This window comes from Electrophorus electricus, chromosome 12 (genome assembly GCF_041902795.1).
Source record: "Electrophorus electricus isolate QZ-2024a chromosome 12, ASM4190279v1, whole genome shotgun sequence".
NCBI classification, from domain to species: Eukaryota; Metazoa; Chordata; class Actinopteri; order Gymnotiformes; family Gymnotidae; genus Electrophorus; species Electrophorus electricus.
In genome coordinates this window covers 3,362,501-3,485,000 of record NC_137508.1, presented here as the reverse complement: position 1 = coordinate 3,485,000, position 122,500 = coordinate 3,362,501, and the positions used below count along the sequence as shown (strand labels likewise).

General features: G+C 42.9%; 10 protein-coding genes and 1 long non-coding RNA gene across 20 annotated transcripts in view; 6 read left to right on the top strand and 5 right to left on the bottom strand.

Annotated features, from left to right (window-relative positions):
* Positions 1 to 5,670, top strand: part of cdc42ep3 (CDC42 effector protein (Rho GTPase binding) 3) — a 7,408-nt gene extending 1,738 nt beyond the window's left edge. Inside the window, exons 2-3 of one of the 2 annotated variants that reach the window (XM_027014172.3) lie at positions 3,230 to 3,452; positions 3,931 to 5,670. In XM_027014172.3, coding sequence (XP_026869973.1) covers positions 4,148 to 5,119 — 972 coding nt within the window. In that variant the 5' untranslated portion in view covers positions 3,230 to 3,452; positions 3,931 to 4,147 and the 3' untranslated portion in view covers positions 5,120 to 5,670. The remainder of the gene's footprint in view (positions 1 to 3,229; positions 3,453 to 3,930) is intronic. The other variant, XM_027014171.3, reaches the window with a different exon arrangement.
* Positions 5,671 to 37,857: 32,187 nt separating this feature from the next.
* On the top strand, positions 37,858 to 45,791 carry LOC145660231 (uncharacterized). Its single transcript, XR_014126455.1, has 3 exons — positions 37,858 to 37,933; positions 40,612 to 40,779; positions 45,630 to 45,791. It is a non-coding gene; the product is annotated as an uncharacterized LOC145660231 (long non-coding RNA).
* A 2,063-nt stretch (positions 45,792 to 47,854) lies between these two features.
* On the top strand, positions 47,855 to 57,706 carry opn3 (opsin 3). The gene is made up of 4 exons (XM_027014150.3): positions 47,855 to 49,117; positions 50,911 to 51,230; positions 52,912 to 53,163; positions 56,701 to 57,706. Exons 1-4 carry the CDS (start codon positions 48,799 to 48,801, stop codon positions 56,965 to 56,967), a joined length of 1,158 nt encoding a protein of 385 aa, XP_026869951.2. The 5' UTR covers positions 47,855 to 48,798; the 3' UTR covers positions 56,968 to 57,706.
* On the bottom strand, positions 51,068 to 69,806 carry kmo (kynurenine 3-monooxygenase). 5 transcript variants are annotated; one of them, XM_081724579.1, is made up of 17 exons: positions 69,754 to 69,797; positions 67,797 to 67,976; positions 67,014 to 67,130; positions 65,768 to 65,837; positions 65,569 to 65,666; positions 64,983 to 65,072; positions 63,518 to 63,566; positions 63,140 to 63,227; positions 62,713 to 62,878; positions 62,451 to 62,522; positions 61,986 to 62,107; positions 60,900 to 61,047; positions 60,752 to 60,809; positions 60,370 to 60,452; positions 59,766 to 59,867; positions 59,609 to 59,668; positions 51,068 to 51,199 (listed from the first exon to the last, which is right to left on the bottom strand). In XM_081724579.1, the coding sequence occupies exons 3-17, from the start codon at positions 67,077 to 67,079 to the stop codon at positions 51,194 to 51,196; spliced, it is 1,278 nt and encodes a 425-aa protein (XP_081580705.1). In that variant the 5' UTR covers positions 67,080 to 67,130; positions 67,797 to 67,976; positions 69,754 to 69,797; the 3' UTR covers positions 51,068 to 51,193. The 5 variants fall into 5 exon arrangements, with proteins under 5 accessions (XP_081580705.1, XP_081580704.1, XP_081580702.1 ...); XM_081724578.1 differs by lacking the exon at positions 51,068 to 51,199 and adding an exon at positions 58,247 to 58,907 and having other exon boundaries at positions 62,019 to 62,107; XM_081724576.1 differs by lacking the exon at positions 51,068 to 51,199 and adding an exon at positions 58,248 to 58,907 and having other exon boundaries at positions 67,797 to 67,963; positions 69,754 to 69,806.
* On the top strand, positions 68,582 to 71,526 carry pbld (phenazine biosynthesis like protein domain containing). Its single transcript, XM_027014148.3, has 9 exons — positions 68,582 to 69,198; positions 69,289 to 69,388; positions 69,555 to 69,653; positions 69,743 to 69,852; positions 69,962 to 69,991; positions 70,172 to 70,260; positions 70,774 to 70,949; positions 71,113 to 71,175; positions 71,395 to 71,526. The coding sequence occupies exons 1-9, from the start codon at positions 69,115 to 69,117 to the stop codon at positions 71,502 to 71,504; spliced, it is 861 nt and encodes a 286-aa protein (XP_026869949.1). The 5' UTR covers positions 68,582 to 69,114; the 3' UTR covers positions 71,505 to 71,526.
* A 593-nt stretch (positions 71,527 to 72,119) lies between these two features.
* On the bottom strand, positions 72,120 to 82,877 carry dna2 (DNA replication helicase/nuclease 2). 3 transcript variants are annotated; one of them, XM_027014144.3, is made up of 23 exons: positions 82,474 to 82,866; positions 82,293 to 82,340; positions 80,643 to 81,625; positions 80,278 to 80,445; positions 80,016 to 80,199; positions 79,421 to 79,569; positions 79,207 to 79,338; positions 78,737 to 78,965; positions 78,452 to 78,569; positions 77,744 to 77,900; positions 77,340 to 77,531; positions 76,898 to 77,128; positions 76,527 to 76,643; positions 76,211 to 76,320; positions 75,930 to 76,039; positions 75,548 to 75,769; positions 75,275 to 75,468; positions 74,097 to 74,186; positions 73,806 to 74,013; positions 73,426 to 73,515; positions 72,789 to 72,971; positions 72,462 to 72,608; positions 72,120 to 72,259 (listed from the first exon to the last, which is right to left on the bottom strand). In XM_027014144.3, exons 1-23 carry the CDS (start codon positions 82,510 to 82,512, stop codon positions 72,203 to 72,205), a joined length of 4,158 nt encoding a protein of 1,385 aa, XP_026869945.3. In that variant the 5' UTR covers positions 82,513 to 82,866; the 3' UTR covers positions 72,120 to 72,202. The 3 variants fall into 3 exon arrangements, with proteins under 3 accessions (XP_026869945.3, XP_081580699.1, XP_081580700.1); XM_081724573.1 differs by lacking the exon at positions 72,120 to 72,259 and having other exon boundaries at positions 72,269 to 72,608; positions 82,474 to 82,877; XM_081724574.1 differs by lacking the exons at positions 72,120 to 72,259; positions 82,293 to 82,340 and having other exon boundaries at positions 72,269 to 72,608; positions 82,474 to 82,877.
* Positions 82,878 to 82,996: 119 nt separating this feature from the next.
* LOC113579917 (tripartite motif-containing protein 72) lies at positions 82,997 to 85,511 on the top strand. Its single transcript, XM_081724772.1, has 4 exons — positions 82,997 to 83,583; positions 83,777 to 83,872; positions 84,040 to 84,286; positions 84,931 to 85,511. Exons 1-4 carry the CDS (start codon positions 82,999 to 83,001, stop codon positions 85,509 to 85,511), a joined length of 1,509 nt encoding a protein of 502 aa, XP_081580898.1. The 5' UTR covers positions 82,997 to 82,998.
* Positions 85,512 to 86,238: 727 nt separating this feature from the next.
* mtg1 (mitochondrial ribosome-associated GTPase 1) lies at positions 86,239 to 89,367 on the top strand. Its single transcript, XM_081724580.1, has 11 exons — positions 86,239 to 86,544; positions 86,917 to 86,984; positions 87,108 to 87,209; positions 87,327 to 87,413; positions 87,526 to 87,582; positions 87,718 to 87,808; positions 87,906 to 87,967; positions 88,194 to 88,290; positions 88,434 to 88,515; positions 88,706 to 88,818; positions 89,064 to 89,367. Exons 1-11 carry the CDS (start codon positions 86,442 to 86,444, stop codon positions 89,162 to 89,164), a joined length of 963 nt encoding a protein of 320 aa, XP_081580706.1. The 5' UTR covers positions 86,239 to 86,441; the 3' UTR covers positions 89,165 to 89,367.
* Positions 89,368 to 89,487: 120 nt separating this feature from the next.
* sprn (shadow of prion protein) lies at positions 89,488 to 93,373 on the bottom strand. Its single transcript, XM_035531251.2, has 2 exons — positions 93,062 to 93,373; positions 89,488 to 90,916 (listed from the first exon to the last, which is right to left on the bottom strand). Exons 1-2 carry the CDS (start codon positions 93,097 to 93,099, stop codon positions 90,517 to 90,519), a joined length of 438 nt encoding a protein of 145 aa, XP_035387144.1. The 5' UTR covers positions 93,100 to 93,373; the 3' UTR covers positions 89,488 to 90,516.
* A 3,305-nt stretch (positions 93,374 to 96,678) lies between these two features.
* On the bottom strand, positions 96,679 to 105,529 carry si:dkey-191g9.7 (uncharacterized). The gene is made up of 3 exons (XM_035531313.2): positions 105,467 to 105,529; positions 102,398 to 102,864; positions 96,679 to 100,182 (listed from the first exon to the last, which is right to left on the bottom strand). Exon 3 carries the CDS (start codon positions 100,174 to 100,176, stop codon positions 98,797 to 98,799), a length of 1,380 nt encoding a protein of 459 aa, XP_035387206.1. The 5' UTR covers positions 100,177 to 100,182; positions 102,398 to 102,864; positions 105,467 to 105,529; the 3' UTR covers positions 96,679 to 98,796.
* Positions 105,530 to 112,540: 7,011 nt separating this feature from the next.
* LOC113579903 (rap1 GTPase-GDP dissociation stimulator 1) overlaps positions 112,541 to 122,500 on the bottom strand; it is an 11,905-nt gene continuing 1,945 nt past the window's right edge. The window contains exons 3-14 of one of the 3 annotated variants that reach the window (XM_035531246.2): positions 121,797 to 121,919; positions 121,307 to 121,432; positions 120,907 to 121,035; positions 120,489 to 120,614; positions 120,016 to 120,159; positions 117,304 to 117,435; positions 117,071 to 117,205; positions 115,851 to 115,976; positions 114,858 to 114,997; positions 114,384 to 114,510; positions 113,995 to 114,123; positions 112,541 to 113,170 (exon numbers count right to left, since the gene is read on the bottom strand). In XM_035531246.2, coding sequence (XP_035387139.1) covers positions 113,043 to 113,170; positions 113,995 to 114,123; positions 114,384 to 114,510; positions 114,858 to 114,997; positions 115,851 to 115,976; positions 117,071 to 117,205; positions 117,304 to 117,435; positions 120,016 to 120,159; positions 120,489 to 120,614; positions 120,907 to 121,035; positions 121,307 to 121,432; positions 121,797 to 121,919 — 1,565 coding nt within the window. In that variant the 3' untranslated portion in view covers positions 112,541 to 113,042. The remainder of the gene's footprint in view (positions 113,171 to 113,994; positions 114,124 to 114,383; positions 114,511 to 114,857; positions 114,998 to 115,850; positions 115,977 to 117,070; positions 117,206 to 117,303; positions 117,436 to 120,015; positions 120,160 to 120,488; positions 120,615 to 120,906; positions 121,036 to 121,306; positions 121,433 to 121,796; positions 121,920 to 122,500) is intronic. The other 2 variants (XM_081725023.1, XM_081725024.1) reach the window with 2 other exon arrangements.

The following is a 122,500-nucleotide window of genomic DNA, read 5'->3' as shown; positions in this document are numbered from 1 at the left end:
CCATGCAAGCGGATCATAAACTCAGCCTCCAAGCTGCCTCTGCAGTTTCCCCCCAAAAAAGGTCACATCTAAAAGCAGCCGAAGAGAGGCACGGGGACGGAGGCGTCGCGGGGGCCCTGAGCCACGTCTGCCCTGGCTCGACATGTCTGTCCGGCCGGTCCCACTTGTGGAGTGTCTTGGCTGCGCTTGTTTAGGCTACAGTGCGCTCGCACTGGCTCTAATAATAAGCTGACCTACATATCCGGCACTTGATTTAATTACCCCAGGTCGCGAGGCAGACGGTCGCGCTGACATGCAGTGAGATCGGTCGCAAGGGGCCCCGCTTGGCCCTCTCGCTGGCCTCCTCCACGCTCCTCACCCCTGCCCCCTTACCCCATCGCTGCATAATTAAACAGCACCCTCTTACAGGCTGGAGCTGCTCTAGGGGACTTGGCTTGCATTCAGGATGGGAGATGCTCTGGTGAGTCGCTGACACACAGGCCTAAGGCATCACTCGGGCTGTTTGAAATAACATAGCACCAACACGTCCCAAGAGAGTGTGGGGAGCTGAGGGTTCGGGGTGACGCGGATGACAAACCCATGGGTGTATTTCGCACTAGAGGACCAAAGATACAAGAGGGCTGCCCGGAATTTTGCTTTCGAATCCGATCAGGATTTCTAGGAGTCATTGCGGTGGGACTTGAGTTACATCTGTACGTGGGCAGAGATTAAGAGGGGCACATATGTCAGTCCAGTAGCTCAACATGATGGTTTGCTAATCGCTGCTTGAAGGACAAGTGTGTGTTGCAACTTGCGTCGTATGTAGCTGATGGTAGATTCTGTGCCAGCTTTGTTTTCTACAGCTGTGGAAGATCTCTGATAGGATTTCCAGAGGTGCTGACAATATGTGTATTTATTTGATTTGACAATCGAGTGCTGCATTTGCACCATGTGACATGCCTTGATGTCAAATCCCACCTCAAAGAACTCTGCTGCATTTGCTGAGAAGCAAGTCCTGCCAAGACACAATTCACTGACATCACCAACATCCTCCCTGTTGTCTGTGATCTTACTTTTCACCAGCCCCCACACAATTGTCAAACTATTATTGACACAACCATTTCCTCATCCACAATTATTCAATCATTATCCACAATTATTATGTTTTTAGGACACGAGAGGATGCCATTGAATTTTTGAGTTGGCATGGTAGGTCCACTTCCAGGATGTGAGACGACAATCAGTGACTGGGTCAGACTAGTGCTGACAGTTGCAATATCCCTCCTCTGCCTCCGGACCGTATTTAGGGCTCACTCTGTCTTCACACACACACGTCCCTCCCCGGGGGAAAATGTGCATGCAGATCACGGGGGTGGGATTACTCTGGCAGTGTTAAAACCCTTCCTGACTGTAGTGTGCTTATTAACATTCAAGGTCAAACTTCAGAGAGTGTCAGGAACAGAAGAGAGGAGGAAGGTGGTGATGAAGGACCTGACCAGGATGCACAGTAGAAGATGGAAGGAGAAGTGTATTGTGGGAAGGAGGGGTGGGCGAGCAAGCAGGATTGGGGTGTGTGTTCCACAGAATCCCTGCATCTGAACCTCCCTAAGCACTGCAGCCCTGCCTTTCAGCCCCTCCCACCTCCTCCCTAAGCACTGCAGCCCTGCCTTTTAGCCCCTCCCCCTCCTCCCTAAGCCCTCAGCCCTGCCTTTTAGCCCCTCCCCCTCCTCCCTAAGCACTGCAGCCCTGCCTTTTAGCCCCTCCCCCTCCTCCCTAAGCACTGCAGCCCTGCCTTTCAGCCCCTCCCACCTCCTCCCTAAGCACTGCAGCCCTGCCTTTCAGCCCCTCCCACCTCCTCCCTAAACACTGCAGCCCTGCCTTTCAGCCCCTCCCCCCGCCAGAAAATTGTTCCACCTATATTATCATGCTACCGTATAGTCTTATACACTTCTTTAGGCAAGGTCAACTATCATGCTAGCAGACAAATACTTTTATGTCTCTCTCCCTTACACACACACACACACACACACACACACACACACACACACACACATTCCTTATCTATCCATAGTGCTTGGAGTAACTATATATAACACTCTGGGTGCTAGACAAGTGAGGATAAAGCTATTTGTGTTGAAATGCTTCAGTAGCTAAAAATGTGGACATGTGGACCCATTGCCTTCTGGGTTGGTGCTAAAAGAGAACGCTCTCCCCACCACACACACACACACACACATGCACAGCAGGCTAACAGGACAATGTCACTCATTCAGTTTGTACTGGGAGGAACAGAAAGCATTCAACCTTCGTTTTGTCATACCTCATCATGATCTCCCTGTAGCTCAGCTCCATGTTACCTACTCTGTGATCGGTAAGGATTTGTGCCGAGTCATGCATCCGAAGGAAATGCAGTTTCTGGGGTTTTGTGAGCAGTGTCTTCTGCATTTGCCTCCGGCAGTGTTTAGGGGAAACATCATAGGCCAGCGCCCTGTTTCGGGGAGAAACACATTCCCGTTGTGCTGGATACAGTTCTTCATTCAAGCTTCTGCAACTGTACAATCTAAACAGAAGTGGACCAAATACAAATATGACAAATAACATGTGGTCATGGTCTGATATACAGTATGACACGGATACTGTGGGGTAGTGTGCGTCCAGAGAGAGTGAACTGATTACTCCGATCGGCTATGGGTTCCGGGTGTTTTTTGGAATAAGGTTTTGCAGTCTCTCCGGAGGGAGCACTGGCTCTGCTGCAGCTGGAATGTGGATGTTTTTTCACTCATACTTATTGGGGTGGACTTGGCCCAGCCGCTGCTTTTGTGATCGTTTGCAGTCTGTCGGTGAGGGTCAGTATTAGAGGCTTCTCAAAAGTAAATATGTCTATAAATGGGCAAGTACTCTGCCTCCTGCCTCTCTCCCATTCTGTCTGTCTCTCTCTCTCTCTCTCGCTCTCTCTGCCTCTCTCTCTGTCTCTCTCTCTCTCTCTGCCTCTCTTCTCTTTAGCTCTCTAAACGTACACACTCACAATCTCTAAAAATCTTCATCACTTAAAATCCGCTCAAACTCTGTTTTTCCTCATGCTGGTTTCATCATTAGGTCTCAGTTTTACCCCCAAAATACCATAACATTCCATGGTCCATATAAAAACAACTATAAAGGTCTTAGCAGCTCATAGCAGCAGTCTCTCTCTCTCTCTCTCTCTCTCTCTCTCTCTCTCTCTCTCTCTCTCTATCTCTCTCTCTCATGGCAGAGATGTAGCTGTTTCTCCCCAGTCCTTCTCGCAACTGATCCTGCTTAGGTTTATCAACTCTCTCAGACCGATGCAGAATCCAGCTGGATCCTATCAGAACAAACCAAACAGGAGCCACGGAGGCTTTTAGCTGACCAACGCTCAGGCCATTTGCCATTCACATCATCAAAGTGTTGTATGATGATCAGAGCTCAGCCCTACAATTTCTACAACTAAAATTAAGGTTCAAACACAGTTAATCCTAAATCTTTGTGTGAGGGAATGTTCTATTTAAAAATGCATGTTACCAGTCTCTTTACAGTTGGAGACATTATGTGCTGATATAGGGGTATCTCTACTGGGAGGGTGCATGACAGGAGATATAGTTCACTAGGGACAGATGAGAGTAAATGGTGAAAAATGGTGTATATACATATGTTGTGCAATATAAAATCATTATATGCATCATCTTGCACAAAGCCATTAGAAAGAATGTGTTTGTGTGTTGACTGTTTACAGAAAGTGATTAAGTAGTTTAAGTAATTTAGTTCCTTTAAAACAGCATTTGAGATATTGTCTCAATACAACTAACTTTATTTATAGATTATAGCCATTAGTAGGTTCACAAAAAGAAGAGTAAACGGTCTTATTTAAAATTAAGTGAAATGTGAACAACACCAACAAAACTAAATATTGTGTGTCTCTCTCTTTCCTGTCTTTAGGTAATAGACATCTGGCCAATAGGACCAAGTCATCGTAACTGCCATAGTGCAGATTGGGAACATTTTCACTGTAGTCCTAAAACCATCACCTCTCTGAGAATGTAACTCTTCTCCAGCCCTGGGGAGAACTGTTGATTCGGCAGCATACGGCCACGGGCTTTGAAAGCATTTCTCTTCATCTTCTCTTCTGTCGCGGGTTTGCTGCTCTGAGAAAGAGATGCCTGCCAAAACTCCCATTTACCTGAAATCCAACAACCACAAGAAAGGCAAGAAATGTAGACTAAGGGACATTTTGTCCCCAGACATGATCAGCCCTCCACTGGGGGACTTTCGCCACACCATCCACATCGGGAAGGGAGGTGAGTGTGACACTTTTGGTGATATGTCCTTCCTACAGGGCAAGTTTGAGCTTCTGCCAGGCAAGGGCGGCATGATTCGACCCCAGTATGGAACTCATGGCGAGTTCACGAGGGCTAACAGTGCATCGGACGCCTCCTTTATCGAGACACCTTCGCCAATCCTGAAGAACGCCATCTCCCTCCCAACCATCGGAGGCAGCCAAGCGATTACCCTGCCTCTTATATCCACCACCATCTTCCCCATGACCCAAGATCCTCTTGATGGGTTGGCTGGGCTGCCCACGCCTGCCAGCTCAGAGGAGAGAGATGACCTGGAAATCCTGAAAATGGAGACCCTTCTTCAGTCCATCACAGTTTTCAGACGTGATCCCAGCCCTGTTCCAGAGGAGGTCGTTGAGAAACCCACATTCACTATCAACCTCACAGAGAAACCATCAGCAAAGAAAACAACCTGTCACAACAATAAGCACAACACTGAGAACAAGAAGCCCGAGAAGCTGTTAAAGGCGATATTATACAACGGTAACAGCAACGAAAATGGCAACAGCAATGGCAATAGCAGCTGGAGCAACGACTACAGTCACAGCAACGGTGACACATTCTTTCCGTATGAGAGAGAGCTGGCCGGTCTCAACGGGGATTGGGCAGGCAGAGATAGTGGTATGGAGGAGGGACGCATTTGTGACTTTGACTTTGAGCTCTCCAAAGGCAAGAGTGCATCTCAGGAATCTGTGAGCCAGGTCAATGGGTCCCTGCTCTCCCTTGAACTGGACCTGGGCCCATCCATCCTGGATGACGTCCTCAACATCATGAGCAGGCCTGAATCTTGAACAGAGCCACTGACAGTTGCACTACTCACAATCGAGGGACTTGCCCGACTAATCATCGCACAAGGCCTGGAATATGGATGTCCTAATGAACTGAAAAGGCAAATGTGCCTCGGTTATCTCTCTCTCAGTATGTTTTTACTCCCAGCTTCAACTTTCTTTGCTTACCAGTTGTTTGTTTCTCTTCTACTGCAGAGCATAGGAAAATGCATGCTTTAAAAAATTAAGGCAAACTACACACAGCCATTGTGCCTTTTATGTCACTGTTAGATCAAATGAAGAATTAAGACTCTTTGGTGAGTTCCATCGTAGGTGTAAATTAATGAGATTCTGTTGTTCACTAATGCACAATATGATAATCAACAAGATAATACTTCTCTATGAGATGTACAGCTGTGTGAATTATTTCCAGGTGTAGCCTACATCACAGTCCCCTGTGCAGATATATTTATACTGAATGTTTCATTAACCATGCTACACAGGCGTCGACACATATACGTACGTTTTTACTGTGTGGAGCTAAATATGAAATAAATAAGTAAATGAATAAGTCATCCTTTTCGAGAAGTCCCATGGTGTTTCTATAAATTATGCATATGTTCAAATCATTCGGGGCAATATTTGTCAGTCAGGCCACGAGACCTTAAATCTGTGATGAAAATGTCTGCTGACAGGGTATCAGGTAGCATGAGATGATAAGTAGGGCAAAACCATCCTCTCCATTTCGCCTCTGGCATTCCTCTCATTCCCCAGTGCTGCCATGCAGTGGGATCCGAGGTGGGCGAGCAGCGCATCGTCTCCATACCCAGATGCCTGCGCCATTTGCTTGCATGTTGCTGGAACAGAGAGAAGACAGGGCGAATCTTTAGCATTCCCCGCATTCCAGTTTGGCGACACAAGTGCCCTGGACAGGCCGTAAAATAAATTGCCATGGCAACGGGCCATGCCCTGTAGTCGAAGTTTGGATCGTAAATACTGACTGCTAGAGGCCAAACTTAGATCACACTCTTCGTGTTGATCAACTACTGCCATGATAAAAAAAAAAAAAAAAGTTGTCAGCTAAGCAACATTGAGGCGTGGGACCTAGAACCAGACAGGTGTAGTTCAGCTCATCTGCAGACTGTTAATGTTTCTGTCCTTTCTTTCTGTTCAATAGTGGTCAGAGTTGCCTTGTTTTACAGTGTACAGTGAAACAGTGAAAGGAAGCTGCAATTTACTGGTTATAGTAATTATTGTAATGGAAATTCTAATGCCAATTTTCTTTGCCCCCAAATGGCTTTTTTTCTTTGAGTAGTGAGTGGAAGAGAACTTTTGTCTGTATTAATGCTATTGGCCTCGTGGTGAATCGATATAAGTAGGGATGTCATCCACTGCTTCACACTTCACACTCCACCTGCTTGATTTTAGTGTTTGGAAACTCATGTAATATGTACACCATTACTTTAGTGCGCTGCGTTGTTTTGCATGGATGCAGTTTCATTTCCTACATTGCCCTTCTCCATGAATAAACACACGGTTGGTCAGCAAGGCGATTTTGTACTGAAAATGTATGACTGAGTAAAGCAGATTTAAGGGCTACTAACAGAAATGTGCATATTTTGCTATTTATGTTTAAAAAAAAAAGATTTTTTAAATCAAGTCTTTGCAAATATGGATCAACCCAGTGAGTCTGGCTCTAGCCCTCCATTGAAAACCTTGCTACAAAAGCACCGTCTTCCCAGCATTAGGCTAATGACAGAGTTTTCTCATTCTAAATGCCCTGGACTGATCTGACAAGCTTCGGTGGAGTAGGACGTGGCTCACGCCTTACAGCTTAAATGTGGGTAAACATTCCGTCTGTTCTGAGATTCAGCTTTATATGCAGTGAATACAAACCTGTTTAATTCACTTGTGTTGCAAACAGACTGAAAGGCCCCTCCAAGCCTAATTACAACTGGCAGCCAGTGTGCAGAAATATCAATATATGCACTAAGCATGTGTACAAAGAAACATGTGGTGGTGTCTTCCTTTAGTTGCTATTGCAGTGTGATATAGATTCTGTGTCAAAACATTACAACAACTCTCTGCAAACTTTTCATCTTAATCAGGGACCTTGGAAATCTATTTCTAGCCGCTATCTAATGCTATCTAATGCTTCCTGTCTTGCACTAGAGTCTAGATAGAGTCTTCCCAGGAAGCAGAGAATGCCAAGGCTGGACAAGGACCTTTATATAGCTACACGAGTAAAAATGGCCCTGCCTTATGAGGAGGCAGAAATATGAGTGCTCTTTAACCTGCGGTTCAGTGATGTCAGTCCAAAGTGGGGAACATTCAAACTCATCAGCAACCATGTAGTTACACAATGAACAACACAAATGGACAAAGGTAGTGAGACATGACATGGTTTGCTAAATTTAGCAAATCCATATTTAAAAGAACTGGCCCTGTTATACTTCTTGTGTATAAATTCAATTTACCTGTAGGGTCTGGAGAAAAACATTAAGGGATTAAGTGATTTCTTTCTTCAGCAAATTCACCTGCGACTCTGAGAACTGACACGTGATAGTTTTAGTCTGAAATGTGTAGCAGACACCATACCTCTGCCCCGGCAAACATTCAGAAACAGCACAAACAGCAAAACACTGAAGGTAGGATATTTTTTCATGCTTCTGACTTATCTGTTATTATAGTGGGCACAGAGCGCAGGATATAAGCAGTCAGGAGTCATAGCACATCCAGACGGGGGGAAGAGGTGGATTTTTCCTCTTTTCGTATAAACCTCCTGGAGATTAAGCCAAGCAAACAGAAATGAAAAGGAAGAAAAATCCTCTGAAAGATATATTTTTCTTCTCAGCCATGTTTTTGTCTGGAGTACGTGCTGTTTTCCAGTGACTGGATTAGCCATGCATAACAGATCACAAAGTTGAGTGGAAAATGCAATATCCCACTGATAATGAAACTGGCTGGAGAAGATTCAATGTAATTCAACAGCTTATTTTTTTGTGATTTTGTCCTGGAGTTTCCTTAAATGCCAGATTCAGTGTATTACCTCCAAAGCATGAAGGAAGACCAAGCTGCATTTACCAAATATATGTCATACTGTATACATCTTTATTCATTAGAAACACTTTTAGGTGTTCAGCAATAGCCCATAAGGCTTCCAACTCCTCATCAGTGATCGGTTTCTGAGCATAAGACGGCTGTTCATTTGAAATGTTTTTGGTTGGCAGACCTCTCTCATAGCAGCAAAAGTACTGTGCCTAATACACCTACTATACTCCCAATACTAGGGTCTCTGTGGTGTTGACAATGATTCACCACTCAAATGATGTCCAAGCACCAGTGATCAATTTATCAGATGACCAATAATGAACAGGGAAGAGGGTAGATGACAAACTTGTCAGGGCTAAACAGAGTCTGCAGTCACATACAGTCACTGTATAGGTTGTTATACACCTATAAAATGTATTCCTAAGACAGTTATACCTAATAAAGTGGCATGAAAGGGTGAGTGCAAGGCAGATGTTTGTCCTAAAGTGGGTGGAAGATGTAATGGAAGATGGAAGATCTAATCGTATGACAAATAGATGGAAAACATGTCCAAGATCATCTCCCAACCTTCTCTAACTGTACTCTTGTTCCCTCTCTGCAGTGGTCTAAGGTCAATACAATAGGCTGTTTTCAGAAGAATGTTTCAGGCACCACCTTAACACTGTGTGACCCTCTGAATAGTCCAAGACTTCATGAAGCAACTGAGCAGTCCCCTTTCATTTCCTGGAATACGGTGAAGCTGTCAGACTTCTGATAAATATGCTTTGGCCCATGGTCCAGGGGTGCCAAAGAAAGCAGAACTCAGCTCTGGGGGGGATTTTTCCACCCGCCCCAAAGCAGGGCCTGGAATAATGTGAACAGTGTCTCTCTGAAGCTCAGCTGAACACGCTGAGCTAAACACACTCTTCTGCGATGGCACCCACCAACAGTACATTCGACTGGCAGAGAGTTCCGGTGAGACATGTCCTGATTCTAGTGTAGAGGACGTCAGGGTGTGAAGTGGCAGATCCTTCATGCCTTGTTCTGCTAGGCTGACCACTGAGCTAAACCACTAACACCAAAGGGGAGGACAAGCGGAGTGTGTTAGACAAGGCTCTGTTTGAAAGAATGAATGCAATTTCCTATGTGCAGGTTTGTGCTGAGATGTATTTCTGAAAACAGAGTGGTGCTAGTTGACATGCCAGATTAAGATCTTTTGGCACTTCGACAAGTGTTGCTGCGATCGAGGGAAGGAGTGGGTGTCAAGTATTTTTCGAGAGTCCAAGTATGTAGACCAATTACATCCCTGCTCCCCATTCTACAGTGTGCAGTCTCTGCATTAGCATCTCAGCTCTATAGCACGGACAACATTGATGGAATCGATGAAAGGAAGCTCCAAAGAACAAAATGGCTACTTCCTCAGGCTTATAAAAAAGCGCATGCCTTTATTGCTTGCATGTTGTATTAGGATAAGATTTAAGAAGCTCAAGGATGTTTTAGTTTCTTGCTTTCGTCAAAGAGATGTTTGACTTGGTGTGAGCCTCTGAGAAGAAAGATTTAGACAGGGGGGATCATACTACGAGCACGAACACACAGCATGGAATCCAAACCCGGAAAGCACAAAGTTGCACAGTGGTGGAGCCGGAGAGAGTGAGAGTTAGTGAACAGCCAGCGAACAGCTGCAGGAGGCTGGGCAGTAGGGCTCGCGGCTGCCTGCCATCGAGCTGCCATGTTGACCACTGTTTGTCAGCCGTAACCATGGCGTCTGTATCTCTGGCACGTGGCAGAGCACTGAAGATGAGGTGAGGGGCATTGGCCTCGATCTCGCCGCACAGCTGTCACAGCTGATACAGAGCAGATGAGACGCGCTGTGTTCAACAGTCCAGAGTGGGGCTTCACCACAAAACCCCCATAAAGGAACCAGCAGGCAGGGCTGTTTCGTGTAAGCATTCAGGCCACTCCAGAGCACACCAGACTACATTTAATTTCTTTTAGCTTCAAAAGCGTTTGTTGAGGAAAATGGAATCTAACAAAAGAACTTTATGTAGAACTGGCATTGTGTAGATCTTTGTGCAGTCTATATCACAGGCAATAAATAATATCACAGACAAATAATTTGGCTTCAACTAAATTCTGTAAGATTCAGAAATGTTCACTTGATGGATGCCAGAATTTTAGGCTGTGAATGGTTTCGTGGGCAAAAGCAGAGCATGAATAATGATTCTGTGTCTCAACTCCATTTTAGTCGAGGGGATCTAGCTGATGGGATCTAACTGGTAGACTTACATAATACATAGTGGTGTCTTCAAACTGCACAAAGCCAGGAAAAAGATCAATGATTTCATCTGAATATGTGGAAAAGAAAATAGTTTTTAAAAGTTGTCCCTCTAAAATTTAGATGAAATGGAATATTTTAGTTAGTGGTTGAAAGATACTCCCACGGTGTTGCATTCATATCCTAGCAGTGGGCTTGACTGTGACCCTGAAATGGCTCTTTGAAACACGGGACTCCATGCAAATATAGAAAATATAACATATATTCAATGACAATATAGCAACATCACATTATGACAATTTCATGATTTAAAACCAAAGCATGTGTATGTATGGGTTTGTTTGTTGTTTTTTAACAAGTCTAATTTACATAATTCTGCATTACACCTTTTTCTCCTGAGCTAGTCAACACAAATACCAAAGGTATCTTCTATAATCAATTAAATAGATCTTTAGTGATCCTTATTTGAAGCCTGTGTTTCTACTATAAAACTGGGCAGTACAAAAAGTCTGAGCACAAGTGTGAACTGTATGGTGTGTTAGAGCTGCAGGAGCTGATGTGTGGGTGCAGGGAAATTTCTCCAGCTGCTTATAAAGTGAGCATTGATGATAATGCAAATAAGGAAGATTTGTGCAGAATCGGCTTTCCAAGTTCTGCTACCACTGAACTGCAAATCCAAACAGCTCATCTCTCATCCCAATTTCTTCATTTCTAATGTCTAAACATGTCCCCAGTAAGCAGACTCCACCACACTTCACCTTTCTTTCTCTTTTCAGTATTTGTATTCATTTTTCAAAATGCTTCCATAAGCATTTCCACAGCGACAGGCGAAGGCACAGGAAGAACAAGCCTCTAAACTAAGAGATATGGGCCAAACTCAGTGTGTTGGACCTTTACTGTCTCCCATCTGGTGAACTGAAATTTCAACATGGGCTTCAGCAAATAAGTGCACTAATTTTCAACTAACAAACATAAAACAGATTGGTTTTGATAGCATAAAACATTAGCTACACACAACTTTCCATTGCAAGGCTGCTTAAAACAATATTTCTCCAAAACATAAATCAAACCAAATGATGGACACACACACACACACACACACACACACACACACACACACACACACACACACACAAACTAAAGGCATAGCACGTTTTTTACTGTGTTTAAAAACTGTAGAGAGTACTTAGGTTTAGGTTAGCACTACATTCCTTCTATCATGACTAAACCTCCTTCAGTTTGTGCCTTTTAAGGCAAGCTCTCCTCCTGTTCCCTCCCTCTGTCCCTTGATACCCCCCACGGTCTTGGTGGTGACCACTGGGGCGTTCTTCCGCTGTCCCATTCAGACGTTTGCTAAGTCATCTCTCTGTCGTGCGGTCACATCTGTAAGAGATTTCCAGCAGGTACCTCTGACCCCCGACCCTCTGACGCTCGTGTTGCCTTGGCGACAAGGCGCAGCTGGCTGACTTTTCCCTTTATGTTTTGTTTATGGGGAGCTTTCACACGTTTGTTCATTCGCTCACAGCCAGCGAAGGAACAAAGCCCCCAGGTCCAGACTCCTGTTTATGGCATGGCTCTGTGGCAGGCTGTTTGCCCAGTGCCTGTTTCTCTCAGCTCCATTCATAAGGGAGAGGTGCGTGCGCAGATCCAAGGGCCTAGTTTTCACCTCGTCACTGTCCAACCACAGTACTTGGCTGGAGTTATGACACCTCTTAGACAAATTGGCAACTCTGAGACATCCTCCAGTCTCTTCTCTTTCTGTATCTTCTCAGTCCATTTCACTGTTCCCAGTCAGTAAGTAAATGGAGGAGGTAAAATGGGGGGGGGGGGGTACCGGGACAATTATTTTGGCAGTAACAAAGGCCTGGGTTACATTTTTAATGATTGAATGAATATAAAGCCTGTGTGTTGTTAAATGATATCAGTGCTAACTGATGCCAATAACTGTGCATTCCCTTAAGAAGAATGTGCTATAATTAATTACCATGTGTAGAATAATAATGAGAAGTATAATATAAGGATAATTAAGATTTTTTGTTTGTTTGTTTGTTTTAACGTTTAGATGCTATTAACAAGCAAATGGAATGTGTGTGTGTACCTCTAAAGGCCTGTATGAAGAACTATTATCCAATATGTAGACACACAACAGAACTGTTTCTCTCTCTCTATGTGTGTGTGTGTGTGTGTGTGTGTGTGTGTGTGTGTGTGTGTGTGTGTGTGTGTTTGCATGCTCCTTTCCAAAACTGCATCTATGTTGATGTTTTAGTGAGTCAGAGAACAAACTTATGCAAACCAACTAAAAAAGCCAGTTTCAGTTAAACTCACTGGTATGTGTTGAACAAATTACCTCTGGTGCTTTGACTGCATTATTAGAATTCAAGGAAAATTTCAATGAGACATTTGCACATTGAGCTAAGTTTACTTTCCCACCATAAACCAACAGAATACATTAAAAAAAGCAATATACCACAAATTTGTGCGTGAATTTAAACATGATTGGTGAACTGGTTGATAATTCATTATTGATAATATGCAGGTTTGATGAACACTGCAGCAGTATAAGAGGCAGTGCAACCACTCCTTAGAACATTTTAATTGTGTGCGCCCTCTATATGTTGACAGTGGTACTACAGGTAAGGCTGGAATTACGATTTTCATTTACAACATTTTCAACATTTGGCAGTCGCTCTTATCCAGACTGACTTACATACAATTATCTGCGTTTACTGTGGTTGGCTTCTATGCTTTTACAGTTCTCTCCTCTCATCTCTATTTGTTACTTTATCTGTGTATTTATTTATGAGAAGTCTTCAACTTTTGCTATGCAAAAACAGTACTATCTATAGTGTTATTTCTTCACACACATTTCTAAGGATTATTAATCTAGAAAGTGTCTGTGATGACTAACAGTCTTTTTTATTCGGCAGAAGCTTTGGCCTTAACCCATCTGAACGTCTGCAGCATGAAGAATGCTTATATTCTACGAAACACCCAAGCATGATGATAACACGGCTAAATAAAGGTTGTGTATGATTGTTTTGTTATGTTCAGTGTTTTAGCAGACAGCATAAATGGTGTGCGATTGTATCTGGGTGAGAGAAAAAGGAATGCTATCTTATTTAAACCTGATCTTTAAAATCAGAAGAAAACAGAATATGGAAATGGACATTGAATGAGTCAGTGGTATAATACTAACATGTGTTAACTGATGGAACAACCAAATTATCTACTATGCAGCCATCTCATGAGAGTAAATAGTTAAATCGGTGTAAACAAAAGACAAAAGCTGGCCTTAAGGATCTGAGATCATAAGAGACCTACAGACTATTATATTCCACAATTAATGTTGTGTTTAATTAGTCGTATCCTTGGCCCAAGACCAAAAACATAATGATGTCAAGATCCAGGAGGCCTGTGTATGGCGTATACTGGACTTTGTCCTCAGTCCATAGGATTTTGGCCTGGATGTCCGTCTTTCCCAAAGGTTGGGCAGGGAGGAAGCTAATACCCTCTCTTATTTACTCCAGTCGTATGAGCTTCTACAAACTCAACAATCAAGTCATAATGAAGCATATTATACATACTTCACCATCTTGCCATCTTCAATTACCCTCTTTGAAAAGTATCATTTTCCTCATACTTTTTTCTATTACTATGACAATGATGGTAAAATATCTTCAATAAAGACACTGTACTATAAACTGTTGTGTATTATAAATGTATTTTATGTATTATAAATTAGAAAATGTTGAAATCACATTTTTAGAGCAAAACAAACAGAAACCTTTTCTTGCAACTGTATACTCATTAAAAACATCGTAGGGTTTTAGGCCTAACATTCCTTTTCTTGCAACTGTATACTCATTAAAAACATCGTAGGGTTTTAGGCCTAACATTCCCTGAAAAGGTATGCTTGAATCATGAGATTATCTGAACTTTTGCCTCCTGGGGAATTTGAGCGGGCATTTCCAAATGGGGGAAAAAACAAACACACTTATATGTTAAAAAGACATCCACAGTATCACTTGTTTTGGACTGATCCCAAGGTTTCTGCATGCCAGCTGCTAATTTGGCCAGATTAGGAGCAGATTGCGTGCCACTCCATCGTTAGAGAGGTCCCACAGCGCAGAGGGCAGCAACAGTCACCGTCTGTCAAGATCTGCCGCATGTCCGTTCCACTTTAACTCACTTCACAGTGAGGTAACCCAACAGGCAAAAGGGAACAGTTGCCAACTGAATAAGAGTCACACTGAAGAAGCAGAGAACACGACCAATGAAAACTCTGGAGGAACGGGGTCACTGGTGCAGGACAGAGCGGGCAGGCTCCAGTGCACCTTACCACTACATTTCTGTTGCTCCTGAGAGAGTAAGATGAAGCACAAAAAGCCTCTTACTGAGGAAGGAGAGAAATAGCAAAGGAGAGGTTTTTCACGCAGAAGGCCACACTGGAGATTCAGGGTGCTTGGTTGTAGCTCCCCGAGACAGAACTGTGAAAAAACAACTGGTCAAGGGAGCATTATCAGCAAAGCTTTGACACTGACTCAGCGGTCACATGATAGTGGGCGTGTTATACTGGGGCACGTGCATTAGACACGGTACTGAAGCAGGGGGTTTACACAAAGGACAGGACCACTGTGGGCTGAGAACGCTGACTCACATTTTATGAATACAGCTGGAATTCAGAGAGCAACGAATCTAAAGAGCTCAATGATTTCTCAGACCAGTGGACTGCATGATTATACATTTATCGGGTGGCAAAATAGGGATTGCATGTATTTTATTAAAATAATTTGCAGTAGGAGAATTGTGTTTTTCTGTTGCTAAGAGCAACTCTTTCATTGGCCACAGTCTTCAAGTCAAGCACATACTCCTAAAACAGGGACCTATCAGTACGAGCATGTGCTCTCCTCCTGTGCCTGGTAAACCATCCTTTTAAACTCTCAAATGATCCTGCATAATGTTTCTTGAACCAAATTATATAAATGCTATTAGAGGAGTTTAACAACCTGCCAGACAGAAGCGGCCAAATCAAAGTTGCTGTCATATCTCTTGCATGAGATAACTCTCCATGAATTTAAAACAAGCAGTGTATATGAATCAATCCTAACATTTGATATATGTATAGTTGTTGTGATAAGTTCATTCAGTGTATATGAATCAATCATAACTTTTGATATATGTATAGTTGTTGTGATAAGTTCATTCAGTGTATATGAATCAATCATAACATTTGATATATGTATAGTTGTTGTGATAAGTTCATTCAGTGTATATGAATCAATCCTAACATTTGATATATGTATAGTTGTGATAAGTTCATTCAGTGTATATGAATCAATCATAACATTTGATATATGTATAGTTGTTGTGATAAGTTAATTCAGTGTATATGAATCAATCCTAACATTTGATATATGTATAGTTGTTGTGATAAGTTCATTCAGTGTATATGAATCAATCCTAACATTTTATATATGTATAGTTGTGATAAGTTCATTCAGTGTATATGAATCAATCATAACATTTGATATATGTATAGTTGTTGTGATAAGTTCATTCAGTGTATGTGAATCAGTCATAACATTTGATATATGTATAGTTGTTGTGATAAGTTCATTCAGTGTATATGAATCAATCATAACATTTGATATATGTATAGTTGTGGTAAATTCATTCAATGTATATGAATCAATCATAACATTTGATATATGTATAGTTGTGATAAGTTCATTCAGTGTATATGAATCAATCCTAACATTTGATATATGTATAGTTGTGATAAGTTCATTCAGTGTATATGAATCAATCATAACATTTGATATATGTATAGTTGTTGTGATAAGTTCATTCAGTGTAAATGAATCAATCATAACATTTGATATATGTATAGTTGTTGTGATAAGTTCATTCAGTGTATATGAATCAATCATAACATTTGATATATGTATAGTTGTTGTGGTAAGTTCATTCAGTGTATGTGAATCAGTCATAACATTTGATATATGTATAGTTGTTGTGATAAGTTCATTCAGTGTATATGAATCAATCATAACATTTGATATATGTATAGTTGTGGTAAATTCATTCAATGTATATGAATCAATCATAACATTTGATATATGTATAGTTGTGATAAGTTCATTCAGTGTATACTACACAGATGAACCCATTGATACAGTACGTTTTCAAGTATACATTCATAATACTGAACATGCTGTAGGATTTACACCAGGATTCATTTTGTCTACTTTTAACTTCAAATAAAATGGTGGATTTACATTCAAAATAGGTGGAAAAGGAAGAAACCCCAACCGTTTTACCAGCATTAGGAACATTTTGGAGTATTTTTAAAAATGAGTTTTGCTAACATAATTGAAAACTGATACTAAATTTAAAAACATATTTTCGTTTGTTGTAAAATAGGACTGCCAGTGAATCTTTACGTTCTAGCACCATCTTGTGGTCATAAAAAAATAAAAACTCGGATCCTAGCTGGTATCAGCGATAACTTCAGCACCACACACGCATAATAATCACAGAATACCATATAATTACTGTGACATGTTAATTCTTTGTCCACTAAACAGACAGATTTGTAAAAAGCAAACTAACCCCAAATACTCTAGACACAGCACAGTTATCCTCCAATACAAAACATAACTGTAATCACGGATATTTATATAGATATTTATTTATTTAGATCAGCAGGTTACATCGTTGTGGTTAAATTGTGTAACCATGTATTTCTGCTTTACCTGAGGGGGGAAAATGCAGCTATATAGGGACTTATAGGGGACTAATAGAGGACTAATTGTCATGGGAGTCCGGTCCACTCGTAATAGAAATGACTCCACTTCCGCTCCCAAGCCCCGGAGTATTAATTGGGCGCGCCTGTCCTCACTAATGAAGTGTCTATTTAACACCCACGGGGACACGTAGACGGCGCTGCACATTAGCTGACTATCCCCCCGCATAAGCAGGTGGTCGTCGCTGCGCTGCCTTCGAGACGAAGACTACCTTGTATGGTATATGTGTGTTTCGTGCATCAGCTGTCTTATTGTCTATGGATAATAAAATGCACTTCCCCGCAACCCCGCCTCTCGCTTTCTCCAAGCCGCCGCCGTCACACTAATAGGGGACTAATACTGAACATAATACAATATCATTGGTGTCATGTACGGAATGCATAGAATAAATAAATGTGCAATATTATATGATATTGTAAATGATCTTATATCTTTGGGTAAACAAAATGTCTTTAGCCCATTTTAAGAACACACACACACACACACACACACACACACACACACACACTTTTTTTTTTTACAACATTCTTCAAAGTCTCTAAGACTCTAAGCCTTATTATTTGTGTTATATTGAGTGCTTAACGAAGACTTTAAACTGTACCTGTGTTTCCTAGGACAATATCCAGTGGAAACAGTTCCTTTAATCAGACGACTTTCTAATGCCCTTGAAACTTCACAGAAGTCCCATTCTTCTGTTTGCCCTTCCTGGTTATCTCTAGCAATGTGTGTGATTAATAATGACCTGCTTGCCTGAGCCAGAGCGTTGGGCCTGCGTTCAGATACACTCAGATCAATAGAGCTAGTGTGGGGTACGTCAGCTAAATGTGCAGGACACATTCTGATTGGGTGACAGTTTAAGGGAGTCTCAAAACACCGAATGTTATCACTAAAGCTTTAGGTACCATTGTATCATAAAGAATTCATAACATGGGCAATTATATGCAGTAGTCAAATTGGAAAAATAAAAATTCAGGGAGGTAGTTGGTTTCAGCTGAGGGTATGGGAATGCAGGAGTGTTGTGGGGTGTGGGGGGAATAAATAATATTCTTATTCCTGTCTGAAACAGGACTATGGTATTGTTACACGTGCTAAACCAAATATCACTTGTATAGGGGAAGAAATTGATCAGATCAGCCCATAACATTGAAAATGGAGGTTAGCATTTTGCCCTGATCATGATCATGATCCAAATATCAATAATATACATCTTACCTCGTATAACAAACTTAAGCAAATGTGGATTGGGGGGGGGGGGGGGGGGTTACTGCGGGGGAGGGGTGGCCTCCCGTCTCATCCCTACTGAAACCGAGCCCTGATCACATGCCTTAAGACCACTGACGTGTATTTCTGACAGCTCAGGCAGGTCCTCAAACAGGATATGCAAAATACCATAATCGGGTTTATAGTAGGAATTATGGTTGTTTTTGCACTGAAGCTATGATTTGTAAGACAAAATTGTACTGTGAAGAGGTATTATCTTTCCATTTTCACCATTTTGTGGATTTGTAAAATTATGTCAAAAGCTGATGTTTTGAATTAAAACATGAAACTCTGCTATTGTGTTATGATGCCTCAATGGCTATTCAGTGGTTTGAGTGATAATTGTATTTCCTTCTAGGTGTGAGGTGTGTGCGTGAGACAGAGATAGAGAACACTGTTGAATGCAGGTAGGAGTGGTGTCTCATTTCTCAGCGTTCTGATTTATCCAGACACATTTATGTGTCCCTTTACATAGACTGACTGCAGCCTCGGTGGACGGAGCCCACCGTGAATGGCAGACACGTACAGGCACACATGAACACACAAAAATGGGAAGAGGGCGGATCCTTCCAGCAGGCACGGTGTTCCGGGCTATGGAAACAGGCTGCTGATTGGTCACTTACATGTTCTGTAATCCTTACACGCACATCTGCTCACATCTATTTCACAAAGCCTCTTGGCCAATCACCATAGCTTGTGGATGGATGTTGTGTCAAATATGTTTGTTTTTGGTTTTTTTTGCTCTATGTCATAAAATAGACATGTGCTCTTATTTATTTATTTATTTTTTACATCTTCAGAAGGATTTTGTTTTGACTGAAATGTCATGCAGCTTATGAGTTCCATTTGTTGGTGTGACAGATATACACCAGTGTGGCTGTTTGCACTAACAGAGACACCATGCATTACTTTATGAAAGAAACCACACAACCCCTCATAACAGGTCTCATTGAATCTCTACAGAATCTAATCACTGGAATCATTCAGCAAGATGACATTTTAGTGTGCAGAATAGGACTATAGACTATAGACTGTATGCTCCATTGTCTGTAATATTTTCCATTTCACCGCAGAGCCTGTTTCTTCTTCTCTTATCTGTTGGAAGGTCACTGGTAATTGGAGAAGCTACCCATGAAGTATTATCTAACTGGCTGTTATCAGAGTTTCACTGTCCAGAAACTTCTCAGGCTAAATGTGAATCTCTGCCCCCACCTCGGTTCATATCAATGTGTTGTTGGCAACCCCAGGTGAGATCCTATGAGATCAGTTGAGATGTTGTGAGATCCTGTGGGATCAGGTGAGAGAATAAGGTTAGCCTAAAAATTAGGGATAAAAAAAACCCTTTACTTTACTTTACATAACTTTATAGATATGTCTTTCCATTTAAGTTTGACCCATAGCCTAGCACAGCACTGACACTTTTACACTAACTCAACAATGAGTACGCTCAGAATAGCATACAGATCATATGGCTGCGTAATCTGTTTTGATAGTCATTTCATTTCTTAAAATGAGTTTACTCTTTGCCACGGCAAGTTTCCCTTTCCATGTTTAGTGATGCACATGTCTTAATGACATGTTTAATAAAACGTTACTAATTAATTCTTATCTGTTCTAAGCCACTATCAGATATGAAAACATTGCAAAAGCATTGCATTAAAACAACATATGAGAAAAATAGTCAAAACACGCATGGTTCAACTTTTGGCAAAGATTGGTTACAGTGAGGTCAGAGGTCAGATGTTCTCCACTGAAACCTCATGGCAAACAGTCCATTTTTGGGGAGATTGCTGTAGTAGAAAACCAAAATGAGGTTAAAGGCAAAAGAATGTAGTATATCCAAAAAAAAAAAAAAGCCCAGAAAGAACTCTTATTTTGGCATTAATGTGTATCCGTTAGAACATCTAATCTGCACTGATTTATAACTTGCAGGTTGTCACAGATCACATAAACCACATTCATCCCAGCAAGTTACTTTATGTTTGAGTGATAGCAGGTCTTCAACCACCCACGTCCCACCACGCCCCCCTCTTCCCACCGTCATCTCTGATCTGGTTCGCCGGAGTACGAACTAGACACGCCTGTTGGCCTCTCCCTCTCTGAACTCTCTTATTTAAGTATTGCCGTTCTCATGCGGAATGCCAAGCTTTTCCTGTATGTGTTAGCTTTCCTGGTTACTGAAGTCTGCCTGTTTTCCAGATCTCGTCTCCTGCCTGACCCACGGGTTCCTCCCAGACTCTGCTCCTCGTTTTGGACCTCCAGCACCTACCAGCTCCCCCATACCTATCTTCGTTCAGGATGCACAAACCTCTGCCTTTGGTCCCATCCTAGTAGATGAACCAATTAAAACCTGTTGTATTTGAATCCTCTCATTCTCATGCGTGTGCCTTTGTTACCTGGTTCGGTTTCCCAAAAGAATAACCACGATGACTTAGATTAAACAACACGATGCCAACACGACGATAACTTTAATATTTTGATCTTCATACAAGGTTGCATTCAATAGGAACTGTGTCTGTGAAAATAAGTCTGCAGACATATTCTCAACTCACAAAGACTGTACCTGTTTCTTTGCAGTAGATTTTATCACCTTCGCATTCTTCACAAGATGCACTGCAGTAGCAGGAAAAAAGAGCAGCAGACTGCAGCAGCTTCTCAGATCCAACAGAGGCCTGCCTTCGCTGGGGACGGTTTCATTTGTCTCGATAGTGATGGGAACTTGGGTAGACTGAGGAAATAAAGTATGATTTGATCACATTTTTGAATCCTCTCCATTAAAAACAGAGGGTGTCCTCCAGGCCTTGGCAATGACACAAGCAGCATAGTTAGAAGCTAATGCTTGGCACCACGGTCTATGATCAACTGAAGCAGAGATAATCGTAATATTACATCAAAATGTTGAAAAATTGTTGCATGATTCCTGTGCCTCATCTTTTTAAGAACATCTTAGGTTCAATTGTCTTTGTAGGTTAATCAACTGGTTAAATAGAGGAAGGAATACTGGAAGTGGTCACATTAACACAACAAGGACTTAGTAGTGCCTAATATCTTATTCAAATGAGCTGTAGTCATTGAAAGCAGTTTAATAATGCATATACCCTTGTGTGTGTACAAGTATGTGCCAAAGCAACTTTGTCTACTTCACAATTAACACTTTTTCTAATTCATAATTTACAAATTAATTGCATTGTTTTAAAAGGGGTTCCATTTTTCACCACATTTACATTATTTAGCTGTTGCTTTTATCCAAAACAGCTTACAGTCATGGCTGAGTATAACATGAGCAGTTAAGGGTCTCGCTCAGGGGCCAAACAGTGGCAACTTGGCAGTAGTGGGGCTTGAACCAGCAATCGTCCGATTACCTGTACCTGTGACAGTCAGCAGGCGAGGATCAGGATGATCTCCACATAGACAAGCATTTATTAACATGAGACGAAACACGGATGAGCAATAAACGTTAATGGCACTCGTTAGGTGCAGAGTGATATAAATGAAAAACAGAAACATAAGCACCTGAACAGTGATCATGAGCACCAAACAATAAACATACACCATGAGCATGAACAGCAACACTAACAATGACCAACAACTAATGCTACTCACACAGTGGTTTAAATACACACATAAATGACATGTAGATCAAGGTGTAGGTGTATGAAGTAATGAGGTGCTGGCTACAAACAAAGGGGCCATCACATAGAAAACAGTCAACAGATATGAGTCCCACAGCACGTGGCGGGCAGTACCATGTGATGTGTGGATAGGGGTGCGTACCGTTACAGAACCTTAACCATTGCGCGGTGGTCGGTACATATGCAGTACTGAAACGACCTGTTTCTTTAGAATAAAGATCCTTCATTCCTGCTCCCCCCATATAAGGCTGATCATTAAGGCAAGATCTAGCCAACTAGGCTCATTTCTTATGACCTGAAGGAAACTGAATGTGAGAGTGTTAGAGGAATACTTGTACAAGCGTCTGTTCCCACTGTGTCTGCATCAAACATATTGACTGGGATATGTGTGCACTGAGGTTCCCGACAGGTCTGACTCCTGTGTTTAGACATGCAGCAAAATTTCTCTCTTGTTTCTTTTGCCATAAGCACAGGTTGCTGCTGTACAGATCTGAGGTCAAATCAGACTACATATTATCATGGGCTGATTTTCTCTTGTTTACAGATACTGCAGGCCCGAAGGAGCATTTGAGGATGTTTTACAGCACACAGTTTAACCAGAAACATTCAGTTGGGGTAATAAAAGGAACTGTTGCACCAATACATACACTGAACCATACATGAACATGTGATCATATGGGTTTTGTTCTGTTTTCCTGAATACACACCGATTTCTCAACAGGACATGTCTTATGCCAGCTGCAAAAGACCCTGGAGGGAGGAAAGCGAGAGCCGAATTTCCATTAACAGATTCTTTATTATTCATTCTTTCAAAGCAGCGATACCGAGTCTAGTGGCTTTTCAGGAGCGGAGTAACGTATCTCCAGTAGGCTCGTGTGGTTTGACTACTAATGTGCAGCACCATCCCGCCGCACCTGTGGGTGTACAAATACGCGTACAGGTAAATGAGACGCAGGTGTCTCCTGTCAGAAGACAGGTGATTGCGAGCAGGGAAAGTGAGTGACACGGTCCTGGTCTGGCAGGTGCCGAATTGTCTGAAGACCTGGAGGAACAGCAGCTCGGCCGTCTCCAATGCGGTGGGCAGGGCTACCAAAGGGACGAATCGAACCATCTTTGAGAACCGAGCCACAACACTCAGGATTGTGGTGTTGCCCTCAGAGACTGGCAAGTCCACTGCCAGACAGGACCATATGGTCGGTGGGGTATAGGCAAGGGAAGGAGTTTCCCTGCCGGAGGTACCCGGGCGTCTTGCTGCGTGCGCAGTCGGGAAAGGAAGCCACATACCTCACTACATCTTGGGGCATAGCAGGCCACCAATAACGTGCTCCAATCAGTTGCGCGGTGCAGGCTGCGCCTGGGTGACCCGTCCCCAAGGATGTGTGCCCACGTGATAAGTGTGCCTCGATGTGCCGGGGGGACATAGAGGCGATTGGTGGGACTTTGTGGATGAGGATTAGCAGCCTTGATCTGTTGGTCCAATTCCCATTCCAGGGACGCCAAAAAGCAGGTGGGCGAGAGAACCGGCTCTGAGCTCGTGGGCTGTGCTTCTGCTGTGTATTGTCGGGAGAGCGTGTCCGCTCGGGTGTTCTTTTCTCCCGGCCTGTAGGTGACCTTGAACTGAAACCGGGAGAAGAAGATTGACCACCTGGCCTGCCTGTCGTTTAGTGTCATAGGGGTCTGGAGGCATTCTAGGTTCTTGTGGTCAGTATAAACTGTGAATGGGCATCTTGCTCCCTCAAGCCAGTGCCTTTATTCTTCGAAAGCGAGCTTCATAGCCAGGAGCTCACGGTCCCCAACCCCGTAGTTCCTCTCTGCTGAGCTCAGCTTCTGAGAGAAGTAAGCGATGGGCCGCAGGCCGCCTCTCTCTCCCGGGTGTTGCCAAAGTACCGCGCCCACACCCATGTCGGAGGCATCTACTTCCATCACGAAAGGTCTCTCAGGGTCCGGTTGTTGCAAGATGGGTGTGGTTGCGAAGGCGTTCTTGAGCTCCTCCAAGGCCTTGTTGACCTCCTGAGTCCACTTGAACCTTTGCACAGGTCCTCGGAGCTGGTCTGTGAGGGCCCTTGCCAGTGAACTGAAGGATTTAATAAACCTCCTATAAAAGTTGGCGAAGCTCAGAAAGTGTTGTAGTGCTTTGTGTGTAAGCGGCCTTGGCCACATCTTCACTGCCTCCACCTTGCCTGGTTGCATACTCACACTACCTTGTTGAATAGCGTACCCTAGGAAGTCGACCTCCTTGTGGTGGAATTCGCATTTCTCAGCCTTGCAATACAGGTGGTTCTCTAACAAGGTCTGTAGCACGGCCCACACGTCGCACACATGTTGGTTACGGGAGGGGGAATAGATCCAAATGTCGTCGATATAGGCGACAACGGATCTTCCCAAAAACTCCCTAAGAACCTCGTTAATGTAGGCCTGGAAAATCGACAGGGCCATCGCCAGACCATATGGCTGAACCAAATAGTCATAGTGGCCCGTGGAGGTGCTGAAGGCTGTTTTCCATTCGTCTCCCTCCTTGATCCCGATGAATTTGTATGCACTGCGTAAATCCAGTTTCATGAAATACCTGGCCCCTCTCAGATGTTCAAGTGCTGCTGGTACCAGAGGAAGGGGATACAGGTACTGCAACCGGAAGCTTGTTGAGTCCTCGGTAGTCCACACAAGGTCTCAGGCCCCCGTCCCTCTTTACAAAGAAGACCCCTGCTGATGCTGGAGAGGTCGAGGGTCAGACATACCCTTGTTGCAGGGCCTCTTTGATATATTGTCCCATAGCCTGCTCCTCCTCCTGAGAGAGGGGGTAGATCCTGCACCGAGGGGGCACTGCTCCCTCCTTGAGCAGTCCCAGTCTCAGTGCGGTGGAAGCGGAGTGGCTTTGCTGGGGCTGAAGACTTGCTCCAGGTTCTGGTACTCTAAAAGAATAGGCACCTGCCTATCAGCTTCAGGGCTTTCTATTGAAGTAGCCTGGAGGGGTACTGCCTTGTTTGGGAAGCACCTCCGATAGCAGGACAGTGTCCCCTGCAGGATCTGTTTTTTTGTCCACAGCATCTGTGGATTGTGCGCACGCAGCCAAGGCAAACCTAGAGTGAGAGAGTGAGACAAGCCAGGCAGGAGGAAGAAACTGATGCGTTCCGTATGTCCCTCCCGGTTGACAAAGAGAACCCAGGGAGTTACATGGGTGATGTATCCTGGGCCTACCAGACCCCCATCCAGGGCCTGTATGCTTAGAGAGGAGGGCAGAGCAATGAGCTTGATGCCTAGCTTCCTCGCAAAGCCCCAGTTCATGACATTCCCTGCAACTCCCGAATCCACTAGGACATAAGCTGACAGTACACAGCCTTTGTACGATACCTTAACCGGTAATTTAAACAGGGGACGAGAGGAAGAACGACTCACCCTACTGTCGCCTCTTCCTCTTCGCTGTACCCCGGCTGCGTCCAGCTGCATGGGCTCCTCAGGCATGTCAGTTTGCCAGGCGGGTCCGGCCCCGGTTCGTTGCTTAGCCTCCCGTTGCACACACCGCCGCTTTTCTTGCAAGAGGCGGTCGTACCTTATGGCTAGGTGAACCACTTCATTTAGGGTGTTCCCCTCCCATCTACATGCTAGCTCCGCCTGTAGCTCAGCCCGCAGCCTGTTCACAAACACGTCAATCTGCGTGGGTTCGTTGCAGCGTGTTCCTGCTATTAAGGCTCGGAATTCCATGGCGTAGTTGGCTGTGGATCTCGATCCCTGCCTCAGGTGCAACAGTGATTGCCCGCAGAGCCTTCCCTGTTGATAGAATACCAAACATAATTCTCCGATAAATCCCGCATAATCATTCATAAGTGGAGAGTTATTTGTGCCCAAAGCAGCACCCCATACACGTGCGTTTCCTGTGAGCCTCCAGATGACAAACGAAGCTTTTGCATAGTTGGACAGTCGCGGCTGGTATCCAAAGAACAGCTCACACTGCACAATAAAACCTTCGCAGGTCTCAGGGTCCCCGTCCTACGCCTATAATGTGGACTCTGAGTGTAGGTAGGTGTATTTAATATAGTGGCTTGTATATATTGTTCTTTAGTTTGAAATAAAAAAAAAAAACAAACTTAAGAATCCTATCAATGTTATATTTAAAGTTATGTAGGTTACATAACAGTAGTTCAAACAGCAAGAATCAGCATATTATGATCTCATGAAGATTTAAGTTATTATTATATTCATATATACTGTTTGTTTTCAGAATCACCACATTTGTAGCAAAATTCACCATAACCAAAATTTTGAGTTTCAAGCTTTCATCCTGAGTTTGCCCTTAGTAATTGCAGTAGTTTTACAGCTGATACGAGTTTACCAAGATGAACTGAAGCAGCAGGGTCTGTTGATGACATTCTAAAGGGTTACTGCCAGTTCAAGAAAGCAATAAACAGCACAACACTGACCCTTTTCTCTGGGGTGCCATCATCTTCAGGTATAAGTGACATCAGGTCTTCAAACACCTACTCAGTTACTTCTGAAATGATATGGGTGCATCAAAAAGTTCAAATGCCATGAAATTTCATTCCATTAACCTCAAAACATGTCTGGCCTGTTTCAATGGACCTGTTTATTCAAGGCTGAGCAAAAGTCTCCAAAGATGTCCTGGGAATTCCTGAGAAAGGAAATGCATCCTTTAGGATCTTGCTATTTACTTAACAGTAGTATTCTGCATAAGTTACATTATTTTCTTAGACAAAATGATGTGAAAATTGTAGGGGCAACTATCCTGGATAATTTGCCCCTCCAGCAGCTAATGAATATGGACCGTTAACATTTTACAGGGAGGAAGAGAAATACACGTGTAACAGATTAGAGACTATTCCAATGTTTCTCAACCCAGTTCTCTGAGCCCAACAGACAGTCCACACTTTTACTGCATCCCAGCTCACAACATACCGGGAGCAACTGAATACCGGATTCAGATGAACTAGGAACTAGGCTAGAGCTAAAATATTGACTGGGGGGTGAGAAAAACTCTACATTGTCACTGCTTAATTGGAACCTCATGAAATAAAGAGGTCTCTTGGGAATTCAAAATAATACACTCAGACCACCCTTATGACAGACTGGTAGTATTTTGGCAGTGTTCTGGCTTAGACAACAGTTCTAGCTTAGTGACTACTGCCTGAACCCCTATACTCACTTCTGAACCCTTATACTCACCTCTGAACCTGTATACTCACCTCTAAACCCTTATAAGCACCTCTAAACCCCTAAACTCACCTCTGAACCTTTATACTCACCTCTGAACCCCTAATCTCACCTGTGAACTCTTATACTCAACTCTGAACCTCTATATTCACATCTGAACCCCTAAACGCACCTCTGAACCCTTATAAGCAACTCTGAACCCCTATACTTACCTCTGAACCCCTATACTCACCTCTGAGCCCTTATAAGCACCTCTGAACCCTTATAAGCACCTCTGAACCCCTATACTCACCTCTGAGCCCTTATAAGCACCTCTGAACCCTTATAAGCACCTCTGAACCCTTATAAGCACCTCTGAACCCCTATACTTACCTCTGAACCCCTATGCTCACCTCTGAACCCTTATAAGCACCTCTGAACCCTTATAAGCACCTCTGAACCCCTATACTCATCTCTGAAAAAGGTAAAAGCATGATATGATCTCTGCACGTAACCCTGTAAGGACTAAAACAGGTCAGAAATTGACACAGTATTGGTGCAAATGACTGTGTAGTGAATTAAATGTGAAGGACACTTCAAAGTGGCAACCTCAGTTCTTCTCTGTGTTGTCACCTGCGGTCAAGTCAAACAAACCTGGAAATGAAGAGTGGTGACAGGCAAACGAGAGGACTGAGCCAGAGCTAAAACGCGAATAAAAATGGGCTTGGCATTTGAGAAGTGGTGATATCTCCATAACTTGGATAGATTTGAGAATGATGCAATGTCGTAATTTTTTTGCAAACGGAAAAGATATTTTAGTCTATGACTTTTATTGCTGGATTACTCAGATCATTAAATTAAATTATTATCTGCTAGGCCTGATTCAAGATTGAAAGCAGGTATCACAGACTACAGTATTGAGATAAGGTGAGTTACAGCATCTTCTCTTGGCTAGCTCAAACTGGCCAGCTGCACATAGCTAACACTAAATCTTGTACTTAGTAATTGATGTCCACTGTCTTTTTAGACCTCAAATATTGCTGCTACTAGGCTGTCACCAGAGATATTTGAACATCTGTCAACCCAAACTCTCACCCTGCCTGTACACTCTAATGGACACAGAGCCTGTGTGTGATGTCATCTCTGCAAAATGTCTTGCCTCACATAGGGGGTCTTTTTGTCACTTTTTTTTTGTTTGTTTGTTTTGGGGTTTTTTTACGTTTAAATGTTATTTTCAAGTCAAAATATTTGAGCCAAAACATTGCATGATGCCAAAACACTCATGTCAGGACTTACATGATAATAACAGGTAATAACATTTAAACCTTAAAAAAACCCCTAGAACTGTAGCTTTAGAAACAACAGAATGGACTTTGAAATTGCTTTGAAATTATGTTGTCAAACACCTCAACATTCAACTCTAGGTAACCGGCACAGAGTCCTCGTCACTGAGCTACAGCCAGGGGCATCAAAGAAGTTTGGTCAAGTTCCATAAGTTTGAAACTCTCAAAAGTGTACATTATAGATATAACAGGCAAGGGACATCTTGTCACCTCAGGACTAAGAATTAAATGAAGAAATTAGCTCTGAGATAGGATGCACACAGTAGTAACCATAGAAACTAAGACTCATTCTGAAATGTGGCTCTACAGGTAAGAGGAAGTTTCTTACTGATGGGTTTGTAGATTGAGCTCTGCTCAAATCCGAATGTGAAAAGTGATAATATTTTACATGAAGGGAGTCTATATAACACATTTGTAACATCTTATGTAAATATCACACAAATTCATGAATGTTCATATCAACATGCATATGTATTGTTATGTCAGTTTGAGAAAATTAAAAATTCAAGTCTCATTCATGTGGTACTCCAGTATCTAAATACTTGAATGAGAGTAGACTACTGCATATTATTTAAGACATACACATCCATTTTGAATGTAAATTGTATAGTTCATATATTGAATACATGAACTTTTTTATTTTGGAAAAATAAATGTAAAAAATCATGAGTGCATTATAAAGTATTTATGTAAAATGTTTTATATTATGTAAACATGCTTCATGTAAAGATCCTGTGAAGAAACCTCTTCTAGATATTCAGAGACAAAAAAAGAAAAAAAAATATGATCTAGTTTAACAATATTGTTTTGAGCCAAAAGATTTGGTTATGTATTTGCCAAAAAGATTTGGGGTGAAATAAACTTCTAATACCTGTTACTTACATGAGCAGCAGTATAACACAAAAGCAGCTTCAAACATCTGACATCTAACCGGATCAACTACATCTGGGGTGAGTAGAAACCTATCTAGATTAAATATTTTGATTGCCAAACATATCCTTTACCAATTTGATGCAGTATGTCAGTGATTGTGGTCTGTTTGATGATAATGGTCTGTAGGTTGCTGTAACATTTTAGCAGGGATGCCAAGAGGGTGGCTAATCATGACAGAACCCCCCACTAAAGCACACAACACTGGGGCACACAAACAGAACACAGGATTTGACGAGACACCCACAAGCAGAACGCAGAGCAGGGACAAGGCCCAGACGAGACATAAGAACAGACAGAAACAGGATACTCAACAGGAGCAGACAAGGGAACTGATACAAAAACCAGGGGAACAGGATAAGGACCAGGAACAGAGGCAGGAGGTCAGGCAAGACGGGAAGTAGGAACAGGAGTACCACATGAAGCAGAGACAGGACTGAAAGGGGGAGCTAGGGACAGTGAGGCAGGACAGGACATGGAGGCAGGACAGGACATGGAGGCAGGACAGGGGACATGGAGGAAGCCAATCGGGTTCCTCAATGACAGATGAGAGGACACATGGAGTAAACAAAGAAGTAGGAACAGGACCAGGGGCCAGGTGAGATCCTTGGCTATGTGGACACCAAGGAACTTGAAGCTGTTCACCTTTTCCACCATTGTCCTCTCAGTTCTGGGAGGTGCATGCTCTCTGCCTCGCCTCCTGATCTCAACAATCAGCTCCCTGGTTTTTCTGACATTGAAGTAAGGGTTGTTAGCAGTGCACCACTCTGTGTGGAGCTTCACATCTTCCCTGTACAGTACGGTCCTTCGTCATTGCTGGTGATTGTGTCAATTATATTTATGTCATCGGCAAACTTGATAATGGCGTTGACATTGTTGATGCATTCAAGTACGAAATCAAGCCAAATGCCATGACCACTATTCTGTACTTAGGAGGTGCTAAAGCCAAATGTCATGACCATTACCCTATGCTAAGGAAAGGCACATGCCAAATGCCATATTACAGGTGATTGAGTGCCGTTATCCTCAAGAGTATCCAAAAATGAAAACGAAAACCATAATTGCACCTTTAGCACCCTTCGGAATAGACAGCACATCTCAGAGCCATCAGATTCAGAATTAGGTACATTTAAATAAATCAACCACAGCATAGGGGAAGGATACAATATGATACCCAGAGCCTGCAGGGTTTCTATGGCAATAGGACATTGATGAGGAAAAGCAAACATATACGAATGGGAAGCCTGAGGAAGGAGGAATATTCTCTCCGGAATAAAACCCTCGGACACTCGAACTGTGCAGTTGCGGAGAAAAGACCATTCAGTGAGAGCTCAATGCTATCAGAATCTGTTTCATTACAATATCATGGTGGTGATTTATCCATCAAAGATTGGTGGTCGATTTTAAAATAACCAATTTCTGACTCCTTGGGGTAATGTAAAGGTGTCCATAGCTGGAAAGAGAGTTTGTTGGAGTCGTACCAATATTTCTGGAATGACCTTGTCCAACAAACCCACTCTTTCCTTGCAATTATGAAATACCCATCGTTCCCAAATTGAGTTTGAATGTTTGCAAGAAAAGGTTGTTGGAGTCTAACTGAAAGGTAACACCTTTCTCCGCCTCCCAGGTCGCTGTGACTCAGAGCTGACTCAGTTCCTCACTAGGAGGGAAAGGTTGAGTCTAAGGAGTGGTCTTGTCTAAAGGTATTTGATAACTATGCCCCAGCCTTTGGACAGGTCAGCTCTGGAGGAGAAGTAGAAGAAAAGAGAACTGCAGCAGCATATGTCATGGAAAGAACAGGAGAAACAAACCATTTGCAGTAGTGTATAGCAGAGTGAGCAATGCTGTACACACACACACACACACAAACACATACACACTCACACAAACACACTCACCCAAACACACACACACACAAACACAAACACACACAAACACATACACACTCACACTCACACAAAAAAACACACTCACCCAAACACACACACACACACACACACACACACACACACACACACACACACACACACACACACACAAACAAACACACACAAACACACCCAAACACACACAAACACACACTCACACAAACACACACAAACACACAAACACACACACACAAACACACAAACACACACAAACACACACAAACACATACACACTCACACTCACACAAAAAACACACTCACCCAAACACACACACACACAAACACAAACACACACAAACACATACACACTCACACTCACACAAAAAAACACACTCACCCAAACACACACACACACACACACACACAAACACACACAAACACACCCAAACACACACAAACACACACTCACACAAACACACACACACACACAAACACACACAAACACACAAACACACACACACAAACACACAAACACACACAAACACACACAAACACATACACACTCACACTCACACAAAAAAACACACTCACCCAAACACACACACAAACACACACAAACACACACAAACACACATTCACACAAACACACACTCACACAAAAAAACACACTCACCCAAACACACACACACAAACACACACAAACACACAAACACACACACACAAACACATACACACTCACACAAAAAAACACACTCACCCAAATACACACACACACACACACACAAACACACACAAACACACCCAAACACACACAAACACACACTCACACAAACACACACACACACACAAACACACACAAACACACACACACACACACAAACACACACACAAACACACACACACACACACACACACACACACACACACACTGGAAAATATCATGGTCATAATGCTCTGCAATAAAGTTGAATCAAAGTGGTGTTCAATTTCTCTGCATTCATAATTTTCATTTCAAGAAAAGCAGCTTTGTTTGCCGCTGAATAAGCCCTACTCACAAATCCTACTGTATGATGTTTTCACTGTGGTCTCCATCGAAAGCCTTAAGCTCAATAAAAGAACACAGCTGAAAAAGAGCAGAGCACAACTTTACACTTGTTTATAGGGAGAGTCAGTCTTTTGTTTTGCTCTAGAGACAGATGGCTTGCCACATTAATGTAAACTTGTCCATTATCCAGTTCAGATGTTTTCTGCAGTCATGTAAAAATAGGGCCTTTGTTTGGTGCTTCTAAGTAACGTAAAAGAAAAATTCGTACATCCCATCATACTGTCCTGGCAGCACAGGGCACAAGGAGAGAACAAAGCCCAGACAGGGCACACAAACACACAACATTTGAATGCGAGAGGCCAGGCCAGAAATCAAACCCAGATCACTGGATCTGGGAGGCATCAGCAGCGGGAGGCACTACTGTTGCAATGCTGCAGACATACAGAGAGGCTGGATGCCACCACGGAAGGGCTACGGATGCTGCTCCCTGCAGGCCACCCGGCAATGCTACAGAGACAGGCGGTGTTCCGTGTCTTTGTGCAGATTTTTTTTTTTTAAATAAGGTGTGTGTACTACAAAGCAATTTCTGGTTTAGTGACCCAGTGATTAGAGCTTGGTGTCGCAAGTCAGACTAGATACCTGGATATAATCCAGGATCTAAACGAAGCCTCTCTTTCCAAAAAAAGTATTATCCTCCTTAGATAACTCTGCTCTCTTTGCCAAATGATTTACTGTTTGAAAGGTATAGATTCTCAGCTGAGTGCATTATCTATTTATGAAAACTCCATGAGCCGTACACAAGCAATTCCTCCTCATCAGCCATGCTCTTATAGTGCCTCATACAGTTTTGCATAGAGTTGCAGTATTTCACCACTGCCTAATACTTGTACTCAGTGGCAGATGCTGAGGACATCAAAAGTCCTTCCACAGCATCAATGTGCAATGTAGTGCTTCACATTCTCAGTATTTTGCATTATTACAGGACATTTCAGGGGTTCACTGGTAGGGGACAGATGTATGTATGATGTAGGCATGACTGCCATCAACATTTGAGGTCATACCCTGAACCGGATCCTGGCCCAGAGACCTGCTGTGCCACTCTCAAAGACCAGGGCCAGGAAGGAACTGGGTTTTGGTAACCGGAAGTAATCATGATTCAACTGTTTCTGTGGGCTCAAATGTACCCCAAACAGGGCCGATGACATCACCGTTGTCTGTGGAGAGCGGAACGCCCTGGCCGTACTACAGGAGAGCCCTTTTCATGGAACCATCTCCTAATTGTTGGTCCCATCACCACAGATAACAAAGATGGAAGGGTGGTGAGGCATTTCATCACTGAGCAGTTTTCCACAGCTGCCTCCAGTGATACCTCCATAATCAGTTTCCACCGTTTACTTTTCCAGGTGCCACAGTAGGTGGCTTCCTATCACTCTGGGTGTGTGTGTGTGTGTGTGTGTGTGTGTGTGTGTTTGTGTATACTGTGCTAACTGGTGTGTGTGTGTGTGTGTACTGTGCTAAGTAGTGTGTGTGTGTGTGTGTGTGTGTGTGTACTGTACTAATTGGTGCTGTGCTAACTGGTGTGTGTGTGTGTTTGTACTGTGCTAACTGGTGTGTGTGTGTGTGTGTGTGTGTGTGTACTGTGATAACTGGTGTGTGTGTGTGTGTGTGTGTGTGTGTGTGTGCATTCACTCTAGATGGGTTCAACGCAGAGAGAGAATTCCCAAGGGGATCAATAAAGTCACTTCCTCAGCTGTTGTATAAAGAGGTGAGGGGAGCTGAGGGAGGTGAGTAGAGCTGAGGGGAGGTGAGGGAGCTGAGGGGGGGTGAGGGAGCTGAGGGGAGGTGAGGGAGCTGAGGGAACTGAGGGAGCTGAGGGGAGGTGAGAGGAGCTGAGGGGAGGTGAGAGGAGCACCCCCTGGTCATCCATTACCTTTGGCTTTTCTTGCAGTTGGCTGAGAAGGGAACAATTTTTAATCAAATTCTAATAAAAAACAATATGAAATGCAAAAGAGCATTTACAAACTACCAAACATGATGTGCAATTACACTGCTATATTTTGCATGTTCCCCTGTTCTATCCACATTCAAACAATTATCTTATTGTAATTCCACCATTTGGCAGGAAGATACATTACTTTGTTTCTAATCCATGGCCCTCAACTGCCTAGACTATCCGTGACACTCATTTACATTTATAGCTTTGAGATGAGACTTTTATCCAAAACGACTTACAATTATGAGTGAGTAGACTTTGAGCAATTGAGGGTTAAGGGCTTTGCTCAGGGGCCCAACAGTAGCAACTTGGCAGTGGTGGGGCTTGAACCAGCAATTCCAACTACAAGTCAAGCACTTAACCCCCTGAGTTACCACTACCCTACGTAGACGTGCTTACAGACAAGAGACTGCTAAAGCACACTGCTGCTGTTCTTTCCATTGGCCAACTGTACCTGCAAATGAACTATTTTCCCATCACATGTCCACATGTTGCTGGTGTTTACTGCAAATCAGCTACATGAAACCAGTGAAGTGAATGAAGTGGAAGGACAAGAAAATTCCAGACCATTAAAGACCAGCTGGCAGCAGTTTTCTGGATCAGGTTCAAGTGCCTGATGGCACACCAGGAGCAAGTTGCAGTAGTCAAGCCTGAAGACAACAAATCCAAACAGTGCTAAGCAAAACAAACCAAACCAAAACAAAGGAAAACTGGGTCAGCAACAGGAGATGAGACACAAACACAGCTAGTGAAGGGGGCTTAGAAGCGCAGGTGAACACGCAGCGAGACATCACGGCATGCAAACAGAAAACTGGAGCGCAAATGCACAGGGAGAGGTGAGCTGATTGAGAACAGATGCAGTCAGTAAGCACGGCAGTGAGACGTAATGATGCTGGCTGGAGAATTATGGGAGTTGGACACTGTCATAGGGGAGGAGGCCTGACAGGAGGATCAGATGTGACACTGCTAATGCTACTCCTTTCACTAACTGGGTTTCAGACATATATAAATACATTTTCCTCACTTATGGATCATTTTGAATGTTTAATGCCTCAATATTAGAGACACTGAATCAAGTGTAGAAGCGTCAAGCATTCCCACAGGAGTCTGCAAAAATACAGGGATTGTTTATGGATATTGCCAAACTCAGTACACTTACATTAGCTTGTATAATTCATAATTAAATTGTTACATTAACAAGCTAAAATGAGTAAATTATGGCAGTAATTCCTTAATTTTGAATTGTAAAACAAGCAGAAGGTTTCTGAGATTTTTGTTAAAACAACTTAAACTTCCATTTTTGCATCAGTGTTAATAGTGAAGTACGATGCTCTAATGCTACATACTTGACTAGTAAACAGAAGGTTGCTGGTTCAGTCCCACCACCATGTTACCACTGTTAGGCCCCTGAGCAAGACCCTTAACCCTCAAGTTGTACTCAATCATGATTATAAGTCCTTTCGGATAAAAACATGTGCTAAATATACATCGCACTGAGACATCAGCATTGAAATGTGTTTCTAATTAATTCACAAGCCACAGCTACTGCACTGGTAGGACAAGGTTACCTTAGAGATCTGTTCAGACTTCTGATAATCACACGTTGTGATTGACTCAGACATGCATAGCAAGTAATTATTTTCAGAAGCCTGCACCTCTTGCGGTAGTCGGCGCAGGGGCTGTGGAGGACAAAGTGAGAATTGCCAGGGCTAATGATGAAACTCATTCTGCACTGTGGTGGATTAATTCATGGCTGCAGATGCACAGGAGGGACAGAGGTTAAGGAATGAATGACGCAGGCAATGAGAATGCACCCATGGAGAGTTGTGGATCAATGCATACATTTTTATGCCTGTATACATTTTGATTTTAGATGTTTGTTTCTTAATATAATGGGAGAGACGCAAAATGGCAGCGCCCTGCAATGACACCATTTCACACTTAAATTACACGGATGGTTTGGAAAATTGTCGTGTGGGTTGGCGGCGTGTATTTTATATTTGCAGTTTTGACCACATACAGAAACTTTATTAACAGCAACAATAACAAACAATTTGAGGTTGTTTATTTACCTGCCATATTGTAATAGTAATGTGTACTCGTTTAATGTAATGTACAGTATTTGAGTGAACTACAATGAATTACAACTGAGATATCTAATTATCATCCTGGACAACACACAGTGGATATCAAAAGTCAGCATGAAACTACTGAGACTTCACATTAATTGATCAGAAGGTAAAAGTCTAGACATACAGACCTTTCCTCACTTTTAATAAGCTCTTTTAGCCAACAATATTTCAGTAAAATGTAAGACATTGCATTTAATTTACTTTATTTACAAATTCTGTACAGGTATGTTGATCATACAGTGTGTATATTAATATATCCTTTATATAGTGTAAATATTTATATGAATCATATTGTGACATGCATACAGGAACAGAGGTAGGATGCAGTTGCAAGTCAAGCCTTATTTAATAAATGAGCAAAAATAAATACAGACAGACAAACGCTGGAACAGAAAACAAGACTAAACCATGAAGGATGGAACACTCACTGTCGAACAAAGGAACGGCCAAACATCAGCCTTCGCAGAAGACAAGTAATGAGATGAACAGTAGGAATTACGAATGGAAACAAGGCACGGGCCGGACAAATGAGACGCAACGACAGAAATGGGAGAAGGTGGGGACACAAGTGAGAGGCAAGGAACACAAAGCGCGTGGAGGATGACGCTGATGAGGGTGGTACTGCTACAGAGCCTCTAACGCATGTCCCCCAGCGCGCGGAAGAACTGAAGGGGAAACCAAGGCAGGCGTCGCGTGGCAGGAGAGGAACAGAGGGCAGGTTCTTAGGGGGTGGACGAGGACGGAAGCCAGAGAGAGGCCCGGGGTCGAGACTAGGAAGGCGCTGTGGTGCGGATAGGGGACTGAACAGGTAGAGAGACAGGAAGGGGGACGAAGGCAAAGATAGAGGAGCGCACCGGAGGCAGCGCGCCTCACGAGCACGGCACAGAGAGCACCAGAGCGCCCTCCAGGGAAGTGAGCACAACGAGGGCGAGATGCAACGCACGCACCGACCTCGGGTTGGCGAAGCGCGGAGGCGGCATCCATCGGAAGGCAGGGTGCAGCGGAAGCTGGAATCAGAGAAACAAAGGCAGCCAGACAAACACTTGGGCACACTAGACCAATTTTGGGCCATGCGTAGAGGAACAAAGGCAGGTCGTGAGTCGAGACAACTTCTTCAATGAAATAAAGGAAGCTAAATTGGGATAACAAAAACAGGAATCGAAAACAAGGCTGGGAAAAAAACAAAGAATGACAGAACACTCACAGATGAACAAAATGTACAGAACGTAAGAACAATAACTGACATAAAGGACTGGGGTGGGGGAAGTGGAAACAACACACAGGTGGGACGAAAGAGACATAAAGACAGAAACAAGGGACCACTGAGCGAGGGCAGGGAAGCACATGAGAGGACAACACAAAGCACATGGAACAGACAGAAGGTAAACAAACAAAGGCCCGCGTGGCAGACAGCACCACGTGGAGAACGACCTAGAAAAAAATATATCTAAAATAAATGTAAAGAAATAAGGAGCTAGTATAAAGGAAGGGTGGGGATGAGGGAATGTTTATTTGTGTTTATTTATGTATATATTTGGGTCATGTATCAGTTATACTAACGAAGGAAATGAGGGAAATCTATTCTGACAACGGCAAAGATAGAGACGTGGAAAAATAAGACATGGAGAGACGCACACAGCAAACCCCCAGTGCTGACTTAACACTTTCAGCTAGACTCTTAAACTAAATATCACCCCTAGATTAAACAAAAAGATATTAAATTCTCTTCAATATTATTAACATGTTCATATTTTCTTTGTAGTTTCTGAAAATTCAAAGTTCAAAAGGGCTTTATTGTCATTTCAGCTATATACAAGTACACAGCAAAACGAAACAATGTTCCTCCAGGACCATGGTGCAACACAAACCAAGTGCAACAGACAACACGCTACACAAGTGCAAACAATACAGTACAGTGCAATAATATCATACAATAAATACAGGACAGCACCAATACACAATGAACACACAGTGCATTTATTTTGACCAGTACACAATACTGGGAATATGTATAGTGGGTTTGTGCATAGGAGTCAGTGACATGCTATGCTGAACATAGCAGCCACTGGTGGCAGCCAGTTCAGTTCAGAATACAGTTCTGATTTAGTACAGCATGAAGGAAGAATGTGCAAGAATGCAAAGAGTGCATATTATATGTGTGTGAAGTTTGACTTCAGCAATTTGTCCGATACAAAAACAATGTGTGTGTGTGTGTGTGTGTGTGAATATGTATAAGCATGTGTGTATGTGTGTTTGTGTGTATAGAAGTGTCCATTTGTTTGTGAATTGGAATTAGCCAGAGTTCAGGAGTCTAATGGCTTCTGGGAAGAAGCCGCTGCACAGTCTGGAGGTGCGGGACCGGATGCTGCGGTACCTTTTTCCAGACGGCAAAAGGGTGAACTGTTCATGTGAGGAGTGTGTGGGGTCTTCCACAATGCTGGTGGCTTTGCGGATGCATTGTGTTGTGTAGATGTCCGTGATGGAGGGAAGAGAGACCCCAATGATCTTCTCAGCTGTTTGCACTATTCTCTGAAGTGTCTTGCAGTTAAAGGCGGTGCAGTTCCCAAACCAGGTAGTGATGCAGCTGCTCAGGATGCTCTCTATAGTATCTCTGTAGAAGGTGGCGAGGATGGGTGATGGGACATGGGCTTTTCTCAGCTTCTGAAGGAAGTAAAGATGTTGCTGGGCTTTCTTGGTAATGGAACTGGTGTTCAGGGTCCAGGTGAGGTTCTCTGCTAAGTGAACACCAAGGAACTTGGTGTTCTTGACGATCTCCTCTAAGGAGCTTGATGGTAAACGGGGCGTGTTCTCACCCTTGCTCTTCTGAAGACAACAACCATCTCTTTTGTTTTGTCAACATTCAGATACAGGTTGTTGACCTTGCACCAGCTCACCAGTTCTCGCACCTCCTCTCTGTATGCTGACTCACCATCAGCGAACTTGATGATGTGGTTGGAGCAGTGCATGGCTGCACAGTCATGAGTCAGCAGTGTGAATAGCAGAGGGCTGAGTACGCTGCCCTGGGGAGCACCAGTACTCAGTGTGGTGGTGCTGGAAGTGCTGCTCCCGATCCGGACTGACTGAGGTCTACCAGTCAAGAAATCCAGGATCCAGTTGCAGAGGGAGGTGTTCAAGCCCAGTAAGCTCAACTTTCCAATCAGATGCTGAGGAACGATGGTGCTGAATGCTGAACTGAGTCTATGAACAGCATCCTCACGTAGGTGCCCTTTTTGTCCAGATGTGTGAGTGCCAGATGGAGTGTGGTGGAGATGGCATTATCCGTAGAGCGGTTGGAGCGGTACGTGAACTGCAGGGGGTCCAGAGAAGGGGGAAGCTGGGTCTTGACGTGTCTCATGGCGAGTCTCTCGAAGCACTTCATGATGACGGATAGGAGTGCGATGGGACGGTAGTTGTTGAGACACGATACCGTGGACTTCTTAGGCACGGGGACGATGGTGGTAGTCTTGAAGCATATCGGGACAATGGTGCAGCTCAGAGAGATACTGAAGATGTCTGTCAGGACATCTGCCAGCTGGTCAGCACATTCTCTGAGCACACGACCCGGGATGTTGTCTGGTCCAGCAGCTTTCCATGGGTTAACTCCACGCAGAGTTCACCTCACCTCAGCCGCAGTCAGGCACAGCGCCTGGTCATTTTGCGGGATAGACTTTTCCGCTGCAACATTGTTCTGTGCTTCAAACCGTGCATAGAAGTCATTCAGTGCATCTGGGAGGGAGGCATCACTATCACAGGAGGGTGATGTTTTCCTGTAGTTAGTAATGGCCTGAATGCCCCTCCACATGCATCGAACGCTTCTGACATTATATAATTATAGTATCTAAATTGACATGCAGCCTAAAGTTGGGGTTGTCTCATAATTTCTCCCGAATTTAATGCTTAATGTCATATTTGAATGGAAACATTAATACTGTCATCATCAACACTAATTTCTACTTACAGCATGAATGTGTGTATGCGTGTGCACTCAAGTACATCTTAAACAAGCAATTATATTGCATTCAATTAACAGTCAAACAGCAATCCTTCTTTTTATTCAAAGATTAAAGGCATATAATGACACTGGAGTGCAGGATCCATGACCCACCTGCTGCCCCGTGGGAAGACAGAGAGGCTGGCAGAGCTGAGCCACAGAGAGAGCTCTACCATGCTATCATCAGCCAGCAGCGCCCACAGTCAGCTGGAGGCCAGAGATCTCAACATAGCCATGGTGGGTGCAGTTCACCCAACACTCAGCCTCGGCTTGACCCCATGCGAGCATGCGCAACGCAGCACTTGGTGGCCTAGCAGAAGCCCATTAGACCTTATTAAGATGATTGAAGCTGCCCTGACTCAGCCTCCTACATGCGTGTCAATTTACACACCTGTCATTATGCCACCTGTAAATATTTCAGCACTAGTCACACAATGAGCACTGATGGAATGCTGACGGTTTCTAGAACTGTCACCTCAGGCCCCAATAAAATTGTGCAGTAGGGTTAAGGTATGACAGGACAAATACTCTGAAAATACTCTGAAATGCAAACACTACTTCTAAACACATACAGTAAGTGTTAAAAATAGCTTTTGATAAGACCGTCTCAAAGAGCAATGACATGGAAGGTAATGCAGTGCTAATGGACTTCTAAAGACTAAACAGGGGACACATATGTGCAGGTACCTTCATTATAATGTTGGTATTCACTAGATAGAAAAGTATTCTCTGACAGCTTTGCTGCTAGATATCGAACCTGTAAGAAGTCACCCATGTGTGACCCATAGTCAACAGGACTTTTCTCCCATTGGTCCTCTGACATTTAACAAACTTTTTCCGAGCTTCCTTGGCTTCTTATGGTAGTGTTAGCTTTAATTAGACTGCCACACCAGCTCTGTGCCATCCAGATTTGAGCTTTCCGTCATCATGATTGCAGCATGAGTGTACTGAACCCAACTTTAATAAGAAAAAGAAGAAGAATTCTAATAATAATAATAATAATAATAATAATAATCTGTTAGTAAGATATGACCACAACCATTTAAGAGCTAAGTCAGTAATACCAATAGATAACTGTCTAGAAATGAGTGTCAGTTGAAAGCAGCAGTAGCAAGTGTTAAGAGGACAGTCTCAGTACTGTGCAGAGTGCAAAAACCAGACTGAAAGGGCTCATACAAATTATTTCTTTCTAGAAAATCTTGAAGCTGTGAGGCTCAAACCCTTTCCACAATGCTGGCAACATAAGGAAGATTGGAAGTGAGTCTGTAGTTGACCAGTGAGAACAAATCTAACCTAGGTTACTTTAATATGGGCGTAACCGCAGTTATTTAGAGAAAGGGAGGGACAGCACCTAATGAAAAACAGATCCATCAGGTAGGAGAAAATGGATTTAAGAATAGCAGTTGGAGCTGGGTCAATCTGCCACGACGAGGGAGGCAATTTAGTAATGACGTTAGAGATAGCAGAAGAAGCAACAAACAAATCGATAAACACAGACAGGATTTTGAGGACCTGTAGTCTGTAAAAGAGAAGAACAAGTTACCATCGGGAATTGCCTGGAAATTCTGTTTACTTTATCCTGGAAAAAATCCAAAAAAGCCAGACACTGAGCAGGGGGAGTTGGGAGCGGATGAGGACACAGACTGAAGAAGAACATTTATTAAAGAGAGATTTGGGCTTATGCCGGCCACCCCTTTCATGGTTAGAATAGTAAAAAGAGCTGGCAGTGTTTAGAACATCCTTGTATTTGGAGACTTGCCATGTGAAAAGTAAAAGATGAACAGTGAGACCAGCTTCCTTGTGCAGGCCCTGGAGATGCCTGACTTTGGTCTTCATAGCTCTGAGCTCTGGGGTGAACCATGGAGAAGAGTGAGTAGCAGGGACTGGTCTATTCCTGAGAGGAGCGAAAGTACTGACTGTTCCAGAAACAGCGCTGTTGTAGAGTACATCCAAGTCATCAGGTGAAGACAGCTTAGAAATATCTGACAAAGAAGAAGTCTGAAGAGAGCTAGAGAAAATATGAACTCTAAGTCTGCACTCCAGAGCCTCTCCGCATTTGGACAGCTCACATGTTCCCGAGTAAACACTTTTTTCAGGAGCCATTAAGTAAGTCAAGATTCAATTTATCCTTCATGGGCTCCTCTGGCTAACCATTAGGAGATGGCAACATGCAAATACTCTGCTTAAAATGTAGGAGACAATAATGTTTGTGAGACCATGAGCCACAACTCTCTTAATTAAACAACAGTGACAGTACCTTTGGTTCACAGTACAAATAGGCATGTGTGAGTGTGTGAGCGCATGTCGAGCTTGATAACATCAGCACGCCGTCTTCCAAAGGAAGGCAAACGAGTTCCAAGGTGACGAGGACCTAATGTGAATAAGGAGTGCGAGGAGTGTGAGGCAGACAGAGAACGCCGAGTCCTAGAAGAGCACAGACAGTGAGGTAACACCTGTAATGCAGATGCAGTCATCAGTCAGCCAGCACGGAGCGGCTGTACCGGTGACAAAGGCTTCAGCAATGCATTGTGGGTCAGCAGAGGAGCCAGAGCAGTGCCCTGCCATCCCTTGAAGGACACTCTAATTCTGTCACAGAGGGCCAGCAGGCACACGGAGACTCTTCAGGGTGAGCCGCAATATGATTTAAAGGTGCAGAGGGCTGTGCGTGGATAGGACGAGGCACGTCTGAAAGAAGGTTCTCGGTGTACGGTATGGGGTGTGTGAGAGGGTGAGTGGCAGTTGTGGGGCAGAACTCAGAAAGGTAATAAAGTGCACGCAAAACATTGCAGACTACTGACTCAGACCGCATGGGATTCGAGAACCTGCCTCAATTCCTCCAGATAGCCTCTAATGCATTACGTCCTTCTGTAATCCGGAAGTAGCAGGACACTAAACACTACTCTCCTGAGGAAAACAGCAGAAACCTGGTCGGTGGACACCACTAGAAAACGCGCCAACAGAAATAGATAGCCGAGTCTCACAAGGCCGTTTAGGATTTGAAATGATAAAGCCATTTCATGTTATCTCACTGGTACACACACACACACACACAGAGAGAGAGAGAGAGAGAGAGACAGAGAGAGAGAGAGAGAGAGAGAGAGAGAGAGAGAGAGAGAGAGAGAGAGAGAGAGAGAGAGAAAATGTACCTCAAATTCAGTGCATTTGGGAAAATATTTTCACTTCTTAGCTTTAGGTTAAAGGGTTCCACACAAATGTAAAACAGCAGTGTGTTGCTTTGTCTTCCTCAAAGCACCTATAAATCCATTATCGAGAATTCAATTTTCTCATTTCAGCCTTTGATTCATTCATAGAGGGAACCAAAATGTATTGCCTGATTCAGTACAGAATTTTGCAATCAAACACTAGTGATGTGCACACTGGATGTAGTGACGTTCATAGCAATGTGTTAAGGCGCTTGTGGCCTTTGCCATTGTGCCATCCAAACATGCATTTCTCAGACGCTTCGATGAAATTTGGACCGTTTCTCACTTCCGGATAGTCGGATTATTTTAAAGACCACCTCGGACATTCTTCTTTAGTGCTCTTATTGACCAAATATAGACTTTCATTATTGCTTTATTAGGTAGTGTTATTTTTGATACCTGACAACTTGACCATTAAATTAAATGACATGCTGCAAATGATTGTTTAATCATTACAACCACTTGATATGTTTGTACTTATTTGATAAAAGAATAAAAGGTTAGCTTTCATGAGGGTTAGATCTTTTATTCTTAAGGTAATATGAGCCTTAGTTGCTTGGCAGTTTCAATCTATGTTGTTGCAAATAATGAGACTACAGGAAAGTATAGAAACTGAGGATTCTGAATTAGTGTGACAGTAATAGGAGATAATTAATTTAGCTGAGTGCTGAAAACTATTGCAGATCCATCCAGTCACTCAAAGCTGCAGATAATGTTGAATAATTTTCTGAAGCAGAGAAGCACACTGAACTTTCCAACATTCATTAGACTGATTCAAACACAATAATCAAGCTAAAGTAGGTTACTTAACTGAGCTGTGTTTCCAGGCACTGCCTGAGTGGAGTCTATGGGACTGAGATCCTTGCAGTTACAGGCCACTTACCAGAAGAGTGACAGTTTTAAGAGTCTTGTGCAATACTCAGTCAACGGTAAAATTAGCCGTTTAATTAGCATCAAGCATGTTTAATTAATTACAATTCTGAAACTATAAGTGCTATTTAAAGAGTATATCTGATTGCTTAAAATTGACAGAGAGCAGAGATCTGTGTCCTAAAATAAGTCTTTTACTCAGTGAAGATAAAAGCAGGCAGAGGCAGCATTGTCCATATGTGGTGTTGGAAATCATGAAAGCCCATAAACATTCTCAGATGGATCATTTAGACAGACACAATCAGTTTGATTGATTGTTTTATTTATATTAGGAAATTACAACATTATGCACTTATTCAAATTGTGACCTATTCATTCTGTCTTGCGAATCTGTATTCCTATTACATCATTTTCTCCAGAGCATTAAGGGGGATTGTGTATTCAAACTCCCACATTGTTTTAACAAGTGGATTAGAAAGCAGAGACAATAAAATACCTTGTTTAGACATGATGTCTTGGTTTGTTTTTTTTGTTTTTTCGTAGGTTCAGCATGCCACAAAACACCTCAGGGAAATGAAACAGCTGGTGTTGGGAAATTGATTAGCATGATTTGTGAGCAGTGACAAATCAATTTCATTGCACTCTGTGCAATGACAGTGAAGGAATCTGTCTACCAAAAATCAATGGAAACTGGAGGCATTTAAAGAAAATTGGTCTGTCGGCTTAAAAGCAGCAAAATGTTTTGCACCAAAACAGAAACATTCATTGAAATAACAAAGTGTGTTCGTCCCCCTAAACCTGTCTGTCCAGTTCTGATGGTAAGAGAGCCAGATCTGACTTCATTGTTTAGCAGACCCCTGCCCTCTGTTTCATGTATTAAGAAGGAAAAACACTCTTTCTGAAACACTCCGCTGGGGAACATAAGAAGTGCTTCAGGTTCTGGACAGGAAGAATATTCCATGAGCTTTAGCATTGTCAGGGTCCTCAACATAAAGTATCTTGTTTCTGTTCTAGAAGGAAGTTCATGAGCAGTGGAGGAGGTGCATCAGAGAAGAACAGTGAGACACAGACACACAGTAAGATGGAATAAGCTGGAATAAGCTTTATATTCTTCGATTTCTAATGTGAAGCACTTTGAATTGCCGCTGTGTATGAAATGTGCCAAACAAATAAACTTGCCTTGCCTAATACTCACCCTGTTCCAGGAGCTTAGGCTCACCTCTGCTACATAGGGAGGAAGCTGAGCCAAAGACATGTAATAGCACATGGATGAGCTCAAGCCTCAAGGGACTCCACCATATACATCTGCTCTCGTTACGTTCAGCGGTGTAGCTGTCATTCCACAAAATCAATTTACAGGAATTGAATCAACATTCCGTAGTCTCTGTAGGAGAACTAAGAGTCTGACATATTTGATGCAGCTTCGAACATACAGGCAGCAGACTTTGTACAATGTTATATACGTTGGTTTGACTCTTAACTCAGGTTTCCAGTGGCCCCTGTATTATACCATTTACAGTAGAATGTAAGGTTTTCTCAACACATTTTTGCACCACTGTTCACAACTGTGCCCAAGGACTCTTTCATGAATGACCTGTTTGAGCGATAGACTTCTCGACAAATGTTGGAAATTGTAGAAGAACCATTATATTACATATGTTTACTGTTGAGTTAAAAATAAAGCTAAATGCATAAGTTATACATGACATTATATCAGTAAACATATGTTTAAATACATTTTCAGAAAATATATTCACTACTGTCATTTAAAAATTGCCTTTATTTGATAGGTATAAGAAGGTAAGGGAAATTTTGTCAGTCTCTGCATTTGCGCAGCAGCACAATAACATGGACTTTTGCTCAAGGCAAAGAACCGAGGACGACATTTTTATGAGATTCTAATTAAAGTCTGGTAGAAAGCCTGCAAATAAGATCCATCCCCCTACAGAGACTTTAATGCACACTGACACACTGGCAACATTATTGTATGCAGGCAATACTGCAACGAGGTCATTACAGCAGCGCGCGGACACATATACGATGAAACAAAGATGACAAAATGTAAACTCCAGAGGGGTGAATTATTTATGCGAAGTGCTAGAGAAAAAATACCGTGTGAAAGTGCTCTGGGCTCTGGGCCGATTACAACGTCACAACCAGACAAGCGATATCTGTTTCGCCTGGGAATCCAAAAGACAGACAAGGTTCACTACCGCAGTGTTTTATCGGCCCTCCTGGAGTCCTGATCAAGTGCCCCCCACCCAAGGTAAGTGGTAAGCCATAAAGAGCTTTAGTCATTATCACCAAGAAATTGTGTGCGGTTTGAAACCAGCCCACCTTAGTGCCATGCAGGTTTGTGGTCGCTATGGTTGCTGTCTGTGGTGCTGAGCTGCGGGTCTCAGCAGTGAAGGCTGTTTGGGAGAAAGACCCAAGGCTCAACCAGGTCTAACTCCAAAATGTCCTCATGAGAACATAGGTACCCTCCACAAGACAATCAAAGAAAAAAAGACATAAAAATATGTAAGGCAAAGGGCGGGTATCACCTATAATATCTGGCGATTTTCCATGCTTGTGTGTTTTATCATTCAGGATACAAGCACGAGCATATGCTGTATATTGAAACGGTACTCGACCAGCTCTGATTTCTTAATTGTGATAACGAGCTACAGATTCCAGCAGTGGTATGTGGTAAATAGGTAACCACTGAACACACTTCCACTGTTATACTCCAGTACAGTGGCAGCATCACATGTACCAGAAGCAAGTGAGCTGCTGCACAACTTATGGGACCTCGAGCTCTCACAGGTGACGGGTCTGGCCTCGAGGCCGGGTGCCATGGCTGCATCATTCCACAGACGCTGAGCTGGATTGAGATCTGGCGACTGGGCAAGCTGATGCATTAAAACTGAAATGTTCTCGGGAGCAATATTGGTGTTGGTCTGGTTGCACTGAACATTATCCTGCTGAAAATAAATTAATACACAGATTGACTGCTCCCATGAATGAGCCAGTTTGCAGTTTTTACAATTTCAAGATAGATTTCAAAACATACATTTTCTTTAGACTTTAATGTTTTAGACTGTAGATTTCAGAACTTTATATTTTAATACTTAAATATATATACATATATAATATGTGTGTGTATATATTATTAATGTTTCATTTTTTAGGAAATTTCATTAAAGTTAACATTTTAAATTGTTTTCTTTTTAATACCAGCTTTTTATTGTGCCGTTTCCATGAGACGTCATTACAAGCATTACAATCATGAAAATCATCAGCAAGCAGCAGGAAAAGCCAATTACATGATCGTGAAGGAGGAAGCAGACAAATTAGGTCAAAGCGCAGAAACACAATGGGGGGTGAGAAGCCAGGAATAACAACAATGAAGCGGAGTAGTAATGGCATATTGTCAACAACAACAGTCTAGCGTTAGTGGTTCGTTTTGTTTCCACTAGTAGTGGACACAGTAGCAGTCAACAACTGCAGCAAATGCGGAGCTTTTATTTTATTTTTTACATCAAACGTAAAGTATAGGCTCTGTCACATTTACATAATATTCAAGATATAAATATATACAAATATTAAAATTTGTTTTTCACTTTAGATCGCAACGCAAATATAAATAGATTTCTACAGACTAGAGTCTATAGGTTCAGATTTTATTTTGTTGTGCTAAAGTCATGTTTGTGTCTTTAAAGACCGCAGTGTTTATCTTCGGCAATTAAAATATATAGTCTGTAACTGAAAATACATCACAAAACAAGCATCATGCATATCCGTGATAAGTTGCTTTATATTGGCGAGTGCATGCAGCTCACCGAGGAGTCAGTGCCTGGAGAGCTGAACACGTGCATCCGTGGGGAGCGTGCGTTATCACCACTGTCTCTGCTTGCACGCCGGACGAGGAAAGTAAGCCTGCAGGCGGCACGTGCGTTTTGTCAGCGGCCAACTTTGACTCACCGCGCGGACAGCGGTGATGAGTAGCCGATCTCTCCACGCGATGAATGACGACTGAATAAATAATTTCAAATACACCCTGAAATTGAACCCCCCACCCGCCGTGTGCGCGTGTGTGCACAGCAAGACTCGCGGGGAAGGCGCGCGCGTTAAAGACCATGAGTGACTCCACAGTCCTCGCGCACAGGCACATCAGGATGGTGGAAGTTAAGTTGCTCACGCGATGAATTATTTTAATGAAAGTCGGACGCAGACGAGCGCGGAGCGTTACATCTTCGCGTCTGGGACGTACAAACTTCTCGCCTTCACGATCGGAACCATAGGGGTATTGGGCTTTTGCAACAATGCTGTCGTCATTATACTTTATTATAGGTTCAAGAGACTGCGCACGCCGACTAATTTGTTGCTCGCGAACATAAGCGCGAGCGACCTGCTGGTGTCCGTCGTCGGAATCAACTTCACCTTCGTCTCGTGCGTTAAGCAGGAGTGGCTGTGGAACAGCGCAGCGTGTGTCTGGGACGGATTCAGCAACAGTTTACTTGGTCAGTCCTCCGTTTTACTGCTAGGCAATTTGTGCGGTATATGGCATCGTGGATGTGAGGCGCTTTGTGAAGTTAGAACACCACTGCCGAGAGATCGTTTGCTTTTATGTTTTCACAAACGTGCCGTGGTATGGTCGTGTATGTTTATACGCCACGTTACTTAAGTGGCTCCTCCGCAGGAGTGCAACTTGTCTCCGTTTAGCTGCGCCATGTAACTTAGTCGAAATTCAAACACTCTTCATCTGTCAGGTTCACAAGCGTTCGTGGAAGTGCGCGATACTGTTTCCTGATTCCATTAGTGGTCACGCTCAGCCGGTGTGCACCGAACCTAACGCGCGCGTCAAGCGATCCGCAACTTCCAAATGAATTAGCGAAGAACTGGCGCTTTGCAAAGATGATAGCTCACGATCGGTATTTCTGGTCCAAATTAACAGTTTAACAGATCCAAATTATTCAGAAGAACTGAAAGATATTTTGATTTGTGTTAAAGTGTCACTTAATGAAACGTTTCAGTCCCCCGCGCCATTACATCAAACGCCAGTGGTGGCATATCGCTCTGCTTTTCTGGAATGATAAATCTCCCTGTGAGACTTAGTTACATAGTAAACATCCAATTTTTATTAATCTTTTGTGATACTGTCATACAACTGATGACAGATAACTGCTAACCAGGAACTGTCAGCGAAGTTTACGGTATGTGTTTATGGAGAGGTGTGTGTTCGAGGAGTATATGCAGCAAAACAAAACAAAATCAAAATTAGATAGTGATTGAAATAAACCTACGCAGGTGCTACTATAATAACAATAATGACTTTCAGTACAGAAACACAGCATTATCCAACACAATAAACATATATCAGGAGATGTTACTAAATTGTAAAGAACATTCAAAGCTATCCTGTTGTCAGAAAAAGTAGGCGGACTTTATGAACAATCTGTGCTGCGTAGGAATGATGAAAAACTCTTAGCTGCTCAAATGAAACTTTAAACAAACATAAATGTATTAGATGTTGAAGAGTGCTAAAACAGTAACACCACTATGATAAAACAATTATACTATTACAGTAGGTAGAACATAATAGTATTATACTATTATACATATATAATATTATACTATTATATATAGTATTATACTATTATACTAATACCCATCAACATATGGAGATGCATTATTGTCATTAAATGCGATCATGCACTTTGGATGCTGGTTTAGAAGCAGAATAAAACCCATAGCAGCGTCCAGCACCATGGATGACAATGCTTTCCCTCACATCCACCAAACATTAGCTCCACACCCGTCTACCCAAAAAGGTCACAAGAGTCACTCGTGCGGAACAAACCTTGACCTAGGGTAGCCGTAATGACACCCAAGCAGTAACAGTTCAAGGGCTGAGGGGCCCGGGATGCCTCGGGAGGCAGTCAGGAGAAGCTTTCGCATTCCTCCTCCAGCCAAACATCTGGCCATACCAACAACTGTTGGCTCTGCTTCCCAGTGCAGCTGCATAGGAGACAGCCCGGAAAACCATGGTGGAAATAGCTGTAGGCAGAGAGACTGTTATCTGCTCTAAATATGGGTGTCCGTGATGTTAAAGGATGGCAGGTGCTTATTGTCTCTCCAAGCTGTGGGGCTAGTAAATATGGCATCACTCGATCCAAATTGAAACTTCTAGTCATTCTAGTCTGGAGATATTTCACTCATCTCCCAGCATGGGAGAATTACATTTTTGTTTTCTGTTTTATACATGCAGCAGTTTTCTCGCTGACATCTGCCCTGTCTTCTCTGTCATGGCTAGGTGTCGTGTCCCTCATGACGCTATCTGCACTGGCGTATGAGCGCTACATCCGAGTGGTACATGCCAAGGTTGTGGACTTTCCCTGGGCCTGGCGCGCCATCACCCACATTTGGCTCTACTCACTGGCCTGGACCGGTGCTCCTCTGCTGGGCTGGAATAGGTACACCCTGGAGGTCCACCAGCTGGGTTGTTCCCTGGACTGGGCATCCAAAGATCCCAACGATGCTTCCTTCATCCTCTTCTTCCTCCTTGGCTGCTTCTTCATTCCCATAGGGATCATGGCTTACTGCTATGGGAATATTTTATATGCAGTACACATGGTGAGATAAAAGATGTCAAAGTTTATTATAGTTTATCATAAGTTTATAAATATAAAGATTTATTGCCTGCATCTACAACCCATCCTCCACACATTTAGTCCCCAAAAAAGTTATAATAATATTCTCTTTCATCTTGCAAGTATTCTTTCTTGGGTACCAGTTACGCTACCAGCCTCCTTCATTCCTCTTAACCCATAGTTCTTTCCCTTCACGTGCCTCTCCCAGTGCTCTGTCATTTTCCCTTATGATGTCACATTTAGTCACATCGTCTTGCCGTTCTAATTCAGTTTGCTTCTGTATGAGGATCATTGCTGGAATATTGCCCTGTAGCTGGAAGCATATTGCCTGGAAGTGCCTGGTGTAAGCAATGATGATGTACACGACTAATCTGTCCTTCTTGTTAATGTAGGCCCATGCATTTGTCTGGTACTGCTTTTATCAGTTCTATCAGTTTTCATTTATGAGTGCTCAGAATAGCTCAGATAAGCATAATCAAGTACACACTGGATGGCTGAAGCACACTCTGTTTTGGCCAGCTGTTTGTAAATTATTCATGACCCACAGGAAGCAAGTCATTACTTCTGCTCAGTCTGAACCCAGTATCACCTTATGCAAAGTCAGTGGAGACCGCCTGCCAAAACACACCCACCCACACATACTCACCCACAAACATGAACTGACTTTAACTAAGCATGCAACTACATGCTTGTGCTCAGAAGACTCCTGGAACCCAGCTGGGCCCCGCTAATGCACCGCTCTAGTCACTACGTCACTTGCCCTGATTTATGGTTCCATTTCCGAGTGTCAGAGTAGCATTTTGAAAAAAGTGTGCCAACGGTCTGCTTCGGGTGCACTTTTAGAAGGTCTAGATAGTAATGGAGTACATCGTATATGCATCAGGACCAGATGGCTCTTGGTTCTGGGAGGGAGGGATGGCAAGGATATATCACCAGAAGAACTTTCTCCTGAGTGGAAAACCAAACTATGCGTATGCAACCCTTGAACTCTTCACTGAATAACCATTTTTGTAGTCTGACAGTCCTCTGTATTAATGAGTCAGTGAATGAGTCAGCCAGTGCGCTATGGCCAGTGCTTATGGGTGCAAGAGCACTATAAAGCTGTGACCTATTCTTCACAATAGTACCACAATAGTGCCCCCTGCTGGTGACCTAGTTCTTTGCCCACAAATGTCCCCATCACATGGTATGGAAGTCTCAGCTGCGCTTAGCCTGAAGCATCTAGTTTTCCACGCGCCCTTGAGCCCGTGTCTTTAGTGCTGATGTGATGCTGGCGGTAATTTATGAAACACGTACAGAAACTTTATTGAAAAAAGGGTCTCTCAGGGGAGAACTTCATAGGGGCACAATCACACAGCACGGTACAGCAGATGGAGTGGACTCGTACGTAAACGAGGCTTCAGGTGGCATTCGCAGATCTGGTTTGGCCTGGTTTCAGACTTGATCTGTGCCACTTATCAGTGTGGACTTTCCCATTAGTTTATTCTCCAGGGTGAATATAGAATTTAGAAATAAATTCAAAAACAGCTCAAATATAGATTTAGAAAACCTACAGCAGTGTTAATTAGATGTAGAAGATAATGACGCTTCATGTAATGTGGAAATTTGGAAGTGTACAGTACTATTAAAACGTTCCCTTTACTCGTGTCTCGTTACCGCTAAAGCTGCGCTCCATTGAAGACCTTCAGACGGTGCACATCGTTAAGGTCCTGCGCTACGAGAAGAAGGTGGCAGCCATGTTGTTGCTGATGATCTCCTGCTACCTGCTGTGCTGGACTCCCTACGCCGTGGTCTCCATGCTGGAGGCTTTCGGCAAGCGCAACGCGGTGTCCCCCACCGCGGCCATTATCCCTTCCTTCTTCGCCAAGTCCAGCACGGTTTACAACCCTGTTATATATGCCCTCATGAGCAGGAAGGTAAGTGGCACCTTCCAGAAACCCATGACATGGTAGGAGGGTTTAACAGTGCAGAGTTTAAACACTTTCCACTCACTTTATTAGAACTACCTACCTCGCGTCTACATTGCCGAGCCAGGTATTAGGTATACTCACTCATTTATGACTGTACAATTACAATCTGTTGGCATGCACAATTAATTAGCCAACTCCTACCCCACTCATCGCTGGTCAGTTTGTGGTCGTCCTCAGTACCTATATGAACTGACCCCTGGAATATTAGTGGCATGGTAGCGGCATAGGAGTGGTATGGGAGTTGCATGGTAGTGGGTGTTTAGCAGCATAGTTGCTGGAGTTTTTCTATCACTTTAGACAGATTACATTATACACCGTTGACAAGACTCACTGCTGGGCAGAGTGCGCGCCACCACCCAAATATATCCAGACAGAAGAAGCCTTGTGGTGAGAAGCTGAGACATGATGAAGAGTTGGAGTATGAGTAACGCAGACTGTGCAGGGCATCAAATGTGCTCTAGTATCATACCGTGGACCCACAAGCTGTTTCAAATAATGTGGACTGTGAACACATATTATTGTACTGCAAATACTACAAATCAGAACGTGAAGACTGCAGTGCCCACACCAAATCCACTCCTGGCAGGTCCAAAGAAACATCAAACAAAAATGAAAAGGTCGGTTTTTCAAGGTGTCAGGTACCCATGAAACTTACTAGGGAGCCTTCCAACACCATATCGAAAAGTGTTATTTTGTATAGTGAGTCATAAAGAGAAAGGTTATTTTGTATAGTGAGTCATAAAGAGAAAAGTGTTATTTTGTATAGTGAGTCATAAAGAGAAAAGTTATTTTGTATAGTGAGTCATAAAGAGAAAAGTGTTATTTTGTATAGTGAGTCATAAAGAGAAAAGGTTATTTTGTATAGTGAGTCATAAAGAGAAAAGTGTTATTTTGTATAGTGAGTCATAAAGAGAAAAGTGTTATTTTGTATAGTGAGTCATAAAGAGAAAAGGTTATTTTGTATAGTGAGTCATAAAGAGAAAAGTGTTATTTTGTATAGTGAGTCATAAAGAGAAAAGTGTTATTTTGTATAGAGAGTCATAAAGAGAAAAGTGTTATTTTGTATAGTGAGTCATAAAGAGAAAAGGTTATTTTGTATAGTGAGTCATAAAGAGAAAAGTGTTATTTTGTATAGTGAGTCATAAAGAGAAAAGGTTATTTTGTATAGTGAGTCATAAAGAGAAAAGTGTTATTTTGTATAGTGAGTCATAAAGAGAAAAGTGTCATTTTGTATAGTGAGTCATAAAGAGAAAAGTGTTATTTTGTATAGTGAGTCATAAAGAGAAAAGGTTATTTTGTATAGTGAGTCATAAAGAGAAAAGTGTTATTTTGTATAGTGAGTCATAAAGAGAAAAGTGTCATTTTGTATAGTGAGTCATAAAGAGAAAAGTGTTATTTTGTATAGTGAGTCATAAAGAGAAAAGGTTGTTTTGTATAGTGAGTCATAAAGAGAAAAGTGTCATTTTGTATAGTGAGTCATAAAGAGAAAAGTGTTATTTTGTATAGTGAGTCATAAAGAGAAAAGGTTATTTTGTATAGTGAGTCATAAAGAGAAAAGTGTCATTTTGTATAGTGAGTCAAAGAGAAAAGTGTCATTTTGTATAGTGAGTCATAAAGAGAAAAGGTTATTTTGTATAGTGAGTCATAAAGAGAAAAGGTTATTTTGTATAGTGAGTCATAAAGAGAAAAGTGTTATTTTGTATAGTGAGTCATAAAGAGAAAAGTGTCATTTTGTATAGTGAGTCATAAAGAGAAAAGTGTCATTTTGTATAGTGAGTCATAAAGAGAAAAGTGTTATTTTGTATAGTGAGTCATAAAGAGAAAAGTGTTATTTTGTATAGTGAGTCATAAAGAGAAAAGTGTCATTTTGTATAGTGAGTCATAAAGAGAAAAGTGTCATTTTGTATAGTGAGTCATAAAGAGAAAAGGTTATTTTGTATAGTGAGTCATAAAGAGAAAAGTGTCATTTTGTATAGTGAGTCATAAAGAGAAAAGTGTCATTTTGTATAGTGAGTCATAAAGAGAAAAGTGTTATTTTGTATAGTGAGTCATAAAGAGAAAAGGTTATTTTGTATAGTGAGTCATAAAGAGAAAAGTGTTATTTTGTATAGTGAGTCATAAAGAGAAAAGTGTCATTTTGTATAGTGAGTCATAAAGAGAAAAGTGTTATTTTGTATAGTGAGTCATAAAGAGAAAAGGTTATTTTGTATAGTGAGTCATAAAGAGAAAAGTGTCATTTTGTATAGTGAGTCATAAAGAGAAAAGTGTTATTTTGTATAGTGAGTCATAAAGAGAAAAGGTTATTTTGTATAGTGAGTCATAAAGAGAAAAGTGTCATTTTGTATAGTGAGTCAAAGAGAAAAGTGTTATTTTGTATAGTGAGTCAAAGAGAAAAGTGTTATTTTGTATAGTGAGTCATAAAGAGAAAAGGGTTATTTTGTATAGTGAGTCATAAAGAGAAAAGGTTATTTTGTATAGTGAGTCATAAAGAGAAAAGGTTATTTTGTATAGTGAGTCATAAAGAGAAAAGTGTTATTTTGTATAGTGAGTCATAAAGAGAAAAGGTTATTTTGTATAGTGAGTCATAAAGAGAAAAGTGTCATTTGGTATAGTGAGTCATAAAGAGAAAAGTGTTATTTTGTATAGTGAGTCATAAAGAGAAAAGTGTTATTTTGTATAGTGAGTCATAAAGAGAAAAGTGTCATTTTGTATAGTGAGTCATAAAGAGAAAAGTGTTATTTTGTATAGTGAGTCATAAAGAGAAAAGGTTATTTTGTATAGTGAGTCATAAAGAGAAAAGTGTCATTTTGTATAGTGAGTCATAAAGAGAAAAGTGTTATTTTGTATAGTGAGTCATAAAGAGAAAAGGTTATTTTGTATAGTGAGTCATAAAGAGAAAAGTGTTATTTTGTATAGTGAGTCATAAAGAGAAAAGTGTAATTTTGTATAGTGAGTCATAAAGAGAAAAGGTTATTTTGTATAGTGAGTCAAAGAGAAAAGTGTAATTTTGTATAGTGAGTCATAAAGAGAAAAGGTTATTTTGTATAGTGAGTCATAAAGAGAAAAATGTTATTTTGTATAGTGAGTCATAAAGAGAAAAGTGTTATTTTGTATAGTGAGTCATAAAGAGAAAAGTGTTATTTTGTGTCATCGCTTTCTTTTTTCCTTCATTGGTACCCGTGAAGATGTGCAGAGCGACCTTTAGCAGTTACCATTTCCAATATCCCCAGTTGCAAACACTAACAGAAGTGAGAAAGGAAGCAGCTTAAGAAGCCCATGCTTGATAAAACAAACCTGTCAATGGTTGGCTTCAAGAAGGAGCGCAAGATAGTGAGTCTTCTAGGAATTCAGGAATAGCTATGTGCAGCCACAGGACTCGCTCCCTGTCTCTCACTTGTTAAACAGTGAGAGGGAGAGAAATGTTCAGAATGTTCCCTTTGCTAAATCACCTCTTCTGTCTGCGTGTGTGTGTGCATTGCTTAGTTTCGACATTGCATGCTACAGCTGTTGTGCTCTCGTCTGGGCCGCCTGCAGCAGAGCATCAAGGACCGCCCTCTGACCTGCAGCAACCAGCCGATACGCCCGATTGTGATGTCTCAGAGCCGCCACGACCGGCCCAAGAAGAGAGTGACCTTCAACTCATCCTCCATCGTCTTCATCATCACCAGCAATGACACAGACGCTCTGGACGTCAGTTCTAAATGTGGCGGCGCTCCAGAGGTCAATGTCATCCAAGTGCGACCCCTCTGACAGTGGCACGGTAGTGACATGATCGTGACACCCTAGGGTTTCCCCTTTCATGCTGAAGAAACACATTCGCTGATGTTCTTCTCTGCTGTGGATATCTTATTGTGATGCTAAACACATAATTTGAACTAAATGGTCCTGAACTACTGCAAAAGTCCATTGGTCAACCCCATTGCTTTCGTTACTGATTTTTACAAAGTGTGGAAACTACGTTACTTATTAATGTAAATAATATAAATGTTATATGGTCCTTTTTTATTTATTTGTAAAACTAGTCCTAAATTTATTAATTTGTTAAGTAAAATAAAGCTAAAATGTTTATACATTAAAGCCCTTCCCTTATATATGACGTGCAGAGCTTCAGAAGAGTCAGCTGACAAATGTCAAGTGTTACAAGCTGTTTATGTTGTAGCCTATAAAACAATACTTTTAGGAAAATATTTGTTTATCTTTATGGACAGGCACAAATAATCTGACACACACTTTCACACTTCTCATATTGGTTAATAATATTAAATTACCTCAGTTTCTGATCTTAAATCAGTGTGCAATTCACAGCTATGACTGTCCCTCCATCTACTACAGTTCATAAGCTGCAGCACTGGCCTAAAGAACGTAACTTAGAACTGTTCAAACACGTAACAGGACAGTTAGCTTCTAGCATTCCTTGTCCAGTGTTCCCCACAGATGCTGGCTCACAAACACGAAAGGGGTCAGTGGCTCCTTCACTATCTGTCTGTGAAATGGTCAGAAGGGCTTTCTAAACAGAAAATGCACATTTGTACTGGAAGGCAATCTTCATGAACAGAACCAATAAAAAGACCTTTAATTCAGATACACAAGATTTTGTCCAGTTCCATTTAACTGGACCTCTCTCATCGCCAAGTTCAAGCTGTGCGCAGTCACCGTGAGATGACTTACTTGGCTTTATTAACAGCAGAAAGAGGCAAACCCAGAGGTAAACAAGCTCAAGATTAAGAAGAAGCAAGACCAGCTTCACTGTTTCCAACGGCCCACGCAGCCCCGTTTTGTGCGGTGCTGAACATAGCAGGGTGCTTTAGCACTGCCGCCGCGGAAAGCACACGCACAGAGTGTGCTGGGGCCATCGGCCCATGCAGGTGTGTTATTTAAAACATTGGGGTAATGGGAGCTGCCTGACTCCAACTCAGAAGGATGGTCCAACACTGTCTCACTTGATATAAGAAGCAGGATGGGAAACCAGGGACACACAGGCACATGGATGGAAAACAGCAGAGACCGGTGAGCTGTAACGTTGATGAAGGATGTTTCAACTGCAAAATGTACTTACTCAAATACGATTTTATTCTGAAAAGGTTCAACACAAACATGAGGAAAGATTCTGTTTCACAATGACAAAACCTTAAATGTTATACAGGATACAAACTGAGCCACTCCTAGGCTAAATGATAATGAGCTAAACAACTTGTAATGAATGGCCATTGTAATGAACTAGAGTAATATCTGTCGCATTACTGCCAATACCTAATTATATTGCTTGGATTTACAGCTGCAAAGGACTGTTCTATAAAGCCACAGTCCAGACCAGCCTTCCGGCCACTGTTTAATCAAAACCTTAATAAACAACGTCATTTCCCTGAATACAATTACACCCACTGACCTCATTTTCTGCCCAAATTGATTAGCTGTAATTCACGTTCATGGAGCATTATTAATGTCTCCAAATTTTAGACTGAAGATAGAATGAAAAAGACGGAGCTCCCACTGGGATCAAAGAGAGCTTTAGTATCACCCGATGATGGGCACTTCCTGGACACTTAGTTTTGGAAGAACTTGAGGGCAAGGCCCCGATTCCAGAGCTGCTCCACCGCAACGCTGGGCTTTTTGGGACCGATTTTGAGAAGCAGACATACCCCTCCTATTACTGAAACTGTCCCAAAGATCCACAGCCCCTGAGTGATCACCTGTAGAGCACAGGAGACACTTTTAATGCCACACTGGATTAGCCCACAGTTGCAGTACATAAGGAAAACATGTATAATGTGGCTTTTGGAAGGAATCTGATTTTTCTGAGGAATACCTATTCCAGCTAAGGACCACCTGGCAAATAATGTTTTTTTAAAAAAAAGGATATTTTGATGTTTGTTGCTGCAGCAGCCTCCAGCTGGGTTACATCCCATGGTCAACAAAACAGTGCAATGGCACGAGCAGATCTGGGATACGACACTGGATGTCAGCTGTGTCATTCAACGCAGATGTTGTCAGCCCATCTGAGTAAAATGGCACAATGACCTTTTCTGCCACAAACTAAAGTGGTTGGTGAGCTGTCTCCGTCTCCCACAGGCTTAGTGGCTGCCTTTCCCCTTAGTGAAGAACCTGTCAGCTTCCAGGCAGCTTGTGTTCAGAAAGGGCTTTAGGGGACTCCACAGCAGTAAATTAAAATGAGGTTTTGTGAAAGCAACCAGGACAATCAATGGCAAAGCCTTTGCCTGTTTGTGCACGCGCACACACACACGCGCGCGCACACACACACACACAAACGCGCGCGCACACACACACAAACGCGCGCACACACACACACAAACGCGCGCACACACACACACAAACGCGCGCACACACACACACAAACGCGCGCACACACACTTATTAATATTTTTGAGATCACCTTGTTCTGCCATTTCCAGTGGATCACAGCTTCATGATAGCGTGTTCTGGTGAAGGTGACCTGAGGGAAAAATTAAAAAAGAATGACGAATGAGAGACACTGAACCCTTCCAGTGAAGAACACATGTGAGAGGAAAAAGACCCAGAGCCTGGCTTACCATGGTATACAACGGGATGATTGTCCTTGGCATGATAAAGTGGAGTGCGTTGTCCAAATATTTGCGGAATAGGAAATACCTGGAATTCACGTGTGATCTCATCTAAGACACATGAAAACAAAGACAAACAATTTCCATGACAAAGCACTCACCTACACATGCTAATATTCAATAGCTAATAATAATAATTATAATTCAGCCCCAAGTCCATGAATTGTATTAGCACTTCTGGGAGTGCTGTTCAAACAACTCACATTTGTCTAACAGGATGGTCTAGATGCAAATATATAATAATTATAGAAGAGACATGAATTGTTTCAAAAGCCCAGTCAACTTGAAATCCTCTCCACAGCACTTGCATTAAGTTCTCTTCTCCATGTGCTTAACAGTGCAATGTAGAGACAGGTACTGTGATGCTGCTTTACCATGCAGATGCGTCAAACCCAGGTAATTCACTCTTAAGAGGAGAGCTTACTGTCCAGTGCAACGGACCAAGTTGTGTCAGTAAGTGGCTACTGTAAAATGAAACCTGTCCTTACAGTATATACCACGGACACAAGACTCCCTTTGCACATTGTATTGGTAAGTAAAGAAACTATATTACCTCAATATAGTTGTACATAGCCAAGTCCGCGATGGCATGATCATCTGGAACACGGACTCTTGAGTATTCTGGGAGCACGGCAGCTGCAGAAAACCCCACACAAGTAAGAAAAGTGATTTATGAATTCCTCCGACAAACAGCACTGTTCAGCTACGACACAAGACTTTGCTAAAGAATCTGCTCTTACAGGAAATGCCTCCAATGATCAAAATCACAAGTTAAATAATATCTAAACAAGTCAAAGTCTGCTTAATGTGAATAGAATATTCAAGTCTGGACAAAAGATTTTACACAAAGTACAGCTTTACACATTTACTACTTTACTCCATTGGGAGTAGATTACCTGAGGGTGCTTGTGTAGTGCTTATTAAAACAGACTTACCAAAGTCTTCATTTAACTCGTCCATTATCTCATTAAAAACCAGGCAGTCTTCAAAGCCCTGAGGATGGTAACATTGTAGATTATGGGTCTGGGTTAGAGATGGCTGGCTCCTCCCAGGCCCGTCTCGCCCACGCCACGATCTACTCACCGCATTCATACCCTGGCCGTAGAACGGCACCACAGCGTGGGCTGCGTCACCTAAGAGCAAGCACTTGTCCAGCAGGTGGTACGGGGAGCACTTCACCGACACCATGGCCTGAGCAGGCAGGCGGAAGAAGTCCCTCCTCAGAGCATCACTGGACAAGAGCGTGCCATGGTCAGGACCAGAGGATGCAAACCTTCTTCCTCATGTCTCAGGCTTTCTACTTTCCAGGTGAATTCACTTTAATAAGCATGTAACGCAAAAAATAAATTATGCCAAGCTACCACTTCTTTGATTTTTCTCAAGGACATCATCTGTTTCTGATAGTATTCTAGATGAAAGGCAAGGACACCAAGTCTTGTAAACGGTGTATAATATTTATTCGAAAATTGAGTCTTATTAATGGAAATTGAGTCTTATTAGACTCGGAATTTAAAATGTACCTTTAATATAGATAATAACGCTCACATTCGAAGCCTCAGCCCACACGTTTTGATGCATTCTGCTCCGAACAACGAGTCAATAACTCACAGCCTAAAATAAGCCGCTGATGTGCAAGCACAAACATTCCCCATAGCTGTGGCTGTTCCAATACCACCATGCCTTACACCAACACCAAAAAAGACGTGTTGCCACAATTTGCAGAACCATGTTTTGTTACTGAAAACTAACGCAAACAGTAGTGTAATGTAATGTCCAAGGCCAGTTAAAACAAGAATGGCTGTCAGTGATGCACGGAAAGCGACAACGAGGCCAATTAAAATTTTGTGTTGTGCCAAAAAAAATTGAACAACCCTCTCTGGTGTTTTACAGGCCATCAAACACTGCGTAGTACATTCAGCTGTTTTCAGAGGCAAATAGTTTCATATCCGCGTGCATTTAAATTAGTTGCACAGCTCAGTGGTTTCTTCAATCTCTACCTCTCACCTGTAGCATCTGGTGCTCTTTACAGTGAAAAACTCATAACTGAGGTCAGTGTATTTCCTAGCCTGCAATTTCACACTTCACTGCCAAGGAGTTCTGAGTACCTCCTGGGACACAGCGACACAAGACGGCGCGGTGGGTAGGAGGCGGAGACGGGACATTCCTTACACTCCTATCAGAGGGATGGAATCGGAAAAGTACTTCTGAAAGAAGTTGATCAGTTCTTCTCCCGTGGTGATCTTCTCGTAATTCTCGAAGGGCATGAAGAGTGTGCAGGTGAACGTCTTGTCCTTTAAAACGCACAATAAGCACATTTTAAAACGGTAACCCTTATCCTGTACCTGCATTTAAAAGCACTGCACACAAGAGTACATTACCAGTCACACTGTGATTACAAGTTATTTTCCCTTTGACTCCATTTCTATTTTAGTCTTTCTGTGCCACTCACTCACTCTCTTTTTCACTCTTTTTCTTTCTCTCTGTCTCACTCTCTCGCGCCCTCTCTCATTAGAAAACTTGTAGGTGTACAGTTAGAGACTACAGCCTAGCTGTTGCCAATCAGATACTGTGTTTATCAAATGGTCAGTTTTTGACCACAGAACAAAATGAGATTTTTAAGAGATTTACACTTACCATGTTGGGCAGAGCAATCATCATGAAAGTGTTTCTGGGCCAGATGTGGAGAAAATTGGGCTTCATTGCAAACTGATCATAGACACAGACACAACTATGACCACATATACACACACACAGGTGAGACTCGTGCACATCACTCACCAGCTTAGCTTTGCTACACTCCAATGAACACAAAGAACAAATACATCATATATGCTTTTATTAAGTGACAGACACAGACAGACTGGGAGACGAAGAGGCATGGGCAGGCGGCACTTACGTCCCCGTTCCTGGGAGGCATGGTGAGCTCCAGGTAGCCATGGGGGATGTAGGTCTGGCTGTAATTATAGCGACTCCGACGCAAAAACTGCTTCCGGGTGGCAGAGAAGGCCCCGTCGCAGCCCACGATGAGATCAGCCTGGACGTCCCTCTCAGTCCCATCAGGCCTACAAACCAACACGGAGAACATCTACAAGAACGTCTACAAGATGGAAAAACACTAACAGCATTTACTAAGGAGCTGTTTGGTTGTCTATGCTCATATACTACGAGCACATAGAGACCATTTCTACGCGAGAGGAACATCAGTGAGATATGTTGCAAAACCTGACTGCAGTATCATAGTACTACAACATTACAAGAATAAAACTGGAGAAATAATCATGTAAACAGGTCAAAAAAAAAAAAAAAAAGCTGAGACTATTTACCCGAGAAAGGTCATGGTCCCCGTTTCTGGGCTCCAGTCGAGCAGTTTGTGACTGAAGTTCAGCTCTGTGTTTGGATAGGCTTCAGCCACTGTGGGGGGTGACACACAGCTGCCACTGAAAACCACTCAACACAGCTCTGACAGAACAACTTCCAGTCTCAAATTCACAGGAAAAGCGCTCTCACTCAATCATATGTGCAGGTTCAGGACACAAAAAATGTTTACAGACACTTAGTAGTAATGTATGTAGTAATTTCCTTCCCCCGTATGTTTTTTGGGAAGAGAGTATTTCCAAATAGGTATATTTCAGATCATTTCATGGTTATTAGCACTGTATGAGGATAATAAATAGGTTTGACTGATGAATATATTTGACTACCTGTAAGTAGCTCCTTATTGAGGTTGGCTCTGCCCACAGAGAGGATGTACTGAAAGGAAAAGATTTGATTTTCCTCAACAGTCAATTTTGATCAATTTAACACAGAGAACCCACATCTCCTTTCCAGAAATCAACATCACTGATATGTATGAAGGGCCATCATATTGATGTGGAACTACCTCTCCCTGTGTTAACAACAATCCAAAGTGAAACAGGTCTCCACTCGGATTATCCTGTTATACACCTGTTCTTTTACATAGGGTGAACTTTAATGCAGTGACTAAGCACCTGCATTTAAAAACACTACAAAAAAGCCCATTTCCAGTCACACTGTGATTACAGATTGTTTTAGCCTTTCTGTGGAAGTCTGTCAGTCTCTCTGTCATTTTCTTCCACTCTAGCGCTGTTACAATCCCTCTCAGTAAGACAATTAACAAGAAGCCCTAATAAGCTGATGATTTAAATGCAACTTCATGTCTTGGAGAAGGTCCAGGGTCCAGAGAAGTCCCAAATGCTGCTTGCTTCTGTAATTATACTCACCACTAGCCAATTAACCACAAATGAGCCTGCTCATCACTAGACACAAACCGAAACGTGTGACGTACACAGCTGTTTTGTGTGTGGATTCAGGGATGTCCTCAGGTACAAAGTGGGCCTGCTTTTAAACTGTCAATATAAATTACAAATGTATACATAACATAACTCAGTATATACCTAACTATACAGTATATACATAACTCATGTCTCCAGCTTCAGTGAAAGCACACAGGGCAATCAATCACATGATTTTCTGGTCGGTTATTAAATTAGTAATAATATTCCTGATAAAGTTAAAAGCCATGCAAGAAGAGTTCAAAGTCATAATAGCTAATGTACCTAATCTGCGCTCACTCTGACAATGATTAACAATGGGTATGATGAAATCACGGCAGTTGCATTGACTCAGAGGGAAGAGCTGAGGTCACGATTTGCTGTCACATATGTGCACTTAGTGGGGTATGTGCACGTGTGCATTTCATCATAGAACCTTTATGTCATTCTGTAGAAATGGGTATATAAGAATATATTACAACAATCCAAACGCATGACAGGAAGAAAGTCCATTCATTTAGTCAACATATCACTTCTTAATGAAGTTATATATTATATTATATTTATTTATTTATTTAGATCCATACTACATATCAATGTGAAATAATAAATGACTTCATGCTAGACAGATAGCATGATGACCTAATGACACAACATGAGCTCATTATATCGTAATGTTACCAGCCAGACTGCTCTGATGTCCATCTGAGCCGCATGGAAGTCAGATTAAAGTGGATTCGTTTACTTTATTTATGTATTAGTCCATATTTAGACTTGCACAGAAAAGTACAGAGAGAGAGAGAGAGAGAGAGAGAGAGAGAGAGAGAGAGAGAGAGGGAGGAGAGAGAGAGAGAGGAGAGAGAGAGAGAGTTACCTGGCCCTTCTTCCCATAAGGTATGGGGGAACATTTCCCACTCGTACTGTGGATCATACGACCATGCATTGGGATGCCCTGGGAGACAATCTATAATTCATAGACCAGAACAGTAAGTCGTTGTATTAAACACTAATGCAAATAATTAAAATGATCCAAACTCAATAGTGAATCTGTATGATTGATTAGAAATAACAAAACAGGGTGTGCCTCAGTGCCTTCAATGTCCTGTGTTACCTTTCAGTCAATGCCTCTCATACTACTAAATAGACTTCATTAAAAAAAAAAAAAATTTCCATTGGCTAATTGTGCTCACATGAACTGACAAACCACATTCAAGGGCAACTGCTTCTAATGTTTCCACAATAAGCATAGCTAAGATGAGAGCTCTAATAGGAATTGCAAAATAAAAAATTATTGTAGTAAAATTAACCAATAAATTATGATATCCTGTCCGAAGAAAGTAACATGGGGGAAAATGAATATTTCATAATTTTGACATCATTTGGGAGCATTTCATTAACCTGAGCTTATGAAGGCTGGGTTTGGGCATTCCAACTTTTCAGACCTAAAGTCCCATACATACCTTCTCTTCTATGCCAATGTGGCTCAAAGCTTGGCGCCCCCTGTAGGAGAGGGCTAGATTAATGCTCCTGCCCTGCACTGTCTTGGCATAACGAATATCTGACAAGACAAAAAGGTTAAACATAGTTGTAGTCTATCACCTGGAAATGTACAAGGCGTTCAACTTTACCATGCCTGACGATGAAGTGAGATGTCTTTACCTTCTCGGGATTCAAAAAGCACAACCTCAAATCCTCTCTTTGCAAAGAAGGACGCATTTAACGCACCAACCTAAACGGATTCCAGTGGAAGGCAAGAGAGAGAAAAGTGTTTTTAATACTGGAAAAGAACTTTAATATCATTCCATATTTTAATACAAACATATAAATAAACTTCTATCTAGCACAAACCTTTACCAATATAATATGATTCCGACATCAATAATTTGTAGTTTTATCATCATTTTATAGATTATTAATTATATAGCCCATTGTCTTTCATTCAGCAGACTCAAAGTAATATTAAAAGTACTATAAATTTGTTTTAGGCAAGGATATTATATCCACATGAGTGTGATCATCTGAAGACCAAAGTGTTTCTGCACAGCACTCAACCGCCTTATAAATCATCCAATTCAGCCAATTTCCAAATGATAGTTGGATATTTTGTGCAGCTATAATTTATTTCAAAAGATTCAACTTCAAAATGTATCAATTAAAGAAGTTTTCTGAAATAAAATATTCTGTGACGAATAACTGACTGAAAAATGTTGTTTACATGAGTATTCATTGTATTGTTCTATGGAGTGGCTAGACAGGACCGTCACTCAAAAAGGGGACAGCCCGAGAGGGTAACGAACACTTTGAAAGGGCTCCAGAATGCAGTAGTCGAGAAGGTTCACCAGTCAACACTCAGCAGGACAAAGCAACACAGGAATGATTGAGCAATTAAAAACTGAAATGTTCTACAATGACCAAGTCAATCAATAATCAACATTCATTAACAATATCATTTAGCCAAGCCAGAAGGCCAAATGGCAGGATTGTTTTTGTAGTACACTTCACAGACAAGGCGAGTCAAAGTGCTTTACAAATAAAGGAACAATACAAAAGACATGGATGAAGATGAAAAAGACAAACAAGCAAAACCATTCCCAGTGCGCAAAACTGGTAGAAACGTCCCTGACAGACAGGGTTGAAGCAGCAGTTTTCCCCGTTATTAATTTTTTTAAAGATTTGTTGACAGATTTCAATTTTACTTTAAGATCATATTAGTCTTGAATTAAACATACTGTCTGGAACAATCTGTCTAAGAGTTATTTTTTAACACTGATGAATCTGATTACTTTCATAAATTTTAAAATACTTTTGTAAGACAAAAGTGGGTTGACTATGATTTCAATTATTCTCCATGCCGTCAGGTTAATCAGCCAATGGTAGTGTCAGATATTAGACCACATTATCTTACCAAACCGCCTCCGACTATAGCAACCTTTTTCTTGTGGGTTGATTTGTTCTTAGTGTGGTGATGCATGCCTGGGAATTCCTCTGAAATTAGCACTGTATATAAATGGATTTCAACAACCTGCAAGAGCAAATGAACTTTTGTAACATCTGTAAACAATCACGAATACAAATACCCTAAACACTGTCACCTTTATCTGTTCCTGTGGATAAACTAAGCAACATACAGTACTCAAAACAGAGGAATGTCACAACACAAGTGCAAAGCCCACAACCACAGCATGTGGGAATCAAAGATTAAGATGCTTGTTTGACATTTTTAAACATAGATTATGTCTAAATTTAGACATTCATGTCTTTTTTAACATGACACTCGTGTCATTTAAACATAAGCCATTTTTATATCAACTCTATTTTAATCAAAGCAAAATACTTTATAATTAGACCAAATCTCTGGGATCTTTTAAAATGAATGCTCAGTTTATCACAGTAACATATTAGAATCTGTAATGCAAAGTTTGCACAGTTCTGCACAACCCAAATCTGAATCACAATTCAAGTTATATAGGAGACGTTATAACTTAACACATATGCTTCATTATATCTTTTAATACCCCAAGTGGTCATGTTCAAAGCTGCATAAATGTAACAAGCCCTCAACAATTACCCAAATCCCCTAATGCAGCATGTTTAAACTACTGACTAGTATTTCACCAGATCCCTTTTTGAAAAACTCTACATTGCATTTGACTTCCCAGCCTTTTCCAGAGTTTTTAAAAGCGCAAACCTTTCATTATTTCTGTCAAAACTGGTAATAACACGGCATCCAGCACAGACCAACTCACCCCGTACACAACCACCACGAAGGAGAGTCTGTGGCCAGTCAAGAGACCAGGAGGACAGTCAGGTTGCGGGGATGGCTGACCTTTGAGCGGTGGAGCTGTGGGGTGTCACCTGTGGAGTCAAGCTGTGAAGCACAGTGAGGACTACCGAGAGCTTGTGTGCGTCTCCACCAACCTTTAGCTCTTATTTAATGGTTTAAAGTAATTTTCATTGTTAAATTCTTGATCTGTATAGTAGCTGTGAATTTAATTTAAATCTTGTCTTCTAATTTTGCTAGATTAGTATGTTTATAACATGTTTTACCATCCAGGTGATGTGTGTGTGTGTGTGTGTGTGTGTGTGTGTGTGTGTGTGTGTGCTTTACTTAACTATCCCGTTTTGTTTTGGGGTTGTTTTTTTTTGTCATTTAAAAAAATAAAGTAAATTGTGGTTTGTGGCCTTTACTGAGAACTGCACCAGAGGTAAAATGTGTTGGTAGCAAGGTCATAGGTAGCTTTCCCTCGTATCTCAAGTTGATTAAACCTACTACTGAATTATCTTTAAAGACGCATGCTGTAACAATGCAAGTTTTTTGTGAGCTGATCAATTTGCACAAAACATGGAGCTGGAAAGAGGATGTAGAAGAGATGAAAAGAGGTAGAATAAATAATCCTCGTTAAAATAACTATCAAAACTACTGTAATATTTTGATTGATTTATTGTAAGATGCAATGTATATTTTCAGCGGTTTTACTGAAGCCATTTATAGAAAATGATTCAATGATGTGAAAAATACTCTCCTAATGGTATTTTCAGTACAACTTGTGTTGGCTCAACAATATGCTTATATTTATTGCATAGCCTCACAAGGCTTAGCCTGTCAAATACGCCTTGATTTTTATATGGGCAAACATGGTTTTGCATATAGACAAACATTGCTTAACATATGGGCAAACTAGCATGACATTATCCTAAATCATACTAGTTTACTAGTTTAGAAGGACACACAGTTATAAGGAGGAGCTTGCATGAGCTATATTATTCACAGATACCAGCAAGTCTTTCAGGTTTTAGACAGATGTGTGAATAAAAATAAAAAAATAAACCTTTAACCGTTAACAGTATTATTTTTTAACCACGCAGCCTGTTCCTTTAAAACGGACCACTACTAGGTCAAAGTCTTACTTGGCTACACTAATATGCTGCATGTGCAAAATCTGCATTCTATAAGACAACAAGCCGTCTATTTACTCATTTAAATACAGAAGCTCTCAAGGTTATTGATGGAGATTCCAGTGTTTACAGTTGATGCGTTTACTAATCTACCATTCAAAGGCAATCCTGCAGCAGTTTGTCTTCTGGAGAACGTAAGTGATGTTTCTTAACACAGTGAGTATGCTTCATTAATGTTTGTCTTACAGGATATATAAAAACAAAAGAACTTTGTAACAAACTAGGAACTGCAAGATGAGCTTTATCAGAAAATTGCTGCCGAGATGAATTTATCCGAGACCGCATTCGTCACCAAGCTAAAACCAACAGATGACTTCTGTTCAGGTACCGAACTGCACAAGACTGATTTGCACAGACCTCTGCAATAAATAGCCTCTATAGTATGTACATTTATTGCCTTAACAGTGGCTTCCATTACTCCAAATCAGCGAATCTCGAGGCCATTAAGAAAAGAAAAGGAAACTATGCTAACATGAGCTCTTTTTAAAAGGCGCGAGACTGGGTTTGCGCTGGTTCACCCCTACAAACGAGATTGCGCTCTGTGGCCACGCGACGCTGGCCGCAGCAGCCGTTCTCTTTTACCAGAAAGGTAATGCGGTACACACCACCACAGACATGCTTTCACCACAGTCCGCCGTGATGAACGTCACAGCAAAAAAATGGCATAAATCTCTACAGAGAATACCAACCCTGTCGTGGCGTTTGAGACTCTGAGCGGAGAGTTGCGGGTCCGACGGCGTGGCGAGTCTTTAGTGATGGACTTTCCCCTCAACAGACCACAGGTTCAGGTAGGCTGCCCGACTCTCACACATTTCCTTCTGAAAAACCAGTCCTCATCTGTACCGTGGAAGGGATACAGATTATTACAGCTCAACACGTCTCTCATTTTATTGGCAGGACTGCAATGAATTCAAAGACCTCATTAAGGTGCGTTTACTAATTCATCACGTGTCAAAGAGACCACGGCCCTTTTTCCACACCATTTTTTTTTTCCATTTCCCTTTATATATAAAATCAAAGGAAATAAAATTACCTGCAAAAAATGGTAATCTGAGGCGAGTCTATTTTAGCGTCATAGCCCAACCGAATGCGCGTGTCACGGTACAGGCAGCTGTGGGGGCCGCGCCCGTGCAGGAGGTGTGCTACTGTAAGACTACGAAGAAGCTCTTGCTGTGTCTGGCGGACACGTGTGACAGGTACCTGTGCAGGTTCACGTACTGTCAAATACAACTGAGGGAATATGCCTTCGGAAATGCCATATGCAGAGTAGGGCGCACTGGTCGATTGTTTTATTAATTGACTACTCTGCTGATCACTCTGTCGATTAATCGGGCAAGTGGACATGAAATACTTTTGCATTATTAAACAGCAATAGTAATATGTACAAAAGAGAATACACGTTTAAATAAAACATTTTCGAAAAGGCAAACTATAAGTAAAAAAAAATTAATTTCAAATTATTTTTAAAAACGGTATCCATTATATTTTCAACGTGATCAATTGTGTATGAAAGTGTGGAACATTCGTTTGTGAACGGAGTCGTTAAACGTTATTTTGAATTAGCGATTGTGTATACTGCATGTTAGATTCATCATGATGTCCACTTTGTTTTGAATAATGTACGAGAGGTGCTATTCTATTTTCAGACGTGCAGGAGTCTTACCAAAAAAAAGTATACAAACATCTAACCAAAAGGTTGTTGTTTGCAGGGCAGCACTTGCGTCTTTGAACCCCGTGGCTGAGACCCTGCTGAGAAGCGATCACAGTGGAAAAGTTAAAAGCATCGTCGTCACGATCAGAGGGGCCGCCGCCTCACCGCCGGGATACGATTTCTTCTCCCGCAACTTTGCCCCCTGGCACGGAATCCCAGAAGACCCGGTGACGGGTAAACTCGACCGGGGTGGGATCTAGCAAGCAGGGAAACCCACGTACAAATGCAGAGCACAGACCCTCGGGTTCAGTGCAACTGCTGTGGATTGCTATAGACGTAAATATACCCCTGCCTCTTTTTTAATTTGACGATAAAGAATGGATCTTCTTTCTCAAAGGCTCTGCGCATACAGTCCTTGCTGCCTACTGGGCTGAGAAACTAGGCAAGAAGAAAATGTTGGGTAGGTATCGAGGTCTGATCAATTTTTAGTTTTTAACCAAAAAGGGGAAAAAGGCACAGAAGTGAAGCAGCAGTGGATTATTTTCAATGTCAAAACATAATTGTAGTCTGAATTAGAAATTACCACTACACAGTTTGAGAGCTGTAGATCTTGTGAAATCAACTCATGACACAATGATCAAAGTTAACGTACAACACTCATCCATGTTCGCATTCCCAGCATACCAGTGCTCCAGACGCGGCGGAGAACTAGAGCTGGAACTGAGGGACAACAGAGTGGACATCGCTGGGCGAGCAGTGGTCATACTTCAGGGAACCCTCAAACTCTAGAGAACATGCTCTAGGTTTCAAGATGGCTTTCCATGACGGTCATATTAGCCAGGAACCAATTCTGGGCATCCACAGCTAGATTGGTCGTTCATCTAGGAGTGTTCCGGTTATGCAAATCAGTCGTTTCTTAAAGAACTTAGAAGCAGAAGTGTATGCTAACCATAGACTGCATGTACAGGCTACAGTGCCAAGTAATCATAGAAACTTTTGCTTCCTGCTTGCTGTGAGAAGACTTTTTTTTTTTTTGGCTTTTTTTTTTAGTGCAGTTTCTAAACAGCTTCTTCCATGCTAAGAAGTTGACTAGTAATTGCGTAAGAAAGCTTTATTACAAAATAGAAAAAAAAAACTCACATTAAAAATCTACAAATAAATGTACAAAATCTGTTAATAAAAGTTCTTAAAAGGTTAATCTCACAAATGAGGTAGGAATTACATACAGCAAAATCAGTCAGCCCTTGGCACAGCTCAACTCTGAGGTATTAATAACAGTGTATGATCAACTTATTAATGGTGACTTGGCTTTCTTTCCCTTTCACTGGTGAGGAAACTCCTAACAAGATGTGCGTGAAAGAAGAAAGACAAAAAAAAACAAACAAAAAAAAAAAAACACGCACACAAGTGTTCACATTACTTCCAGGATTTGGGAGATGGGAGATAACGGCACGACAGCAGTAGTCATTCCCTGCCGGATCATTTCATTATCCCAGGTAGAGTCTTGGCAGTGCTTCAGGAGCTGCAGGCGGTAGCTGGAAGACGTGCTACAAGTTAAGGGGAACACAAAGCCCACCTGACAGCTCAGTGACATCACTTCCCCACCCACGCACCACTGATTTAAAGGCCCGGGGTCCGTCAGCCCTTCTCTGCTGACTACGTGAACTCGTCAGCTCAGGCAGGCATGTTGCGGCTGAGACGGGCTCCTAGAGACGGGCCAGGACTGGAGGCCACCGTAAAGGATATCATGTTTTCTTGCTGCATGTGGGCGAGGAGCTTCTCCAGAGGAGCGTAGAGACGCAGCGTGGGGGCAGAGCCTATCATCAGCAGCTTGTGCTTGGCTCTGGTGATGGCCACGTTCAACCTGCGCCAGTCCTTCAGCAGCTCACCCAGCTACGACACACACGCACGGCAAGTTGGAACCAAACGACATGTGGCGCTGGGTTGGTCTCCCTCAACTGCAAATATGACTAAGCAAATGATCCTGAGTGTTTATACTCGGAGTCTAACCAAAGCAAGTCAAACTGGCCACGCTTGCGCGATGACACTATTTCTTCCGACACTGCCACTTACGTTGCCGTCCGTGTGGCTCCGGACAAAGGAGACGATGACAACGCTCTTGTCCCGGCCCTGGTACCTGTCCACAGTGTTGACCTCCACAGCCCTGAAGGCCTCCACGTCCAGCAGAGTTGAGATAGCCTTCAGCTGCTGCCGGTACGGAGCAATGACGCCGATGTCTCCCGCACTGCAGCCCGCCTGAAACAGCAACTCAAAGCTCAGATTTTGGAAAACCAGACCAAAGGCCACCTCCACGCTGGCATTAGGCTGAGTGGAGCCGTTTCCTGGCCTAAAAGAACAATAGTATACAAACTGTAGGAGCAGTGGTCATCCACCAGGCACCTGGCTTCTTTTACAGTAACACTGCTCAATTTTTGAGTTACATTATGCTATATTTTTAAATAAACAACACTTTAAAATTATACACCTTTGGGCAAAAATATCTATTGACCTAATTTAAAAAAAAAAAGTCTCAACCTCCAGATGATGTCAATAATAAACAAATGCGCATAAAGAAATGTAAAAAATCCTAGTACATTAGTCAGTCAGAGTGAGGGTTGGGTAACAGCCAGGTCCTTAACTAATAAACCCCACAAACCAGAAACATTTACTACACATAAAAGTGTGATGTGACCCCCTTGAACACTTTAACCTTGATCAGCAGGCTGACGATGGTGTGCACCAGCGCGGCCTCCATGTGGTTACTAACACCGCCCTTCTCCACTGTCTCTAAAGCAGGAACCTGCCATGCAGACCCAGAGAACGAGGGAGCCTTCATTACACTGATGCGTTTAGGGATTGCTTTAAAAAAGACAAGGATTTAACATTCGCAAATAAAGTCTTATATACAGTTTCCTTTTTACTGAACTCATGTGTGAGCCATAAAGCACTAGAGCAGCTACAGTACTTAATGTGTGCACATTATACATCAAGTACCACCATTTCAAACAGGAAGTAACCGACCCTTTAGCTGATCTGAGCCTCTCTGACCATTCGTGTAGAGACCTGAGCCGTAGGCTGCGTGAGGCTGACCTGTGAAGTGTCCAGGAAGCAGACAGGCTTTTGGGGATCCAATGCTGTGTGGACCCAGGCACTATACTGGGGCTGACACACATACAGCTCCAGCTCCCTCTCTACCGCTGCCCTGCAGGGCAGATCCAGCACGGCGCAGGCCGTCCGCTCTGAGCCACACTCCAGCCTGCCCTCGTACATCAGGGCGTTGCTGAGGGACATGATCGCACTGTAGCAAAGCACACAGGCAAGTGTTTACAGCCCATCTTACACACACACACACACCTCTATCCACCGTCCCGGGATGCCCACCTGTTCATCCTGTACTGGACAGTCAGCTGAACCACGGCTTCTCTGTGGTGCTCGAGGCGTTTGAACAGGCTCTCATCCATACCCAGAGCTCTGAGACACAGGGAAAAAAAAGCCAGCATACTCAGTCCTTCAGTTTCATCACAGCTACACAAGAGGACGCGAGTCATCACAGAAACTCACAAGATGACAAGGTGAGGCATTTTCATAACTTCATGTCCAGGGTAACATCTTACACAGTCTGGTTTGGAAATAGCACCAAGCAGGACAGACAAGCACCCCAAAGGGTAGTGCGTTCAGCAGAGCGCATCACTCACTCGGAACTTCCTGACCTGCAGACCACCTACTACAAGCGGTGCCAAACCAAGGCCAGGAAAATTGTGAAGGACCCCACCCATCCCAACAATAGACTCTTCTCTCTGTTGAGGTCAGGGAGGCGCTTCCGCTCCCTGAAGGCCAAGACAGAGAGGCTGAAGAGGAGCTTCTTCCCACAGGCCATTCGGGCCCTGAATCAGGGAAACTGATAAACTGTGGGGACCACCACCACGTAACATGACTGTATATCTGTACATCTATATATATAGATTTAGATTTATACTCAATTAACCTGTTACAACAACTGTAGATATGGTACTATACAATGGATCTGTACATTCTGTAGATTGTGTACATATATACTCAACCATATACATTGTACATTGTGTATATAATCATAATATACATATATTGTACATACATTGTTAATATATTTTTGTACATACATAGAATATATATTTATCTGTATATATATTTTTTTCTCTATGCACCCCTGGTTCTCTTCCTCAGTTTGGACAGAGCACTCTCCACCATTTCACTGCATGTTGTACTGTGTATGACTATGTATGTGACAAATAAACCGAACTTGAACTTGAACTTAATCCAATACCACATGGCTTATTTAGGATCTCAAATTCATAATTTCCCGCTGCCATTTTCCTTAGTGATGTTTGGTTACTGTGGTTGAACATTTTGTATATTATATCCATGTCATTGAGGTTTGTAGACTGACATTTTATTGAGAAAGAATCTGTCAGCATGCCGCATTCATGCCGTGACTAAACATCCAAACAAGAACGGGCAAACACCAACGCAGAAGGGACGTGTGGCTTCAGCACAAAATCTGAGCAGCGGAGGGAGGGCACCTGGCTTCAGGGTTCTGGACAATGGGGGGCAGCTGTTGGTGGTCCCCCACAAGTACGAAACGCTGGGCATAGAAGAGGGGCCCCAGACACACGGGCTGGCTGATCTGAGACGCCTCGTCCACGATGCAGAAGTCAAAGCGGCGTCGGCTGAAGATCGGGTGCTTCGCCCCCATGCATGTGGTTGCCACGACGAGCTGAGGGTAGAATGGTGCGTGAGCCTGCAGCCAGCACAGAGACGGGGCTTCCCAAAATGCCGAGCAGACTCGTATCTACCTCTTTGTTATAGAAGTCCTCCAGCTGCTGCAGGGTGCGCACGCCCCGGGCACGAGCATGCTCTTCCGTGAAGGGCAGGACGTCGCGGTGAACTTTGTGGGCGCGGCCCAGGCGCAGGAAGCCGATCTTAAACTTCCTCAGTTTCAGCAGGATGTTGTCGACGGCAGAGTGAGTGTAGCTGGTGAGGAGAACGCTGAAGCCGCACGCGTGGAGGATGCGCACCTGTGGAGGAGACACACACACACGAGGACAGAGGTGTGTGGGGAGGAGAGAGGAAAGGAAAGGCAAGTTCCCTCGACAAAACACAGACCTGCACTACACACTGTAGCCGCTATTCACACCAGTGCACAACAGGCAAAAGGGAGAACCTCCCCTTCCTCACCAGGGTACAAATGGTGGTGGTCTTCCCAGTGCCAGGCATGCCCACGATCAGTGTGTAGTCCCTGGACAGTAGCACCTTCTTCATGGCCTGCTTCTGAGGCTTGTTGAGCCCTGAGGTGTGGAAGGACGACAGATCTCAAAACAGTAAAATCTCCTGTTAAAGAGGGACTTGGGCAGACTGTGCAGTGCAGGGGAAATGGATAATAATCAGTAAATAAATAGAAGATTCAGATTCTATTTAAAGGATGTTTCTCAAGACCAGAAGGGGAAGCTTTGAGGCACCTTTCAGAATGGTGGCTACAGTATCCTTGGCATTTCGGGGCAGGACACTGCTGAGACTCTCGATGAACCGAGGAGGCTCGTACTCCACGATCAGCTGCCTGAGCCGCTCACTGCCACACACACACACACACACACACACACACACACACACACACACACACACACACACACACACACACACACACACACACACACACACACACACACACACACACACACACACACACACACACACACACACACACACACACATATAGCACAGCTCATTCTGCCATAGAAAGCAGCACAGCTCCAAGCTGGGGCCCACCGCACCGACCTGGTTGGGGTGTTCTCCATCAGCATGGAGAGGTTTCCCAGATGAGTGGTCAGCCCCCCCGCACCTTCATCCTGGTCCAGCCGGAACACCATGTCCAAGGAATACTTGGAGAGATTCCTAAAGCAGCGAAGCACTCAGTCAGTCAATGAATTCATCAAACACTCAGAGGTCTCCGTGTAGAAACAATCCATCAGCCTCAGTCACTAACTAGGAAAGTTCAAAAACAGAAGCGGCAAGACACCCTAGGACAGGCCTTCACGGCCTCACAGCTGGGGGTAGAGTGCGCACCACTGGACGGTATTCATGAGAAATTTCTACCGACTGTTTGATAACACGAGTGGGAAAACAGCAGGATTTGCAACATGACTCACTTATCCAAAGAACAGGTCACCGTAGTGTTGGTCACCGCAGTTACATATCCTGTTGCTAGGCCGATAAAGCGAGAGTCCTGGTCGCTGACCACGACCCTGTCCCCGACGAGGAGTCCGACGGGGGCGTGGTCTCCCTGCCCGCGCTGGAAGCGGTGCGAGTACACGTCGTCGGCCAGCACGGCCGCGCGCTCGGCCAGCACCAGGTTCCCCATGCAGCTCCCGCTCTTCTCTCTGCAGAACGGCAGCAACGTTTGAGCCGAAGGCTGCGAACGCGGCATCGCCTTCCTACAGAGTTCACAAGTCCGGCCGCCCGAGCCCGTTAAGCTCTTGGAAAGGCCGACTGGGGCTGGATTTGAACTCTGCACGGAGGGCGAGACCTCCACGGGGGAAAGCCTGGGACTCCGCAAACCCGACGGCCCGCTGCTCCCATCCCGGTGCCCACCTCTCCTGAGCCGAGCACAGCCAGACGCCGCGGCGGCTGCTCTTGCTCTCCACGGTGAGGGTCTCGAGGCTGCAGAGCAGCAGCCAGTGGCTGAAGTAGCGCAGGTGGGGCTGGCGCAGGTGCTCGCTCTCCGGCCGCAGGAAGCCCTCGGGGGCCTCTGGGGGACACGCACCCAGGACCCCCTCCACAGCTCTGGACCCGGAGGCAGGAGAAGCCGTTCAGAGAGCAGCGCAGAAGCAAGAGAAATTCTCATGAGAAGCGCCACTTGCGTGTAAACATGTATGACACATTATAAAAGTCTGACAGGGAATTGCTATTTGCAGAAGTTGCTGATTTAAAAAGGTCCCAATACTATTACGCAACATGTACGCATACACTGTGTCAGTAGGTAGAGCCACTGGTACCTGTTGTACAGGGCACAGTTCCTCCTCTGTGGGCAGAACTTGCAGGCCTGCTGGTCCGAGATGATGCCAGGTATTGGCGCCATGCGGCTTCGGCCCTCCACCCTGGTGAGGCTCCTGCCAACATGCTGAGCCAGAGTGTTCCTCAGTTTGAGCAGTTCTGCCATTACCAACAGCACCGGGTTATCAAGGAGGTGCCAAGGAAGTAATCGCACTAGTTTACAGCATTAACTATACAAGCAAAATCCAGAACAACATTCCTTACGTAAGGTCGTGGGAGGTTCAGATAAACGTCACCCAAAGCCTCATTAAAATACATCCTCTTCCGTGGGCAGAACTCATCTGTTAATATATCTGCTAGTGGCATTCATTTCCTCTGTCCAACTGCTTTAACAATAGTTGTGGTATAAATAATAACCATTATATATCATATAATAAATTATAACCATATTTTTTAAAAGGATATTGTCCTACTCCAGAACCAAGAACTGACTGAATTTCAAATTCAAACCACCCAGATGAATTAAGGACATGGCTGAACAAGATAAAGTGAGATGTTCCAGCATTTTCACTATGTTCGCTTTATGATCTGTGAATCTGGAGCAAGATTTTTAAAAGGACCTTTAAAAACAAACAAACAGCCTTTGTGGACAGTGGTCCAACTACGTAGTAGATGTACATTCTAGTTAAAGCCTGGTAGGTGAGACTAACCTCTTTTGTCCATGTGGTTGGCCACTACAGGGTGGAGACTGCCTGTCTTCAGGTAGATGAGAAAACCAGCCTCAGCGTCTGCGCGTCTGTCGGCGCTCATGAGAGTATACAAAATGACCTGCAGAGGAAAGGGGTGGGGCTTACAGCCTCAGTACTGGAACCGAAAAATACTGTTTTGCTCCAATCTACCAAACATCTGTTTCAAAAATGCTTCTGCTGCTAGACATGGTCTCGGGGAGCACCGAATGGAGGCGGACCGTCAGCGAGGTCCCACCTACTCTTCACCTGGCTGCGATGCTCGATGGAGTTGCTTTCTTTGCCTGTCTTCAGCTCCAGGGGCACGACCCTGTCCAGGCACGGCCTGCCTCGCCGCTGGATCCTCACGCCTGCCGTCACGTCCAGCTTCCCCTTCAGGCCGAAGCGCGGACACCAGATGTTCTCCTCGATGTCCACGAAGTCGGTGACGATGACCGTGCTGAGTGACTCATTCCTGCTCGGTGCTCCGTCGCTGGGGCTGAGAACGGCAGCGGCACGAAGGGACCAAGCTGAGCTAATCTAATCGAACACAAACAGTCCCCGCTACAAACAGCCCTCCTGACCACCCAGGGAAAACAAATAAATCTAGAAGGTCATAAAGAAGGCCGACCAACCGGGACAGGCCCTACTATCGTGTAGGCTATTGCTGAAAACAGGACACACTCGAGCCTGCTCTGCTGTGCAAGACAGTGCGCGGTAAAGGAGTGAGTGACGCTCACAGTTTAAGAGGCAGCTGCTTGTGTCCTGCCTCTGGAGACGTGTAGAGGTAGTCTTTTGCCCACTCAGCCAGGGCGGGCAGGTATTCCTCAACCTCCTGCTTCATGTCTGCTTGAGTCAGTTTCAGACTGTACCTGATCGCATAACACAAGGGAACATGCTCAAGTCACACTGTCCCGAACGACGCAAAGCTGAGAGAACTACCCCGGCACTCACATTTGTCTGAGGTAGTTAGGACTGAGAAGCACTTCACTGGCGAGTTCCTCCAGCTTCCCCAGAGAGAAGTCCAAAGACATGGCAGCTTTTTGGAAGACGTCGTGAACTACGCTTCCATTCAGCATCTGCTTGCTGCCGCCATCAAACGTCTGTGGGAACAAAGTGCTGAAAGTGTCACAGCCAAAAGAGCAAAGGGACCACGTCCTACATCTTAAAAGGTCCTGTGCACAGTCGACCACTAACCAACTTTCTTACCATTTCGCTTTATGGGACTTTTATTGGTCTTAGCACTTTAAATCCTGCTTAAGTGCCTCCATTTACAGGCACAGAAGACCACTGCTGACTGCCACGCCATCAACAGGTGTGGGCTAGGACATGGCAGGCAGCCCAAACCTACACAGGGCCTCGCTCAGGGGCCCAACAGCGGCGGGGCTCAAACCAGCACCTCCCAACCACAAGACAAGCCCCCTAACCACTACCCCTTCCATTTACAAGCAAAAACATTTATTTTGGCATCATCTACCTGTCTGACATCTAACGGCTCAGTTTCTTTGCAACGCATAACTCAACATTTGGCCTGCTTGTTTAGCAATACCTTAAACATCTCTCCAAGTACAGCTCGTCTCATGCATCGAATACTGTTCGCGATACTGGTCCCAGAGATAAGCAGATCAGGCAGGAGCACCAGGTAACCAGAGTCGTTGTCGATCACCCATGAGCCGGAAACACGCTCTCCTTCCAAATGAATGATGTCCCCCACAGCTACTGCAGTGGTAGCCCTTAAGCAAGAGAACACAAAGGGTTATGTCCACGGCATAAAAAAGCTGGAAGCAGAGTCAGTTGTATTTGTAACTAACCAGCCATCCTTTAGAACGCAGGTCTCTGTGTGCTGCATGGTCTTTGAACAGGTGATCGTTAAATGTTTCTCGGCGTAGTTTCCACACCCAGAGGTCTCTTGCACCTCCAAAACCCAGTACCGGTTTTTGTGACCAGCAGCCAATATAACGTGTTCTGGAATCTTCTTTCTATAGATGAAACAAAGGCAAAGTCCATCTTAAACAAAAGTTTTAAAATGTACAGTGAAAAGTGAAGTGTGCTTTCTCAGACCAAGCTAACCAGAAGACCGAGTACTGTTCAAATGTTAAAACACAAAAAAAAAAAAAAAAAAAAAAAAACCCACAAAAAAACCGGTTTGATTATTGAGTTGATTTGCAAAACTTACTCAGAGTTGGACTTCTGAAGTTTCAGCTCCCCCAAACTTTGCTCCATCTTGTCATCAAACCAGCTGTCCTCTAGATCAGTGAAATTCTCCTCAGAGTTTGTCAAGTCTTTTTCTTGGGCAGCAAGCACTTCAGAACATTCCTTCAATGATTTATTTTCATTTACTGGACAACTGAGAACACTTTTCTGCTTTTTGTTATCACATATCCAAGAACTATATGACAATACAAGGTCAGATTGGTTGTCACTAGGCATTTCCGCCATGTTTGTCTTGGGCGCCGTAACGAGGACAAACTTATTTTCTTTTTCATTTTCATTTGAGCCATGTTTTTTAAGATGATTATCTTTGGAATGTTTAGAGACAGTAGCACCATACACCTTCTCTGAAGTCAGTTTTCCCATTTTCATTTCTGACAAGGTAGAAAACTCACTGTTTTTCTCAGAAAGAATCCTCTTAACTTTGCCAGACTTCCTCTCAGTGTTCTTCGAGTCACCTTTCTGCGGTGTGCCATTTTGAAAATCAGGAGAGTCACGAATGATCTGAAGAAATGTGTCTAGATCTTCTCCCGGTGAGCTGGATTCCTTTTCAAAATCTCTCTGGAACTGCCTGACTCTGGGGCGCTTGGTCTTCTGGAGGCTCTCAGAACCCATCAACCTTTTCACAGAGACAAAACGACTGATGCCATTTTTCTCTTCCAAAGTGTCCCCTGATTTCGGGCTCCTCTTTTCCTGCGGCAGTGAGGACCTGCTGGCCATCAGGTTGGTCTTGCAGTTTAAGCTTCTGGAGCGTGGGCTACGAGAAACGGGCGAGCGGGGTCCCTCCGTGGCAGGCGCCCGTGTCTCGCTCTCCGGCGTCTCTGGGATGGCGAAGGGGGAGAGCAGAAGGCTTGTGATCTCCCTGTCCAAATTCTCCACCTCATCAGAGACTTCTGCGTTTGCAGTCGAACACACGGTCGTACCTCTTCTGGGGGATTTTTGTGACATCTATGGAAACATGGAAGGTGAGGGAGTTAGACTGTTGGGGCACTTCTTTTTCCAAGTTAGTTTACCTCATCTGAATTTCTTAAACGTTCACGGCTTAATGCTACAATCAGCAGGTCCGACCACTATAGCCATCCACTCAATGGCAAATTAAATAAGAGGCCCACTGACCTACGGAAGCACGTGCATACAGCACACACATCCTGTAAACCGGACGTCTTCTACTGCTGTACTGTGTAGTTTAACACCAAGGCTTTGGAGTGCTAGATAACACAAAGCCACTTTGGTCAGTGCCTTCTAAAACTTCAACTTACTCTTTTATTATTTTCACCTGCTTGAGTGCGTATGCAGGCCACACTTAACACAGCCTCAGAAAAGTAGTTTGAACGCCTTGTTTAGAAATCCATGTGAGATTAATAAAGTTAATAAAAATACACCTCCCCCTAAAACATGAGGGCTGTCTGTGCTGCCTATACATGCCCCGTGCTAAGTTTGCATCACCTGCGTACTGATCAAAGTGAGTGCAGCGCAGCTACCCTGAGAGGTTTCGGCAGGAGCGGAGCTGCGTCTACAGCCATCGTTAGCTAAGTTAGGCTTGTCTCGTCATGTCACCAGCTTGCAAGCGCCCACTAAAGGAAACCGATTAGGCTTCATTAGGTAACTAACCTACCTTTGAGGAAAAAAACATGGAAATGTTGGATTGCAGGCCACTGCTCATCTGCAACACAGAGAGTTTAACGTTAGACGGAGACACCTGAACGACTAGTACTACTGGATCTAATGGCGTTTTTATGTCTCGCCGTCTGGTCTAAAGGTCAGATTGGGCTAACCGATCCCTGGATAATACTTACAGAGCTCTTCCGAGACTTGGCTTTCACCATCGCCGACATGGGGAGTTAGGCAAACAGCTGTCCAAGCAGTTAAATAAGTAAATAAAACCAAATAAATCCGCTAAACACAGCGATCTTTAGTCGTGTTCAGGGAGAGTGTTGCTAGGCAGCGCTGTCTCGATTCCATAAATTCGCGGGAAACTACAAACATTCTCTTTCGTCTGCAGCTTTCGAGGTTTGCAAAAGTAGGCAGCTCCACCTAGCGTTGGTGACAGCGCATAGTTGCGCTCTTGTCTGTGCAATTCATTTCTGTGCAATTCCGTGCAATTCATGTCTGTGAAATAAACTCAAAGATCAATAAATATACACCGTGGTTATTGTGCATACGGGCGACTTTATACATGCAGGTGTAATGACTTTATGATAACTACGGAAAGGTGATCCACGCATAACACAATAGCGTTGAAACTAGAGCTTCCGTTGTAAAACATTGATGGAAATCCAGCACAGTCCAGTCAGTGGAGTGGGTCTTCTGCAGGAGGTGATATGGAACCCATAGCACAAACACTAAAGTGTCCTGTCTGCGCAGACCTGCTCACAGACCCAGTAACGCTTCCCTGCGGACACGACTTCTGCCAGACCTGCATTCGCATCGTCTGGAACGTGAATGGCTCTGATGCGGGTTCAGGAGGACCTCTCTTCTGTCCAGAATGTCAGATCTTTCTTCCATCTAATCTAAAGCTCGAAATCAACACAGATCTTCAGCGAAAGGTGCAGCATGCGAGTACCTATGAGCCCAGGAAGGAAGAGGCACCTCGGACAGCACCATCGCCCATCATGTGTGATCACTGTATTGATAGATCTTCCGTGGCCGTGAAAAGCTGCTTAAGATGTGACGCGTCCCTATGTTCAGCTCACACTCTTCTTCACCAGCAGAGGGCGCACTTGAGGGGTCATACACTAATTGAAGTGGCCGAGGACCTCCTTTCTTACAAGTGCCGAGAGCATGGTGAAGACCTGAAGCTGTTCTGCCAGGAAGACCAGGCGGTGGTGTGCGCTCTCTGTGTGGCGGCTGGAGCACATCACACTCACCAGGTGGTGCAGGTGCAAGGAGCCTGCTCACACTTCAAGGTACGAGATGGATAATGATACTACCCTGGTTGGTTCAGTCTTAGATATTGCTACCAGGTCATTGGAATATAAAAAGGCAATAAATACTGTATGATTTCAAACATTTTTTGTGTTTGTGTTTCTGTTGGTTCATGGAAAACAGAAGACTGTGAATGTGTGTTGTCCTTTGTTCTCTTCCTCTGAGGCCCTTTAGAAATCATTACAAGAAAGAGAAGCCCAGCTGCTACAGAGTAGACATATGGCTGAATGCGCAATAGAGGACTTGGACTCACTCTGTTCACATGTTTCGGTGAATGTTCACTGATACTGTTTATTACTACAATCATCGAAATATTAACAGCTTTTCAACTTTACATCCTGTAATTCAACTCGTAAATAGAAATAACCGCCAGCAGTTTTCAAAATAAAATGTATGTTTTTTTCTTGAAACATACATATGTTACATTTTTTTTCCAGTGTTCTGCAGAGGCATGCAAAGTCAGAATAAGAGAAAAATACAGTCAAATGAAAGCTGTGATTGATGGGCAACAGCAGCTAATGATAGATATTCTGGACATGGAAGTCCTTCACTCCAACAAGTGGCTGGATTCCAAGCGAGAGTTTTTAAAGCATCATATTGAAGACATTAAGAGTGTCATGAGTGCAGAACAGTCTCTCCTCCAAGAAAAGAACCCTCTGAAATTCTTGCAGGTGAAAGGCAGATGTGATCATCTGAATGTGTCGTTTATATGATTATGACTTTATCTGAGCTTTTCATTTTATATATATAAAATTATATTGTGTGTAATTATATTGTACCATGTTATGCTCTTACAGCATCTCAGAATACACAGACTTCGGTGGGTGTGGCATGTTCACCTAATATTCAACTAATCTTTGCTTATAACAAGTCACTGTTGCAATTTTGTATGAATATATGTGGCCTCAGACATTTTAATTGGAAAAAAGTAGAAGACACGAGTCGTTTAGTTGCTTTGTTCAACCAAACATGATTTATATTATTCTACTGTAAGGATGACTGGGTTACTACAAAAGAGTTTTTAATTGCTGCTGATCTCAGAATTAGATTTTAAAATCGTTCATCATGGTCACAGGAAAAGACTGGAATTAGCATCACTACCATCAGCGGAGTGGGAATGTTGCACTTCCCAAAGGATGGAGACGGTGGAGAGAACGGTTGATGGCCTGTCTGAAGCTGTGCTCCAAAAGCTGTGTTCCACTGGCAAAGCGTGGGCAAGTACGTTCGACTTCCTAAACATGAGAATGTCCCACAAAGTGTGTTTCCTTAAAAGGTCACAACAAAGCAGGCTTCCCAATGGTCGAGCTGTATTTTGCATATCCCTTCAGACCTCAGAGCAATACATTTTGACGCAGAGACGGCACACCCTAAGCTGGAGGTCTCATCGGACATGCTGGAGGTGCGCTGGAGCAAGCAGGCCAGCCAGGAGAAGGGGGATGGAGAGCACATTTCTGCTGAGTACAACGTCCTGGCCAGGGAGTCCTTCTCCAGCGGCGCTCCCTACTGGGAGGTAGTTATCTGGGAAAAGCCGTACTGGCTTATTGGTCTGTCATATGGGCCCAGTACCACGTCAGCGGAGACAGATGCGGTTATGTCCAGGAGCTCCTCGTATGAGGCTTTCTGCTATATCTATCATGGAAATGGAAAATATCTCGTAGGCAACGGTTCTGAAGAGACACTGTTGCCAGTAAGAAAACGGATTAAAAAACTTGGGGTGTGGGTAAACTTCCAAAGAGGAACAGTGTCTTTCCATGATGCTGACACACTGACATTACTCCATTCATTCTCGGTAGAATTCCTGGGGCCCGTCTATCCTGTCTTCAACCCTTGCATGGCTGTCGATGAGCAGAACACACAGCCTCTTGTCTTATTCTACCTTGAAGACCAAAAGGAAGGCAGGTTGCAGTAGCGCTACATGTCCTGCATTGTTTTCTCTCTTACAGACAGTGTGCTGTTTTGCTGTGTTTATTTTTGCTATAGTAAAGGGCACGTGCACTTGTGGCAGTGAGATATAGCCATCTTCTTTTACTGTCCAGTATTTTGCAACGTTGGCTCTTAGCTGTCAGCTTTGCCTCCACAGAACTATGAAAGGCATACAGATTTTTAAAAGCAATATATTGTCAAAATAAATATTGATGATACAATTTTGTATTTGTATGTTTATAGCATGCACATGTATTTGTACTTGTATCTGAATAATCGTGGCCCACAGCTTGGAAACGCTGTGCTTTATGTGCTTATAGACTTTTAATGGACACGAACAGTAGGCGAACCCTAGTTCTTTTTTTTTGTGCTAGATGAGTGAGAAATGTAAATGTAAATCTGGGTTTACATCCAACATCAAAAAAAGAAATAAATCGACAAATAAACCCATTCTAGTAAGGAATGACCTGATGCTGAGGCTTCGTACAGTGGCCTAGCTAAACATGGGTTAGTTCTTTAACCAAGTTTGATTTTTAAAAACAAATCAAACGTTGCTCATTCAGCGCGATACATTTTGTATTTCATTTCTCCGATTTGGTATGGAGCCAATATCTGTGCCCCACAAACGCGCCCTGGTGGTAGGACACGCCAGTTAAAGAGTTTGCTCGGTAGGTGGCAGTAATGTGCCCTGAACCCAAAGAGGCAACAACGGGAACAAACGAGGACGAAGACAGTCACCTAGCAGGGGTTGTTGTTTTATCCACCTGTCGGTCCGTATCTAGGCGGTTATGTGGTTGGTTCACCAACACACTGCTGTTCGTTGCGTTGTACTGGAGGACATTAATAAGGGGAAAATCATGTGCTGAACCGAGCAGGTGAACGGAAGCCTAATTGTTTAAGTTTAGCGTGAGCAGCCATGCGGCTTCGTGCTGGTCAGCTGGGCACCGCCGGGTTCAGGAGCGCCTTTGACTTCGGGCAGAGGGAGACTGCACGGTGGTTCCCTGGACACATGGCTAAAGGTGTGTGTGCTCCATCTGCAACACCAAACACACCGCCTTCACCAGACATTTCACCGTGGTGTCTGCGGCTTACAACCCAGCCGCTTTAGTTCGCCTCTTAGTGCCCTGCGCAATGGGGACGCGGCTTCACGGTGCGATTACAGCGTGGCTCAAGTTAGGGGCGAGTAAACTGCATAACATGTCCAAAACATGAAAAGATTTACCTGGAAACGCGTAATATTGGCCTTCTGCATCCGCGATTGGTCACCGAACAAATTATTTTAATATTAATATTGCACAATAAGTTCCCGAAACTCAGTTCCACAGTAGCTGTACTTTGTTTTTCATCTAAATGTCCTTGTTTTTGTGGTTTGCTTGTGTGTATCCTCTTAGGACTAAAGCAAATGCGGGCAAGACTGAGGAGCACTGACTGCATCATTGAAATCCACGATGCAAGAATATCCTTTGAGCGGCACCCAGTATGACTTCCATTTCATTAAGCTCCGTTTCGCTGTAAATTGAGGGGCTTTTTTGCTCATGACACATTCTTGTTCATTTGAGGTTTTTTTTAACTGGCATACATACCATTTTCTGGAAGAAATCCCTTGTTTCAAGAAAGTCTGGACATCCGGCCACGTTTACTTGTGCTGAATAAGATGGACCTGGCAGACACATCAAAAAAATTGGTATCGTAATGTGCTTTACAAATTTTGGTGGAAAAACCAAAAAAAAACCTACCAAAAATATAGTAACTCAGCTTGGAGTACATGGGCCATAACCAAGTGTGTCTTTTTTTCCCTCAGAGTGTTCTGAAACAGCTTGAGAGAGAGGGTGTTAAGAATGTCCTGTTCACTGACTGCCTTAAGCAGAGAGATGACAGTGTTAAAAAGGTGAGAAGGGCGGCATGCAACACCAGACCTTATCACAGGGATGGAAAGCAGTCCGGAGACAAACCTTCCAACTTTGTTTGCTCTGTGGTAATGTCACTGTGTTTTGTTGAAGATCGTTCCTCTCGTCACCAAGCTGATTGAGAGCGCAGCCCGTTTTCACAGAGAAGAGGTCAGTTGTGCTAAACGACTGTTTTGTTGTGCTAGCCCTGTTTTGCAGCATCACATTATACACACGCGAAACTTAATTGTTCAGTTGAAACGGTTCTTTTTTCATTTGCATATATATTTTTTGTTCCATTTGCAGAATAGAAGTTACTGCCTAATGGTCATTGGGGTGCCAAATGTTGGCAAGTCTTCACTAATTAATGCTTTAAGGAGAACAAATCTAAAAAAAGGTATGTTTTTACACACCAGCAATGTTTTTTTTTTCTTACTTGGCGTTATTTGGGTTTTTTAAAGTAAAATACCAATGATCTCCTTTTCTGAATGCAGGCAAAGCCTCGAGGGTTGGTGGTGAGCCTGGAATTACCAAAGCCATCCTGACCAAAATCCAGGTGTGATGACTGATGGTTGGTTTTGTGTCAGGGATTGGACTAGAGTTAGCCTAGTCATAATGGAAACTGTATTTTATGAAGATATGAGACCAGTTTTGCACTTTCTTTTTCTCTTTGTGCTGCTAAATAAATAACTGCTCTGGAATCCTAATGCAACTGTGCTGAACTTTTATACGTTTTCCACTCTCTGCCTACCCGTTAATAGCGGCACTTTGTGTCTTAACAGGTTTGTGAAAGACCCATCATACATTTGCTGGACACACCAGGAGTGCTGCCTCCTAACATTGAGAATATAGAAACTGGGATGAAACTTGCTTTATGCGGTAAGACTTTATTTAACAGATCATTAACAGCAGGTCCTTAACAACAACATCAGAACAGATCTGTATAGGTTCTGCTGCTTTGTTGTAGCCAACAGTCACTATGCAGTTATTCTGAATGTAATTATTTGTTTTCCCCCAAACAGGTACCATATTGGATCACTTAGTTGGTGAGGACGTCATAGCTGATTATCTGCTTTTTTCACTGAACAGGCTACAACAGTTTGGGTGCGCTAAATGGTGATACTTAACAGTTATATGCATGGGTGTATTCTTTCTATGAAAGAATAGAAATAACAGAGTAAGGTAAATCAGATTCCTAACAGGTCAGGCTGTAGAGCGTCGGTTTACCACATGACCTTGGTACTTGTTATTAAACATTTCTTATGCAAACGTGGTATTAACGTGATGCCTTCAGGTATGTGGAGAGGTACGACCTGGAAGCACCGTGTGATGATATCCAGCATGTACTGAAGCATATCGCTGTGAAGTTAGGCAAGACCCAGCGTGTGAAGGCCATCACTGGAGTGGGTAAGTGGGTGCGGCAGACTGCTGAAACAGCAGGGTCAGCGTTATTCTTAACATCACTTTCATACGTTTTTCTGATACACAAATGCATACACAGAGCTTCGCTAACCGATCATCACTTATTCAGTAAGTCCATGTTTTCTGATAGAATAACATGAAATGTTTTATGAACAAAATTCATTTGAAAGTCCTTTTCAGCACTGTGTGCTGTAGCCTGCCATCAGTTAAGTTGACTCTGAACTCTGTAGGTGACATTACCATGAAAGTGCCGAACTACACTGCTGCAGCGTATGACTTCATAAGAGCGTTCCGCAAAGGAGAGCTCGGCAAAGTCATGCTGGACTTATGAACACGACGCTTCTCTTAACAAGCAACTCATGATGATGGAGTTGACGATCAGATTTTCTATGTTCACGTATTCTCTTAATTCTATTGCAAAAAGAATTACTTTGGTGCCGTTACTACGATTATACAGTTGTAATTCACAAAATTGTTATATTTAAAACCATTGTAACAATTCAGAAACAATAAAATGTATATATTTACACACAACCAGTTGATCTGAATAATATTAAAACAGCACCTTTAAAATGTCAAGTAAGTTATAGAATAAGCATTTTAAGTTCAACATAATCACTTGTCTTTTTATCTTCTTCTATGTAATGATCTTGCTCCGTTATAACTAGACTTAATTTTAATCAACACAAGTGCAATACAGCAATGGCATTTCTTGCTATGGTCATGCTTTTTAAATATTCTAGGCAGTCACACTTAAAGTCAACACTAGAAAACATAATCTGGTAGTGTCAACGTGAGAGTTTTCCGTTTCAAGGATAACAAAATTAAGAAATCGTGTCTTAATGCCTATAAACAAAGATGCTGGCAATATTACAGCTGGCATAAATATTATCAGTAAGTCTTCATTCTTATTAGAAAGATGATACTACAGAGAATCGTCTGCAGTCATATACTGTACAGAACTGTTATAGCTGTGGAGGGAAGGATCGTCTGATTAAGATGTACCTCATCCAGCAGCCGGGTGGCATGTTTATTTTACCATTTTATCTTCAGTAATCATAAAACGGTTCTGTTTCAGAAACCTTACCTAAAGGTTATCTATGTGATATTAAATGTTATACTGTGTTACCAGAAGTCTTACAAATCTGCACTTAATACTATTCGATTAAAATGTAAAAAAAATATTACAAACTACTGAGATTTCACCTCCATACAATGTACAAAAAACAAAACAAAACCCACAGACACGGAATCCAAACACTAGTTTTCTCACTGAGTGCACAATCTGAAGGAATTGGGTATGTGTGTTGGTTGTAGAGATGAATCTGTTTATCGTGGTGATCTCACATCCCGTGCACACATACAACAAGGATAAGCCAAAGTATTTTACAGTTCTAACAGCTTTGTTTCTGGGATGTGGTCTCCGGACATGTTGTAGGTATTCTGTGTTGTTAGAGTTTCTTGCTACTGCTTCTACTGAAGCAAAATCTGCACAAAATTAATTTGGTTTGTTTACCTTACCGTATGCATGTTTGGAGCACGAGTCGGGTTCCCGAGGCCACTAATAAGTGCAGTTGCTGTTGTGAAGTGCACCAGGGTACGCTGTTAAACATGTTAGGAGTACACATTGCACAGTACTTTACAGGACGTAGCTTATCAAGCCCCTACAACAGTATATCGTACTTAAGGAATCATAAAGTTTATTGGCAGTAGTAGTGAGAATAGTTCACTGTACGTGAAGTCACGGGACATTGCGCAGGATGTCCTGGCAAAGTAAAGCTCCCATTCTGTTCTGTTGCTGTAATAATCATCCCCACGCTCCGAGCTGTCATCCGGGCGGCGCTGGGCAGAAGCGTACCAGCCTCCTGTGCCCAGTGCCACGGCGGCACCGGCAGCGGCAGCCGCCGCCACACGCACCGAGGAGGAGCCGCGGGCGCGGGACGTGCGGCTTCCACGCGCACTCCCGCGGGCAGAGCCCCTGGCACCCCCTCTGCCCCCTTTGGACATCACCTGGTCACACAGGAAAGCTGAGAGAAGCAGGAATATCCAGCAGGTGGCCACAGCCCGGTTCATTCTGGAATGCCTGACAAAGGAAGGCAGCAAGTGTGTTATCCAAAAAACAAATCACACAAAACTAGGTTTGGTTCAGCAAGAGATTAGGAACCATTAATGGGACTAGACTGGGAATTTACAGAAGCTGAAATTCCTTGTCATTCCACTTAGTGAGGACAAAGTGGAGTTGAATTCGGGCTACATGGTGTCTCTCCTGAGTTTTTCCTTTCTCCCTGAGTTCTCTGCTATTTTTGTAAGACTCCTGCCAAAATACCTCCATATTTAAACTACCAACAGTATCTATTTCAGTAAATATTTGTTGGGAAAATGCATTCTAATTCCCCATGCATTTTCTTATTGGAATGAAATGTCTTACTTGTTAAGAAAGTGCAAAAATAACAATATTTTTACAAGACTGACCAAATATGTTCTATTATATAATTGGATGTATAATGATGTAATGGTCACACATTATTTCTAATGTAAATATATACATAATTATGTATATCTGTAACCTGAATAAGTAAATAATTATCTATACAAGTTCACATATTTTGAGATTTGTTTCCTAATAAAATACATCCCACTGAGAACTGTGGATCACACTGTGGGCACCAACTAGCTTTCATTCTTTGTTATTATTTCAGAATGAAGTATATATTACAAGCTGGTCTTTGTGCCCAAAACATGATTTACTATCACTTACAACACAGTTACTATAACATAAAAGAGACATGTGAAGTTGATTACATTTTTATACCCAAATAATAGCAATGAGTTATAACTGCTTGCTTGGAAGACACTTCTCTCTTTCCGAGCATGTCGTCTGAGGGTCCAAGGAGCACGTTATTGTGTTGGGACAGTGCTTTATACATGAAACGAAACAAATTCAAGAAGCAAACCAAATTAACAAATGGCGCCAGGAGCTTGCAGGTCCCCCTGCAAAGTGAGGAGGTTCTTTGTGGGGGGGGGGGGGGGGTTTTCTGACCATAAAGCATTAAACATTAATCCATTCTTGGTATAGAATTACATTGTCACCTGTCTGCGTTTAAGATGAGCACTTATAATGCGCAAACCTGTACAGACAGAATGCAGGCTTCTAAAAGTAGAATAAGGACAAGACAACCTGGGGCCCAGTTTCCCAAGAGCGTCCTGTTAAAATTGTAACTGATGCAGAACGTGACTGTGCAACTGTATTTAACTGCAGTTAATCCTAATTTAATCTTCCCTTGGTGCACTTACATGTAAGCAATTTAGGCTTTTGCTCAATATTATTCCAGGTAGCATAGCTCGAGTCTGACAGACAGTGCTGCAAATTCTGAAGAATTTTCATTATTCGTAGCAGGAATAGTAGTAACAGCATTGAGGTGGTGATGACGATGGCGTTAATAAGGAGAATATTTAGAATGAAGACCTACAGTGCCAGTATTCTCTGATAAAATGGAAGACATGTTCTTCAGTCTGTTGCTCCTCACGTAGGTGAAGTGAAACCATTTTGTACAGAGAATGATCATTTGTGATCATTTGGCATTAATGACAACGATGCTGCTTAGATTGATGAGGATTCGTCAGAAGGTTTTGGATTTTTCAGAGAAGGCGCTCGCTCTTTGCGGAGTTTGCGTCCGTCTGTGTCTCTGGCCACATCATTCGTGCGGAAAATGGGTCAAAGCCCATCGTTGAGTTTTTGGTTCTTGCAATGAATCTCAGAAAATTACATACATGTAGGTGCTTTTTATTACACGAGTTAGGCCTACACCACCGTCTGATTGGCTATCAAAAAAGGAACATTTAAAAAACAAACCAACAAACAAAAAAGGTATTTATATCGTAGTTCCTAGTTAAGGGAATTCTGACGGAAATCTTCCCACTACAGACGTATGCAACAAGGCAAAGAAAAGCTAACGTTCGTCTTGGACTAACGCTGTATAACTACAGTCTAATCACTATGTACCGAGCGGATGGTCAGAGGCGCGCGCCTGTTCTCGTGAAGCCCGACAGGATCCCACGCGCTATGTCTTCTGCAGCCTTGGCGCAAACCGCAGCCTAATCCTGAAAGCGTGCAGGCTCACTCACTTACCTCAGCTTTGTCGCCGTTCTCCACGATCGAAACACTTTACCTCTCGATGCGTCGTTGTCATATAAGAGAGGAGATCAAGTGAAGGCAGTACGAGCTCACCTGTGAGGGAAATGCCACTGCATGCAGGGCGGTAGCATGATAAAACGCAGTAGGGTCGTGATGGCGGTACAACGAGGAGGTCTCGGTCTTACGAGAAGGAAAAAATAAAGAAATTAATTCGGCTGCCTGCTTTAGTGTGCAGAAGGAAATGTTTCGTCTGCTACATCTACCACTTTAATGAGTAATTAATAGCGGAGGGTGCGAGGGTTGCCCACTACCGACTAAACGCCTTTAACGTGGTTAACCGTTCACACTCTGTCAGAAGATTTCATGGTTGCCTGTACACGACTAAAGGGCTTCAAGTTATTAAAAATAAAAAATAAAAAACTCCTATTGATACCGTTACTGATCAAAATTGCTGACAAAAAAAATGCGTAAGTCGTATCCTAAATAAACTCATTCAAAATTAAATCTTATTTATGCTGAAATCTGTTTTGTCTGACTAGTAAAATGTATGGGTGTATATCGGTGTATTCCAGCTCTTTTCAATGGGTCGCATTTATTGGCTCATTGACCAAGGAGCAGCCTCATTGACCTCTTACATCAGCTGCTTTGCCACCCAGAGGTTATTATACCTCATGATCTATCACTTAAATTGTTCCCTGTAACCTTTGTGTTTAAAAAACCTAATAAACTATTTAAATAAAAATAAAAACGTAGCAAGATGTAACTAGATGCTACATATGTGCACTGAAGATCTCTACATGATTTAAAACAAACCAAAATATTATTTTGTGTATACAATAAGTATATGTGAATCCCAGGCCTAAGCCCCTGAGAACATATTTTTCCATCATATCTCCACACACACACACACACACACACACACACACACACGTCCTGCATGCTGCACATTAAACATCCAGAACAGACTTACTGCACATACCAAGTAAATGTAGGCTACAACACCTTCCAGCCAACATCCCATGCCAATTCACACCAAGAGAACATCATAAAGGACATAAATAGTGGTGTAGTGCAGTGATGTAGTAGTTGCAGAATTAGCTGTAAGCTGTACTTTTCACTGGCATTTGTTTATTTTTACAATGTAGAACTGGCACACAGTTTACATTTAGGAACATAGATCATAAACTACCTGACAAGCCTACCAGCTTTTCTTTTAGTAAACGTTATGTACCATGTTGTTGTTTTTAATATTATTAACAGAACCACCCCCCATCCCCAAACTCATTTTTAACAGTTAATAGTGAGGTTGGCCAATGGTTAAAGCTTCTAGAACAAATGAAGGCACTTATTCATGAAACAGAAGACAGTTGAGCAGAGGAAGGCCCTTATGACCACAAAACAGAAACCTGTGACACCCAAGCAGTTCATGGGGACTTGTTAACTCACGTAATGAGTGATTGAGTCAGGATATTCTTGAGAATGGGAATGAGTAAGGGAATTCCTGAGAATGGAAATGAGTCAGAGAATTCCTGGGAATGTAAATGAGTCAGGCTGATCCTAAGATGACATGCAACAGGCCATTCAGCTTGAAACATTCTTCAGGCCGCATTGTAGTGATTGTATCACTAGTGACATTATCACTGGTGATAATGGCCATCAAAAACCACACGCACATTGTCACACAGTCCTCTGGTCCAGCAGCCCTGACCAACGAGGCTAATGCTGGGGCGCTTCACTACATTCCCCAGAATCCTCTGGGGAGATCAGCATCCCCTGAATACTAATGTTATACACCTGTTAGCTCTATTTAAGGTCTATTTAATTCCAGCAGGTTAGCTGCTTCCTTGAGAAGTATTATTCATTGTTTCCTGTACAAACACAGGGGTGTTTTGACAGGTTCGTATTTGTCTTTGGATTTCCCCTTTGTATTTGGTTGCCTTCAGGAATGTTTGTCTCTGGCTCTGTTTTGTTGGACTATTTTTTTTCATTAAGATTTTTGGATTTATCCTCTTATAATAAGCTAGTAACCGATCCACACACATCTGGCCCTTCCTGCCGCATTACACATGAGTGTATGTAGGTCCGCTCTGTTCTTTTCTCACGCATTAATTACACTGAACCCATATAAACACCCTTATTTCTTATGCATCTTATAATCCAGACTTCAACCAGACCCAACCCTTTCTGGGGTAAGACTATATACATACCTTGAATACATACCTAGTCAAACTACTTTTTAACTAGTCGAAGTACTAATTACAGGTTGGTAGTACTGACTGCATAGTTAGTGTTACAGGTGTCGGGACACGCTGTCCCTGTAGATGCCAAGTCAGTGCCTGCTTTGGAGTAACTATTATCATTTTCACCCTTTCACTGTGTCCAATAGAACCATCCTGCTTGACTTTATATGTCCACGTGTGTGAAACTTCTATAGCAGTAACGACTACTTCAGTCAAGAGGCCGTCCAGAGGACCGCCCTGGCTGACAGCCCTCTGCAACGCTGAGCCTTATGCACCAGTTCCTTTTCATGTCTTCTCTTATGATACTCTTGTTCAGTTCTGTAGATCGTTTCGTTTCTTTCGTCATTTAGTTCTGCAGATTGAGCAACAGTGATTATGTTGGTATGGCATGATGGAACCCTTCATTGGCCTTGTAACCTCATGTAAGTGTGTGATTAAAACTCACAAGTTCAAAAAGTTCGGTGTAGTTGTATGTTCTTCCGCACTACATTCACACTAGAGCAACATGTGGAGTGGAATAAAGGTACTGCCAGCTTGGATTGTTTTCAATGTGTTTGTGGTGTTTTTTTCCTGTAGAGATCAAATGTAGATTCTCACTCCTTCTAATATTTACAGGATACTTACATAAAAATGTTTAGACTGCCAGTGGTTTATAGAATGTTATAGTTTGCTTATTTCCAAGTCTGCAAATTTAGATAATTATTTGTCCATGTTTCTTTTTTAATTCTCAATGTATACGGCTCTTTTTATCTGCAGGATTATGTGTAACGACGTTTCCATACTACTGGCATAGCACTGGGATATGCTGGGAATTGTAGCGGCATGACTGATGCACTGCCAGAATCTGTGGCAAGGTAAGCCAAACCTCTTTACTATTCCTAAAAGAGTATAATCAATTTGTTATAGTGTATGAATATATTATATAACTAATGAATGATATATTGTATTATTCTTTTTTGTCCTTTTAGGTCTCAAACCTGAATTATTTAATCACGTTACACTGTGAAACCTGCACGGCATAATTCATGTTAGTATGTTACATTCTGTCCCAGTTTTGACTGGTGTATATATCAAATCTCATGTAAATACGTATTGCTTCATCAAGATTCACATTCATCAATGCCCTAACATAAACTGGAATTGATTCGATTATCTAAAAATCTTTTTAAAAATCAATTTATTGATATACACGTATTTATTACATTCTAGTCAATATAAACAGCTTTTAATTTTTCATAAATATGTTGCTTTATTTATCTTAATGTGTATATGATCAATTTAAAAAAAAAAAGATTTGTGTTCATCTGCTAGAAAAAAAGATTAGCATATTGATACATTTCCAACATGATGTGTTATTGGCTTAGGCTAAAGGAGTTTTTCTCTTATTAGTACAATAACTGCAACATGAATATAAAGATAATTCAGCACAATATCATTATTATTTCTATGACCAGTGGCTATAGTCTCTGCTGTGCCTCACTTCAATACTCATCCCTTTTCACAAATTAAATCATTATGAATTCATCAAATGTTCTTCCAACCTATATACAGCATTTCCATCACTTGATTTCCAATCCAGGGTTGAATTTATAATTTAAGATGATTTAGTATGTGCTCAATAACATCTCAAACCTATATGTGTAAATACAAAATGTAATTAGCATTTGTAGATAAATAACAGACATATCAGAATGCCATGTGGGCTTTTATATATATATATATATATATATATATAAAGGAGTAAAAGCCATCCTGTTCCTAAATAAGTTAATACCCTGTAAATCTTATTTCCAGGGTTTGGCCTGTGGCTGACAGAGTGGTTAGTAAATGACTTCTTAAAATGTAAATTACTTCTATAAATGATTGTAAACAACTGCACTTAATGACTCTTATGAAGAATATGTCTGCATTCTCTTGGATTCATCAGCTATGTAAATGTATGACAGTTGTACTGGGTTTGATTCAGTGGTATCCAACCCAATTTTGACTGCTTCTTTCATGCTGTTTAACATAAATCTCTAAAGACCTGGAATGAATTATAGCATTTCTGTTTCCCACTGTGACAGAATAGTTTGTCATATAAACTAATAATTCTTATTTATTAGTATCACTCTTGAAAATATATGGTATACATTATAAACATGACTGGTATGTTTAAGTTCACACCTTTACAATGTTACAAACCTACATTTGTCCATTAAAGTCTTGTGGACATTTTAAAATGAAGAAATATTTCAAGACATCATTCTAACAAGATTACAGAGTCATGCTCTACTGATCTTGTATATCTGGTTTTTGAGGTTGTTTCTGCTCTCGAGATGCAGAGTATAAAGTCTAATCTCACTATCCTGTTACACACATAGGATCAAAGAGGTCTCCTGAAATCCTTAGCACTAGCACTAAATGGTAGATTAGCGTATGCTATATACAGAATAATTTATTTGCTTTTAAGACTTTGAATTGACAATTCTTGAATTGTATGTTATTAGAAGAAACATCTCTGAAGAAAAGTAACAAACATTTCTTTCACATTTTTAAAACTATATATAATGCAGTTTTCTAGAGCATGTTGATCAAAAATGGCTACATTGAAACAGCCAATTAAATTAAATGTCTAATTTAAAAGGAAGATTTTTCGCAGAGCAAAGACTGAACATGAAAGGTAAAATGAAAAGTAAAACCGACCATCACAGGTACCGTGATTCAAATCAGGCAAAGACATAATGACGCATTTAGTCCAGTAGATGGCGCAGAAGTTCACGTTTCACCCTGCTTACAGCCACAATGATGGTGCAGTCATAAAGTATGTGCATGGGCTGATTTCACATCGCAGAAATAAAGCAAAATAGGCTTAAAATTGAATTTATATAGTTTAAGGGAAGGTTATCTTTTTAAACTTCAAATTATTTGAACTTTGGCCTGTAATGAACACTTCCTGTGCTTGTCAATAATCTTAAAACTTGTAGATAATTATGCCTCGCTAACAACATTTCTCTGGTAAGCCCTCTTTAAGTTGCTAAACTAGTTTGAGCATTTTGTGTGATTAAATGTATTGAGAAAACCGTATTGATTCTAACTTAGTGACTGAACCATTTTGTTTGGTGTAAAAGACGCAGCTCGGTGAACGAGCACATTTTTTTCTTTTTTACAAAAGTGACTTTTTTTTTCCAGAGTGACAAATGTTCGCATCATTTAAAGCTCCAGACCAGCTCAGAGGTTTGGTCATGCCTGACCTGAAAACAAGCCAAACCAACAGCCCTTACACCTAAAGTGTTTACCCGCAGTACATGACTGAGACTGTAAAATTTAGGTAGAAGGTCCTTCTCCAGAACGGTTGTCCACTGCTGTAATCCAGGACAGACATTATTACATTGGATTATTTTTATATATATATATATATATATATATATATATATTATATATATATAAAAATAATCCAATGCTATTATTTCTGAGTAATTCTATATCATTTCAACACAGTATGCTTTGTTGTGAGTGGATCACTGAATCAGTTATTGAAGCTTTTCCAAATGCATCCTGGTATGCTGCATGCCTGTTTGAGGCTTGGAAGTACGGTTGTACAGTCCGTCAATCCGCTGCGGTTGTTGTGCGTGTGCAGCACCCCGGCGGACGCAGGGCTGCCATTAGGCTCCGCCTCCTGCGCTGTCCCTTCCCGGCGCTGGCGTGCGAGGTGACTGTGCTCTGGCGCGACAGTTTCACGGCTCTCCCCGCGGTCTCCTTGATTTGCAGCTCCAGGTGCTTCTGAATGGCGAGGCCCAGCTCCTCGGGGTCCACGGACGCCCCGTACACCTCCCACGTCATGCCTTCCGTGTCCCACTTCACCTCCCGCACCGGGGACTTCCTCCGGGCCGCTGGACCCTCTCGCGACAGACGCACCTCGGGGAACACATGCTGGGCCTGGCCCTCCGGGTGCTCCTGGCCCACCTGCACACCCGCGTCCCTCAGCTCCACGGGCGAGGTCATGGTCGCCACATCCCTGGGGGGCCTGCCCTCGTCCTCGGCCCGCTGCTGGCTCCCGAAACGCCGCAGGGGCCCGAGCCGGTCGCAGTCCAGGCTGCAGCAGAAGGGCACAGGCTTGCCATCCAGCCCCGTCTCGCCGATGGAGGGAATCAACCGGGGGAGGGCCAGCATGGCCGACCCGCCGCCCTGCCCCGTGCTGTGCCCCGCCCCATGGGGGGAGACGGAGATGGGCTGGGGGTGGCAGTAGGCAGCAAACGTGCCCTCGATGGCCACATGGGGGCAGGAGTTCCAGCAGATGGCCTCTTCCAGCCTGGAGTGTTTCGTGGCACCGCTTCGCTCTCCTGCAGCCAGAGAGCCAGAACTGGCAGAAGGTGGGCAGTCCTGCTGGACTGGGCGGCCTGAGCAGGCGTCACCTTCTCGGCAGAATGCGGTGGTTGTGCTGCCGCCCGGCGGCTGCATGGCCTGCGTACCCGCTAATGGCCGGCTAGACGTTTCTGGACTCATCCCACTGGGTTCGCAAGGAAGCTCTAACGCAGGGCCCCCTTTCTGTGTGTGCAGGCTGTCAGAGAGACTCCTCTGAGCAGGCAGCTTTGCTGGGGCCAGGCTCTGCTCTCCCAGGTCTCTGTGCTGGCAGGATACGTTTGCTCCCAAGCTCTGTTCCTTCTGATGGGTCCCACTGTCTCTGTCTTCTCTCAGTGCCAATGCGCGGTCCGCTACGTGAACATCTGCAATACTGTGGGGACTTGCTGCACTGCGAACAGCCACGGTGGCGTTTGGTTTGGTGTGGTTGCTGTCTTCCAGAACGTTCTCTGAGCATGGCGCTTCACTGGAGTGCTTCTGGAGCTCCACAGGCTGGAGGGAAGCCTTTGTCAGCTCTGCCGAGCTCGTTGAGACTGGGAGAACAGACACATTAGGGAATGCAGCATCACATGGGATGGCACCCCCTGGTGGGAACTGCCCTAACAAAGGGCGTCCAGTCTCCGTCATCAAAAACTGAAAGATTGAAAGATGAGTTATAGTTTTTCTTTATTTCTTACTTGTCAAATAATTATCTAAATTTGCAGACTTGGAAATAAGCAAACCATAACATTCTATAAAACACTGGCAGTCTAAACATTTTTATGTAAGTATCCTATAATCAAAATGCTAATTTTATGGCATACACATGTTTATTTACATACAGCTGTAATTAAATGTTTCTAAAATTAGGGTCCACCAAGAGAAAAATTAAAACACACTGAAGATAAAACAGGCATCGTCTGAATCTGTTTGATCACACTGCCAGCTGTGACAATATTGCTTCTGGATCCTTGTGAGTATATGCTATGTAGTCTTTATGTAGGCTTCCACTTCAAGGTCAGTAAAGCTGGCACTAGATACTTTTACAGGCAGTCACTAAGTGAACAAATCAAACAAGCATACATAATCCTCAAACAGGGGTCCAAGATTAGGGAAATAAGATTGTTCCTTGATTAATGAGCGTCTGGTGATCTATCAGATCCCAGAAGACATTCAGGACTGAATGCTTGCCTGGGGAATATGACACAGGAGGACAGATGCCCGCACAGGCAGATTCTGAGAGACTTGCACACACTAATCTATTCTAAGAATGATAGTGACAGTGATAGTGGATATTCGACCAGATTAACCCTCTGATTATATATAGCATGTGCTTAGTGTCTGATCGCAGATAAGGTTTATGCTTCTAAGAGAACAGATATGTGAATACATTTTAATGCAATCTAACATCTAAAACTTAATCACAGCACGGATCTGAAGTGCTTCGCTATCACTCGATTTAAGCCCAGGTAAGAGTGTTAGCCCTGCCGTTAGCATTTTAGGGGGAGTTTGATACAGCAGTGGTTCAGCCCCTGGTAGTCTGAACTGAGTCCGTCTCTTCCAATCAGTATCGCGAAAAATGGCGCGAAGGGTGAGAGGTCACAACATAATCTGCACCATGAAAATGAAGAATAACTGATGACCAAGTAATACAAGAATTAAGGACTTTAAACACATGCCAGAGACATCTGTCCTCGCAACCTATGAGAAAATACATAAGAACTGATGAATCAATTAAACGGAAACAATATTTGAATAATAATTTGAAAATGTGAATAATTGTTAATGAATAGGCACTTTGGCGTGTGTTTAAACTAGACTGCTGAACAACTATTTGGAAACAAGGTTTTCATAAAGATGAAAATAAAAATATAAATATATGCACCACATGCTGAACAATATACAAAGACGAAGGAAAAATATTCTATAGTACAGAAAGAGAGAAATTAAGAAACAAATTACTAAACAGAAAACAAAAAAAGTTATTTTGAAAACTGGAGCATAAATAAAGTGCTGTTTTGTTTCTTTCCCTAAAAAAGATTTCTTTTAGACTATGATACAGTACAACACCAGGGATCCTGGTCCTCTCAGGGTCTCCCCTCTGTGTGATTACCGGATTCGTATTTATTTAGGGGTGTTTTCTTGGCATTCTAGACTATTAAATATACAGGTATCAGACACCACTGGTCTCTCACATTCTAGAAGTAAGGAGTGCCTCTAACTACACACACAGACCCTGCTGCTATTGTTATTCAATGAGGATCAACTGACTTGTTGGACAAGCTGTTTTGAAGTCACTGAATTTCAATTTAGCCAATTTGTACAAGCATGCTAGCCTGCTAGTTTTCAGTATGCCTTTTTGGGCCAACCATGTGTAAGCTCAGTCACACACATGGCCCAGCATAAGATCTGCATTTAGATGTATACTAAGCTATTTAAAGGTTTGTGTCCTGAAATGTGCAATAGTGAGAGACCAAGTTCTGTCTGCAGCATGCACTCTCTCCAGATCTGCACGCATTGCTATTCCATAAGAGCTAAAAATACCTGACCAGGGAAGGTCTTTCCATATGGATCCAAATGTGCACACACACACACACACACACACACACACACACACACACACACACACACACACACACACACACACACACACACACATATATATACATATACATATACATATACATATACATATACATATACATATACATATACATATACATATATATATATATATATATATATATATATATATATATATATATATATATATATATATATATTCTAGACATTCTAAAGGGGCTAGACATTTACAGGTTTTCCAGATGAGCTGCACTACATGGAGCACTCCGGGGAAAATCGCCCTTACCCTGCGCGAGTCGACGGTGAGGCTTCTGTTCTCTCCTTGTTGAGCTTTGGCTCCCAGCAGCCTGTCTGCCCTCCAGCCTCTTTCTAGCGTATCTGAGAAGCCATCCCGGCGTCAGCGAAGGACCTTGAGAGGGGACCGGAGGGCTAGGCAGTGCTGCCTCCTTCCCGCACACTCATCCACAGGTGAAACCCCTCCTCCCCTCCCCGCCCCCTCCTTTTCTCAGTCAATCCGTCAGACCCCGCCCATCGTGGCAGCCTGACTCCTCCCCCAGCCCCTCCAGCGTTTCTCCAGCGGCGGGGGAGATGGAGGAATGATCTCGCCTTTCCTCTGATTGCAAACCTGCCTTCAGTCACATCCCTTCACATCGTCTGGCCCCGAGGGACGGAGGCGTGAGAGAGGGGGCGTTAACGTGTAGCGCTGAGGCAGGCTGGACGTGGTGATGGACAGGACGGTTCACGTTTGCCCATCTGAGGAAAAGACAGAGAGGAAAATTCTCTCCTGAATGAACATAAATACGGGAGTTTGTTTACTGGCACTGAGTCTCCCCCACACCCCCACCCAAACACCTTGTGTCGGACAACACACGCTCTCTGCGGGAGTCTGCCTCCTTCTCTCACACCTGTTTCCTTGCGCAACCTCGAAATGTTCGCTCCCTCTCCCACCATCACTCCTCCCTTGTTGCTATAGCAATAGCATGGCTCAACGGGACATGAATTTAGTTTTTGGGTTTTTTTGTTGTTTTTTCCTTTTTTTTTTTTTTGCTCGCTGTGAGAAAACACCAGAGAAACACATCAGTACTGTCTAGCAGTTGGTATGTGATGACATAAAACCACACTGGAACATCTGTGACATTAATATATCTGTAGGCCTTTGATGCTGTGAGTTTGGCAAAACATAGTCACACCTTCCTCATAGTCTCTTGATATGAACAGATTCCAAAAAGACGGGATTAGTTTGGCTATGGAGCATTTCCTTGTAGTCACATACAGGAACCACAGAAAGGAAAATGGTCACATGGTCATGGAGAAAAGTTAACAATGGAATGAAACTAAAGAACACTATCCCTTCCCTCCATTTCCTGTTCATGATTAATAGGCAGTGGAAAAGACATTAAGCCTAACACAAACACTTCAGACCTACATTTTAAACATGAAAGGTGTTGCCCCACACCAGCTGATCAGTAATGGTACAGGGAGATTATACACTCCTCACTGCTGGGAAATGTCTGAATGCATGCGAATTATAATTATACTATATTTGTGTGTATAAAAACCCATGTGTGAAATGACCTTTAGTTCCTTTTATTCAGTACTTTATGTTAGATATCCTAATTATGTTAGATTATCCTAATTATGTTAGATTATCCTAATTATGTTGAATATTCTAATTAGATCTGTTAGACTGATATTTCACCTGGCAGGCAGAAATCATCTGTAGGTGTTAAATGCGCATGCTGTGTGTTCATTACATACACAGAGCTTTTAAAAATAAGAGCTCAATCTCAGAGGGCTATAGAAGTGGGGTAGGCGGACAATGGACAGACATCATAGTCAGAGGGGACAGTGGAGGGTTATGAACTGCCTCAGCATCTGGAGAGGACGTAGACCAGCTGTGCAGGGAATAAAAAACACAGAAAATGGAGAAATGCAAACAGTATTTGAGACCCTCTGCCACTCACGTTCTTGCCAGAGGTACTGTTTTATTCAATACCAAGCTCCTTCCTTCAAATAAAACACATTAAAAGAAAGAAAAATGCTCCTATACACAACACCTGGATATCAAATAATGCACATCGCTGAACCAAAGCAGTAGAAAACCAATACACAGCACTGACCCCAAACCCAACTTACATACATTAAAAACTAATCTCACTTTACTTTACACACATTTAACATATATTGAGAAAATACTGCAATATATTACAATTTATATGCAGATGCAACATAACTTTTGGAATCTGATTTGGAAATGTTGCCCATCACTGAGGATAATGTACTGATGTCATTAAAAATATGAACAGCTTTTACCTACGACATGTAGGACAAGACTACACTTTGGCCTACTTCGTCATAGTTAGATACACAATTAAATTTTTAACCTGAAGTCAAGACTTCTCACCTTAAATAAAATTTAAGGATGTTTTTATTCTCAAAAAAAAAAAATCCACCTGAAAATATATTTCCATTTATTACAGTGATATCCCACCGTGTGCCATAGCAGCCTTAAGAGTGCTGTTCATAACGTGCGATTTGCGAAGTGTTTCAGACTGTAATCAAGACGTCTCTGACCACAACAAAACCACCACGGCTGAGGTCAAATCTGCAGGGTTTAGACAAACTCCTCCGGTCCTTCCTGGAGCACAGTGCTGAGTGTTTCCAGTGTTTCCCTCACAATACTCGTTTAGTTAGTAATTCTGGTTTTTTGTACTTGATTTCAACATGTGGTGTTGGTGACAGCATCTAAATCGCTTTGTTGTTAGTCATATCTCAGATTTGAGCTTTATCCTTTTGGTTTAAACTTATCGCATATTGCAAAGTGAAGAATAGCATAGAATAGTTCCTATTCCGAGAGACACTGTATATAAAAAGACGTTACACTGAATTACTGAATGTAGGTCGAAATATCTGAAGAACTTCTATATAAGTAAACTAATCCACGTACGTAGAATCGAGTTAGACAGATTCAAGATCCTTTTTGTGTTAGAAATCTATAATGGCTGACAGACATAATATTCCATGTATCCATTAAAAAAATAAATAAATAAATAAAGATTTTCTCTTTAAGTTCATCTGACATGATCTTTGAACTTTAATTTACAGTTGCATACTTTGCCTCTGTTGACATTGGCAGCCAACAATGACGCCACCCACAGCAGCATGTACATAGTCCACTCCAGGCAAAACATCAAAGCAAGTCGAAAGTCCCATTACTAGTTTTGCTCTTTGTAACAGGATATCAGCAAGTTGTCAGAGCATTTTGGCAACAGTGAATGATCCCACTGCTTCTCAGCTGAGGTCATAAGCTGGACATTACTTTTATATCCACATAGTCTGACGTTGTTCCACTTACCAGGGTCAAAGAGATCGCCAGCATAGTTGTGTAGAGTCCGTCTCTGGAGTCCTTTGATATGACTGCAACTTGTGTTCTAAATGGCACGCCACCAACCAGGTGCTCTTTATCCTCAGGAATGTGTCACATGACTGCCTGCAGCCACACCCACCCAGTCCTGTTTTTTGTTGTTGTTGTTGTTGTTGTTGTTGTTATTGTTGTTCACATTCTCACTTTCACAGGTGACATGAAAACCCAGCACGGCAGAAGGTCCTTTATCCTGGAGATGTTTAGAAAAGACATCCATCCTTGGGTGGATTTGAATCAATGACTGCTATTTTACATGCTTACGCTACTGCCCATGCAGGTACATGATGTGTACTGTTACATTAGTCATGTTATCCTGACTATTGGACTTTATAGACAGCAGCATCTTCTAGGCTAAATGATGCTATAGAGGCTGTTTAATCACATGTGAGTTGTTCTTTATATCCATTCATTTCCATCCAAGCACTCAGTCTAGAACTTCAATTACTTGCCACTTTACCCCTTTACCCCCTTTCTCCCCTCCACCCCCAAAAAAAACATTTGAGAAAATGTACAAAAGCTGTGGGGTTTTCTTGTAATTATTTCTAAATAGATGAGTACAAAGATAAATGTTCAGCAAGCAGTGCAGAATGAGTGTAGAGGAGATCGCTTTACAACACCAGTGTTGCTCTCTGGGGCAGCAGAGATCAGATACTCAATACCACACACAGAACAAAATACTGAGGAAAAACAAGCTTTCTTCTGATCCTTAACTATATATTAGCGTTAATTGCTTTAATATGGCACCCTATATATGTAGGATGAGCCACTTTAGGTTGTAATGTAGTCTAGGTTCAGCCCATGTCACTATCACTGACTCCAAAAGAGCAAACTTTGTCTGCACCTGTATAAGTGACTGAGTAGACACACTGCTCCAAAGTCCTTCCAAAGACCAGTTCACTCGGTTTGAAGCCTTACTAACGCTGTCCTGCAGATGGCAGACACCCTTATCCACGGTGACTTATAGATTTATGAGTGTGACAATACGTGTGCCCCCCTGGTACTCACACCCATGGCTTCACTCTACCTGCTCTACCAGGTGAGCTGCAGGTACAGCCCATGGTGAAAGGTCGGGAAATAGACGCCACGGTAGTCTGTGAATGTTCCTAATGTGTATCATTCCTCTAGCGATTACAATCTACGCTGACTTGTTTAACGTTCCCACAGGGCTCTTTGTTCTTCATGTCATTGCTTTGTTTGACTGTTTGTTTTCTTGTTTGTCCGTTTGTCATGTTTTTATTTCTTTGCTTGTTTTGAGTATAATGAACTTCAAACACACCAAATGCAGCTTTGGGCTTTAATTACAGCACAAAAAACCCAAAACAAAAACAGGCATTTCTAATTCCATTTGGTGCTTTGTATAAATAACAGTAATTAAATGTCATTATTGGTGTCATGTATCCTCTTCTGGTTTACTGAAATATTGTAGTGTCAGAGTGGCTCAATGGTGGGTGGTGCTTTCTGCCTGAGTACTGCTCAGACACCATGTACTTGGAGTTGGGTGGAGTGGAGTGGAGCTGGTTGGAGTGGGTACTGTGAAATGAAGGCACAGGAAAGGGATCTCTGGGCCTGTGTCCCATTTTCTCATCGTCCCCCAGAGATTGGCCATATGCTGCATTCAACATGCCCCCTGCACACACACACACACACACACACACGCACACACACGCACAGGCACCATAGCACCACAGGATTTTAGTACTATATAACTAGATGTTCTAGTGTGATACAACCTGGTCAAGGTCAAGCCGTAACATGAGTAAAAGTGACCTCTGCACGCTCCCGCTAAATGTCTTTGAAAAATAACACGCAAGATGTCGTCTTAAAGGAGTACGGCACCAGCTCTGGCTGCACTGGCAACAGCTTCCATCTCAAAGGGTTTAGAACAATTGGAAGCCACTAGAACGACACAGGAGAGATTTCATAGAGTTAACAAGTATAAGCAAAAGCACCTTCCTCCTTACGAATGAAGTTTATATACAAGAGAAAACATAGCACTTTGTCACTAGCCAGCAAAACCTGAAATACCTCAGCACCATACAAACTATAAGCTATTTCCACCACTATCTCAATAAATACTGTTTACCAAACGGGTCTTAAGTACCAGTCTTCACACATGCTTAGGCTGCTGGTTGGATGACTGGGAATGTGAAACCGCTTCTTCTCTTCAGGTTCCTTTTACAGGTTGGTCCCTCTGCAGTTGCATCTGTCCATGAGCCCAAACCTTCAATGTACTCTTAAAAAAAAGAGATAAGCTACAACAAAGCAAAAGAACCACACAGTACGACCAATAATGCCATAACACTCCCACACCCAAAACAACAACAGTGTTTATTAGTCTACACTCCACTGACTAGATACGTTATCAGCCACAACATTTTGCTTCCTTTGTTGTGCTGAATGTTGAGATTGAAGCTCTGAATCATTAAAAAGGTATCTGGTTGGTGTTTTGCACTCGATGTAAAAGCACTAATGGATTGTCATTTGTGTAGACTACAACAGTACTAGACCTTAGATAGACCTCAAAATTCTGTAAGACAGACAGGAGAGGGTTTACAATGATCGAATACCACTAGGAGTACTACACAGATGTGTCTTCACCGAGTTAAAACCATTATCATACTTCACAGCCCACATCAAAAATTTTTCTTTTTAATCTTGTCAGCAGGATAACAGCACAAGCAGATCTTTTTGCAAAAACATCTATAAGAGCCTGCCATTCTTGAAAATCACGTAAGAACATTTAAATGGGAGGGATGGAAAGTCAGTGATGGCCTTAATGCTCAGGGGTGCACTTCAGCCTGTCCCGTTTGTTTCCCTAAATAAGAGATTCTGGCAAACTTACATTTCATGAGGTTCAGAGTGAGGTTTTCTGAAACTAGTCGGTAAATAAGTTGTTAGTCAAAGACATTTAGATTCTTATATGATTATATGATCAGTCTAGGTTTGTGATATACCACAAAATCATGATACACTTTGCAGTTGTCCACAACAGATAGGATTCTCCATAAACCTCTGGAAGCCGTTTTTGTATCTTCAACGGCATCACAGAAAATTCTAGAAACTTCAAATGTGGGACAAGAAGCGATTAATAGCAGTAAGAACAAGCACAACAGAGACCAAAAACAAATCTGAATTTGGATCTGTTAGAATACTGGTAAGGTTTTCTAGCAAATTCCACGAACGTTTGGTTGGCCGTTTTTGCTCTGTCTATATTTCTGCCGGGATGCTTCAGGCACCGGTTAAAATGCACGTAGCAGTGTGGCTTCAAACATGCTGTAATTTAAAGTGTGTTCAGATGATAACAGCACACACCTGCTGCGCTGTGCCCACCAGCTTACACTGGAAAAGCAAAGCCTAGACGAGCTATGACCCAGTACCGTAGCTATGCACTCAAACACAGGTGAATATGGCAGAAGAAGGCTGATATGCCTACTGCCACCTCGGTTCCCAAATTCACATAAAAACAATGTTGAGACATGGATAGTTTGTTTATCTTTGATCTGAACTGCATTTTCAAAACTAATAAACAGAACAAATCTAGTGACCCATAAAGATTCTATAAATTGCTCCCCCTGCTGGCAAACAGTTGAATATGTCCATGTTCCATACCTTCAGTGTACTCTGAAAAAAGAAAGACTACAACAAAGCAATTAAACCATAAACTATGACCCAATGAGCCGTAACAATTAGTATGTAAAAATTGTGATAATAATATGAATTTCACTCAAGACAGTAAATAAGTTGTTGGGTAATAATGAGACTTTTGATCATTTGTCTCTATATTCCATGACATTACATTTGAAATGAAACAATAAGTAGTAGTATTATGACTAATATTAAAAGCGCAGAACCTTCACAAGAGTAATTAATGGTTAATTGTTTTGGAACACTGAGAACTGAGAACACTGATTTTGAAAAGTATGAGTGCAGATTTTAAAGAGACTCTAAGCAAAATGTCACGTTTAGTAAATCGTCTGCAGCCAGCACCTGAAGTGTGACACCCACAGACAGACAGCAGCTGATGCTGGTCGCCGTTCTAGCCGAGGATCTGTCGAGTCATTTTCTGCATGCTACATGCCTTCAGGCTTGCTTACTTTATAGTGGTTTTTGATTCATTTTATCTGCGTAATGATCTATCATGCCTGCATTCTTGATCTATTCACCTGTTTTTATTCATCTCCTAAAGAAAATATCTGTTTTCTCATGCTTCATAACAATGCGCTGAACTAGCTATTATGTCCCACGAAATGCTTCTCTCATGTCTATGAATAGTTCGTTTAGATTTGCCATCCACAGTATAACATGTTTTACTGACATGACACTTCAGTGGTTGTACAGATCCAAATGCCCTCTAGAACATTCAGCTTGTACCCTTTCGTTGAGTCTTTTGGGCAGCCAACTGTGCAGTTACTCGTGGTTCCCTGGAATAGGAAGGTTGAGTATTAAAAGGACAGAGATTGCTATATGGTTCACACTATAGATGTAAATACCCTCAAATTACAGGTGGTACTCTAATAATGCTGGAGTCTCCATCTAGAGGCCAGGTCAAATATGAACCATGAAATATATGCCCATTGCAATACCTTTTATCCTTTAACCTTTGGTGTGTGTATTATTGTCTTGGTCCACAAAGGTTTCAGAACTAAAAGCTGTTTCTCAAGAAAGACATAAACGTGCTTTTTCAGATTTGTAGGCATGAAGTTCTGAAGCATGAATTCATAAATGGACATAACAGTGTGTCCAGGTACTCTGGAAGTAATAAAGCAATAGCAAAGCTACTGTGTTGATAAGTGCAGTTATCTAGTTGGCTAAAAAGGATAAGTAGCTTTCATGCCTCACTAGGCAAAAACAAACAAAAACAAAACAGTGAAGCAGTCAGTGCATTTGGGAACTTCTGGGAAGTGATAAAGCAGTAAATCTTTTTTACTCACATTAGATTCTGTGACTTTGGTTAGACAAACACCATACTCCCAGTTCAGCTGTTCCACTTTTATTGCCAGAAACAAGCTCTTCTGGTAAACCACACACTCAACAAGAGAAATAGTCCATTTAAAACCAGTTCAACACACATTAGAGTAGCAGTATCAAGGACAGATCGAGGTTGTGCTATTACAGTTATCTAGCTGTGACGTGCTTTGCAAAGGTGCTGTAATGAACTGCTGTTTGATACAGGCAGTGGTACAGTGGGCCCAGTAGTACCACACAAGAGCCTTCCTAATACCTGTCCCTACACTTCCATTCAGTCCCAGTTCACACTGACTGAAGTATTACTGACAGACTTGATACACACATACAGCGATTTGCATAAGCCTAGAACACAGTCACACAGTGCTACATGTCAATGATTGCTAGTTTTGCTTTATATATATATCAGTGATCAGCCACAACATTAAAACCTCTGACAGGTAAAATTAATTACATTAATTATCTCAGGTACAACGGTACCTGTCAAGTGGTGGGATATAATATGCAGCATTGAAACACTCTGTTCTTGATGAAGTTGATGTGTTAGAAGCAGGAAAATTTCTCAGGCATGAGGATCTGAGCAATGGCTAAAGTGTGATCTAGATGACTGGGTCAGAGCCTTGTGGGACGTTCCCGGTATGCAGTGGTTAGTACTTACAGCGACAGGGTGATGGGTGCCCAAGGCTCATTGATGCACACCACACGGGGAGCAAAGACTAGCCTATCTAGTCTGATCCCACAGAGGAACTACTGTAGCACAAACAGCTGAAAACGTTAATGCTGGCCATGACAGAAAGATGGCAGATCAGACGGTGCATGGCAGCTTGCTGTAGATGGAGCTGCGTAGCCGTACACCACTCAGAGTGCTCGTGCCCGGCCCTGTTCACCGCTAAGAGTGCCTACAATGGGCACACGAGCATCAGAACTGGATCGTGGAGCAACAGAAGGCTTACTTATGGAAGAGATGGTAGCTGGGTGGCAGCTGGGAATAAGGTAACCTGGTGGAGGCATGGTAGCTGGGTGGCAGCTGGGAATAAGGTAACCTGGTGGAGGCAGGGTGCTGCTTTGAAAAGTGTTCTGTTGGGAAACCTTCAGCACTGGCATTCATGTGGATGTTACTTTGACACAAACTACAGAAACAGTTCTGCAGACCAAGTATATGAATTCATGGCAATGGTATTCCCTAATGGCTCTGGCCTTTTTCAGCAAGATAATGCATCCTGCCACACTGCAAAAATTGCTCAGGAATGGCTCGAGGACCATGACAAAGAGTTCAGGGTGTTGACTTAGCGTCCAAATTCCCCCAGATCCCAATCTGAAGGAGTATCTGCGTTGGAAAAACGTGTGCCCCACCTTGCAACTTACAGAACTCAACACATCTACTGCTAAGGAAGCTTGATGTCACATACCACAGCAGTCCAGATCTTCAGGAGTCCAGGCTTCGACAGGTCAAAGCCATTTTGGTGGGACAAGGGGTATCTACACAATATTAAGCGGGTGGTCTTAATTTTTTGGCTGATGAGTGAGTAAATATATAAAAAAAAGTCCATACAGTATTAGCAATAGCAAAAACAATGATATGTGAAATTATCTAGTCTAATTTGATATTATATTATATTATATATATATATATATATATATATATATATATATATATATATATAAAATTTGACTAGATAATTTCACATATCATTAATATAAAATTAGACTAGATAATTTCACATATCATTGTTTTTGCTATTGCTAATACTGTATGGACTTTTTTGTGCTCATGATTAGTTGGTAAAATGATCAACATGATCAAAGGATCTGCATAAAATATATTCAATCAGTCACTAGTAAGGCCAACTATAATATAAATATCATACAGGAATTCCAGAATATGTATTGCAAATTGAGCCGCATTTCCTTTTCTGAGGCATGAACTGTAATCATGTCCCATATTAGGAAAATGCAGGACCAATATGAATAATAATGAGTATATATTTTGTGCTGTAAGACTGAGAAGCATTATCATATTTACATAAACCACACCCAGTGTAACAAAAATACATTTGCATTTCATTATTTAGCATTAAAAGAAAATTAGCACATGTAATTTTATACAGCTTTGCCAAAAAGCACAATATATTTCCACGTGTTTATCTTTTATCTTATGCACACCAGTTACCTTGTATATACTTAATTTCCCCCTAACAGTGTTCAGGACATAAAGAAGTCATGGATATTACCGAAGGACCTACAGATCTTTCAGTCCTCTCATACAGAAGACTGGTATCTTATAGAGACGCACCCGTAGTGTCCTTTGATTGGCCACCGCTGAGCAGCTAGGGACGAAGCCATGAGCCGACGCTTCGTTCCTGGGCCAATCAAGCTCCTCTACCATAATAACATCACCCTGTTTTTGAATGATTCTATAATGGGCACGTAGTTGGGATTGCTTTGGTCTGAGAGAATGTAGGACTGGGTTGGTTAGTAGAGCGTGAAGAGAAGAACAGCGTGTGCTTGGAGTCAGTAGTCCCGCTGAGATTGGACAGTTGTTCTAGCTGCTCTCAGAGAGCACAGCCCTCACCGACTCTGCCTGTGAGGCCAGTTTGGTGCTGCTGTGACTCGAGAGCTTAGCCAGACTGTCCTTCAGGTTCAAAGCTTCCATCTGCTCCTTCATCATGCCTGTCGAGGAGGGAGGGAATGAGGGATGGAGGGGAAGAAAGAGAGAGAGAGAGAGAGAGAGAGAGAGAGAGAGAGAGAGAGAGAGAGAGAGAGAGAGAACATCCATGATAAGGAGTGTTATTAGAGGTAGGTCCCAGCTAATGGGATCTGTGATTTCATTGGGATTTTAGTCATTCACTCTTAGAAAAAAATAACAAAATGTTCTGTAGAGCTATTGCTTGCTTTTATAGTTGTACTTATTTACCATTTACCATTACAAATGGTACTTTCTTAACACAAGTATCCAAAATAACATACTGAAGCATGTGCTACTGAAGTGTGTGTACTGAAACGTGTGCTAATAAAGCATGTGCTACTGAAACGTGTGCTAATAAAGCATGTGCTACTGAAACGTGTGCTAATAAAGCGTGTGCTACTGAAGCGTGTGCTAATAAAGCATGTGCTACTGAAACGTGTGCTAATAAAGCGTGTGCTACTGAAACGTGTGCTAATAAAGCGTGTGCTACTGAAATGTGTGCTAATAAAGCGTGTGCTACTGAAGCGTGTGCTAATAAAGCATGTGCTACTGAAACGTGTGCTAATAAAGCGTGTGCTACTGAAACGTGTGCTAATAAAGCGTGTGCTACTGAAATGTGTGCTAATAAAGCGTGTGCTACTGAAGCGTGTGCTAATAAAGCGTGTGCTACTGAAGCGTGTGCTAATAAAGCATGTACTACTGAAACGTGTGCTAATAAAGCGTGTGCTACTGAAATGTGTGCTAATAAAGCGTGTGCTACTGAAATGTGTGCTAATAAAGCGTGTGCTACTGAAGCGTGTGTACTGACTGGAGTTGGCAAGGCTGCAGATGAGGCCTAAAGTGCTAAACTTGACCTCCACTGCCCCTACAGGGTCATCCAGCATCTTCTTTAGAGTGCATAACAGATCAGCACTCTGAAATGGCTCTTGTACTGCCTCTGGGTAACACACACACACAGGAGGAGTTTGGATTATGGAAAGTAATAAAACTGAACCACATTCAGATCTATTGATAGTTCTCACATTGTACACTACAAACAAGTGCTTCCATTTTTAAATAGCAAATGTGAACCATACAACAGACCATAGCTTCAGTCTATCCACACACACACACACACACACACACACACACACAGCATGCTAAAATATTAATGCTAAAACATGAATGTATTGAAAACAATTAAAAACGAGGCCTTACCCATATCTATTGCAGAGGCAATTGCTAGTGCAACCAAAGCCTCATTTTGCATAATGACATGTTCACTGGTTGCCATAGAGATGAGGTGTTGGACCCCATCTGCCTTGATAACAGAGTGGATGACATCCTGTCAGGAGGACAGAAGAGCACACTTCAGATATCCTGCAGTCAGATGGGGTTGAGAGGACTGTAATGAGCCTTTAAGAACCCTACTTGTGAGGAGTTTTTGATGCCTTATATTTATTTGTGTGTGTGTGTGTGTGTGTGTGTGTGTGTGTGTGTGTGTGTGTGTGTTTCTCCTGTTAAGGGAGAGGAGTTTATCTAAAAATAACTGAAAGATTATTGGTGACTTAGCAATTAATACCACATGTTTACCACACCATCAGGGGACAGCTGTTCATTTGTGAACACCTACAATCCTGCTCACTGGATCTGTTGTGTGTGTCTGCATGTAACTGGTAATGTGGTGCTCACTGGGGAGCGACTGTGTCTGATAAGCGCCGCTAAAAGCCGATTTGCCTCTCCTCTGACACCAGCGTGGTCCTTCGCTTCACACCACTCCATAACCCGCGCCAGTAACACCCCGTCCTTTCCCAGGACGGTAGCTGCCTCCTCTAACACACACACACGGATGAGAAAGAAAATGAACTTGACAATGTAGAGTGAAAAATGTATTTAAGAGAGTTTTTTCTGCATTTATTACCTTTGTAAAGTAAAATAGTTAATTGAGTGCGACTAGTAATTTACACCTCAGTGAATCTGTTTGTATAGAATGTTCTCTACTGTTTGGTACCGAGTGCTTCTGTGTAGCTGATAGAACACTGCGAAGGTAATAATACATAATAATAATAATAATAATAATAATAATAATAATAATAATATAATATATAGCATATATGACAGTGTAAATGAAGTCTGCTCTATAGGCACAGAAAGGAGCATTTATCAGCTTAAGACTCTAAATGTGTTTTAGTATATACCAATATATATTAGAGGTGTGTTTCTTAAATGTGTTTGGCTTAAAAGCTGTATGAAGTTCATTCTTTACTCTGATGTAGGACCAGTCCTCCCATGTCCAATTACTCCCTCAATGATTACATCAGAAACCTAAGAACTGATCTTAGATCAGTAGAAAGCAGGCCCCTCAGCCAAGGCTGTGAGCCTGCTCGCATGCTCATATGAAGTGCTGGGAGACAGAAATGAAGCTGTTAATAAAAAGATGAGGTGTCGATAACGGAGTGGAGGACGTCCTGTCAGGAGGACGGAAGAGCACACTTCAGAGATCCTGCCGTCAGATGAGGTTAGGAGGACCGGAAGGCAAAATGAAACTTTTTACGGAGAGCTTCTTTGCACAAGATGATCTTAGAATGGTACCCCATTTTTGTGCCTGTTCCTGTTCGAAATAGCCGGTTATTTCTACAGGATGAGAGTGCTGACTGTGTATCGTAGTCTCTTCACGCGCCTTACCTTGGCCATCCACCATCATGCGCAGGGTCCCAAGCAATTTGAACTGGACAGGGGGCATGTCAGAGCGCAGGAGGGTCCTGATCCGCAGGCTGACGCCGTCCTCTAGCATGCGCACTTTATTAGACACTAGAGACACAGAAGAGACACTTCTCTAAGCCTCTCCAAGACACTTCTCTAAGCCTCTCTAAGACACTTCTCTAAGCCTCTCTAAGACATTTCTCTAAGCCTCTCCAAGACACTTCTCTAAGCCTCTCTAAGACACTTCTCTAAGCCTCTCTAAGACACTTCTCTCTAAGCCTCTCTAAGACACTTCTCTAAGCCTCTCTAAGACACTTCTCTAAGCCTCTCCAAGACACTTCTCTAAGCCTCTCTAAGACACTTCTCTAAGCCTCTCTAAGACACTTCTCTCTAAGCCTCTCTAAGACACTTCTCTAAGCCTCTCTAAGACACTTCTCTAAGCCTCTCTAAGACACTTCTCTAAGCCTCTCCAAGACACTTCTCTAAGCCTCTCTAAGACACTTCTCTAAGCCTCTCCAAGACACTTCTCTAAGCCTCTCTAAGACACTTCTCTAAGCCTCTCTAAGACACTTCTCTAAGCCTCTTCAAAACACTTCTCTAAGCCTCTCCAAGATACTTCTCTCTAAGCCTTTCCAAGACACTTCTGTAGGCCTCTCCAAGACACTTCTCTAAGCCTCTCCAAGACACTTCTCTCTAAGCCTCTCCAAGACACTTCTCTAAGCCTCTCCAAAACACTTCTCTAAGCCTCTTCAAGACACTTCTCTAAGCTTCTCTAAGACACTTCTCTAAGCCACTCTAAGAAACTTTCTTTAAGCCTCTCTAAGACACTTCACTAAGCTTCTCCAAGACAATTCACTAAGCCAATAAGCAAGGTTGAAGGAGATGAACTCTATCAGGCTGAGGAGCACACTGAGCATATAACCTTGTCACTGACTATGATTTGGTAGATGTGAAGAGCATGTAACTAGAGGAAAAGATAGTCGTCGTTAAACACAAAAGCTTATTTGCAGAGAAACAGCCCTGAATACTGGTAGACTAACAAGTGGTATCGCATGACTCTCTGTTAAATACTCTGAATGGTATGGCACCTCAGTTCGTGGGCAGTGGTGTTAATGCTGACTTTAATAGTGAGGTTTTAAGTGCCAAGCACAGAGTGCTACGGTGCAGTCAGGTCATGAGCTGATGGAGGATGGGAGTTGCACCTGGTATAGCGAGGTTCCTGAGGGCACTCAGGGCAGCGTGCTGCACCGAAACGTCTCCCTCATCCACGTGAAGCTCCAGCAGATCCAAGAGATGAGGAACAACCCCCAGCTCCATCATCTTGACGCAGTTACTGTCTGAAAGTGGAGGTCTTCATTAATGCCGGACTAGACTGACGGGGAAGGACAGGGTTGTTTCTGCCAGTGTGGCTGTGCTGGGTGCACTTTAATCTCACCGTTCCTGGCAAAGTTGGCGATGGCCAGTGCTCCAGATAACTGCAGCTGGGTGTTGGAGGACTGGAGCCAGGACAGAACATCCTGGTACACTGTCCCCGTGCCTTCCCCGAAGCACTTCTGCATGGACTCATCTAGAAAACATCCAGTCAGCTAGGTGACATGTAGCCTCGGTGCATCTATCCGTTCCCAACTGTACTACAGATTACGGCTTGGCTTTACTGGTAGGCTACACTGTTCAGACGTGCATTTCTGTGAATCATTCTGTGCAATAATTAATTAATTTAATATGCAATAATGAATTAATTTACAATTAATAAATGGTGTTAAACCTACCAATAATATATTAGTACATGTCTGGAGGAAAAAATAGCCATCTTGTGTAGTGTGTATACAATGTAATAACAACCTATGTATCAAGGGTTTGGCTACTAATGAAACATTTCTGATCTGCACTGACAGAAATCAAGAAAACCACACATACATGCAGGACTAAAACAACATCTAAAGCGCCTTTTACATTGTGGCCTTTAATATATCGCATTCTTGGCCATCCCATAAGCTATAACAGCGGAGCACCCTGAGCACACTACCCTGCTCACCACCCCGAGCACACTACCCTGCTCACTACCCCGAGCACACTACTCTGCTCACCACCCTGAGCACACTACCCTGCTCACCACCCTGAGCACACTACCCTGCTCACCACCCCGAGCACACTACCCTGCTCACTACCCCGAGCACACTACCCTGCTCACCACCCCGAGCACACTACCCTGCTCACTACCCCGAGCACACTACCCTGCTCACCACCCTGAGCACACGACCCTGCTCACTACCCCGAGCACACTACCCTGAACACACTACGCTGAGCACACTACCCCGAGCACACTACCCTGCTCACTACCCCAAGCACACTACCCTGCTCACTACCCCGAGCACACTACCCTGCTCACTACCCTGCTCACTACCCCGAGCACACTACCCTGCTCACTGCCCCAAGCACACTACCCTGAACACACTACGCTGAGCACACTACCATGCTCACTACCCTGACCGCACTACGCTGAGCACACTACCCTGAGCACACTACCCTGCTCACTACCCCGAGCACACTACCCTGCTCACCACCCTGAGCACACTACCCTGCTCACCACCCTGAGCACACTACCCTGCTCACCACCCTGAGCACACTACCCTGCTCACTACCCCGAGCACACTACCCTGCTCACCACCCTGAGCACACGACCCTGCTCACTACCCCGAGCACACTACCCTGAACACACTACGCTGAGCACACTACCCCGAGCACACTACCCTGCTCACCACCCTGAGCACACTACCCTGCTCACTACCCCGAGCACACTACCCTGCTCACTACCCCGAGCACACTACCCTGCTCACTACCCCAAGCACACTACCCTGCTCACTACCCCGAGCACACTACCCTGCTCACTGCCCCAAGCACACTACCGTGAACACACTACGCTGAGCACACTACCATGCTCACTACCCTGACCGCACTACGCTGAGCACACTACCCTGAGCACACTACCCTGCTCACTACCCTTAGCACTATCCTGCTCTGCTAGCTCAACTTCTGCTTTCTGTTGTGTTCATGCTTATTTTCGCTGATGTTGCCTGGGCTCTGAGTGTAGCTACATGCCCACCAGCAGCCACTGTGCAAGCCATGCTAGCTGGACCAGCTTGAACTGGTGATGTAGTCAAGAGCATCTTCAATGTGGGGAAAGTGGAGAGAGCCGTGTCTTAGTGAGGCACTGATGGTCCACGCAGAATCTCCAGATGTCATCTCTCTTCTTTACTTAGGTGATAGTGTTGATCGCAAGCTTGCTGACGGAGCTGTTCGTCAGCAGCTTGCATTCGGTGCCTGGAAGCAGCTCCGTCCTGACAAAAGAAATAGTGGACCTGTTGTTGAGGAGTGCTCTGCAGGGGCGGGGGTTGCTTAGCGGGCAGCATCGGGCAGCCCACAGTGGAAGTAGGCTCTGCTGGAGGTGAGATTGCAAGACACAACGCCACAGTTCGCTACCTCCATGAAGTTTCCAGATGACTCAGGAAATGGCTTTCAGCAATGGCTTGCTTTGTGCGCCTTTCTCTTGCACTGCAAGAATGTGAGCACTGTTTGTTAGCATGCAGACTCAGTAGCTTTCCCACCAAGCCTTCCTCTGTATTCTCAGTGCTAACCTCTCAGTGTCGGTCTGTCATGGCTGGGCACTGGCTAACTTCAGCCTGGGCTACCTGGTTGGTCCCAGCAGGCTAGCGAGGTGTTTGGTGCAGTATCACTCAGAAAATCCCGTAGTACTAAATCTTCTTGAACTTCTTCAGAGCAGCTACGGTAGTCATGCCTCGCCACAGGACGCGGCCTCTCCTCGGTTTGTTGACAGTGGCTCGGTAGGGCCTGTAACTCGTCAGGACACGCACTAACGAAGTGTTTCTCCTCCTACAGCCCTAACACCAGCAGTGGTTTTGTCTGACCAGCAACTTAACTGTACCAGTTGTACGTGAGCTTCAGACAATTACTACATAACATAACCATTACACTTGGAGAGGTGGGCCACTATGGGAGGGTCTTGCACTGGTTCTTAGTTTGCCATTTTCCACTGGCAGAACCCAAAACAACCTTCTGCTTCGACTTTATGTTCCGCTGTATTAAAAATACTGAGGTGGTCTGAGTAGTACTTTCTGACAAAACTTACCCCCCAGTAATAGCGTCACTATGAGATTGGAAGCTATTTTAATACTGCAGAGGTCATGAGGATCAGAGTCACCCTGCAATCCACGAATCATCTCTGAGAGAGCTTCAGGAACTCCTGCTTCCACAAACTGGAGTTTCAGTCCATCTGAGTCATAAACATACATGCACACACATGTAGTACATATATCGGTTAATCTGCAGTGTACCTTTATTAACTTCAACCTTTTGGGGTTTAAGTGGTCATAGTCACAATTACATTTATGGAATTTAGCTGACACTTCTATCCATAGCAACTTACAATTTTGACTGAGTACAACTTGAGCAATGGAGGGATAAGGGCCTTGCTCAGGGGCCCAACAGTGGCAACTTGAACCAGCAACCTTCCAATTACAAATCAAGTAGCTTAACCACTGAGCTACCACTGCCACCATCATGTTAAGCTCTGGGGCCTGCTAAGACGTGCGCGTGCCTCACCGCTCTCTCCGAGACTCCCCAGCACCTCCAGGATAAGGTGGCGCCTCTCTGCGTCTGGAGCCCGCTTCAGCTGAACAGTCAGGACATCTGCCACCGCCACCTCTGCCAAAGCTTCTCTCGCCACATCTGAACACGAGCAAAGGTTCAGTCGCCGCCGGCTCCGACCATGACGTCACGTCCACCAAGTTACTCAAGACCCACAATTCCAGTGCAGAGGAACCACCGGCGGTGGCCGTACGCCTCCCTTGTGAGACACTTCTGAGACACTTGGGAGCGACCTGGATTTCACCTGCCCAGCCTGATCTTTGAAAGACAGGAGGAGCAGTAGATCTAAAAAAACTAGGTCTCTCCCAAGTGCGCCTGTTTTTTTTTATAGTGTGGAAGGCGCAGAAGGGCCGTGCTGATCGCTCGTTCTCACCCATATCAGCAAGGTTGCACAGAGCCAGAAGGCAGACGTTGACCAGCGGGTCGTTCTCTGGGTACTGGTGCATTATGTCCATCAACCTGGGGATAATGCCACTGTGCACCAGCTGAATCTGCTGGACAGCTGAGAGCGAGAGAGCGAGAGAGAGAGAGAACAAAAGGTTAGGAGGTTTAAGAAATTAAAAGAGGCACAAAAGCATGATATTAAAAAAGGTAGGGAGGGAGAGACGAGAAGAGAGGGCACGAGGCAAATGAGGTCCTAAGCAGAGGCAAGCTGGGGCAGCGAATGCCGTCGGAAGTTTTCCACACGGGTTTGCATTTCTTTCCCATTTGGTGAATGCCACCCTTTGTCCTTCCCAAACAAATGCCCATTAGTGAAGAACAGCCATGCTCACTGTTGTCGAAGCAGATGCGTCCGATGGCCCGACCCGCATGCAGCAGCAGATCCTGGTCCAAGCTGTTCAGCAGGGGCACCAGGGCAGCAACCAGGCCTGCCTCAATGCACTGCTCCCTCACAGCAGCTAACGCGTGAACACACCAGCGTTAGTCATCAGAGAGGACGTGCCACAAATCCCTACAGTATACCACCCCTTTAACGCCATACTAGTTTATTTTAAAACCATTTACAAAAAAAACGAATAAAAAGTTTTTATTTAGCATTTTTGCTTTAGAAGCCTAAAAATGTTTTACCGTTTCATCAGACAGAAATACACCGAGAGGTTTTACGAGCATAGGATCTTTGGCGCGAGATAATTGGTATCACATTGAATCTTTTTCTCCAGTTTCATAGCAATTCAAGTGACCACTACTTCAGTGCTCAATGTTAGAGACGGTCAGTGTTAACCCAGTCAGTGTAGGTGCAATAACAAGAACTGTTGCTGTTACCCTCTCTGGCCATCTCTGCCACCAGCAGGGTGACCTGGGACACGAGGGAGCCCTTGTTCCTCAGAGCCTGGGCCAGTGTGGGCAGGATCCCGCTGGAAGCTATCTGCTCCGCAGTGCCCCGTTCTGGGGAGAGAGCAGAGCGTTCGACTGTAAGGGCAGTTTGTACAAGCATTTGGTCCTTGATAGAGACTGGGGGGAGGCCACTGGCTTGCGGCTAAGCGTAGGTATCCATGGAGAGAGTCTAAGCAAAAAACCAAAGATGTTGTAGGTTTGCGTGGGAGCTCAGCACGCCTGTTCCTGTCAAATTAAATGAGTATTACAACTTCTCTCCAGCTTCCCTCTGATTTCATTGTGTTGCACCTTGTAGTGCATCTCTCGTCTCCTCTAGTGTCTCTCTACGCTGTGCTCCACTGACTCCAACCCTGGCATGATCTGGATCTGCTCTCATAGCGGAATTACAGGAGAATCTCCTCCATTCCTGAGTCAAGTGGAATCTCTCATTAAAACGTGCTTCCAGTCAAAGAAACTCCGAACAGCCGAGGAGGCAGGACAGGCTGTCAGAACAGGCAGTGCTGCCATGGCAACATCTACAATGTGTTCTTTTGAGGGAGTCTGTTTTTGCCAATTTTGGAAGCAGGCACCAACTAAGATCTGACTGGCAGGAACGTCTGCTACAAATAAATTTGTGTTGGGTCAGAAGGTCA

Bases quoted from the DNA above. Each gene is read 5' to 3' on its own strand.
- kmo (XM_081724576.1), bottom strand. From the start codon at position 67,079: ATGCATCACCACACTAAGAACAAATCAACCCACAAGAAAAAGGTTGCT. The intron at 65,667-65,767 runs GTAAAGACATCT...TTGTCTTGTCAG, and splicing joins GCTTTTTGAATCCCGAGAAG to ATATTCGTTATGCCAAGACA. The intron at 59,868-60,369 runs GTAATATAGTTT...CATGTGTCTTAG, and splicing joins CTATGTACAACTATATTGAG to ATGAGATCACACGTGAATTC.
- opn3 (XM_027014150.3), top strand. From the start codon at position 48,799: ATGAATTATTTTAATGAAAGTCGGACGCAGACGAGCGCGGAGCGTTAC. The intron at 51,231-52,911 runs GTGAGATAAAAG...TTACCGCTAAAG, and splicing joins TTTTATATGCAGTACACATG to CTGCGCTCCATTGAAGACCT. The intron at 53,164-56,700 runs GTAAGTGGCACC...TGCATTGCTTAG, and splicing joins ATGCCCTCATGAGCAGGAAG to TTTCGACATTGCATGCTACA.
- mtg1 (XM_081724580.1), top strand. From the start codon at position 86,442: ATGCGGCTTCGTGCTGGTCAGCTGGGCACCGCCGGGTTCAGGAGCGCC. The intron at 86,985-87,107 runs TCCTTTGAGCGG...CTGGCATACATA, and splicing joins AAATCCACGATGCAAGAATA to CCATTTTCTGGAAGAAATCC. The intron at 87,414-87,525 runs GTGAGAAGGGCG...GTTTTGTTGAAG, and splicing joins GAGATGACAGTGTTAAAAAG to ATCGTTCCTCTCGTCACCAA.
- dna2 (XM_081724573.1), bottom strand. From the start codon at position 82,512: ATGTCGGCGATGGTGAAAGCCAAGTCTCGGAAGAGCTCT. The intron at 79,570-80,015 runs GTATTGCTAAAC...TTGTTCCCACAG, and splicing joins TACTTGGAGAGATGTTTAAG to ACGTTTGATGGCGGCAGCAA. The intron at 72,972-73,425 runs GTTAAAGTGTTC...TTGCTGTTTCAG, and splicing joins TCGTCAGCCTGCTGATCAAG to GCGGGCTGCAGTGCGGGAGA.
- LOC113579917 (XM_081724772.1), top strand. From the start codon at position 82,999: ATGGAACCCATAGCACAAACACTAAAGTGTCCTGTCTGCGCAGACCTG. The intron at 83,873-84,039 runs GTGAATGTTCAC...TTTTTTTTCCAG, and splicing joins CACTCTGTTCACATGTTTCG to TGTTCTGCAGAGGCATGCAA. The intron at 84,287-84,930 runs GTGATCATCTGA...ATATCCCTTCAG, and splicing joins CTTGCAGGTGAAAGGCAGAT to ACCTCAGAGCAATACATTTT.
- si:dkey-191g9.7 (XM_035531313.2), bottom strand. From the start codon at position 100,176: ATGACGGAGACTGGACGCCCTTTGTTAGGGCAGTTCCCACCAGGGGGT.
- sprn (XM_035531251.2), bottom strand. From the start codon at position 93,099: ATGCTACCGCCCTGCATGCAGTGGCATTTCCCTCACAG. The intron at 90,917-93,061 runs GTGAGCTCGTAC...TTCCTTTGTCAG, and splicing joins CAGTGGCATTTCCCTCACAG to GCATTCCAGAATGAACCGGG.
- pbld (XM_027014148.3), top strand. From the start codon at position 69,115: ATGGAGATTCCAGTGTTTACAGTTGATGCGTTTACTAATCTACCATTC. The intron at 69,654-69,742 runs GTAATGCGGTAC...AAATCTCTACAG, and splicing joins CGTTCTCTTTTACCAGAAAG to AGAATACCAACCCTGTCGTG. The intron at 70,950-71,112 runs GTAAACTCGACC...TCTTTCTCAAAG, and splicing joins CCCAGAAGACCCGGTGACGG to GCTCTGCGCATACAGTCCTT.